The sequence below is a fragment of the Cydia strobilella genome, chromosome 4 (genome assembly GCF_947568885.1).
Source record: "Cydia strobilella chromosome 4, ilCydStro3.1, whole genome shotgun sequence".
Taxonomy (NCBI): Eukaryota; Metazoa; Arthropoda; class Insecta; order Lepidoptera; family Tortricidae; genus Cydia; species Cydia strobilella.
Window position 1 is genome coordinate 9,521,124 of NC_086044.1, and position 144,179 is coordinate 9,665,302.

Consider the following 144,179-nt stretch of genomic DNA (forward strand, 5'->3'; position numbering starts at 1 on the left):
TTTTAGGAACTGCGGGTCAAAAATTTTGTTTCGACCTCTAGTATGCGTGTGCTAAACGGCTAACCTGTACATCGATTTGCGGTATTCCTTTGAAATTGGGGTCGAGCGGCTTCCGCTAAAAAGGTGAAGGTATCAAACAGTCGCCCTCGACTTTAAACAACCCTGATTTATGGTACTTTTCTCGTTCAGGTTAGGAAGAAAAAATAGCAAGTACAAATATTAATTCAATTTGCAACTTTTATTTGCACCGTTTTATATAAAAGCTATCCTATTTTATGTACAAATTTACAATTAAAATATAATTACCAGTCTTTACAAATCAATTACCTAACTTATCTTCATTTTACTCGACAATATATACTTTTAATAATTTATCGAGTCCAAAATAGGTTTTAAAGCTAATTATAATTACACAACAGTAGCATTACTTAAGTTTAATATGGACAATTAACACCAGGATGTAAAAACGTGCAGTTGTCGCCTTGTCTACAGGATCCTTTTCTTTGAAAATATATACAAACAGGCCTTTTGCTTCCACGAGAATGCCCACCCCTGCCCCTTGGGGGCCCGTCCCAGTTGCCTGAGTTTTTGCCACGCCAGTGACCGCTGGAACCACGGCCTCTCATAGAACCACGGAAATTTCCTGGACCAGAAAATCCATCAGCGCCAGGGGGAGGTCCCTGTGGACCAGTCATGTTGAAATCGGGAGGAAACATATTCGGCTGCATATTGAACCCATCTGGGACCATTCCAGGAGGGAACATGCCATTCGGGCCGCCTACAAACATTTCTGGAGTCATCATCATGTTTTCAGGAGTCATCATTATACCTGGCGGCATATTTGCTGGAGGCATCGCTCCTGGCGCGAGCGCTCCCGGTGGTATTCCAGGGGGCATACCATTTGGCATCATTTGAGGCGGCACACCGTTTTGCCAATCGCCAGGCCCCATTCCAGGCGGTCCTTGAAATCCAGGCGCGCCTGGGAAGGGTGCAGGTGGAAAGCCGTTCGGGAACTGTGTCATATTACTCGGGAACATTGCTGGCATATTAATATTGCTACTCGATACTGGAGGAGCATTGCCTTTAGGTTCTGGCCACGGCATGTTTCTGAAGTCACTGGTAGTATCTTGATTACCAGTAACATCTTCTAAAGGAATAGTAGTTGGTTCCGAGTATGTATGCGTTTCGGTGTCAGGTTCTAATGGAGAATCAGGTATCATCGATTTATGGAAGTAAAGGGGTTGTAATGTACCTTTCTGCCGAATAGCTTGAATGTCTTTTTCTTTGCTATTTTTCCCATGGTCAACATGCACTTGTCCTTTCGTATCAATAGGCATTAGTGGTTTCCAGCTTGTTTTCTCCTCCATAAGATCTTCACTACTAAGATTCCTTCCCTTTTGGAAAGCGTCTCTTTCATGTATCCTTTCCAGATATTTCATATCTGTAAACGTCTTAGTAACATTAACCCTTTCCGTTTCATCCAGCTCAAAGTATTGAATCTCTTCTAATTCAGCTTCTGGTTTCCACTTTATGCTCTTCTTGGGACCTTTCCTCTTGTGATAACATAAAACACCCTTTAAACCGTTCATCGTCACAGTGTGCGGTTCCGCGGTGTCCATGGATTCCTCAGCTTCTTTATCCGACGAGTCTTTGTTGTCATTGCTAATATCGGTATCCTTATCGCTTGGTTTATCTTTATCCTCTTCCGTATCCAAAGTATCCTGATAAAACTTAGGCGGCACAGATTTGTTTTCGCTTGTTGGACTGGTAACGGAATTTGGAGTATGCGATGGGGAGCCATCAGTGGGCGCATTTCCATCTTTAGAACCGCTGGTACGTCGTTTTCTCTTCTTTGGCTCCTTTTTGTTAGTTGCTGATGCATTAAGGGCATCCATAAACATGTCGCTCTCCAATAACAGGATAGCTGTAACAACGAAAAATATAGATATTTAATAGTGTTCCGTAAATCCGTACTACGAAAGCCTATCGACTTGGTACAAGTCGACTCTGACAGTTCCGAAATGAAGGTACAGTCAAAGACAAAAATATCGATACAGACAAATGGCTCAAAAATATGTGAACACAACTTTATTGTCTAAGGTGTAAGAGCGTACATATATTTTTGAACCTTTGGGAATGTATATATAATTATTTATGCCCTATTAATTTAAAAAAAATCAAAAACGCAGCAATTAATAAACACCTAAGCAATAGTCTCATGTCCTTTGGCATATAGCTTAAACCTTCTTAAGACAACAATGTATAACATATGGGTCCATAATTATACACAATTCATGCCATTTACTCATTGCAAAACATAATATACCTATTTGTAAGTTATTATTGAGGGAAAGGAATGCGTAGCGGCAAATTAATGTAAGTATATCTGAGTTTAATACCTGCTGCTTACATGATGAAAGTATGTCGTATATCTGAGTTTAATACCTGCTGCTTACATGACGTAAAGTATGTGAGTATAGGTACAGAAAATTTTCAAGCTTTAAATCAGAAACAAGTTTGTTATTTACTCTTTATCAATATTATTTCGAGCGTTATCCATTCATTTGTTTTCACCAAATTATTGTCAGTTTCTGTCGGTGTATAAGCCAAATTATGCCGTAATAATGTCAAAATGGACCGAAGGGAATTTCCAACAAAACAAATTCGACGACGTCATACAATTATTAAATTGAGTAGGTACTTATTATTTTAGTACTACTCGCACCTACATCGTCATGTATCCGTGAATTGATATTTGCCACAGTGTATGAACCTTATACTAATCCGTAAACACGATCTACGTTACGGAGGTTGGCACGTAGACTTATCAGTGACGTATAATAGGCCAGTACAGTTAGCTTATCTTGCAGTGATAAGCGTAACTTTTAGTCTGTCTTTTTCCCGCGAGTCGCGGCAAGACGGGCCAGCGTGTCTAAATCCAACAGATGTACATTAAAATACGAACAGCAAAACTATTAGCTTAGCACCTATGCATACGTATTTGTATGCATAGGTGCTAAGCTAATAGTTTTGCTGACTATACGTATAATAAGGTCAGCATGTGGACAAGTCCTTATAGAATATAAAGTGTCGATTTATTTATGGGTCATGATACTCATGATTGTTAGGTATGTATAGCCAAAGAAGTCAAATAAATTGCAACATATCCTTATGTACACTTAATATGTAGGTACCTAACAAAGAAGTGTCGCAATAAGTTTGGCCACTTTGGCTGTCTCGTTTCTGTTTACATCGCTCGGTGGTCGAGGAATATAATATTAAGTAGGTAGTCGCTGTAGAACTCTTCCGTAGGTGTCCTACGCATACAAAACAACTCTCAAGAACAATATCAGCAGGTCACTTCGTGTATGGAAATTTCTAGTGAACAGTTTTCATTGCTCTTGCGTTTGGTGTTACAAGTAGGTAAACGATCTCCTTTGAACATTTTATATCTAGATATACATGCACTAACAAAGTCGAATAGCCGTATGGCCTCAGTATATTAAAGCCTAGAAACAAAGCTCGTTTTGAATACGAAACTCATAATAAGCTAGGCAAAACAAACTTGTGGTTGTCCTTTCATTTTGTATTACGAACTAATATTTTTTTAATATGACATGTAGTTAACCAATTTGCAAAGTGAATAGCGGTCGAGCCATAGGCAAAGGTTTCAAAAGTAAAGGCGCGTTCATTTAACGCCGAGCGAACATGCGCACCAACGAAATTTGGGCACAAACGCCATTTGCGTACCAATTTTCTGGTCCCACTTCGTAGTGCCCGTAAGGACAGCCTTTACGAAGTAATATAAATATGGCCATAGGCGGACAAGGAAAACTTTGACCTTTAATGACGCAAAAGTAGTTAAGTAATACGAAAAAAACCGGCCAAGTGCTAGTCGGACTCGCGCACGAAGGGTTCCGTACCATTACGCAAAAAACGGCAAAAAATCACGTTTGTTGTATGGGAGCCCCACTTAAATATTTATTTTATTCTGTTTTTAGTATTTGTTTTTATAGCGCGCGGCAACAGAAATATATCATCTGTGAAAATTTCAACTGTCTAGCCATCACGGTTCATGAGATACAGCCTGGTGACAGACGGACAGATAGACAGCGGAGTCTTAGTAATAGGGTCCCGTATTTACCCTAAGGGTACGAAACCCTAAAAACTACAAGATGAGCTCACGGCTGTAGCAATCAAGTACAGATACGGAACAGGGACTCGGCATACTTTAAACGTAGCTTTCTAACTGATATTCAGAAGGCTAACCACTAACACAGGTGGAGTTTGACTCCGATGTTAATAGAAACGTACCGATGGGTCAAGTTATATTAGTCTATTCTGATAAATTCCCAGTGCTGGCAAAAAATATTAGAGAGTAGATAGGTACCTAGGCAGCTCATGATGGTCATAAGCTCGCTCTGCAAAAACCATTATACTTCTAAAGTGAATACAAAAACCGGCCAAGTGCGAGTCGGACTCGCGCACGAAGGGTTTCGTACTATTACGCAGAAAACGGCAACAAAATCACGTTTGTTGTATGGGAGCCCCACTTAAATATTTATTTTACTCTGTTTTTAGTATTTGTTGTTATAGCGGCAACAGAAATGCATCATCACCGTTTTTACCCTTGGGTACGGAACCCTAAAACGTAGCGTGATTATTTTTTGCTGCTCGATCGAATGATCTAGCTAGTCACTAACTAGTCGGTAGGTATATAGTGCTCCTGTGTATAAATATGATGCTTTCTATATATTTATATCCATGTATAAATATAAATATAAAAATATACTACCTATTTGGTACCTTTTCATCGGTAAACTAGGAACTGCACCGATTTTGATGAAATTTGCCAAGTAAGTTTTATTTGGCCCGGTGCTTGGACATGGTATTACTTACAGGTAAATAAAAAGGTTAATAGATTAATAGTAAATAAAAATGTTGTGCAATACCTCCATATTAAAGTATGAATACATAAATAAGAAGGGACGGCGTTAAATAAGCGAATTAGATTTTCTATTTTTTTTTTGCTTATATAATAAAAATATACTTAAGGCATAAAATTTGGTAAAATAATATAAATAAACACAAGTAGGAAACAAACTTTTTGCCCAGGCATTTTTAATTTCGACGGCCGGTTATACTCTTTTACGGCTCGAAATTTTACATCCGATACCGCAAATAATAGTAAAAACAAAAAATTGCTAAATAAGAACTAGGAGTGATAGATTATTCCTAATTATAGATATACAATAATTGTTAAAAGCCATGAAAAATGTGACCGATCTGTAATCGAAAAGGTACAGTGGACGTCAAAGAGATGTTTACTCTTTTCAACCTTACGCCTTTGTAATAAGGCGAAAAGTGTAAACTTATCTTTGAAGTAGACTGTGAAACCTGATTCTTAAAAATCTGGACATTCTTGGGCTCATTCTACTCAGAATCGACAGCATTCTCCATCCTACCATTAACACATTCACTGCCCACAACGCACATGTGCGTTCACCGTCATACAAGTTTGTTCCTAGGCCACGCAGTGAATGCGTTAAAAAAGATGTCCATTCCATTACGTAACATTTAGTCTGATTTTTTTTTTCATTTGTATGTGCGTGACGTAGTGGAATGTACAATTTTCATACAAATTCTTAGGACATTTTTTAGGGTTCCGTACCCAAAGGGTAAAAACGGGACCCTATTACTAAGACTCCGCTGTCTGTCCGTCACCAGGCTGTATCTCATAAACCGATAGCTAGACAGTTGAAATTTTCACAGATGATGTATTTCTGTTGCCGCTGTAACAACAAATACTAAAAACAGAATAAAATAAATATTTAAGTGGGGCTCCCATACAACAAACGTGATTTTTTGGCCGTTTTTTGCTCAATGGCACGGAACCCTTCGTGCGCGAGTCCGACTCGCACTTGGACGGTTTTTATTATAAGGATTTAATATGCTAGTGATACCGAGTTGAAAGAACCCAAAAACACTAGGATCTGTGAGAATTAGGTTTTCAATATTTATTTTAGAAAACGCCCATCCACAATGAAGTATTTAAATATTAAATAATTACATAACCCAAAAAAAAACTAGGTAAGTAGGTAGTACATAGTAAAAAATCTGCCAAGAGCATGTCGGGCCATGGTCAGTGTAGGGTGGGTTCCGTAGTTACCATTCTGTTAGAATAGGCTAAATGGGGGGCTATTAATTAGTAAGTATCATGTATATATTACAAGCATAAGGGAGTACCTTCGCAGCGCTTTGTACGTCTTTTAACTAAGATGAGAAGACTTTTTGCAAAAACTCGAAAACGGGACTGGACCGAACATGTTCGCTATCTATACTCCATTGTTTTCATTGAAAGTATTTGTTAAGCTTTTGTTTTACGATTTTTTTCATATTTCTTGGACCCATACACATGGTTCAAAAGTTAAGAGGGGCGGGGACGGGACTCATTTTTTTTCTTTTGCAGTGATTATTTCCGAAAATGTTTACATTATCAAAAAATGGTTGTTGAAGACCCTTATTCATTTTAAAAGACCAATCTAACGATACCCCACACCATTGGGTTAGGTAAAGCGAAAAAAAATTAAAAAATCAAACATTTTGTATGGCAGGTACCCTAAAAATTTTGCAGATTTTATTGTACCGTTCTGTCGCCATGCATGATTTACATATGTATCCATGCCAAATTGCAGCTTTCTAGCACTAACGATCACGGAGCAAAGCCGCGGACGGACAGACAGACGGACAAGGCGAAACTATAAGAGTTCTTAGATGAATACGGAAGCCTATAAATCACCAACTTTCAGTTTTCACAAAATTTGATCACTAAAACCACGGTGAACTATTTTAAATTGATCAAGCCTTTGGGATTGCACGCTGAAGGGTGTCGGTATGCAACAAAAATAGACTACAGACATAAGATAAAGACTGGCCAATAGCATGTCGGGCCATGCTCAGTGTAGGTTTCCGTATTTACCCGTCCGTCACATCACAATAGACTGTCTTCAACGGGGGTAGTAGTAGTTTGCGATAAGTCAAAAACGGCTTAACTGATCACTTTCACGATTTTTAGGGTTCCGTACCTCAAAAGGAAAAAAACGGAACCCTTATAGGATCACTCGTGCGTCTGTCTGTCTGTCCGTTCTCCGAAACTACTGGACCAATTAAGTTGGAATTTGGTACACATATGTAAGTTTGTGACCCAAAGACGGACATGTAACGTAAACAAATAAATTTTAAACATGGGGGCCAGTTTTGGGGGGTAAATGAGAAAATTTAAAATTAAAGTTTTTCAAACTATATTGTGTTACATATCAAATGAAAGAGCTCATTGTAAGAATCTGAAATATATTTTTTTGTAATTTTAAAATATATAGTTTAGAAAATATTTAAAAAAAAAATGACCATTCCCCCCCTTTATCTCCGAAACTACTGGCCTAAAATTTTGAAAAAAATACACAAAATAGTTCTTTACCTATAGATGACTGGAAAACCTATTAGAAATGTGCAGTCAAGCGTGAGTCGGACTTAATTACTTAGTTTTTGATCCGACCCCTGACGTGTTTTTTATAAGACATTTCACTCACGTTTCACATATAAAATACATTGTTTAAATTGTGTAATGTACGGAACCCTTGAAACGCGAGTCCGACTCGCACTTGGCCGGTTTTTTTAATATTTTATGGACATGTGGTTTAAAAGTGAGGGAGGGGGGAGGGACATTTTTTCTTTCGGAACGATTTTCAAAAATATTCACTTGAAAAAAAAATACCACCCCACTTTTCGTGTAGGTAAATGAGAAAAACCCGTAGTTTACAAGATATTTCTTGAACCATATTAGTCATATTACCAAGTAAAAAATCTCTCTCCAATCAGATGTCAATCATACACCTTTCGCTGTCAGTTGTTATTTATTACCGAAAAGCGACCAGGCGCTGCTTACAAAGTGGCTGATCGAAACTGAATTTAGTTTCAGAAATTAAATATTCGACCTATGCTGATAAGACATTTTTTATGCGTAATATCAGAACACCGTGGATTTGTTCGCGCCCACCCTGTATGTGAGTCGGTCTAAGTAAGCATGTTAATTTAATTGATAATCAAATTAATAAAGTTAAGGCAAAATATCAAAATATATATTGTCCATAGTGACAATTAGAGCAACGCAAAAAATAAATTTATTACTAATTTTTATATTACTTACTTTAGGTGCTATAATGTAGTAATTAAACTTTTTTTTTGCGTTCCTCTAAATTCGTCCATGAGTATAGACAACATTCTACTTTTTTTACTCTGATGCCACGGCTGATAGGCGGGCTGAGAGCTGAGATATTCATAGGTAATATTTCTCCGTATTATAAACGTACAGTCAACGAATCATAATGAATCAATTTGTTATCTTCTACGACAGTTCTTATTTAGTGATATACATGTCAGGTATTAGGTTAGGTACCTAGTAGTTAAAGCGACAAGGTTCTATAGAGGCCTTAGAAATCAAATTGGTTGACTGTACCTATTGTATGTCTACATCTACGTATGAACATATTACATTGTTTATTAAAATTATTTAATAAAATTAAATCTTGCTAGTCACCCACTTCTACCAATTGGGTTCGGTTAGTTAGATTTGGTAAGCAACTCAGCAGATTAAAATCCCATGAGCTATCCATAGTTAGCAAAAACGCTTTTTATATAATAGAATATAAGGCTCTTGTTTCAAGTGCATCTGCTACTTCCTACATTCAGTTACAGCTCACATAGTCATCTTGAGAATACTAATCTCAAACAATAAATGAGAATTAATTGAATTAAATGAATTACGCCTCTGAAATCTTCTTCCTCTTTATAGATTAATTCTAATGCATGTTTATTTGTATTTAACATTACATTTTAACTTTAACATTACATGTAATAAAGATTTTGTTTTGTTTCAAAATTTAACGAAACAAATGCAACTATGTTCCTAGATATCTATGTCTGTAGTGAAAGTAAAACCAGCTCGTCAGGAGGCCGATTCGAATTTTGGTCATAATATTATGATCCCCATTTTAATTATGGTTTAAATTAAAGATTACAATACTTCGGTTGAAACAGTACTACACCATAGGTAGCATGTATCATTAAAAACTTGTGGGTCCCTAAAAAAATATTAATCACACTTGTTTCAAAAGTCAGTCGTGTTTATACGTGAGAAAGTGATATTAAATTAATTGAAATTATAAATATATCTTACAGAAATTCGCAGTTCTTGTTCAAATATTAGAATACACATCTGTGGTGCTATTGTTATAATTATATTAACTTTGTTTAAGTCTGTCTGGAGCGATGATAACGTACACTTAAGTAGGCACTTAATGCACATTCAGTTGTAAGCGCACTTAAATATTATTTTGTCACCATCCTTAATTACCTATCATTGCTAATAGGAATAGTTTGATCAAATATAGGTTTGGCTGTTAAGGCTGTTAGGTGTTGCAACTGACTGTACTTATGTTTTCTATGTGGCTACCACCAGTTTGGCACTGACATAAACGCTATCGAGAACGTAACTTATGGCTTATGGCTTAAAGGACTTATGGCTCTACCAAAAAAAAAAAGCTAAATTTCAAACGGCTGTAATTTTATTTCTAAGCAAGATGACCGCGGTCAAGTCTTATTATTATATTATATATTCCAATAAAAATAATTCTGGTTTTATGCCATGTGACGTTACTCGCCTTACACCGGTGAATAGAAGAGATCACTGAAATTTGGTAAGTATTTTTCCAAATGGAAGAAAAATTTCAATATCCTCCATGCTTGCTTTCGAAACCCTTAAAATTACCTCGAAGTTTTCTGCATTTCATAATAAAATTAATAATAACTAATTAAGTACGTTGTCTCTTGAACAGAGGCCTTGAAGCGGCGGCAAACCTCTAGGAACAAGTGACCCCTAGACAAATCGGAAAGTTTGGTAATAGAATTTGCGCCCGCCCCCGCATCCGCAGGCCCGTCAATATTTATCGCGAAACATTGGGGTACATATGCGGCTAAACAAAATATAAACAAACATAGTATATAGATTCGTACAAAAGTTAGGATAGCTAAAGTAACCGAAAATTTGCGTTATTGATTTCTAGGCAAAGTCAAAATCATACAATTTCTTTCGTACAAAAGTCGCATAAGTCGCATTGTAATAGACGAAGAGCAAAGTAAGACCGTCTTGCAGTGCCGTTCTCTCGACTATTAATGGGCTCAAATCAAGAGTGTTTTAAAAGGGAAGGATAAAACAGCCAAATAACTTAAAGCTCCAGCAGGTGTTGGGATGGTGCGCTAGGAAGAAGCAATAGGCACTCCTACAGAAAATTTAATAATAAAAAAAAAACGGATAAATATTTAAATTAATTTTTAACAAGCAAGTAGTTTTTAGGGTTCCGTACCCTATTACTAAGACTCCGCTGTCCGTCTGTCACCAGGCTGTATCTCATAAACCGTGATAGCTATACAGTTGAAATTTTCACAGATGATGTATTTTTGTTGCCGCTATAACAACCAATACTAAAGAGTACGGAACCCTCGGTGGGCGAGTCTGACTCGCACTTGGCCGGTTTTTTTTAGGGTTCCGTAGTCAGTCTTTCTGTATGTCCGAGGCTTTGCTTCGTGATCGTTACTTAGCTGAAATTTGTCATGGGTAATAAATCAACCAATCCGAAACGGTAGTAAAATAATTTTTTTAGGGTACCTCTCATACAAAATGGATTTTTAGAATTTTTTTTCGCTTTTATAATAATAATGTAATAGTGTGGGATATCGTTGGATAGGTCTTTCAAAATGAATAGACTACAACAACCATTTTTTGATTAAGTGATTATTTTCGGAAATAATCGCTCAGACAGAAATGTCTCCCCCCTCTTTTGAACCATGGGTCCAAAAAATATAAAAAAAAACGTAAAACAAGAGCTTAATATATACATTCAATGAAAACTAAGCAAATATAATCGGTCCAGCCGTTTTTGAGTTATTGCAGAAAATCTTCTCTTCTTAGTAAAAAGACTTAAAGCGCTGCGAAAATATTTATACTCCCTTTTGCTTGTGTGTACATGATACTTACTAATAGTCCCCGTTTAGCCTATTCTGACAGAATAGTAACTACGGAACCCTACACTGAGAATGGCCCGACACGCTCTTGGCCAATTTTTCAATTTGAAGTTGTTTTTTTTTTCGGTACATCCCTTACATTGTATGCCTCGCTCGTACTCGCAGATTAGTGCGAGCGAGAGGAAAGTAAATTACGTAGACGTTAGCGTATATGTCAGTTTTGACATTGTCGATGACTCATGGTACGGGTACTATTCAATTTACAGCTTTGTTTAAGCTTCTAACATCCAAAAATAATTAGATTAACCAGTCACACACCCTGCACACTTCGAAATGATAATTTATAATAACCCAATTCCTGAAATCGGATAGGGAACGAAATCAGATAGGCTTTCGTTACCCAATGGTATCATTACGATGACGAGTTATGGCGATTGATCTTCACATTGGTTACAGATCCGCACGCCGCTCCGGTGTGCGTGCGGGACATCCCTATATACTTAGCGCTGTCTCGCTTACACAACGGAGCGACGTGTGGATTCGCATCAGTGTGATAACCGCGTGTGCCTAAAAATAGTGGATTGCAGCCAATAGGATAGTTTACCTTACCTGCTGCAAATTAACTTGCTGCCCAACAATTTATGCTTTAAAGTAGGGTCCACAGCAGTTTGTAATGTTTCAGTAATAGTAGATACAAAGTTGATGTCACTACCCGTACATTCCTTGTTGTGGCGTGGAATTGCGAGTCGAATAAACCCTACTTTGAAAAATCGCTATTTGTTTGTCACAAACAATTACTGACTGTATATCCAGGGATCGATTATTTATTTAATTTTAATTGCTTATATGTATGTACATACATACGTCAGGTCTTCAAGTAGGTAATAATAGAATTTTCTCAATACATGGGTATCGGGTGCAGGTGTGGTTATTACACTTATTACGTACCTATTTTTTTCGTTAATCCCGGATTTAGCGTAATCTTGCTATATTAAGAAATGTTATGTATGGTTTCACAGTAGGCATTTATTTATATTAACCTAATATACAGAGATACTTAATTGCCTACCAGCGGGAACAGCCAAAATGCGATTGTACGCTTTATATTTAGATTCAATTATTTTGTTCAGATATATATGCAGGTATATCGTCTAATCTTATTTAATGATTTTATTAATAACAAGTTTTATACATATCTACATGTTTATTAACTTTTAACTGATAATTTTTAAAAAATGCTATTCGCTTTTATTTTGCAGCTAGCTTTTATATCTATGGATGTGGGCGAGTAGTTCAGGTTTATTAATTTTATTGATTTATTTAATTATAATTAATTGGGCTTTAATGCAGTTAAGAGTGTAGTCATCAATTGCACCAGTGATATTAGCATATGCATGATTTTTGGTTATGTCTAATGGAGGTCAAATCAGCCAATGTCCCAATTTACTTATAGATGCACTGTACACACTTTTGGTATGGCATATGGTCAGTGATCGTTTATTTTTTTATACGGTTCAACTATAATAATTAGAAATATTATAATGCAGAGTCAGTGGGCCAAGTTTTTATAAGTGGGACAATTTATACAGCGTGTATTTTTAATACAACTGCAAAATGAAACAAGACGTAGGTAACTAATGCAGTGACTAGATATTCAAAGATTTTTTTATAATTTTAGCTTAATTAAAAGAGCATAATTATTTTTCGAGCAGCAATGCATTGCGTACCTAGTCATCACTTGTGTATGACAATTGTGACGTCGCGTCAACAAGTGCGTTTTGAAAAAAAAAAACAACCGAATTGAGAACCTCCTCCTTTTGAAATCTTGAAGTCGGTTAATAAATACAAAGTAATGATGATACAGTAACGTCTAAAATATCGATACGGACAAAGTGACAAAAATATGTAGACACTACCTTATGGGCAATAAGGTCGTGTATACATATTTTGGTCGTGTATATTATTTTATAGAGAAGCATACTGAATTATTTTGTAAGGAAAAATAAATAGTAATTTTTAAATATAACATGATGTACCAGTGGAATATGATGTTTCAGGTGTTTTTTTTGTAATAATTGCGTGCTGAAATATCACCACGCAATCTCTACTTATCTTTATTTTAAACGGCGCACTTACTGACGTGACGTCAAAACTGTCGCCAGTAGTTATACTACGTATAGGGAACGTAGAGGGTCCCCCTTGATTATTGGCGCGTAAATGTCAAGTAAGTTTCCGATTTACCACAAGATGGCAGAACCAACAATGCGCAAGGGAGCGTGCGTGCACTGTAGGGGGCAGCACCTGCTTTGGCGTGAAGTGTCATGTTTAAGTTTCCAATTTAAGTAACAAGATGGCAGACCCTTCAACATGCACGGTCCCTATACTATGTACGCAATACACTGCTGCTTCGAAATAGCGTCAAAGCCTAACAACAAGTCCTACTATTTCATATCACTATTTAATACTGTTCATTGGATTTTCCAATTATGTTCTCAATATATTCATTTATTCTGCTAAAAGTATCAAATATGAAAGGTTTTAAAAAAAAAAACATTTACCTTGTAACGACAAAGCGACGGATATACCTTCTCGTTCATATACACCGTGGGTCCCATGAACGAGATAGATTTAACAACGCATTCCCGAGCTCTTAAATAAAAAAACTAATTTAAAACAGTTTACAAAAAAAAAAAAAACCGGCCCCCATGGTGTATTTTTGATAATTCATGATCTACTCTCATACTATTTAGCCTTTGCAATCCTACTTCAATACAGCTGGATCTATTAAAATCACGTATCCTCTCAGTATAGGTACCGAATGTATCTGACAAGCCAGAGATAAACATGTCACCTCGGAGGATCATTGAAGATATAAAGCAACCTAAATCAAGCGACTGTTTTATAAAGGCCTTGAATGAACAAAACCATCACAATCTAAGACTGAGGACCTTGTACAGCAGAATATTTTAATTCCGGTCAAGCTACCTCAGACGACGCGCATAGATTGTAATTGTAAATGTTGATCCGGACACTTCTTAAGGGGCCCACTGACTATCAGTTCGCCGGACGATATCGGCCTGTCAGTTAGAACAAAATTTTGACAGTTCCGAACAACTGACAGGCCGATATCGTCCGGCGGACTGATAGTCTGTGGGCCCCTTTAAAGAGGATTCTTCAGTCGCGTTGCCATCTCCTTACCTTATTCATAAATACAGCTACTGGCATGATAGACTAACTCGAATTCTACCTTGATATCAGACTAGTAAATTGCAGTTAGAACAAAATAAAAACAACAAAAACGACAAATTTGCGTGCTACCCTACAATAAAATTCAGGGTTTAATAAGCTCATATAGCTGATTAGTGCCTTAAGTCGATGTCAATGTCTCCAGTTTGAGAAATCGCGGTATAGAGCATGACATAAATAAAAATCTTTCGAAACCTGATATACTTATTGGCTTCCTTATAAGAGTTGAAGTCCATGCGTTACTCATTAAATGACAGACTGACGAATAAATAAATGGATTCTTCATACTATCGTTGAAGACCTATTTTGAATTTTCAAAATAGAATTGTTATAATTTTGACATTGCATTCAGTTTAATAATCACTATTTATTTGGTTCTGTTGCTGTCACAAATTCGAAACTCCGGATACTTAAGTGGAATTTTATTTTAAGCACCCTTTATTACGATTTTTGGCATCTAATATTCTTGTATAGATAGTTGTGTATGACGTATGACTCGGTGTGTTCTAGCATGTGTATTGATACTAAATCAAGTCTGTACACGGTCAACAATTCTTGTAAATGAAGCATTTGCACTAGTAAGAATTATGGACCGCGTAATTAAGTCATGTTTAGAAAAAGAAAATAGTATGGAGCCTTTTGACACAAGACAGTTGTTACTTATAATAGTTATAATAATTCAGAGTATTTTTTTTACATACAGCCAATATTTGTTACTCAGCGATATCTTTCAATGCCATGCCAGTCGCATATTATGTAATGTACACTATGTCAAAAACTATCGTAATAGTAGCTTTATTCCTTTTCATATGGACCTTGGTTGTCTGACAGCCGTAGATTCCAGCCGTAGAGACCAGTTGTTCTCAACAGCACTGCAGCGAGTCTTGCACGGAACCAATGAAGGCGCGTGCCGGGCTAGCGTATGCACCTCACGCTTGTCTTTGAACAAATCAGGTCAATATTCAACGAAAGAATAGTATTAAATCACCGTTTATTTGTAATAAATACTTTACAGACAAAAATATCACTTTGGAACCCTTTATGTTATACATTATTGACTTACCACTGTCGAAATATCTAATTAAATATTTAATAACACTCGAAGGCACTTTGCTTTGACACGGAGCGAAACCTGCAAAAATAAAACAAATGAATAATGTACCAATACAGTTAATAGTAGAATGATACTTACGTTTAGGTTTAGGTGGTATCAATTTTATAGCGCCAGGCTTTTCAACAGGTTCGACAGTTTTTGGCTTTTTCTCTGGTGGAGTTTCGTTATGTACTGGAGATGGTCTTTTAGGTATTGATACTGTGGGTGGTAACGCAGGGGGAGGAGGCTTTTTATTCAAAAGTGAAGCTCGACTAGGCGGAGGTTTAACTTCTTCTTCAAGACCATGCTTTCTAAATTTTGAATGAAACGTTTTTACAGTCTTAGGCTTAGGTTCATCTGGTTTTCTAACTTCTATCGATATTGAAGGTTTTTCTTTTTTAACATCACTCAATTTCGGTATTTTGCCTAATTTATGAATAGATGGAGGTCCTGGTTTTTCATCAGACTTTTCATTTGTTTTTTCGGAGCTTTCCTTCTTCTTTTCACTTTTGTCATCTTTAGTTTTCTCCTTACTCTTGCTTTTCTCAGACGATGACTTGCTGCTACGTTCTTCTTTTGATTTGCTACTGGAAGAGCTGGATTTTTCACTAGAGGATCTGTGTCCGCTATCGCTTTTGGACTTAGAACTATGAGAAGAATGTTTACTTTTATCTTTAGACCTATCCTTACTGCTATGGTGACTAGGACTATCTGATTTGCTATTTCTATGTTTGTCACTAGAAGATACAGATTTACTCGAATGTTTAGAGGAACTGGATTTGGAACTACTATCATGCGATTTTCCTTTTTCTTTAGATTTGCTTTTGTGTTTATCTTTAGGTTTCTCCTTATCCGAGGTTTGTTCGGCAACTTTATTATCTGCGTCATCTAATTGTGATAATATTTGCTTTCCATCTTTTAATGTAATTTTCAAAACAGGCAAAGTTTCTTTTTTGTCTGACACTTCTTTATTGTCGTCAAGTCCATTAATTTCTATTTTCTCAGTAGATAATTCTTGCTTGACGTTTTCAGGCTTTATTTCTAATTCATCTTGATCTGTTTTATCAAAGTCGGGAACGTCAGTTTTTATAGCTAAGTCTGTATTGATTTCTTTCTGTGCGTCTAATATTATTTGGGGGATCTCTGCAGATTGCACAGGTATAACAGGTTCACCTTTTACGGTTTTAAGCCATTGCTCCACTAGTTTTGAAGCAAGTGCTCGAATAGCTACAACAAAACATATTACATTAAGTAAAGCATACAATCAAGCCACGTGAAACTGGAAAATCCGCTTTAGGTAAATATACAGTTATAATAGTTTTAGAAATAACTAGGTGCTGCCTAGTTCAAACTTGAAATTTACTAGGAATGGACAAATTACTAAATCGTGATAGCATTGTTAGTGTATTTAGCCCATATTCTACAAACGACAGAAAAAAATATTTTTTCTACAGAAACATTGTACAGTCGAAGGCAAAAACATCGATACAGACAGATGGCTCAAAAATATGTGAACACGACTTTATTGTCTAAGGTGTAAGAGCGTACACATTTTTTGAAACTTTGGGAATGTATATATATTTATGCCCTTGACTGTACATACAGGATGTTAATTTAGTCAGTCACCTGCAGTCCTGCAATAATTTACGGGGTGAATATACATGGTGGCAAAAAATAAGTGCATTCCCATCGCCAGGGAGGTTTTGGGGTTATAATGAGCAACTTTTACTACGGGACCAAACCGCAAATCGCGAAAAAAAATTTGGCTGTGTCATACATTTTGGCTGGTCCATTTTGTATGGGAGGGTAAATTTTTTCGCGATTTCGTGGTTGGTCCTATAGTAAAAGTTGCGTAGTATAATCCCAAAACCTCCCAGGCAACGGGAATGCACTTATTTTTTAGCCAGCCTGTATAGGTCATACTGAGCAACTTTTGCTATCGGACGGACCAACCCGGAAATCGCGAAAAATAATAATAAGACTCGCATACCAAAGAACTCCGTATAAGATGAATAAAGTCTAAGGAAAAAAACGTGCCTCGGAAACCAAGAAAATATGATTCTCGCACAGATGGCGCTACCACGAATACCAACCTTTGGCCTATTCTCGTTTAGATGGCGTTGAGGGTTTCGTTTGTTATTTTACAATTTTAACACATATCAGTGAAAGAACATTGGTCAAAAATCATATAAAAATAATAAAGACAAATAAAAAAATAATTTTTTAATACAGTTGCTCAAAAAGTGCTACTTTTCGTGGCTGTTTAGCGTGCGGAAAGTTGGTTTTCGCGAACTAGTGCTTTTTACTTTCCAATTTTTTTAAATTTATACTTTGTTCCAATTCATGACTACTTATTGATGAGTGTTTATATTAGTTGCCTTTAAACGTCGTAATCAACATAAAAACCTACTGTTAATGTAAGAATACGAAAAATATGCATATTTCATATTTTATTACTTACCTCTTCATCATTATAAGTATTATAACACGTTTATTTTTTAATGTTGAAAAACCGTTCTTAATAAGTTGTCTGAATGGAACGGAACGCCTGTCAAAGAAGAGGCGTATTTTCTTACTGCAAGAATGTTTTAAGTTTCCAAAGGCAACATTCGATATTGTTTTTATAAATATACGATACACAAATAATCGTAAATAACGATATTTAGGTAATAATAGTACAATGTTTTAATATTTACAATTGTTTCTGTCTTATAGAACATGCATTTAAAAAAAACTCATTGAAGTGGGTCCAATAATAATAACAAAATCTATTCTAGTCAAATAAAAGCTAGAAAAACACCTCTTCATAATGTCAATGTCAGTGATGTCACAGAATTATTAATATAAAAAGTTTCGAATTACATTCCTTAATACTTGTTGCTTTTCTTATTTTTTCGCAACTGTATTAAAAAACGTCGTTCGATACACGTGCGGATATGTCGTTCTTCACTCGTCCCGAGTCTTGCCACTCGCCTACGGCTCGTGGCAAGATATCTCGGTACTCCTGAAGTAATGACTTACTCTCCGCACTAGCATCGAAATGTACTATATCCATATATATATATATACATTTTTTGATATTTTTAGTTTTAATCGTGTGTGATAGATGGCAGTCAATTTACTGTGACTACAAAATTTACTATGACAATTCCCTTCTATCCTATATATTCTCTTTGCCCATACAAAATATAAAAAAAATCGTGATTTCGGGGTTGGTTCCATAGTAAAAGCTGCTCAGACTGACTAAATTAACAATAAATATAAAAATATAAACCTTACCAAATTGATTGCCCTCCTTGGACAATTCTTTGACGAGTTTAGGGCAATTATTTGTTTTTAAATGTTCTATGTCGACAGGACATAATAGCAAAAGCTCCAATAGTTCTCGAACTAAGGGCCAATTTTTGGCGACTATACTTTCTGTTAGCCACATGTGAACAAGTCGCCAGCCTCCTGATCCCATAAATAAACCCAATAAATCAGTTTCTGTACATTTCAATATTTGAATATATATGCACTTAGATACCAATTTTTTTGAAAATTTTGTCATAAGGCTGAAAAAAAAAAACACTTATTAAATAACTATATGTATGTATTTTAACTTGTTTGTTTTATGTGTATTTTGTGATAGGTTTCTTTCATTTCATTTGTTACACCTACTAACATTGTTTGTGTTATTAATTTCCGCTACCTTAAGGTTGTCTGGAAGAGATCGCTTTTTAGCGCCTGTTATTTAACTCTACTTGTGTTGCCGTTTTCTTTTATTGAGGTGTGCAATAATATGTATTGTATAAATTATTAAGAAAGTGCCAAAAAATAGATAAATGGAATGAAAACTTACTTGGCAAGCCTCTGAACTTCATCTCTGCTTTTAATACCACCATCAGGAGAGAGGAGTACACTGAGGCAATTTAATAATTGGATCGGGTCTATGCGTGGCTGTAAAAAAACAAATGTTAAGTATATTGCAAAATAGCGTCACAAAGTAATGTCGTTATCAACAACTAGTTCTACGAAGGTAGTAGTAGTTTGCGACTGTTAGGGCCTGTTTCACAATGTCCAAGTAAAGTCCTGAATAAGCTACTTGCCACTTATCTGACGAATAAAATCATCGTTGGCGTTTCACAATCTCCAAATAAGCTTTATCTGCTGGATAAAGTGCTTTTTTTGCAGGAAATTTTATCTGGCAGTTAATTTATTTGTTAATTAGCTATCCAATACTTTACTTGGACATTGTGAAACAGGCCCTTAAGAATGTATTTTACAGTCATTCCATATGACCATAGGCATATGTTGTTTAAGTTCTCACTTCATGCCCTTACCTAAGGTTCAACTGGCTCTTTTAGTATCAAAGAAAGCCTAACTACCCCACTATTATAAATTTACTTTGATAATGTCAATTTGTTTGTTAAAACAGGGCAGTAAAAATAATAAGTCGTTTGGAGCTTTAAATTCATGTTGCGTATTTGAAGGTAATGAGTTATGAGGTAGGAATATTTGTTTTTATGTGGGCATTTAGAACGCATTTTACAGGATTTAAAATTAGGTTGTGAATATAAAATAAACTTCTTCGATTTTATTGGTGTTCAACTTTTTCATTATGAATTATTGAAATGTCATGTCATAATAATATACAAAAGAAAGTACCCAAGACTTAAGGGCCATTTTTTTACGTATACGTATGTCATCGATATCAGTTAATAGTTTATATCAGGTTATCCGTCTGCTAGTTTGCCTCCTATTTCATAAAAAAAAATAAAAAAAAAGTGTGACCACTCAAAAATAAAAAAATATTACAAAAAATTAATTTGTTAGTTTTTAATTCTGCTTTTATTTTCTATTAATATTTGTATACATGAAAAATATCCATGAATTTGACCCGATTTTAAATTGGTTAGGGCAAATATATAAGTGAATGTTGTGCTTCTATAACTTTATTAAAACTGAAAATAGATGGAACATTTGTGGACGTATTTCAAGACAATAATTTAAACGCTTAATTTGGGACTTTGTACAGTGATATGCAATAATATGTTACACAATAAAGCGTGTAAAAATATCTGCTATATTTGTAGAGCCATAAGAGCATATAAAATAAACATTTGCGAACTTTGTTGTTGCAGATATTATTTCCGGTGACTGAACCCGTCCAAAAGCGAAGTGACATCTTTAAAATCTTTATTGTATTTTCATCAAAACCTTTATTTTATAATGAAGTTGATATGTTACAAGTATTTTAGCAAAATATCTAAGCGTGTAGCGCATGTAGAAGAGTCATTTCAAAAACACTATCATACTTGCGCTACTAAAAAAATCTTTGATACTTTTAATATATTTAAAATATGCTAAAAAAAATTAGATGATACACCTCATTCATTTGGTGATTGTTGATGTTGCATACCAAAATAATCCTTTTTTCTTATATTTATTTTGAGGACCCTTTACTTTTTTTAGTTGCAATGAAAACTTTACCCTTTTACAGGTGTTTGACTAAATTCTTCTTGGAAGCTTAATTTGAATCATTTCCCGACATTCGATTGGGCTCTAATTTGATACACTTATGCAGATGGTAGACTAATGATAACGCAATAATTATGACAAAGATAGATATAACTCCGTAATAGATGGATACAGTCTAAGGAAAAAACGTGCCTCGAAAATCAAGAAAATTTGATTCTCGTTCAGAGGGCGCTACTAGTTTTGACCAACTGTCGTATAGATGGCGTTAACGGTTTCGTTTGTTATTTAACAATTTTAACGCATATCAGTGACAGAACGTGGGTCAAAATCATAAAAACAAATAATGCAAATAAAAAAATCATTTATCTATATTTAAATACATTTTATCGTATATTTTTATAAATCTTCATTTTTAGTTTTAAAGTGGTCGACACACGCAGTGAATTTACTGGGGTTACAAAATTTACTATGACAGTACCGCTCTAGTATAAGTTACTCTATGATTATGATAACACTGAGCAGATCTGAAGACCAAAGGTGTCTGTCTATAGAGACTACTTCGTTTTTTTTTATTAGAATAGAAAAAGGGTAAATCTTTGCGTCTTTTTATTGAAAAACGCTATTAAAAAAACACTAACTATTAAACCAAAAGAACATAAATGATCATAATATATGCCATAATATAATTGTTACATATTACCTGCAACTTGTTTTTCAAGTGTTTTTCAATAAAAAACGCAACCCAGTTAAATTTGAGTTTGTTAGAATGATGATTAATAAGTGACAATTAATATATGATATGATATGATTTATTTATCTCACAATATACAATTGCACTTAATTATTAATTATATAGATACTTATTTAATGTAATTATTTTGTATTGATTACCTTAATCCCCTGTTAATTTGTCAATGTCAATTAGGTTGACGAGGGACACCTCGTCCCTTAGAGACAATTAGGTTGACGAGGGACAATAGCTAATTGCCACATTAACATATGGTTCATTGATAGCTCATTTTTATTTTACCCAGTTATCCCTCGTCCAACAGACATTGCAACAAATGGCATGCAAATTTTCGATAATTCCTGGCTAAAACACGGTTCACACACCTTAATTAACTCAATAGCTAACGACAGGGACGCAGCTATATGTTAGATTTTCTGTCGTCATTTACTGAATTAAGTAAGGTGTGTGAAGGGCGAGATCGCCCTATCAAAGGATTTATTCAACCCGCGCCGCATCGCTTCGTTTCGCGTTCGCGTGTTGTTCGCCTACGTAGTACGCTGCGTAAGAGACGGCACACCGCATTGGCCTTTATCTTCAAGGCCAATGCACACCGGCTGCGTGTGCGTAGACGTGCACTAACATTTTTGAGCCGTACACGCACAGGTCATGCAAGCGGTGTGCCGTCTCTCATAAGGATCTGCATATTACAACGCGCACGTGTATGTTAACGCACGCGCACCCGGAGTGCACAAGCCTTAAACGTGCAAAACCAAGCTCGGGTGCGGGGGTGACATCGTCACAGAGTGACGAAACCCCATCCTTAAAAAAAATAGCTCGGGTGGCGCTGCGATCGTTAAAAAAATCGGATCTTGATCATGGAGTTAAGAACTAGTGGTTCGCGGAAATAAAAATCTCTCCTAAAATTGCTTGCTTAAATACTTTATCAATGTTGCAAATTTATCTAATAATAATAATAATTTGTGCCATTCTCAACCAAACGGGTACTTATTGTCGGTTGTCAATAAGGTGCTATTTCCATATGGATTCAATTTGAAATCAACCTTATTGACAACCAACAATGTGATACCTTTTGGTTAAAACGTCACATTTAACCCTATGACCACCAAAGACTACCCTATGACTATGACCGTTAACGGCGTTAATAGACGCGCGCGGCTAAAGCCCAATATCAACTTTCGTACATACAGCCAAGGCTCACGATAAGCGTGTCGTTCAAAGAGTTAACAAAGACGAGCGGAAGCTATTTACAATTTATAAATCCCGTATACGTTGTCTGCACGCCAAGGCCAAATGCAACGTCAAGTATGGCAGATTTGTACTGTTACCAAAACATAATTTCGCTCACAACAACATTTAAATACAATATCAACGCATCTTTAACCAGTATAAAAACAGAATAACGCTGCGTCTTACGTAAGCGAATAAATCGCGAACGCGAAGCGAAGCGGCGCGGCGCGGCGTTCGCGTGTTGTTTGCCTACGTAGTACGTAGTAACGCTGCGTAATGATGACGATTCATTGCCGGTATTTGCATTCAAAGCTAAAGATCAGCGCAACACATGAACACATTTGGCCGTATATGCCAGAATAAGTATTTGTATTGCTACTCTTTTACAAGTTAAATAGCTATAAATGTCAAACCTAAATCAATTTGCAATATATGTTAAAATAAAAACATTAGAATTGTTAAACAGTAACCAAATATGCACCGTAAAACCCGTGTTCTCAATCTAGCTAAAATGCACATTCAATCGAAATTTGATTTGAACCTTAGGTAAATGCAAAAAGCCCCAACATAATGATACCGCTGTCGGTGTCAGTGGGTTATAGCATAACTTTCTAATGACGAGTCAAGTGTCAACGGCTTAATCGGGCCACACTAACGGGAAACGCAGTCGATTATCGCGATAATCCCAGTGTGGCCGTATAAAAATTCCGCCGTCGAATTAACGCGTTTCCGGTTAGTGTGGCCCCAGCATTATGGTATCTTTATGCGAGAAAAAGGCCGAGGACGTCGTTCTCCAAACGGGACAATCCACACTGTGTTCATGCGCTATGGATAGATTTTCAAAATGATTCTTGTGGGGTCCTATCCCGTTCGCACAACTACGTCCGATTTATTCACAAATACGTGTCGTTTTCAAGCAAAAGGTACCACATTGTCGCTTGCCATAAGGACGCTCTGACAGGTTTTTCGTATAAGGATACAAGCAATTTTCGTGCTTATGGTAAGCGACAATGTGGTAACTTTTGATTGAAAACGTCACATATTTTACCTGCAACACATGGCTGTAGTTTTTGCGCAAATGGATTGATACGACACTTGTTTGCAAAACGAAAGAGATGCATCACGAAAGTTATAGCAATGACGGTTTTTTGATTTTGGTCATTCATTAGATTTCCGATTCCAACGCAATTACCTACCACTGTTCACAGCTAAATTACTAAAATGATTTTGATGAAATTTGTATGTCATTTCCTGGAGCTGAGGGGAAATGATACAGATCTAATCCTAAGCGGGAGAAGGCGCGGACACAGCTAGTTGTATATTAAATAATAACCGATACTAGATGTGGAATTCGTTTACGAGGATAGACCGAGGTCAAGTAAAAAAATATACTGCACAAAGCAATCAAATTATTTAATAATATCTATGCTTAATTGAATGTTCGAGATTGCAACATGATTTCTATTTATGCGCAGTATCAACGTTGTATTAAATTGGACAAAGAATCATGTCCGTCATTTCATGTCAATATCGATGAGTCATCTTACTTAAATAGTTTTAGGCCTGTGGATGCCACGGTGGGTTATTAATATACCGTGGTAATTGTTTTAATGAGTGACATAAACTAAACTAAAATCCCAATGTTACAACTTCAACGTATATTACGAACAGTCCAAAGTCCAAATAAAACGAGGTCGTCAAGAACATTCATGCGATCAATATGGCGTAGTTCTCAAGTTTCGCTACAGCTATAATACAAGTTTCTATGAGTTATATTTTTCCTAATAATGTAATACAAATGTAACTTACCATGATGATCTGACAAAATTTTACTTCAGTTTATTTTTATACAGCTTCACGAATGCGCCACGCCCTGTTGTGCCGAGGCAACATGGCGGCTCATCATTTCGTAAGTCAGTGAAATGACTGGTTCTATCTTATGCACAAGAATAAACCACAATTTGAGAGTCCGTACAGTTCCTTATTACTTAATTTATATCACTATTGAGTTAATGTTCCTTTTAAAGACTCCACCGATTAATTTAGGTAGTATGACTATTACCTAATCCTACTACGTAGTTATATATCGAGATACGATTTTTCCTTATAAACTAGATAACTGCATCAAATAACAGTATTATATTATTAATAGATCAAAATATATCAGATACACGCAAAATATACTAGATCAAGTGAGTAAAAATATTATCTGGGTCGGGTTAATGACGCCGTTCAGTCCGTTCGGGTGCACGGCTGGCGAACGAGAGCGAATCGATCGAACGATTCAAGAGTCGTTTCCTTTTCCCCCTCACCCAGAACCCCTTCAACGGCTTCTATCGAATGAATGAGTGAATGGTTCTGTTGGCCAAACTGATTGTTAAGGAATCTATACATGTTACAATTTGCCTTCTATTGTAATCAACCGGGACCGACTAAAGTACTTTCCAGTCACCGTACCCACGGTTTTTGAAAAATACTACAAGCCCCCTCCACACTAGGGAGGGGTGGGGGGGAGGACTTGTAATATTTTTGGGGCTACAGATATGAACCATGAACATTTCGTTTCACGATGTTTCTAACCAATTACATTATTTTCTTCCATAGTTTATAATTAAAATATGATATGTATTAGTAACATTTCTTCTAGAAATAGGGAATATTACGCGAAACTGCGTAGGGGGCGCCACTACCACAATCTGAGGGTCTATCGCGTAACAAGAAAATCGAAATTAGAAATAACCCAACATAAAAATAAAATAATAACATCATTTAAATTAGAAATAACCCAAAAAACTAATGAGCTATCTAAAGAGCAAAAACAGATAAACGAAAAAATAAGTAACTTAAGCCAAAAAATTTACTTACTAGAAAATGATAATCTGAAGTTACAGTCCGAAATACGTGATTTACAAAATAAGACACATCACAACCTGAACGCTGACCCAAACACCCAACTGCAACACCTTGAAACCGAGCTATCCTCATTGAAAAAGCAAACTGATTTATTAGAAGAACATCTGAAACACCCCAAGTCATACGCTGATGCTACTAAAGAATATTTGAACTATACAAACTCAACCACTTATATACAATCTGAAGGAATTAGTAAGATAAACCCGAAAAATACCTCGGACAACTCTAAGAAAATAGTACTCTACGGCCTGGGAGAAATTTGGAGCGAAACAGAGCCAGAGCTTCTCAACAGAGTTCTACATCTATTTTACGACTTTTACGGCATGGATCTCACGGGATATATAGATGACTTATATAGAATAGGACGAGCAGCATCGAAAAGACCATTAGTGATCGAATTACTTAGCAAAAGGACAAAGAAGCAAATCCTAGATAATGTAGGATACTTACAGAGTACAGGACTGCATATATCAGAGTTCCTAGATACCGAAAGCTTGCACTTAAGACAAACATTAAGGCTAAGGCTACAAGAAGCAAGGCAAAACGGAAAGAAAGCAGTGATACGGAACAATAGACTTATTATTAATGGTCGAGACGTTACGGAGCAGACAACTAGGCATCTAGCAACGCAACAAAAGAAACCGAAACCCGTACTTGCGCATGCAGCACCGTTATCGCAAGCCGTACAGAGAGGTGCCCAAAACCTGAGCGTGCAGCCTCCGGACTGTAGATCTTCAACCCCAATTGCATCAAGTTCAAATAATTTTCGTCCCTAAACCAAGTCAATTAGAAGTACTTTTCCAGAATATGTGTAGCATTAGTAATAAGTTACATTTAGTAGAGGCTGTGATAGATGATAAACCTAATTTACATGTATTATGTATATCCGAGACATGGATAACTACGTCTAAGATTAGTTTATTGCATATTGAAGGCTATAATTTATCTAGTTACTTCTGTAGAACAAATTACGAAGCTGGAGGTGTATGTATCCTTGTTCGGGAAGATATAGAATATATAAAATTAGCAGATGTTAACAAATTATCAATTGAATATATATTTGAAACTTGTGCCATAGAAATACCAAACTCTAATATGATAATAATTGTTATTTACTGGCCAAATAGTGTGAGAAGTCCTGACATATTTTTTGAAAAATTAGAGCAACTTTTACATTTAATAGAGACAAAACATAAAAATAAAAACGTCATTATAGGCGGAGATCTAAACATAGACGTTCTCAGTAAGTCGAATTTATCTAAAAACCTCATAAACCTTATGTTAACCTTTAACTACAAACAACACGTAAATGAACCAACTCGAGTCTCGAAAAACACAGCCAAATGCTTAGATATTGTATTTACTAATTTTGATGCCGATAGCTTTAAAGTAAATGTTGATGAACTTGGTCTCTCAGACCACAAAAGTGTGTCTATAATAGTGCCCAATGCAATACAAAAGATTGGACATAACCCTAATGAATATAGGCAATTTAAGCGTTTGTTTACAGAGAAAAACACTCAGTCATTAAAAACAGAATTACAGAAGGTTAATTGGTGCTCTATCCTCTCACCACAGTTTACAGTTGATGAAAATTATAATAAACTCAATAATAAATTAACTATGTTACTAAACAAATGTATCCCAAAAAAGGTAATTAAATTTAAAGTTAACTCTAAAAGACAATGGCTAACACAAGGAATTAAGAAATCTTGCCTACATAAAAGATTATTAAAGAACATTATCGTCCAAACAAATGACCCGATATTAATTAAATTCTCTGAAACGTATGCAAAAACATTAAAGCAAAGTGTCATGATAGCTAAAAAAATTTATAATCAGAAGAGAATAAATATGTCAAATAATAAAATCAGAACTGTGTGGAAAATCATAAAAGAACAGGCAAAAAAACCCCAACTACAATCAAAATGTAAAAAAAATGTTTCGATTAAAATAGACGGCAAACAAATAGACGCACCACTAACCGTAGCAAACACTTTTAATGATTATTTTACTTCCATAGGGCTTAATATGAACAATAACCAACCTTGTGGTCGCCCGGTACTTAATCCCACTTGCAACACCCTTTTTCTATCACCTGTGACTCACATAGAAGTTGAAAAAAGCATTAAAAAAATAAAAAATAAGTACAGCTTTGGTATAGACGAAATTTCACCATCGCTAGTTAAAAAATGTGCTAACGAACTTATCCTACCCTTGACATTTTTAATCAATCAATCCTTCTCAACAGGAAAATTCCCCGACGCCTTGAAAATAGCGATTGTTAAACCAGTTCCAAAATCGGGAGACTTGACTGACCCTGGCCAATACCGGCCCATCGCTCTGTTGCCGACGATTTCAAAAATCTTTGAAATGGTAATGGCTAAACGCCTGTCAGCTTTTTGTGATAAATACGAGATATTCGACGATAGTCAATTTGGTTTCAGGAAGAAAAGGTGTACAATATTAACTATTAATAAAGTTATGCATGAAATTATTGGCGTTATTGACAGTAATAGATATGCATTTGGGCTTTTACTTGATATGAGCAAAGCCTATGACCGAGTACAACATAATATTCTCCTAAATAAATTGTATGGCATAGGAATCCGTGGAACAACTCATGACTGATTCAAATCATACTTGACAAACAGAATACAGTATGTAGAAATAGAATATTTTAACAAAACAACTAACTCTCTTTTAAAAACATTTTCACAGAAAAGACAAATCACAGGTTCTATTCCTCAGGGCAGTGTTTTAGGCTGCATCCTATTCTTAATCTACATTAACGACCTGGCAAAAATAATAAATACCGAATATACAAAATGTTTCCTATATGCCGATGATATATCTATAGTATTCTCTTGTTCAAACAGTAACAATCTAACTCATAAGTTAAATAATATTTTTGATACCGTAATTCAATGGCTCAGCGATCATAATCTACAACTAAACCTAAAAAAGACAAATTTAATTCAATTTCGACCCCATCAACGAACCCCATTAAATTTTGATTTCACTTACATTTCAGATACCCAAATTCAACTAATAAAGCACTGCAATCTCCTCGGCATAGTCATTGACGAGAATATCAATTGGAAAATGCATATAGATAAAATTAGCTTGAAAATATCATGCTTTGCTTATGCCCTCAGAAATATTAAAAAAACTACAGGATTAAAAACGGCTCTTAGTGCTTATCATGCATTTACCCAGACATGGCTCCAATACGGGATCAATTTGTGGGGTAATAGCACAAATAGTGCAGATTTATTCATATTACAAAAAAGGTGTATTAGAATATTAAGTAATATAAAAAACCAAGAAAGCTGCCGACCGTACTTTAAAAAATTTAATATTTTAACTCTACCATCCCTCTATATATTAGAAACATGTAAATTTGTAAGAAAACATCCTGACCTATATTTAAAAGCTAAAGATCGTCATAATAATTGTACCTTAAATTTAAGACACCAAAATAAAATAGCCCTTCCCGCCAGTAACTTACAAATAAGTAATAAGAGCCCCTATAATATGTCAATAAGAATTTTCAATAGTCTCCCAAAGGAAATAGCGGGAGAGCAAAAATATGATAAATTTGTTAACTGCTTGAAAAATTATTTAACGAGTAATTGTTTTTATTCTATACAAGAATATTTTGATTGTAATAAATACCATAAATAGACATATAAGTAATACATAGCTTAGGTAGGTATTACTTTTGTGTAATGTTATCTCTGTGTTTAATTTACATATGTATTAGTTTAGAGTAGATAGATAAAATTGCAATACCCTTACAGGGTGTCATGTTGTGATACATTATCGATTAAGAACATCTGTAATTTTACCAATGTGAAAGCAATAAATATATATTATTATATTATTATTATTATATATATTATATTATATATTATTATTATTATATTATAATTTCGTTATCTAACATTTCTGTCACTTGCATATTTGAGCGATAAAGAGGCAGATAGTGTAATTTCGGATTCGCGTTTCCCGGTAGGTCCTCTGTAAACAAATCGTCTTGATGCATCAATGTCATATTTTATTAATAAATAAATAAATAAATAAATAAATAAATAAATAAATAAATAAATAAATAAATAAATAAATAAATAAATAAATAAATAAATAAATAAATAAATAAATAAATAAATAAATAAATAAATAAATAAATAATTAAATAAATAAATAAATAAATAAATAAATAATAAATAAATAAATATTATAGGACATTCTTACACAGATTGACTAAGTCCCACGGTAAGCCCAAGGAGGCTTGTGTTATGGGCACTCAGACAACGATATATATAATATCTAAATACTTAAAAACATAGAAAACACCCATGACTCAGGAGCAAATATCTGTGCTCATCACACAAATAAATGCCCTTACCGGGATTCGAACCCAGGACCATCGGCTTCACAGGCAGGGTCACTACCCACTAGGCCAGACCGGTCGTCAAATTACACAACATTTAAGCAAGATTATCTCTGAAAACTTGTCAAAAACCTGTTAAAGGTACAATATGTATAAGTTACTCTATGGTTTACTAAAAAGGCTAGTGCTGCACTCTGGTGGTTTTTGGATCATATGGCAAGTAAATTACACCAACATGAGAGCCCAAGGAGAGACTTAAAAATCCAGTTTTTTTTATTATTATTAAGTCCGGCTCCGGTATTAAGCCGCGAGCCGCGCATGTAAACGGTGGGCTCGTGGCTCGTCTCCCTCCTTCCCTCTGCTCCTCGAGCCACGAGCCCACCGTTTACACTCGCATCTCGAGGCGCGGCTCGGCTCTCGGCTCGTCAAATCAGATCAACCTAGCCCCAAACTAAGCAAAGCTTGTACTATGGGCGCTAGGCGACGATATACATACTTATAGACATAGAAAACACCCATAACTCAGGAACAAATATTTGTGTTCAACACACAAATAAATGCCCTTTCCGGGATTAGAACCCAGGACCATCGGTTTCACAGGCAGGGTCACTACCCACTAGGCCAGACCGGTCGTCAAATTACACAACATTTAAGCAAGACCATTTTAAGGGATTTTTTATACGTTTGCAGCGTCACTGAGATAATAAATTTGAATTTTGCACGTTTATCCACAATCAGGCCAAGTTAGACCTTGAAATATCGCAACGACCTATCGATGCCAAATCCTCAAGTGTACAGAGCCCTTAAGAATTAGGAGACAGTTTCCACATGTGCATTTCCTATTCATTCGGTCATCTCATCTCGGTAGTTCCGAAATATTCCGAATGAAACGTATGAGGCCAATTTTTGTAGAAAAAAACTTTGAAATTTCTTACATATTTTTTATGAATAGTTTTATTTTGTAAAATATCTACAAAACAAATATTTTTGTTCTATATTACAGAAGAAATGTTTTACATTGAGTCAAATTGTTATAGACACCTAACATATAGTTGAGTTCGGACCATAATTTTGCGTTGGCCGAAGTGGAGGAACGTCATAATTTGAGTAATTTGACACATGTCACACTTGGTCAGTGGTCACACTAATGTCACTAATAACATTTTTAGTAATTTTAAAAGCCATAAGCTATATGGGCTACATTATCTGAACTTTAAATTAATTCGTATTTTTTCAAGCTTAAGACAGCTTTTGTGTTTTATAGTTCGACGAACGTATCTTAAGTAACCATGTGGAGTGATTCGTTGTTAATTGTTTTCATTTCGATTTGTACGGCCTTTTTAGGAGAAGGTAATTTATCTCAAAAAAACCTTATTCACGAAGAGTTTACTAATATGTGTACAGTAGTAGCAGTGTGTAGTAGAATAATTTTCAATTTATTTATTAGTAATGCAATGGTACTCGTATTTTCAGGCTTGACATGGATTCTGGTCTATAGAACAGAAAAATATCAGAAACTTAAGGTTGAGGTGGAGCGACAAAGTAAAAAATGTAAGTTAGCAGATGCTATATTGTTTTTGGTTCTAATAGTACATTTTACAACTAGTGTGAAAAGAATGTCTTTTTACCACTAGTACCGAGTAGGCTTGTGCCTGCTCGGTCACTACAGAGAGCGCTCCGCTCTCGGTCAATTGGTCAAACGAACTAGTTCGGTCTTTTAGTTCCTTTAGTTCAGTTCGGTTGTTGAGAGCCGGGAATTGGATTTTTTCCAATATTTAGTAACTGAATACAATTTAACTTGTACAATACGATTTTTCGATATCAAACATTAAAACACCTTAACAATACAAAAAAAAAAACAAATATCAGATTTATGAAAAATATTTGATTTTCCTTCGTGTTTTACGGGCTTAGGAGTGTTACGTCGTTCATTCATCTCGTTCACACTCGTGCCAGTTACAGTGCCAACCGTTTCGTTCCATCCATTTACCGTTTCACTCAGTCAAGCGCTCTCCACTCCCACTGAACTAAAGGACCTAAAGACCGATTAAGAGCGTGCAAAAAGATTTAGTTCCTTTCGGTCCTTCACGGGATTTCATTCTTAACAGTTCTTAGTTCATGACCGACTCAAGCCTAGTACCGAGGTATCTTGCCACGAGCTGAAAGCGAGTGGCAAGACTCGGTACGAGTGGTAAAAAGACATTTCACACGTGTTGTAAACGACGTTTTTTAATACAATTGCGAAAAAATAATAAATTAATATATCATTAGTAGAATCATACCACCAAACCAAACCAAAACCAAAAGTACCTATACAGCTAAGATACGCGAGCTGCCGCAGCCCGCGATACCTTCATACTCGTGCGCGCCCCGGCCGCGGCCGCCGCGGGCCCGGCGCGGGTTGGTCAACGACACCTCCTCATAACTCATGAGGCCCTGGTACCTGCTCCGCGCTAAATTCAATTTTAACTGCGTTTCGAAAGTATAGTTTGGAACTAAAAAGTAAAAAGCACTAGTTCGAGAAATTGAGCTTCTCGCACGCTACGCAGCCACAAAAAGTACCACTTTTTGAGCAACTGTATTAAAAATTGTATTTATGGATGCTGTGATGCTCACACAAACACACCACACATACTCACTTTGGTTGACCCATTTGCCGCTCAACCATTGAAACTGGCGTATTATGAAGTGTCAGCGTTTGTGTATACTTATGTCCAGGGCTGTAGATGTCCATTTAGCATAAGGTGCATTGGGGTAACTTCGAATGTATCCCATATTCGAATTTGGATAATTATGTATATCTAGTAAACCATGAGCACTGTCTAATGTAGCAACAGTAAGCAAGTTGCCGGTAAGAGTTGCTGTAGTTTAAGTGTTGCCAAAGTATAAATTGCTTCTGGTTTAGTAGATATTAGCAAACCTGTGGATTTTGGGCTAAATAAATGCGACACATGATCATCCGTCCCTACACAACATCTACAAACCTGTGGATTTTAGACTATAATGGGGGTGGTCCTCCTCACATGGTCTGGCACTTACATTATTAAATTATTATATTTTAGTGGAGAAGCGTAAGGAGGCCCATGGTGACTCATTGGACAAACAACATAAGAAGAAGATTGAACGTGAAGAGGAGAGGCTTAAAAATAACAACCGGGACTTGTCTTTAGTGAAAATGAAGTCAATGTTTGCCATAGGTTTTGCTTTTACAGCTTTGCTTAGCATGTTCAACAGTATGTAAGTATGCCTGATGTTACTCTCTTACAAAACTTAGAAAGTCTCCTATTTGTAACTTTCTTTTTGTTTTCTTTCTTTCTTCATTCAAATCGGTTTGAATACTTTCAATGAAATATATTAATTACTTTGTTCCTTTACAGATTTGATGGAAGAGTAGTAGCCAAGCTGCCTTTTTATCCAATTTCATGGATTCAAGGACTAAGTCACAGGAACTTGCCAGGAGATGACTTCTCTGATTGCTCATTTATTTTCTTGTACATACTGTGCACAATGAGTATAAGGTAATTTAAACAAGTTTTAAGAAAATTTGTCAGTGGAAATTCTATCATTTACACTAGAAAATAAGGTGTATCACCATTTATCCCCACCCCCGTGACCGCAGCCATACTTGATTCGGGGACAAATGGGAATACACGGAAAATGAGGTAGGCACCTGTGTTATGTTAACTCATAAATTATCATGTTTAATTACCAGTTTTATGTTGCCAGTGTTTTGAAATGGCATAGCATGAAACAATCAGGATGAAGATCTTTAGTTTATTTTTAAGAGCCCGGTTACGATTTTAGTCGCAAAAATGTAAAATTGATAGATTTAGTCTGTGAAATTGTACACCTTTTGTTACCTAATCGAAATAACAAGTACTGGTTTCTATTAGCACGTCTTCTTATCTTGACGTTTATCAGATCAATTTTTTGAAAAAAAACTCACTAAATTAGTAATGATTGTTTTTCTGATGGACGTTTAGGTAAACGCGTGTAAAGCACTGATTTTGTCGCTCTTATTTGTAAATTTCGTAAAGTTTGGAATGCTAAAAATGGTAAATTTGTATTACACATATTCTGTACTTGACGTTTATCAGATTACATTTTTGTTATATGACATTTTCTCCAGAAATGACCTCAAAACAAGTGACAATTTCTCCGAAAATCTACTTATTTTCGACGTAGTTTTCATACTCGAATAATCTGCAATGTTTACTTAAACTGTTGTTGTACATAATTTTATATAAATTGCAACTTTTATTTTTTGACGATTTTTTAAAAACTTCCCCTTTTATTGGTATATTACCGGTGACGCGCGGGAGCTGGTAAAGGCAGGACGTTTGTTGATCGGCTCCACGTTGCATCGACGACGGCGAAGTTATTTATCATTGTGTGCGTCGCTCGCCGTGTAAAAAGTTATATTTGTTTGCGTGTTTGGCTGTACTGTGTGCGTGTAAACTGCGACCAGAAATTTTAATCCTTGTGTTGTAAGTACTTGTTTATTTTCTTGTATAGTTTACAGTATTATCATCTATTATTGGAAATATCGTGTTTAGGCTTGATTGATTCGTCTCAAAAAGATATTCGACACGAGGTGGAATTCAGGGTCTGATGATGGAGCCGGCAGGTGCTCAAGAGTACTCGTCAACCAGGTAGTGAAACCACTTCGTATTTGGGTTCGTTCGATTCGTCTCAACAAGATCTTTGACACGAGTTGATACCCAGGGTCTGATCATGAAGCCGAGAGGTGCTCAAGAGTACTCATCAACCAGGCCGTGAAACCACTTCGTGTTTGGGCTCGTTTGATTCGTCTCAACAAGATCTTTGACACGAGATGATAACCAGGGTCTGATCACCAAGCCGAGAGGTGCTCAAGAGTACTCATCAACCAGGTCGTGAAACCACTTCGTGTTTGGGCTCGTTCGATTCGTCTCAACAAGATCTTTGACACGAGGTGGTATTCAAGGTCTAATGATGAAGCCAACAGGTGCTCAAGAGTACTCATCAACCAGGTCGTAAAACCACTTCGTGTTTAGGCTCGTTTGATTCGTCTCAACAAGATCTTTGACACGAGGTGGTATTCAGGGTGGTACCTTTTGGTTGAAAACGTCACAATTATTGTATTTGATTATATTTTCCTGTAATATATGATAATGTTAATGTTGTGTTAAAATTTCCGTATTTTTCATTGATAAACTTTGAATATTAGGGAGGGGGCGATAGTATTTTTTTTACATTTTCCTTCATAAATACATGTTCAAACGAACTTCAAAGTGAAGTTCGATCAGTATTATATGAGTAAGCTTCATTCGAAGATATAAAAACCAGGTAGTCCTACCTACTAGGCAACTCATCGCATGTTTAAAGTAGGTAGCAAAAACTTTAACTCAAACAGATCTATCCCTACTTTTCCACCTAGTCTTGATGGGGCGCACGGCTTGCCGCCATTGCTCATTATTTTTAGAGACTTTACTTTCTAAAGCAAAACTTTCTTTCCGGGTATAGGGGAGGGAGGGTAGTTATATCTTCGAATGAAGCTTACTCTTATAATACTGATCGAACTTCACTTTGAAGTTCGTTTGATCATGTATTATATTTCTCAAGCTTCATTCTTCAGATATAAACACCAGGTAGATGTTAAGAGTTGAAAGTTTTGCTGCATTCTTTCCCATTATCAATATTATCATAGCATATTTATTTCTGAAAACATATTTGTAGGAATAATTATCTACCATGTACATATGTGTATGTTATACACAAGTTTACTGTTCCAATTGAGTTATAAGGCATTGTTAAGAAGCACGGGAAAGTTTAGCAATGCAGGTTCAAAAAGGTATACATATATTAGGTATAGCCAGGTTGTATATATATATATATACTTTTACGTATTAGGATATTTAAACAAAATCTAATTTGTTCTTGATAAAACCTAATTGACTAAGATTCCATACAATTTGTGGTCAACTTTGCATTAAGTTTAATTCGATTTGAAAAAGTTTAATACGAGTAAACTCATAAGACTTATGTCCTTTTGTGAAATGTATTAAAATTCACTAGCAGTTCTTGTCCGCGATACGGAATTTTTGAAGGCTCAGAACAGTACACTATTGATCACAAGATTCAGGCTCGTCTAAGTGTAATTATCTACGAAGATAAGACGTAATTTAGGCTAACGATACAACCCAGCGTTACCTCCATACAGGGTGGGATACGCTGTGGCTGTGATGTCTTTCCCCGCGTCTTGACGCTTATGACGCGTAGGCCGTGTGATGTCTGTCTCACGACGACTCATCCTGTTTACGATGATCTCTGAGCAGACGACGACAATGAGAAAAATCAGTTATTAGGCGCGTGCACGCGCAAATCGGCTTACAGCAGCTCCTGATCAACGAATAGTGACACGACGTGCAATGGACAAAGACTCACGCGGCCTAGCGCGTTTTCGAGAGCTTCAACTTAACAAAAAACATGTATTTGCTCGAAACATGTCTAACGTCGTTTTTAAGTCCTTTGATTTACCTAAGAAGAATTATATTTTGATTTTTATCAAATTAAAAAATCCACCACGTTCCTGAAATCTAAAAAATATATGAACGTGCATAAATTATGCTTTCTGTTCAGTTATTAAGCATAAAGCATGTCATATGTGTGGCATCACCAAAGGTATTCTAAACAAAAATAATTTATAAGACTAGCAGTCTACTCAGCTTTCGAAGTAATCTTTCAAATAAGATTGTAATTTACTCAAACTCAAATGTTTATTATTGCGCTCATATTACATATAATGAATGGGCCAAGGTCCATTAATGGTAACAGAATATTTATTTATCATTTAATTATATATACGTACCTAATGTACATATATTCGAGCTATTAAAATGCATAATAATATCCAGTTAAACCTGAGTAGGTAAAATCAGCGTTTAACAAACATCATTAGGAATTAATTTGGTATACATTTATAAATGGCTGCATGTGACGAGTACCTTTAAATAGAATATATAAATGATATGAACCTTTTTTATTTTATTTAAATTACTATTATTGACCGCAAGGCGCGATTGACCATATTTTCACAAATATTGGTGTAGCGGCTTCTATTCTCGCAGCGCGAACGGGACAGCACAGCAATCAACCACGCAATCAATGAAATGAAATGAATATCAATCAACAGAAATTCAGATATTAAGCATCAAATCTAAAAACTTATGCCCTCCATTCAAGTATTCGCTCTGCAAGGAACGAAAGACTGTGCGACGTAATGTTGTATATTTATAAAATGTAAACATTAAAGCCGGAATAAAAAAAAAATGCCTTTGCTGTATTGCTACTATGGTTGTATTGAGAGTTCAGAAAACAAATATTATATTAAGTGGATTCATCTTAATATTTTAATCCATGACTTATGTCATGAATGTGCTATATTAATGACATAGCGGTATTGCAAGTGGTGGGTCCCCACCAACTACAGTTACTAAACTTATAATATCAAGGTACATATATTTTAAACTTGGCAAAAACGTATTGCATGGTACCATCGTATTGATGATGGCTGAAAGAGTATCGCGACCGACACATGAGAGTTGAACCATAGGTGCATTCGTCATTTATTGATTTTTTACGGTTTCTATTAGCTTCTTAATTATGTATTTATATTTTTATGTGCATAATCTGAGGGTGATCCTTTAAAAGATAATCGTTTTGTAGTTTTGATACAGGTTAATAGGTATTTACCTAGTTACCCATTATTTACGACCATAAAAATAAATATTAAATATCTGTGAGAGATGCGAACAAATATATTCGTGTGTGTATTTAGCCAAATTGTACCGAAACCGCTTTATCATTAACTCAGTTAGATGGTACTCTAATGGTCACTTTGTCAGGCTTCGGCATGAACTTGTATTTATGAAGAAATAAGCGTAAAACGTGTTTGCGTTTGTTTCTTAGCTTCAGTTGTAAGTTTAGTTTTTTGCATGCCAGATGCTGGTGAAATATGTGTTACTTATGTATAATTTTGTCTGACCACCTTTTGTACCATATTTCATGCAAAATAAAGTTATTTTCTTTCTTTCTTTCTTTCATATTCAGTACTCACAAATTGTTTCATTGGGTTTATTAGATAGATAATGATGAATAAACCCATTTTCCTGTAATTCAATTCAGTTAGGTGTCTTTGTTACAATTGGATGATTCAAATTTTTTAATTATTCAATATCACTTAAAAAAGTAAAATCATATTTTTAAACAGACACAAGGTAGTTAGATACTGACATCGCCTATGCCTTTAAGCGATCACGGTATTATAAATATATTTATATTTTTATGTATCCCATAACAATATTGGCGTACGTATCCCGATAATTTGTATGGTTATATGCATATATAAACATTCAAAAATCGTCACCAAAATATATGCATTGTGCAGGGTATTACCACTTAGTTTATTTCATTTCATTTGTGGTAAAAGAGATTTTATCCAGCTTAAGTTTAGGAATTTCGATCAGATTCACATCACGTGACGTGATGTAGGTACACCTATTTAGCAATTCCCACTTTTAGAGACAAGTTATACTTATGTGGGTAATATAAAAACAATATAGGTACTATTGTATTGTTTCAATTATAAATTTACGAGGTAGTCTCGTGTTTATTCGAATTCAAATTCTGGGCGGATAAAAGTACCGTACTATGGGTTAGGTGTGAGTAAAATTTATTCTGTCACATATAATTGGATATTAAAAATCCAAATATATTGTATATGTAAGGATTTATTTTAAAAGGCAATGTAGTCTTGTGCCGAACATTTCGGCAGCTAGACCGACGTGTCTCTGACACGCACAAATCAAAACTAAACCACGGAGCGCTGGTGAAAAAATTTAAAATAAATATTTTTAATTCGAGGGTAGACTTCGAACGTTTTTCAAAATAAAACCCGTAAGGTTTTAGATTACATACCTAGTCGGCTCATAAGTTCTGTCATATACATAGTATCAAATAAAATCAAAAGTTTAAGTTTATTCCGTATAATTTGTACAGCGTTTGAAAGCTTATAAACTAGAGAATCTAGATGTATAACATTTATTCAAAATGACCGCCATAATTATCTACACAGGCTTGAAGTCTTCGTGGCCAGTCGTCAATGGATTCACGCACCACTTTCATGTCGATATTGGCCACTGCCGTAGCAAGAGATTTTTTCACCGAGTCTAGATTTGCATGAGGTTTTGAGCACACCTTTTCCTCTAAATACTGCCATATTTTATAGTCTAAAGGATTAAGATCTGGGCTAGAGGAGGGCCAATCTTCATGCCGTATAAAGTCGATTTTATTGGAGGCGAGCCAGGCTTGTGTAGACTTTGCCTTATGGGCTGGAGCAGAGTCCTGCTGGAAAACCCAATGCTGGTTTAGAAACATCGTATGGGATAGTGGTTTCACAATATTAGTCAACACCGTGTCTTGGTACACTTTGGCACTAGTTTTTACTCCTTTCTCACAAAAATGCATACTAGTGACGCCCGCATAAGAAACTCCCAGCCAAACCATCACAGATGAAGGGTGATGACCTCTTTGAATACGGGGAATGCTATTAAACGCTTCTTTACTATTGCGAGCGTACACTCTATCATTTTGTTTATTACAGTTTTCTTCTATGTCAAAAATTTTCTCGTCCGAAAACAGTATACAACGGTGCTTATTTTTAGCGTACTTCTTCAATAAAGCTTTAGATCTTTTAAGCCTTAAAGCTTTAAGCCGACCATTGAGAAGATGGCCAGTTTTTCGTTTATAAGCACGAAGTCTCAGGTCTTGATTAAGCACTCTTTTCACCGTGTTTTTGCTCAAACCCATCTGGAGGACCATAACTTTTTGTTTCCTAGCGGGATTTCTGGCAATGCGTGCCCTAATTGCTTGTACAACCGCTGGAGTCCTAGCTGTACGCGGACGACCGCTTCTTTTCTTGTCATTTAAACTAGAGACCTCACTGTATCTTTCTATGGTACGATACACAAATCTTAGAGAGAATTTTAAATTTTCAAGTAGCTTAAAAATTTTAGTCGGCGAGTGACCACAACGATATAGTGCAATTATTGCGGTACGGCTATCTTTAAGCGTCCACTCCATGTTGAAGAAAACAGAAAATTGCAAAATTATACTACTCAAATATTTAATAAAGATTCGAAATTCAAATGCAGAACGGTTTTTGTTTTAGGAGTTCCAAATTTAAATTTTAAAGGCCAGTGACAGAACTTATGAGCCGACTAGGTAAATAGGCCTACATGAATAAAGTATATTTGAACTTGAACTTAAAAGATAATTCTTTATTGCACATAGAAAAACTTGAACTTGTTGTTTTAAAATGTACGTGGTTTTGATCGAGAACCGCTATAGATTTATTAAATTGTGTTATGCATTGCTATCGTGTTGACTCACGGCCAACCCCAAGCAAGTTCTATCTTCGTGACGACTCTAGGCCGCCCCCCAGGTTTATAGTTACCAGTCGTGGACTCACGGCCCGCGCGGTACTAAGTAAATGCAAGGTATTTGATCACAAAGTGTAAGTTTTTTTACAAAAATAGTTAAAATAGTTACACTTAAGTAAGTATCTGATTTTTCTTCAGGATCTGAAGAATCTATTATCACTCGGCAATTTTGCTTGAGTTTCTTCTGTTGGGCCATCTAAAACCAAATAAAAAGAAAGCCTCCCTCGTCTCTTTAACACAACACAATATGATTATTTAGGGCCTTTTGTTTCGTTGCGCGCTGTCCGATCTTAATTAAACCTTTGGTTGGTTCACGACCAACCCCCGGGCGCAATCGGTGTTCGAAGTACGAACAAACTTTCCATCGTGTTGGTTCACGACCAACCCCCAAGATAATTTTTTCCTTCGTGTTGATTCACGACCAACCCCCAGGATGATTTATTCCTTCGTGTTGATTCACGACCAACCCCCAGGATGATTTATTCCTTCGTGTTAGTTCTCGACTAACCTCCAGGATGATGAACAATTTTAATAACAAATATATTTTATATTGCACAACGAATACGAGACGAATAATCCCACAGCTTACATCTCGTATTCTCGTATAAATCGTATAATGTCTGCACTAAGTGCACTACGTATAGGCATTTTAAACGACTTTGAAACAATATTATGATTTTACGTGCGTTCGTTGCCTCGCAAGAATAAAGAATGAGCAATGGCGGCAAGCCGCGCGCCCCATCAAGACTAGGTGGAAAAGTAGGGATAGACCTGTTTGAGTTAAAGTTTTTGCTACCTACTTTAAACATGCGATGAGTTGCCTAGTAGGTTAAAGGACCACCTGGTTTTTATATCTGAAGAATGAAGCTCGAGAAATATAATAAAAAAATTTTTTCACTGAAAAAAATAAATCAAACATTGTTTTGAAATGTGCGATTCGAGACTATCTAGAGACAAAGTACTCGTCAAGACGAATCATACGAGCCCAAACTCGATGAGGTTATGGCGTTTTTTTACGGAGTTCTTATGGCCACCGTCCAGCTCCATCATCAGACCCCTCGGATACCATCTAAAGACAAAGTAGTCGTCAGGACGAATCAAACAAGCCCAATCTCGATGGGGTTGCTTCGTTTCATTACAGAGTTCCTATGGCCACCTTCCAATTCCATCATCAGATTATTGCATTGTCACTAATTTTCACTTAAGTACTTAAAAGGTTTTTTACGGTAACATACATACATAAACATATATGTGTATACATACATATACGGCAGCGGTCATTCTGTTGACAGCTGTGCACGGTGGTGCACGTGTTCTAACCTATTGGCTTCTAATCCAATTTTATTTTGTCAATCATACGTTATTTTATATTTTAATCTAAAGTGTGTTTAAATAAAGTTTGTAAACGTGTAGAACGTGCTTTTATTTCCGCGTTTCCCATTTTCTTATACCACGATGGGTGATAAATTGATAATAATGCAAGTGACACCGCCAACTCTCGTGATGTGTTAATAAATGATGGCAAACGTTCCGCCGAGCCTCCTGGTGCCTCGACATATATATGTGTGTTTGTATGTATGTAAGCGCTGGTTTTGTAAGTTTTTCGGAACTTATGTACGAAATATCATTTAATATTTACCAGTCGCTTTTCGGTGAAGGAAAGCATCGTGAGAAAACCGGACTAATCCCAACAAGGCCTAGTTTCCCCTCTGGGTTGGAAGGTCAGATGGCAGTTCGCTTTAGTAAAAACTAGTGCCTACGCCAATTCTCGGGATTAGTTGCCAAGCGGACCCCAGGTTTCCGAGCCGTGGCAAAAAGGCTGGGATAACGCGAGGAAGATGATGATATATACATACATACATACATACATATAATCACGCCTATTTCCCGGAGGGGTAGGCAGAGACCACGGATTTCCACTTGCTACGATCCTGACATACCTCTTTCGCTTCCTTCACTTTCATAACATTCCTCATACACGCTCGCCGGTTTAGGGTGCTCTTGACCTGGCCTTTCTTCAGGATTTCCCCGATCTGATCAGAGAAAGTCCGCCGAGGTCTGCCCCTTCCAACTCCCGTTTCTACCTCTCCCTTATACACTCTCTTTGTTAGCCTTCTTTCACTCATTCTTTCCACGTGTCCAAACCATCTCAACATACCTTTCTCAATTTTTGTCACTACATCTTCGCTCAGTCCACACTTTTCCCTTATCACACTGTTCCTAATTCTATCTTGTAATCTCACACCACACACTTCTCAACGCTCTCATTTCCACTGCATTCACTTGGCTCTGATGCCTCTTCTGCCATACCCAATTTTCGCTACCATACATAAGTGTAGGCACCAGCACCCCTCTATGAACAGCCAACCGTGCCTTTTGCGACACCTTCTGGCTGCTCATAAAAGCGTTAAGTGCCCCATTCACGCGATTTCCAGCACTCACTCTCCTTTCAATATCTTTATCATGCTTACCGTTCCTAGTGAATAATGTTCCCAGATACACAAACTCTTTCACTTGTTCTACTGTTTCTTGACCAATCAAAATTTCACAGTTTGTCATATATTCCTCCTTTTCAAATACCATAACTTTCGTCTTACTTACATTTATTTTCATTCCTTTCCTTTCAAAAGATCCATGCATTCTAGTTACCATCTCCTGCAACTCTTCACCCGATGACGCTAGCAATACCAGGTCATCAGCGTAAAGAAGACATTTGACGGGTAACCCACTCATTCTCAGCCCACATTCATCATTTCTCAAATCATGCAAACTACTGTCCATGAACAGATTAAACAGCCACGGTGACGCTACACACCCCTGCCTAACACCCTTTTCGATGCTAAACCACTCAGTGTACGACCCGTTTACCCTCACACAAGCACTGGAATCCTCATAGAGCGATTTCAGTGCCTGAATGAGACGGCCGCTCAATCCATACACCGACAGTACCGACCAAAGTTCATTCCTTACCACTCTGTCATAAGCCTTTTCCAAATCCACGAAAGCGCAATAGACCTTCTGACCTTTGGCCAAATACTTTTCGGCTATGCATCGCAAGGAAAAGACTTGATCCGTACATCCCATACCCTTTCGGAATCCCGCTTGTGCATCCCATACTTTCTCATCGGTTTCTTTCACTACTCTTTCAATCAATATCTTTGCATACAATTTGCCGACGACGCTGAGTAAGCTAATGCCTCTGTAGTTTTTGCAATCCAGTTGTGATCCCTTTCCTTTGTAAAGAGGTACAATGATGGCCTTGCACCAGTCCCTGGGCACTTGACCGGTTCTGAAGCACATATTGAAAAGGCGGTACAACTGACTTGCTACAATGCCTTGTCCAGCTTTCAGCATCTCGACAGAAACTCTATCATACCCTGCAGCCTTCCCTGATTTCATTCCTTTCAACGCTTTCACAATTTCATCCATGCTAATACTATCTTCGTTCTCCGACACGTTTTCAATGCTTTCATTCAACTCCGAAATTGACGTGCTTGCCTCCTCTTTATCAAACAAACTTTCAAAATACTCTTTCCATCTTTCTAAGATGCATTCTTCCTCATTCACTAATCTTCCATTCTTGTCTTTTATTGACTTTAGCTCAGAATTCTGGGTGTTACCCCTGGCTAAACGAACGGACTTCCAGAAAAACTTTATATTTGTTTGGAAATCTTGAGAGAGCCTTTCTTCCATTTTATCTTTCTGTTCGTCTTTCTTTCTGTCTACTAACTCCTTTACTAACACTTTCATTCTTCTATAATCCTTTTTCGCTTCACTGACTTCGTCAAATGAAGCCGTGTGATTTCTTTGGTTAGCTCTTGTGGCTAACCAATCCAACCACAACTTTTTCTTCTTACACACTGCTTCTTGCACTTCTTTATCCCACCAAACATTCTTCTCCTTTTTTCCTTTGTGCCTCTTCCTTACTCCACATACTTCACTTGCCACACTTACTACTTTATTTTTAAAACTATTCCACAATTGTTCAGTCTCACTAATCTCATCCATACCATTGAATTCGGTTTTTAATCTACTCCTATACTCATCATTTACTCCTTCTTCTTGCAAATTTTCCACTTTTATTCTTTTTAACTCGACAGTAACTGTACGGGGTCGTTGTCTCCATCCTTTAAACAAGCCACTTAATCGGCACATTACCAGGAAGTGGTCAGAATGGATACCCGACCCTCGATACACCCTGGAGTCGATAACATTCTTCCTAATTCTTTCATCCACTATCACAAAGTCAATCATACTTTTCCTAACATTCTCCGCCTCTCGAGTGTATAAGTGTATCCTTTTGTGGTCAAACATCGTGTTTGTTACACAAAGGTTCCACTCTTGGAAAATTTCTAACACGCTTCTCCCATTATCATTCACTCTCTCGTCACCGTACATTCCAAGAACCTTTTCAAATCCGTCCCTTTTTATTCCTACCCAGCCATTGAAGTCACCTAACAAAACTAATCTTTCATTACTCTTACATACTTTCAAAACCTCTCTTAGTTCATCCCAAAATATCTGCCTTTCATCCCGAACGCGCTGTGAGATACTCGCACCCCGGTCTACTGGAGCGTAAACTCCTACCAAAAATATACGCATCATTCCCACTTTCAGTCTAATCCACATCAGTCTGGAATTCACACATTCAAATTCTCTCACACACTCAGCCATTCTTGCGGAAATGATGATGATATATATATATATATATATATATATATATATATATATTAACCTTAGTGCAATCATTATTATCATAGTATATAATTTATATGTATTATATGAATACATAGGTAAGTATCAATACTGTTTGGGCGGTCGCGTTGTTTCACGCAGGTGGCAAGCGGTCGGTTACTGTGTAAAAGTCGTATCTTCGCGCGTTTTCAAATCAACAACGGGCTCTTAAAACATCTTTTTTCTTAATTTTGTTTTTATTTTCAGGCAAAATATCCAGAAATTGCTGGGATTTGCACCATCCCGTGTGGCATCAAAGCAGGGTGGAGCTCTGTTTGCAGCACCACCAGCACAGTTCAAGTAAATAGGGACATAAGTTAGTTTCAGTTTCAGTTTATTTGCCATAAAGTAACATAAGCATTACATGGTGTCAATAACAATATAATTTTAAACTAATTAGTATTTAATATACAATAAATAATAGCGTATTACACATTGCTATATCTCAAATGTCTTATTACAACGGGCATTCAAGAAAGGCCAGTTGTAGTTTGTATCTGTCTTATTAAATAAATACTAACTAAAGTTTTGAATATCAAGTTTACTGTTCAGAAATTCCGATACTGAGTAAAAAGCATGATTCCTGAAAAAAGTTTGTATCTTCTCCTTAAAAACGTCCAATGGGAGGCTTATTAATTGTAAAGGCAGTTTATTAAACATTTTAATTTTTAGGAAAAATCCCTGTTTTTGTGTTTTCCTGAGCCGTGATTTTGGTAGCAGCAGCCTGTGTTTATATCGTAGGTTGTGGTTGTTTATGTCCGATAGTTTAAGATGTGATTCGGCCTGTTTATGTACTTCTAATAATGAATTATATATAAATAATGATATCACAGTCATTATACCAAGTTTTTCAGTGAGGTTTGGCCGACTCGCGCCAATTGACTCCACACATAATTCTTATAGAGCGTTTCTGAAGTACTAGTATTTTATTGTCTGTATAGTATTATTTGTATTTTTAGTATTTATGTCTGATGCATTGCCCCACACTGTTACAGCGTAATTCATATATTTTGTTTTAATTTTCTGTTAATAATAGTAGTGCTGATAATTTATTGTACCTATGATAGAAATTCAGACTCATTATTCAAATTAACAGGTATAGAAGTGGTGGAAACTTCTACATTATTTATTACATTTAGATACATACTTTCTGTTGCTAAATTACAGTATCAATATGTGTTGATTTGATTGATAGGTTTACTAAAGATAAGAGCATTGTACAATTGTTATTAAGGTTTGTAAAGTAAGTTGGTTCATTCACTTTGTGTCAATAAAAACTGTGTTCCCATATCCAGTCCTTGTACATAATAGGACATTTGTCTTTATAAAACAATCTGTTTCTTTACAAAGTCTAAATAAAATGAAGTAGGTCTAATGAAACTCATTTGGTTTTACTTAAATTAGCTATATTTTTATTTTGTTGAATTAATAAATGTTAAATTCTATTAACGGGCTGTCTGTGAGGAATCTGTCAAAGCCTAGCCTTGTAAAGTCTGTAGAAACATACTGGCCATCCACTATCAGCTCAGCAATAGCTCTGCCAATACCTGGTGCATGCTGGCAACCTGGAGGCAAACAATATTTTATATAATTCTTAAAATTTTATATAAGTATTAAATTTTAAATAATGACTGAACCTGCATTCAATATACAAATGCCACAAAGGTGTATTCCCATTTGTCCCCACCAGGCACAGATGGGAATAGACACTTCATATAAATCATTCCCATTTGTGGTCACTCGGGGCAGGGACAAATAGGAATATACATTGTTAAAGAGGTAAAGCCACATAAAGTTATAATGCTCCTCTGTATTATCCTCTGTGTCTGTGTATGTCATTCTGTGGCAAGATGCCGGGAAACAGTTGATTAAGTCAATTGATTAGAAATTTAATTAATTGAAAGAAACTTATTATTCCAACAACTCAAAAATGATCTATGGAGGAGAAATTTAATGAAATATTTTTAGGATAACAATTAAAACTATTTCATTAAATTTATAGCAAAAACTTTAATACAAATTTGTCATTACCTTGCTTCCCAAAACCTGCAGCTATGTACAGGTTATTATGATATGAATGTGGTCCCAAAATACCCGTGTCATCATAATGACAATAGTCATATGCTTCAGTTGCAACACTGGTGACCTAAGAGAAATGACACAGCCACAAATGAAAACATGATCTTTTTAAGGGTCCCCGGCAAGCTCGGCCGAATTTCACCTTCCTATACAAACGGAGTTTCGTTCTCATTTTAAAACTACGTTTTGGATTGAAATGAAACTTTGCACAGACAATGACATGAGGTAAATCTATATAAAACAAACGAAATAGAGCAAAAACAAGTTTTGTATGAAAAATTTAAATTCACTGTTTTTTTACTAAGGTACCTGAAGCTAGATAAACTAATTACAGACCTAGATCAATCTAGCTACGTTTTAAAATGAGAGTGTAACTACGTTTGTATGGAGAACCGAGCTTAAATGTTTTAAGTTTATTTTACCTGTGAAAAGTTACATTGTGGTATCCTGTTAAATAATGAAGGTTTTATTATTTTATCTGTGTAATCATCACCAAACAAGCCAGTAGCACTCTGTGAAAGAAAAGGAACGGCACCACACAGCAGGTTGCTCCCTAAGCCGTCTTTCCTTATCCAAACTCCACTTGTATCCATTACAAGAGGTGTATTCAGGCCTGTGGTTTTAGTCATATTTTCTATGGAATACACATCAGACTCTCTGTAAAAGAAACATAATGTAAAATATTAATACATAGTTTTTAGAGTTCCATACTAAGACTCTGCTGTCTGTCCGTCTGTCTGTCACCAGGCTGTATCTCATGAACCGTGACAGCTAGACAGTTGAAATTTTCACAGATGATGTATTTCTGTTGCTGCTATAACAACAAATACTAAAAACAGAATAAAATCAATATTTAAGTGCGGGCTCCCATACAACAAACGTGATTTTTTTGCCGTTTTTTGCGTAATGGTACGGAACCCTTCGTGTGCGAGTCCGAATCGCACTTGGCCGGATTTTTTAAAGATTATCTGTTTAACTAACATAGTGGCAACAGTGACCGACAGGAACCAGTAACCAACACTTCGGGGTCAGCCGCATTCGAGGGAAGCCAGTGCTGTCAAACTGGTTTAACTTGGCAGATATTCTGAATCATATTAACTAATAAATCACTTTATTAAACGTACACAATGTCAAAATGGAAAGTAATGCCTTCAACTTCAATACTTTTTATTCAAGAAAATAAGGGTAGGCAACTGATCTCCCAGATTCAGAAAACAGCACAGGGTATTTTCTTAGGTAAAAAGTTAAAAACCTAAACTGTTGGTTTCTGGTTCCTGTCGGTCACTGGTGCCACTACATTACCATTGTCATATAATTTTATAACTTTCAATAATAAACATTGTCGGTACTGACTGTAGTCAAGCAGCTGTGGTAATACAAAAGATTAATAAGATGTGGATGTATCTATCACCCCAGCTCAACAAAACATACAAAAAATTGGTTTTGAATGTTTACCTTTTCTCAATTGGTAATGGTATGGCTAATAATCCATCACCATTACCTATTTTAGCTAATTGGGCAACTTGACTAGACTCATGTCCTGCAGCTAAAATACAAGCAGCAAATTTAATGGAGTGTTCTTCATTTTCTGATGTTCTGAATACAACCTTGTTTATCCTTTCAAATGAACCTGGTGTGATACCCTCCATTAACACATCTCTTTGTTTCTCTAATTCAAATCCTGTTACTTCAGCATCAATGTAAGTTGTTCCCATTTCTAAAGATTTTTTTACAAGACCTCCAAGGAGGGCCAGAGAATCAAAGGTTCCTTCAGACTCATACCCCAAACATCCTAGAAAAAAAAAGAGTTAGGTACTCATATAAAATGTATAAAAATTCATAACAACCAATTTTATAAAAAAAACAGACCAAGTTTGACATCATCAGTGTTTATCCAAGGGAATTTGTTTTTTATTTCCTTTGCACTCAGCAGTTCATTTCTAATGCCATATTCCCTTTGAACATTGACATTTTGCTCAAGTTTTTCGGCATGTTCTTCACAAGCTAGCAGTAAGTGCCCTTTAGGTACATACTTTAGGTCAACATTTGGACCCAAATTATCCTTTACATTCCTTAAAAATTCAGCACTGTGTTGGGAAAGATATATATTTTCTGGTAATGAGAAATGTTGAGTTAGTGATCCGCATGAGATATTTTTTCTTGCTGCAGCATACTGGAAACAAATTCATTATGAGATGTAAAAAAGAGGCCCCAAACTTTAGTTTTGACCCATTTCTGGAATAGTATTTCAGATGTTACACTTATTATACTCAAATGAAGATACACTCACTGTTGGATCTTTTTCTAGCACAACAACAGAAAGTCCGTGGCCGGCTTTTGTTTTCAGCCAATATGCAACAGATGAGCCAATATAACCACCTCCAATAATTACGATATCGGCATGTTCTGGGTAATTTGAGGCTTTGTTATTCAAGCCGAACATAGCCGGCAACTCTTTGGCAATTGTATCCCATGTTCTCTTGAAAGGGTTTTTTGATTCGGAGCATAAAAAACCATATTTGCTAAAACTTCGTTGAAATACTTTGGAAGTTATCATAGTGTGAATTTCTGTCACCCAGTATGCAATAAGATTAAGCAACTCAAATTAAAATGATGACAGGAGTACGTAACTTTCGCAGTGACAGCTGACACATTCAGTCCAAAAGAAATGAGAGACATAGTTCATGCAAAGTTCTTTGTTTGTAAAAAGAGGCGTGACAGCATGATGCAACATGTACAATACGGAACGTTTTCATTTCACATTTTTAAATGTCCTTCCACACTCATGCGCGAATCGCGGCGAAAAGGTCCTTCACACTCGTAAGCGAATCGCGGCGCGAAGCCGCGAACGCGAGTGTGGAGTCCACGGATGTAGAAGGGTATAACTTCATGGTGGTGTAGGAAGTCGCTAATCAGCGAAATCGACTCCACACTCGCGTTCGTGGCTTCGCCCAGTGATTCGCGCATGAGTGTGGAGGTCCCTTAAAGACGTAAACGCTAGTGAGGAGCGGGCGTCGCAGATCTGCGATATCGACTCCAGGTCTATGGACTCCATACTCTTTGGTTATGTGTTGTGTTGTGTGTAACTATTTATTAATCTGTGGTTGTGTGACAAGAATTCTCTTTGGTTGTTCTTTCATTATAATTTGTAATCGTACTTTGCGGCGCCACCTCCTGTGTGCTTTTTTGTTGGATCCAGAGCACGATCACGGCAAAATAAATAAAGTTCGCAGTAGTGTAATTAAATATTTCCAGGTTCTGTATGGCCGAATGGCCTTGCACGTTTTTTCAGTAATTTAATTAAATATAATAATACTGCAATGTACGTAAACATTGATATCTGTGTTGAAAAAGAACGAAGAAGTTGGTGAGGTTATTTAAATATCTACTATTAACATTGTCTCGCATTCATTGGCCTCCAATCTGGCGATTTGTAATGTATTGTGCAACGAATTATGTAGGTACTATGGTAATGTAATTAATCTATTTCAGATTTCTATAATGGACTCCAAATATACCTCAATGGGCAAGCAGAATGGAGGCAAAGTTGATAACTTTAAGAGAAAAGCCTTTATGGAAAACTTAAATGTTAAAAAGAAAAAATCCTGCAATACAGAAAATAAACCTTTAATTTCTAATGGTTGTAAGCCTCAAAATGGAATTGAGAAATCTCCAGTAAAACAAGCTGTTGTAGAAAACCTATTGGAAGCAAGAAAGCGCTTGCCTGTGTATACAGTTAGAGGCAGGTGTGTATTTATGTAAAATTGATCTTAGTAGAAGTTTGGATTTGCTGTTTTTGTAGAATATCATATTTAATCTTCTGCTTTATTTGTCTTAGACTATTGGACGAAATTAAGAAAAATGATACAATGATACTAATTGGTGAAACCGGCAGTGGGAAAACAACTCAAATACCTCAGCTGATTCATGAACAGCGTTTAGAAGGAGCCGGATGCATTGCTGTGACACAACCGCGAAGAGTTGCAGCCATCACTATTGCAATCAGGGTTGCTGCCGAAATGAGCACAAATATTGGGAATATTGTAGGGTAAAATATTTTTTTTTATAATTCAGCTATGTTGATTTATGATAATGATGATTTGTTGTACTTATGTCAATTAGGGCTCATTTAGACTGTGTGAGAACTCACATGCGAGTTTCATTACATTGCCAGGGGTGTGAAACTCCTCGCTTCGGGCAAACTCGGGTCCGTTCGGTTCAGCATTGCTCTGAGCAATTGTTAGGGTTGTCACAAGTTGACGTCCCTTGCGTGCACGACCACACATAAGATAACGACTTGAATTTTGACAACCCCTAATAGCCGAAAGGGATAGTGCCATATATAAAGGGACAACATGATTCGACCCTGGACCGCTGTCAAACTTCGGTTTTGTAGGAAGTTTCCTTTTTGTATGGTAGTACTATTATTTATTCTGTGATGTTGCGGTATTAGATTGAATGGCTAAATTTGCTGTAACCTCAATAGTCCGCAATGTAACTAAAATCGCATACAAGTCCACGCGCCATCTAAATAAGCCCTTAAGCTGTGTAATGCAAGATTTTGAGTACAATTGAGTAGTAGATCAAGGGTAAAAATTTCTACTGAAGAGCGTATTCCCATCTTAAAGGCCTGAAATGCACTTACAACCCCTCTGGTGTTGCAGGTGTCCATGGGCGGAGGTTATCACTTACCATCAGGCGATTTGTCTGCTCATTTGCCTCCTATATCATAAAAAAACCAAAAACCGGCCAAGTGCGAGTCGGACACACACGAAGGGTTCCGTACCATTAACTATAAAAACGGTCACCCATCCAAGTACTGACCCCGCCCGACGTTGCTTAACTTCGGTCAAAAATCACGTTTGGTGTATGGGAGCCCCACTTAAATCTCTATTTTATTCTGTTTTTAGTATTTGTTGTTATAGTGGCAACCGAAATACATCATCTGTGAAAATTTCAGCTGTCTAGCTATCACAGATCACGAGATACAGCCTGGTGACAGACAGACAGACGGACAGCGGAGTCTTAGTAATAGGGTCCCGTTTTTACCCTTTGGGTACGGAACCCTAAAAACGAACCCACATACACGGAACTAATTTGTATCAACTTTCAATCTCATTGGGATTTTCTGCAATTCATTATTGTAATCCTAGACTGGAACTTTTATTGACTTTGAAACTACCCACTCGTAGTGCTGCAAGCAGTTTTCAATTGAAATTGCAGTTAGAATGCAGTCTACTAATATCAGTAATATCTAGTAATATCACTAATATTGGCATATCCAATCCATACTCTTAACTAAAACTGAAATCAATAAAATTCTATAGTAATTTTGAATATATAAACTGGAATAAGACTAAGATCAAAGATAGATATAACTCTGTAATAGATGGATACAGTCTAAGGAAAAAACGTGCCTCAAAAATCCCTAAAATTTGATTCTCGATCAGATGGCGCCACTAGTTATGGCCTACTCTCGTATAGAGGGCGTTGACGGTTTCGTTTGTTATCTAACAATTTTAACGCATATCAGTGAAAGAACATGGTCCAAAATCATAAAGATAATTAATGCAAATAAATTTTTTTTTTATCCATATTTAAATACATTTTATCGTATTTTTATAAATCTTCATTTTTAGTTTTAAAGTGTGTCGATAGATGGCAGTGAATTTACTGTGGTTACAAAATTTTCTATGACAGTACCGCTCTATCTTATTCTCTATGCTAAGATGAATGGCCTACTTAAAATTTCAAACATGCTTGTATGATGCTTAATGCTAATATAGTCTAGAAGGAACATTATGTTTTGCAGGTATTCGGTTAGATTTGAGGACATGACTAGCCCTAGAACCAAACTAAAATACTTGACAGATGGTATGTTACTCAGGGAAGCCATAGTTGATCCTCTGCTGAAGAAGTATTCCATTGTGGTGCTAGATGAGGCCCATGAACGCACAGTTAGTACTGATGTGCTCTTTGGCATTGTTAAACTGGCGCAAAAGGAAAGACTAGAAAAGAAACTTAATCCTCTTAAGGTAATATTGCTTTTTGTAAAAAAAAAATAGTTATAAGTAGTACTGTACTATACTATACTAATAATTATTTTGTGCTTAGGGAAAACTGGAAAAGAGAATTTTATAAATTAATCACAAGCTAGTTTGACATTAGCCCCTGACCCATTAGTCCCAAGTCCCAACATGGGCCAGTTTCAATCAATAATTACAAAAATTCTCATTTCCCTGAGAATGATTTGTATCAGATAAACTAACCAATACCTATCTTTGTAGGTTATTGTGATGTCCGCAACAATGGATGTGGACACCTTCAGAACATACTTCAACAACTGCCCAGTGATATATTTAGAAGGCCGGATGCACCCTGTTACTATCTACCACTCAAAGATGAAACAGGAGGATTATCAATATGCTGCAGTGTGCACACTGTTCGAACTTCATAGAACTATGCCAGCAAAGTAAGGGTTAAAAACCTTGTTTTCTATACATTACCTACAACATTACCTTGCCAGTTTATAGCTACACATAATTTGATATGATCATGTGCCCGAAGCCATAAGATGTGAAAATAAGAAGTCTAAATTTAAATCTATGTTAAAAATACACTACCTCAATATTTTGTAGTTATTGCACTACTATAAAATTAAGTTAAGTACATATGTTACTAGAGACTGATGACCCCACAGTCAAACTCATTATTGAGTTTTGCGGGGCTATGATTATTGTATGAATACTCTGTATTTTATTAAATAAATAAGTAAATAAAATAAAATATCTTGCGTTATTAACGTTTAGATTGGGCATGCTACAAAAAGGCCTGAAATGTATAACTTGCCTTAACAAAGTAATTAACTTTACTCTCGACTCAGAACTATTTTTAGGTTTTTAATGATTTGGTATATAGATTTATAACTCTAAAAATTGTACTATGATGATGATATTTAGTGCTTACTATGAAAATTGTATTCTTGCATTTAATCTTCGATTGTGTCTTAAATTTACAGTTTATTTTGAATTTATTTTTAGCAATGATTTTCTGGTGTTTCTGACGGGACAAGAAGAAATTGAAACAGTCATGTACAACATAAAGCAAATAGCTAAAGTAAGTAGAGTTGACTTGACAATAATTATTGACATTAATACTTTTTGAGTAGGGTGTTGCTTATTTTGTTAGAAATTAACATTTTCTGTCTCACAAAAAAAGAACTTGTATCCAATTTTTCAAAGTGCGGTAGCGACCTCTAAAAATAACTATTCAAAAAAATCCACATTGGTTTTTTAATGACAGATACTATATTAAGCAGTTGAGACATAAAAAAAACTTAACTTTGACGACATGAGCAACACCCTAACATTGAGTGTATCTATACACATGCAAATGCTAAAATAGCGTTTTATTGGATTGTATTAATCATTTGTGGTGCCTGTGTCTGTGCCTCATTTGCGGGGAATGATTACTTTGACTTTGCTTGTCGATTAGCTCAGTTTTAGAGTACATATCAAGATCAAAAATAGACTAACCTTTTCAGTCGCATACGTCATTTTTGGGTTGAAGGAATTTCGATTTTAAATCCAAACTTAAATGACGCTAATTGTCCGCGAGGCGGTCCCTACCACTTCAAGGGTTATCAGTTTCTTGATGTCAGATTGTATGTTTCAGGAAGCCCCCGGCCCTCCTTTGTTAGTATGTCCCCTATATGCCGGACTCCCTGCTGCCAAGCAATTGCAAGTGTGGAAGCAGACACCGGCAGGGATGAGGAAAGTTGTTCTAGCTACTAATATCGCAGAGGCTTCTGTCACTATCCCACAAATAAAATGTGTTATTGATACAGGAGTTGTAAAGGAAAGGTAAGATATTAATTTGGCTGTGAACTTTTACAACGATTTTAACGGTCAGACAACTGTTCATCTTTTGAATAAACTCCCGCAATACCGAATCTAGTTTAGCAAATAATTATTAGTAATAGAAGAGAAGTACAGTCTAAGAAAACCGGCCAAGTGCGAGTCGGACTCGCGCACGAAGGGTTCCGTACCATTACGGAAAAAAACAGCAAAAAAATCACGTTTGTTGTATGGGAGCCCCATTTAAATATTTATATTATTCTGTTTTTAGTATTTGTTGTTATAGCGGCAACAGAAATACATCCTCTGTAAAAAATTCAACTGTCTAGGTTCAGCCTGGTGACAGACAGACAGACAGACGGACAGACGGACAGCGAGGCCTTAGTAATAGGGTCCCGTTTTTACCCTTTGGGTACGGAACCCTAAAAAATTATGTCCTTAGTTTGATAGGTGAAATCGACGGCGTTGAACGGAGTCATAAAACTTTGTGGTCACTGTGTTGTCAAACTCGAATATGTCTTGACTACACATCTTATACAATCATTAAATCTTTGATTTTTAGCTTAAAGCCTTTTTTGGACTACTATTATTAGTGTACTTAGTTTTGAAACTTGGTTTATGGATTGACACCTAAGTAACAATGCTACCAATTACCTTCGTACTCTTTGTAGTTTGTACGATATCGGAATTTGCCCAAACATTCACGTTGCATTCCTTTCCATTATGTGATAAAAGAACAAACCCCGTAATTAATTTCTATGAGAGGGCTCATTTGGGCTTTAACCTGTTCGCATACATATTTTATTCTTAGAAACCGTTGACTAGTTTTTATTAAAATTTGATATGAGAATTGAAGCATTTTCGAAATTAATCTTCTGAAAAAAAAAATACCAAACTTCGGAATATGCACAGGATATGGTGCACAGCGACCGGGGCGGAGCGCCTGCGAGTCCGCGCGTGCGCGCAAGCGGCGGCGTGGCAGCGCGCCGGCCGTGCGGGCCGCACCGCCGCCGGCGCAGCCTACCGCCTATTCACCGCCAAGGACTTCGCGGCCCGACCAGCGCACAGTACCCCCGAGATTGTCAGGTATGGTACCGCCTATGTAGAATGGAGGATTTGTCACTATAATATCGCACGGGCTGCACCGTCGCAGAGTCCTTATCGCTAAGGACTTGGCGGTCCAATCAGCGCACAGTACCCCCGAGATTATCAGGTACTCCGCGAGTCTAGTTAAACTTAGGCGAGTCCTTGTTCATTCATCATCATAACTCTTAAGAGCCTGGCTCTTGTCGGTGGAGTAACCACCACTCCGTTCTTCTTTCCGCCACTGTTTTGAGCTCCTGATACGTCACTACGTTGATTTTCTCTTTGGCTTGGTCCAAAAACGTACGTCTCGGTCTTCCTCTGCCTCTCCTTTTTTCTATTCTTCCTTCTTTTCTTCATGATGCTTTCCTTCACTAAAAAGCAACTGGTAAATATCACTGGTAGCGAAAGGTTTTCAATTCGTCGGTTTTTTAAAATAATGTATGTCCCACGGTTTGTCGAAGATGGCTGGACTGATTTGGAAAATTCTTATGGCCGCCCCTGGAGGGCCCTGGACAGTGGACACATGTTAATCTCAGTGTTAAATTAGGCTGTTACAACCGAAATTATTGCCATAAGTTATTTCTGTGAAAAAACCGTTCCAATAGACTTTTTTTTTACATATTTCACATAAAACACTTACCTACGTATTTTTGAATCTTAACTTGTAATGACTGAAATCACGGCATGGGCGCGATTTAATGAACGTATGTCTGATTGATATATGTATAATTATTTTTCCAGATGTCCACTGGCGCCTACGATATTGTTGTTGATCGCAGCAGGCATTGAACCAAGCACGTTTCCACTTATAGATACACCGCCGATGGACTCTATCAATGCCTCATTGACATTATTAAAAGAACTAGGTGAGTTTTAACTTCATACCAGTGTGATAAATTTATCAAATTTCGATGTAAATTTTTGTAAATGTCCTTTACTCCCATCGATCAACTGTTGTGTAATTTTGTAGATTTTCAGCTCTAAATACTACTAAATACTAATCAGCATGCGCAACTATATATTCTACGCGATTATTGACGTGTTATTGCATACTTGAAATTTTTGTAATTCCTCGGGTTGCAAAGTACCTACATGCGCATCGTCGCAGATATTGCATCTGTTAGGTTCAGTTACATATTATTAAAAAAACATAGTAATGCTATTTTCAGGTGCTATTGATAATGAGGCTAGTCCAAAGTTGACTGTTCTTGGAAAAAAAATGGCATCTTTCCCAATTGATCCCAAATATGCTAAAGTACTTCTGAGTGCACCAGAATTCGACTGTCTCGACGAGGTTTGTATCTTGCCATTCACATTATAGAAGTCTGTCATAACTATTACTGGTCGGCGGTCATCCATGTAATCGATTTTATCGAATAGATATATTCAAAATTTGTTTAAATATCTTATCAACTTTTAGCCTGTATTAAATGTTACGGTTTTTTTTCGCCAGGCGTTAAGTTTAGTCGCCATGTTGTCGAGCGAAAACATCTTTCATACACCAATGCACAAACGGGAAGAAGCTTTAAAAGTCAAGCAAAAATTCATCTCGCCTTTGGGTGATCACATGACCCTTTTAAACGTTTACAAAGCGTTTTGCAAAGCGCCATTGAAGAAGGTGAGTGTTTAATATAAGTAAGTGTATAAATAGATGTTCATGGGATGAATGTTTAGCCCGGGTAAAAACGACGGCAGACGGTTTTACGAGATAAAAAACCGGCCAAGTGCGAGTCGGACTCGCGCACAAAGGGTTCCGTACGATTACGCAAAAAACGGCAAAAAAATCACGTTTGTTGTATGGGAGCCCCACTTAAACATTTATTTTATTCTGTTTTTAGTATTAATAATAAGCTTGTGGCGAGCTGTTGGGGAGTGACGACCCCACGGACCCGAGTGCTCCAGAGAGTTGGTCAGGGTCTCCGTCTCCGGCGTGTCTTCGTCGGTCGGAGTGGACCCCAAGGGGACCCGCAGGACCCTCAGCTCTGGCTTGCCTTCATTGGCCGTCTAGAGGGGAGTCGTAAGAGCTATATGCTCCAGGGGTGGAAGTGTTAAAGGACATAACGCCGCGAGTAACTTCGGAGAAAGCGTCGCATACCTCTCGACACCCCTGAGCCGCTCACGCCGGTGTTGCTCCTGGTCGTCTTCACGACGGCAGTTTCAGGGGCCCATCTAGTCAGCGGCAAGTTACCACCTGCCTCGATAACGTGTTTTAACATTGTTATGGCAGGTGTCCGGAGTTCTTTACAATAGCCCAGTCTCATTGTCCACCCAAACTTCAATCCATAGACCGGTATACTGTTCACTTTTTCTGCATCGACCCCGATGCCTGCTGCGACCGGTTCATGGGTGTCTATTGTTGCGCCTGTGAACGGGTTCCAGCAGGCGTTCTACATGACATTAAAGCTCTCCAAGGGGCCTCTTCGTGTTGGATCTATATCCCCACGCAAGCCTATCAAAAGACCGGCATTTATAGGCCCGTGATATCCAAGGAGATACAAATAACAATAATAATAAACCATTTATTTCAGGCAAAGCCCATAAAAGTGTTAGTAATTAGGTACATGTACAAAACTTACAAGACTATTGTTAATAAATATTAAGTAATACGGAACCACGGAGTAGGATGGAGATGGCAAGTGGGCGTTCCCGTCTATCCGACAGTTAGTAGCGACCGACTCACTTTATGCACAGACTATGCTCAGTTGTTGTGTAAACTTCATGCTCGAATGACATTCACGTCGTACGTACGCTCGTCTAACAAAAATTGATAATTAAATTTAAAATGCCGTATTGTGCAGTATTAAGCTGCAGAAATCACAGCGGTTTAAAAAATCTTTCACGTGGAGGTATTTCCTATCACCGGTGGTTATTTATTTAAATATAATCCGATAAATACGAAAAATCTGTTTCTTTTGCATTATTTACGAATGTTCGTTAAGTAAATCTATATTTTATCAGTTAGAACTTAGAGTTCACAATCCTTTGTCACTATTCTTTACGTTTATCTGGAATATTCGCTATCCTAAATGTCAAATAACTTCGCTACTCAGATGCTGCGCAATGTCGATATTTATATCGATAAAGTTAAAGTTACGATATTTCAAGTTTGATGTTTGGTAGTTCGGTAATAAATTATTATTTTAGACACGTTTCTAATTATTATTTGGGATAATCAATGTCTTAGTAAATATGGCAGCTCTGGTCATCAAGCACTAAGTTAAGTCGGGGTCATTTCATGGCAACCTTTCAAACCTTCGTATTCCTTTACATACGTTTTTGTTTTTTACACCCATCATATTTTCATCGTTAATATAATTAGACTAGGTACTTAATGCACTTATGAGTACAATGCATGCAATGTGCCATGAATAAACGTTTTATATTTTCTATTTCTTTATTATTAATTATTGTAGGTTACCACAAGATGCCGATATTAAAAATAAATGGGTCAATGCTACTGGGCAAGAAAATTAGTTTCCGCAAAAATATAGCACCATTTGCTAGGAGCATTTCTTAGAGAAAGATTTCTGGGGATAAAATTGCCATACATCTCATCTAGCGTCCACACGCCTAAAACTTAGTTACTAATTTAGTAATTATTAGTGACATTCGGGCTCACTTAATTAATAAAAAGTGTTCCGTACCACGCAAACTAGCGTGAAATATTGGAATTTTGCCGCCCCCCTTCCTGATTTGATAGGTCACAATCTTACAATCAAATCAAGTGGGATCGATGAGCCAGTTTCATGTATGCTTTCACACCATACAATTAATTTGACAATTTAATCAGGTTGTCCCGTCTAGATTGGCCTTAAATGCTGCTACAAGTAAATATATTGTTAAAGACGAATACTTACCTATGTAAGTAATTGCAGATTTGTGATCACAAAATAACAGCAATACCGAGTTAATAGACCTTTAAAGAACTATGATTTTATCTGTTTGACTTTAAGATATATTTAATGTTCACATTAACAACCTAGTTGGTCAATTAATAAGAAACAAATTTCTAGTTAGATATTTGTTTTACTGTACTACATATTATTTTTCATACAATCACGATTATCACTACCTATGTTATAATCATAAATAAAGTATCATCTAAATGTGTTAAAACATACGGTAATGAAATATCAATACCTAACTGAACACACAAATATCGATAAAACACTCCGATTACACTGTCCCCTCCCTATATCGTCGAATGGAAAGAAGTTCCAACGGTTAGCTACTCGCAGGCGTGTAGAGGTCTCGAAAACACCAGTGTAACGTGACCGTGAGATCCGTAACAAACCATGCGTAATTAGACCTTACTTATACTGGTTTTTTAGCCCTTTTCTCGCCTGTAATAAGCAAGTGATTTTAAAATTATATAAAATAACGCCATCTGGTGTTGAGTAGTTGTATTAGGTGAACGTTGAGCGAGCTTTTGTGAGATGAATGAGATAATGAAAGAGTCGTATGTAATATAGCTTTGACATTATAATTTAAACCGTCACTCATGTAGCCTACAGTTGATATTCGTTCGAGAAATGTCCACCGGTAATAACTTTTTGGTATGGAAAGTTGCTACGAATCAGAGCAATTTTGTAAGTGTGTGACGTATTTTAACGTGGCTATGAATGTGTGAGTTTAGCGACACTGGTTTTCATACTAAATAGGAGTCATTTCACATCCACTAGTTTATTAATTCGTGTACGGAACAGAACTAAGTTACAAACACAGACACAAGCAACCGGATGAGCACAAAGATACTTAAATGTAAGGTTTTCTTTGGTTTGTTTTGATTTGATTAACACTGTCAATAAAATAATAAAATTCAAAATTAAAATTATCATTGCAAAATTAGGTACGTCAGACATAGGTAAAAATATTAGGTATTTATTGTTATAGCGGGAACAGAAATATATCATCTGTGAAAATTTCAATTGTCTAGCTATCACGGTTCATGAGGTTGTTCTGGTGACAGACAGTCAGACGGACAGTGGAGTCTTACGGAACCCTAAAAAACTGTGAACTATTCACAAAGTTGCTGAAAGGAGTTCAAATTAGCCTATTTTCTGCATACCTACTAATCTACAAATTTAGAAAATAAATATACCCTAAAATTTAAAATATCACAGAACATACCTTATTTTTTTATTACAGCAATGGTGTAAAGAAAACTATTTAAATCACAAGAACTTGGTGTACGCCAGTGAGGTACGACAACAACTGCTAGCAATTTGTCAGCGATTGAACCTGGCCGTCGCAAGTTGTGGCAACGCCACTGATCAGGTACGCGAATTACAAAATACAACATACAATAGTACATTTCGATGCTAGTGCGGAAAGTATGTCATTACCTCACGAGTACCGAGATAAGAATGACATTTCCGCACGTGTATCGAACGACGTTTTTTAATACAGTTGCGAAAAAATAAGAAAAACAACAAGTAAAGAACTCGAAACTTTTATATTATTAATTCTGTGACATCATTGACATCATGAAGAGGTGTTTTTTTAAATCTTTTTTTCGACTAGAATGGATTTTGTTAGCATTATTGAACCTTGAACCCACTTCAATGAAAGTTTTTTTTTCAAATGCATGTTCTATAAGACAGAAACAATTGTTAATATAAAACATTGTACTATTATTACCTAAGTATAGTTATTTACGATTATCGTATATTTATAAAAACAATATCGAATGTTGCCTTAGGAAACTTAAAACATGCTTGCAGTCTGAAAAATGCCTCATTTGACAGGCGTTCCGTAAAAAATATTTTTAATACAGTTGCTCAAAAAGTGCTACTTTTCGTGGCTGTTTAGCGTGCGGAAAGTTGATTTTCGCGAACTAGTGCTTTTTACTTTTCCAATTTTTTTAAATTTATACTTGTTCCAATTCATGACTACTTATTGATGAGTGTTAATATTAGTTTCCTTTAAACGTCGCAATCAACATAAAAACCTACTGTTAATGTAAGAATTCTAAAAATATGCATATTTCATATTTTATTACTTACCTCTTCATCATTATAAGAATTAACACGTTTATTTTTTAATGTTGAAAAACCGTTCTTAAGGTGGTTCGATTTTCATACAAAATTCAATCTGCTTTAATTAAGGCACTACACACTATTACTACAGAAATATTTGCTCATTTATCTACTTTCGAATATTCATTTGCGCTAAATTAATTGAAAAACTTTGTTTCATACAGAAATCATACATAAATCAACGTAATTTTTTCATCAATTTTACGTATGTGTGTGTCACAAATTTAAGGTGGTTCGATTTTCATACAAAATTCAATCTGCTTTAATTAAGGCACTATACACTATTACTACACAAATATTTGCTCATTTATCTACTTTCGAATATTCGTTTGCGCTAAATTAATAGAAAAACTTTGTTTCATACAGAAATCATACATAAATCAACGTAATTTTTTCATCAATTTTACGTATGTGTGTGTCACAAATGTCGTGTACAAATACGTTGCGTGCGGCGTTGCCACTCTATGACGTTGGCGACGTTGCCTGGCCGACCTGGCAGGATTTGCAGTGCCGTCATGTTTAGTGCATTTTTATTTGACAGTGTTGACACTGACACATAGGGTCATGTTTATTGTGACATCAATTTGTTTGTATAAATTGAAAATGATAGCAACGCAAAGAGTATAATAATATATGTAGCAACGTCTAAATCAAGTTACAAAAATCATCGGTGTTCTGGTCCGCGAAAATCCAGAAAAATTCAGACTCAATTGAAGCGGAATTCATGATGGTGAAGTTTCGTAAGGTAGGTACAGTTTCATTCCTTCATTGTACATTGTAATTTTCTCGTGCCGATCTTTATAATACCTATATAATGTAATTATTACTGTTTTGGTTGCCGAATAGTCAATGTGTCACTAACTCTAGGTTTTTTTAGGTATTGTGCAAAATGAAGAGGCATTCTTGGAAATAAAATGTTTTCCTTCATTAGCCAGAAAAAATCAGGACATCCTCACTGCAATAAAGTAAAATAAAACATTTCCTGGGGATGAAAATTATGGAATTTTGTCTATGAATGAAAAACACAATTATTACTAGGTAAGTAAATGATAACTTTATTAGAATCCATATTGTTGCTTCATCTTTCTTCCTATAACATTAGAGATTTTGTGCTATCATGATATTATTTTTCTTTCAGGTACAGGGACAACTACGGATAACAAATATGAAAAAATGTTATTTCATTTGTTGTGTGAATCCATCTACACCAACAAGACATCCACTGCTGGACATAGGCCTCCCCAGGGATCTCCACAACGACTGGTCTTGCAAGACCGGCCAAAATATCGAGAAATAAATAATATAAATAAACATGATAAATATCCCGTTTTCTATAATAGTTATAATTAGAAGGCCATGCAATGTTGTTACTCACTGTACCTACTTGAATCCAAAAAAAATATATAAAAAAAGTTTTAATTTTATTTTACAATTACTACTTTATTATTTGTACATTACGATACAAGTGCGAAAAGTAGGAAATTGGCAACGAGTGGCGATAAATTGAAACACGACCGAAGGAAGTGTTTTAATCGACACGAGTTGCGAATTACCTTTTCGCACGTGTATTGTACAACGTTTTACAGTACATAATTATGGCCCTTTACATTTTCGACATATGCACGTATTGTACTAATTACCGCACTAGGGCGGTAACGTATATGTAGCACCATATGTACTAAAAAGTATTTTACAGTACATATGGTGCAACTTTCTCGCCCTAGTGCGTAAAGAGCACTTTTCATGCATATGTCGAAAGTTTAAAGGGCCATATGTACTGTAAAACGTTGTACGATACACGTGCGAATAGGTAATTCGCAACTCGTGTCGATTTAAAACACTCTCTGCGGTCGTGTTTTAATCTGTCGCCACTCGTTTCGAATTTTCACTTTTCCGCACTTGTATCGTAAATAACTATTTCAAACTGCAAGGGTACGATGATAGATCTCAATTCAATTCAATTTTGCAACATTTGGCATTATTAGGTTATAAATTGTATGGAGATGAAATCTATCATCGTACCCTTCCAGTTTGAAAAATACTATAGAGGCTGGGCAGTAAGGGATTGCTTTACTTGTAGAACTATATTTAGCGCTTTAAAAAAAAACTGATACCTGACACTTACAAACCTGGACTTCCTTGGGCTAGTGCTACTAAGAATCGTCAGTATTCTCCATCCTTTCTGAGTTGGAAGAACCCAAAGAGGTGAGATTTGTGAAAGTCAGGTTTTCAATATATGTGGCGTTTTCAACCAAACGGGTACCTACTTATTGTTGTCATATTTCCATAAAGCTTCAAAATGAAATCAACCTAATCGACAACCGACAATGTGGTACCTTTTAGTTCAAAAGTCACATATTTTTATAAAATGTTATAAACTAATTTATTAATAATAATGAATATCTGGGAGAAAAAGAAAACATAAGTAAAAACTCAAAAATACTCGTTTTCCCAGAGATAAGACCTAGCTAGATCGAACCCCTTACAGCAAATCTCATCGAAATCGTTAGAGCCGTTTCCGATATCACTGAAATATATTTCGGTTATATCGGAATCGGACAAGAATTCGAAGAATAAAAGGTATAAGAAACATAAGATAACACAAAAAGGACAAAAAAAAGTACCCCTGATGTGTACCAGTCTCGAACCCGAATCCTCTTGCAAGTATTTCCACGAACATACCGCAACGCCATTGCAGCATACTTACACTGCATGAAATTGTCTACTACAAGTAATCACGGAAACACTGTTTGCATGTGTGAGTAATAGTAGGAAATAGCATGACAGAAACACTCTGTCGACTTTAAAAGTGTTTTTTACACTAATGAAGTATTCAATGTTTATTATAATAGTTCAATATTTATGTAAAGAGTGCGCTAAACATACTTTTAAGTATACAGATACCAACACTATTCCACAAAAAAATAAAACCTGAAAATTTGCGAAAGTGACGCCATCTAGCGGGGTTTAAGCTTTGGGTAACCTAGTCGAACCACCTTAATGTCGTGTACAAATACGTTGCGTGCGGCGTTGCCACTTTATGACGTTGGCGACGTTGCCTGGCCGACCTGGCAGGATTTGCAGTGCCGTCATGTTTAGTGCATTTTTATTTGACGGTGTTGACACTGACACATAGGGTCATGTTTATTGTGACATCAATTTGTTTGTATAAATTGAAAATGATAGCAACGTCTAAATCAAGTTACAAAAATCATCGGTGTTCTGGTCCGCGAAAATCCAGAAAAATTCACTCAATTGAAGCGGAATTCATGATGGTGAAGTTTCGTAAGGTAGGTACAGTTTCATTCCTTCATTGTACATTGTAATTTTCTCGTGCCGATCTTTTTAGAAAATAATTCTCACTTCTTCCGTAATGATAGATATAAGCAGTGAACAATACCTATATAATGTAATTATTACTGTTTTGGTTGCCGAATAGTCAATGTGTCACTAACTCTAGGTTTTTTTAGGTATTGTGCAAAATGAAGAGGCATTCTTGGAAATAAAATGTTTTCCTTCATTAGCCAGAAAAAATCAGGACAGCCTCACTGCAATAAAGTAAAATAAAACATTTCCTGGGGATGAAAATTATGGAATTTTGTCTATGAATGAAACACAATTATTACTAGGTAAGTAAATGATAACTTTATTAGAATCCATATTGTTGCATCATCTTTCTTCCTATAACATTAGAGAATTTGTGCTATCATGATATTATTTTTCTTTCAGGTACAGGGACAACTACGGATAACAAATATGAAAAAATGTTATGTCATTTGTTGTGTGAATCCATCTACACCAACAAGACATCCACTGCTGGACATAGGCCTCCCCAGGGATCTCCACAACGACTGGTCTTGCAAGACCGGCCAAAATATCGAGAAATAAATAATATAAATAAACATGATAAATATCCCGTTTTCTATAATAGTTATAATTAGAAGGCCATGCAATGTTGTTACTCACTGTACCTACTTGAATCCAAAAAAAAATATATAAAAAGTTTTAATTTTATTTTACAATTACTACTTTATTATTAGTACATTACGATACAAGTGCGAAAAGTAGGGAATTGGCCACGAGTGGCGATAAATTGAAACACGACCGAAGGAAGTGTTTTAATCGACACGAGTTGCGAATTACCTTTTCACACGTGTATTGTACAACGTTTTACAGTACATAATTATGGCCCTTTACATTTTCGACATATGCACGTATTGTACTAATTACCGCACTAGGGCGGTAACGTATATGTAGTACCATATGTACTAAAAAGTATTTTACAGTACATATGGTGCAACTTTCTCGCCCTAGTGCGTAAAGAGCACTTTTCATGCATATGTCGAAAGTTTAAAGGGCCATATGTACTGTAAAACGTTGTACGATACACGTGCGAATAGGTAATTCGCAACTCGTGTCGATTTAAAACACTCTCTGCGGTCGTGTTTTAATCTGTCGCCACTCTTTTCGAATTTTCTCTTTTCCGCACTTGTATCGTAAATAACTATTTCAAACTGCAAGGGTACGATGATAGATCTCAATTCAATATAATTTTGCAACATTTGGCATTATTAGGTTATAAATTGTATGGAGATGAAATCTATCATCGTACCCTTCCAGTTTGAAAAATACTATAGAGGCTGGGCAGTAAGGGATTGCTTTACTTGTAGAACTATATTTAGCGCTTTAAAAAAAAACTGATACCTGACACTTACAAACCTGGACTTCCTTGGGCTAGTGCTACTAAGAATCGTCAGTATTCTCCATCCTTTCTGAGTTGGAAGAACCCAAAAAGGTGAGATTTGTGAAAGTCAGGTTTTCAATATATGTGGCGTTTTCAACCAAACGGGTACCTACTTATTGTTGTCATATTTCCATAAAGCTTCAAAATGAAATCAACCTAATCGACAACCGACAATGTGGTACTTTTTAGTTCAAAACGTCACATATTTTTATAAAACGTTATAAACTAATTTATTAATAATACTGAATATCTGGGAGAAAAAGAAAACATAAGTAAAAACTCAAAAATGCTCGTTTTCCCAGAGATAAGACCTAGCTAGATCGAACCCCTTACAGCAAATTTCATCGAAATCGTTAGAGCCGTTTCCGATATCACTGAAATATATTTCGGTTATATCGGAATCGGACAAGAATTCGAAGACTAAAAGGTATAAGAAACATAACACAAAAAGGACAAAAAAAAGTACCCCTGACGTACCAGTCTCGAACCCGAATCCTCTTGCACGTATTTCCACGAACATACCGCAACGCCATTGCAGCATACTTACACTGCATGGAATTGTCTACTACAAGTATCACGGAAACACTGTTTGCATGTGTGAGTAATAGTAGGAAATAGCATGACAGAAACACTCTGTCGACTTTAAAAGTGTTTTTTTGCACTAATGAAGTATTCAATGTTTATTATAATAGTTCAATATTTATGTAAAGAGTGCGCTAAACATACTTTTAAGTATACAGATACAAACACTATTCCACAAAAAAATAAAACCTGAAAATTTGCGAAAGTGACGTCATCTAGCGGGGTTTAAGCTTTGGGTAACCTAGTCGAACCACCTTAATAAGTTGTCTGAATGGAACGGAACACCTGTCAAATAAGAGGCGTTTTTTCTTACTGCAAAAATGTTGTAAGTTTCCCAAGACAACATTCGATATTGTTTTTATAAATATACGATACACAAATAATCGTAAATAACGACATTTAGGTAATAATAGTACAATGTTTTATATTTACAATTGTTTCTGTCTTATAGAACATGCATCTAAAAAAAACTTTCATTGAAGTGGGTTCAATAATAATAACAAAATCCATTCTAGTCGAATAAAAGCTAAAAAAACACCTCTTCATAATGTCAATGTCAATGATGTCACAGAATTAATAATATAAAAGTTTCGAATTCCTTACTTGTTGTTTTTCTTATTTTTTCGCAACTGTATTAAAAAACGTCGTTAGATACACGTGCGGAAATGTCATTCTTCATGTAATGACATACTTTCCGCACTAGCATCGAAATGTACTATTATTGCCAGAAAACATTGCTTGCAAATTTTTCACAGTGACTGACACTAAGCTGAGCCGAGTCCCTTACAAAGATTTACAGAAAACAATATGCATGCAATTGAAAAATAATTAATAGTGTTATCGAGTATCAGATGAAGAGGATTAATATTATATTGGAATAATCGAAATAAATTCAGAATTAGAATAAATTACACTATGTCAAGATATTGTGAACCAAATAAATTACTTTTAATTTAATTTATCCAAAAAGGAATGTAAACGTAATGAATTGGAAACTACTTTGTGCAGGTAAAAGAGATTATAAGAATAAAGATATAACGGCATATTCAACCTGCAAAGGACTCCGACAGTTTAAAATTATGTGGCTGTACTCTGCGTCACATATACAGCAAATACACATCTATATAAAAATACTTTGTTGTCTTCATCTGTCAAGTACTCTTTACTTGACAGATGAAGACAAGAATAGTACATTATTGTCGAGGCTCGGAAGTAGCTACTTGCTGGCTGAGGATTCGTTTTAAACGGACGACCTTGGGAGTCCGTTTAATTGAATCCGAAGCCAGCAAGTAGCCTTTCAGCCGAGTCATATATAGTGCTTTTCTCAAAAATGGCGCAATAAATACCAATATAATAGAAACATTTTACTGAAGCAACGTTTTTATGTATATATTTTCACAGAAAAAAGTAAAAGATTTGCTTTGCCGCCGTTTTTTTTTAAATTAAAAATAGAAGTGTATTTTTCTGCTGAAAATACGCCAACCTATTTGAGACACCTAAATAGTCGCGGTACCAACATTATAATAATAAGTACTGATCATCTGTTTGGCTGTTTAATGGACCTATGCCTTCATTTGATATGGCCACTTCAACTTTTAAAAAGTTTGGAACTCGACAAATAATGGAATTTGTATGCAACATTGCAGTCCCGAAATCGAGACTGCAATGTTTTTAACTTTTTAATTTTTTGACTGACCATAAACAACGCACTTCGCGACCAACTTTTTAACCGGCAACGTCGACTTTGCCGTCCATTTTTGAGAAAAGTATTATTTTAGTCTTGATTTTAATCGATGGTCGAGTCTATACCCTAGCGTTGCGTAGCGTGTGAACTTTTCGATCATCGTAGTGTCGTGTCGAAAGGTAATGAATAAGGCAAAAGTAGATATCGTCAGTCAGCAAGAAAAGTGCACCCAGCTGCATAAGTGCATACCCACTTTATGAATGTGGGTATGCACTTTAGCAGCTCGCTGTACATATCCGACCGAAGTGCTCAAAATTACTTATGCCAAGAAAATAACGCGTGCGAGTTGTGCAGATAAGCTTGTCATGTTTATTAGTGGAGTTTCATATGTTACGCGCAGATCCAGAATTATACCTGTTCTTGAAGGGCTAAACATATGATCGGATCTTTGATTGCCTCCATCGTTCTCCCTTTCTCCTGAATCTGCGCTCGTATGTTGTTGATTATTCTTAATTTGCTGTATTGTTCGCTTGCAGCTCCTAAAATGTCTGGTGAGCGGTCTATTCACAAACTGCGCGTGGATCCGCGGCACGGCGGGTGCGCAGTACGTGACGGCGGGGGGCGCGACGGCCGCGCTGCACCCGGCGGGCGCGCTGCACGCCGCGCGGCCGCCGCCGCCCGCCGTGCTGTACACGGAGCTGCTGCACACCCGCCGCTCCTACCTCGTGACCGTGTCCGCTATACAGGCGCAGTGGCTGCACCAGCTCGCCCCCGACTACGCCCGCCGCTGCCGCCGGGGCCGGTGACGCACGGCGCACGGCTAGCGACCGGGGATAATGCGAGTGAGTGGATGTCACGATTAATCGCTCGAACTTGGACCTGGGACCTTAGCTCTATTTTTACTACTAGTTTTAAAACCACTCCTGCAATTAAGAAACTGAGGTTGATTTTCTAACAGAGACGTGTCAATCTAGCTAAAAAGGGTGGTATTCCACCTGTCCAATTTTTTTCCTATGTCATCACTCACTCTCATTAAGCAAAATGTGAGACGCGATACACATTGTACAAATAAATTGCATTGATGGAATACTATCCTAAAGCTCTGGTTTTCTAAGAAAACGGTGCCGTCATATAGCAGCCGTAATACAGCGGTGAGTGACGTCACTAGAATGACTAAACAAAATGGCGCGGTTTCCTAGAGGACGGTGATTGACACCGTAACGTCAAAAAGCGGTTCCGCCATTTGCATGACGGCCATCTCGACGGTGTCGATAGTTTCGTGATAGATAGTTTCGTGGACGCTTGATAGCGGTGAAGCCATTTCTACTAAAATCTCAAATTCACCTTCTGTACCACGAGATTTGAATAGATGATCTTCCGCACTACGATTATTTTCCTCTTCTGATGATAGTTCATCCTCCAAGTAAATTATTAAAGCTGAATCCAGGTCGTCCATCTTCTCTCGTGGATATGTTTCGTTTGATGTTGGTGGCTGACGGTGTGTCAACATGTGAAAAGTTCCACGGCGTCATAACGCCGTGGAACTTTTCACATGTCGTCACCGTATAGACGGCCGTCTTTTTTCGTCCGCTATATAACGACCGCTATATGACGGCACCGCTTTCCTAGGAAACCAAAGCTTAACGCAGAGACGTAGCTATACTAGCTCTAGGTGTGTAATTGTGTCATTTTAGTTTTTAGTCTATGATCAAGAATATTGTGTGATCTTCGTTTAATTACCTGAACACGTTCTGTAAACTACGAAAAGCTGTGATCACGTTCACCGTTTAGCAAATTTTTATTCCTTAAATTTGTATAAAATTTGGCTGGTTTGGCTCCTCATTCTGGAATCTGGACGGAACAAATACAAAATACCAATTTGGGACAAAAAATGTATGTAATTTCCGTTGAGTACATACTTACGTTTTCGTAACTTAGAGGAAGATTTATTAAGACATACTTTGAAATTGCGCTTATATTGTACAGAATAGAACTTTATCTATCCTCCAAATTATATCTAAAACTGACAAAAAAAATACAACAAAATAAAAATCGGCTCTTGCCGGCCTTATCGTTTCTTCGGCATCTTCAAATTATCTGACAGTTGACATCTGTCAAATAATATCGTCTCTTGAACATTTTTTCCCACGCCATACGCATAATGACGAGGGAGGGACACTGAATAATGATGATTAGATTGATTAGGTACTTAATTCTAACATTGATTGAACCGTGAATGTTATTCTGTGGATTATTGTTATATAGGTTCTACGGTACCATTATTGTAAATTACTGTAAATAAAATGTTTAATTACTGTATAATATGTTTTTTTTTTAAATGTTAATATATTTTTCCTTTTTTATTGTGGGACGTACCACATTATTACAATCTATAAATAGTATATACAGATGTCAATAACAATGAAAAAATCAACGATGATCAAACTCTGGTCAACGAACCCATCGAACCCCCATCCTTGGATTGCCGGTCCAATGCGTTACCAATTGCGCCAGCTGACCATCCGTCAATCAACGCTCAAGAGTTTGATCATCGTTGATTTTTTCATTGTGATTGACATCTGTATATACAATTTATGTTTTTTTTTTTTTTTACATTTCCTGTCTATCTTCCCTAGGCTTGTTTGATTAACATGCGCTGTTTATGAATTTTTGCGTCACGTTAAAAAAATTAAACATGTAAAAGCACATATTTTCGAGGCACTTAAGAGTCCCCGGCAAGCTCGGCCGAATTTCACCTTCCCATACAAACGGACTTTCGTTCTCATTTTAAAACTACGTGTTGGATTGTAATGAAACTGCACATACAATGACATGAGGTATATCTAGGTCTGTAATTAGTTTATATAGCTAAAAACAAGTTTTTTATGAAAAACTTAAATTCGCTGTATTTTTTTAACTACGGTATCTGAAGCTACATAAACTAATTACAGACATATAATATATTTTATATTATCCTTTATTTCAGACATAGATATACCTTATCCTATTGTAAGTACAAAGTTTCAGAGCGAACTAGCTACTCGTTTTAAAATGAGAGCGTAACTACGTTTGTATGAAGAACCGAGCTTTCCGGGGACCCTCAAGTCCTTTTACTAGAAAGGCAAGTTTTTCGCCAAAAGTAACTGCTCAAAATAACCGAAAAACTTTATAAAACCTCATTCACTTTATTCCTTCGCGTCGCTATTAGTGTCGGTTATTGTCGCATTGGTGGCGTGAGACAATAATATGTGACGTTCCACCGGTAAAGGTATCTTATGGCAGCTGGAGCTTACACGTAGCGCCCCATTAGTAGCGTTGTTCATAATACCTTAAGCGCCAACCGCCAAAAGGCCTTTAGTCACAGTGTAAAAAGTATACAAATACAGTTGACCGACGACTTTGACGTGTACCGAGCTAACAATGGCGAATGTATGCAACTCGGATACACCCCTCGCCCCTCCCACCCCGCACGATTGCCTTATCTAGATGGCTTCGTCGAATAACTATTGTTTTATAGACTGTGCTTTACTTACCAGTGGAACGTCACGTATGTCAATTGTACTAACATGGTTGAATATTGAATATCTATAGAAGTCATAGACAATGCCGCCTCCACCTGTAACGTTGCCACAGAGCTGCCTGGGCTATAACCAAAGATTAATAAATAGTTACTACGTCTATAACCGCGAAAGTCGAAATTCGCAAATTGCGGGTCTGTCTCTCTAAATCTGTCTCTGTCACTCTAATTACGCCTTCAGTAATAGAGAAAAATCCCCGTAATTTGCGAATTTCGGTTTTCGCAGTAGCCCCTCTGTTCCGTGAGCGGTGATCATTGTGTGACGATTAATGTTTAATGATATACAATACCTACAACATTTACTTACCGGAATTCTAGACCTAAATAATTTTTTAACCGACTTCAAGATTTCAAAGGAGGAGGTTCTCAATTCGGTTGTATGTTTTTTTTTTTGTATTTTTTTTTTTTTTTTTAATGTTTGTTACTCCATAACCGTCATTTCTGGACCGATTTTGAAAATTCTTTTTTTGATTGTAAGTATATACATACAGATTGGTCCCGTTTTTGTCAAAAAGCAGTTCTGATGATGGGATCCATGAGGAATCGAGGGAACTCCTCAAATATGAAAGGCATACATATAGTGATTTTTGTATTTTTATAAACAAATCCAGCACTTCCATTTTAAAAAGTGACATTTGATGAAGTGGAACTGCTGATGATGATCAGAACGGAACTCTTCAATGACGCATAGTTCACGTTTGGCGATTTATCCTCTTCGTTATGTTTGTTAAGCAAGTTAGGTTTTCAAGAAACATTTTTGTCAAGCTCGACTTCTGATGATGGGATCCATGAGGAATCGAGGGAACTCCTCAAATGTGAAAGGCATACATATAGCGATTTTTGTATTTTTATCAACAAATCCAGCATTTCCATTTTAAAAAGTGACATTTGATGAAGTGGAACTGCTGATGATGATCAGAATGGAACTCTTTAATGACGCATAGTTTACGTTTGGCGAATTGTCCACTTCTTTCTGTTTGTTAAGCAACTTAAGTTTTTAAGACATATTTTTGTCAAGCTCGAGTTCTGATGATGAGACCCACGAGGAACCGAGGGAACTCCTCAAATGTGAAAGGCATACATATAGTGATTTTTGTATTTTCATCAACAAATCCAGCATTTACATTTAAAAAAGTGACATTTGATGAAGTGGAACTGCTGATGATGATCAGAATGGAACTCTTTAATGACGCATAGTTTACGTTTGGCGATTTGTCCACTTCTTTCTGTTTGTTAAGCAACTTAACCCTTAAATGCATAATGATGTATATATGCATCGTATATTTGATGGTCCGTGGCTCAATATGCAGCTATCCAAAATCACATTTATTACTTTTATACAGCATGACACATCTATTTCAATTTATTAAAAAGTTATACAAAAAATCATGCATTTAAGGGTTAAGTTTTTAAGACATATTTTTGTCAAGCTCGAGTTCTGATGATGAGACCCACGAGGAACCGAGGGAACTCTTCAAATGTGAAAGGCATACATATAGTGATTTTTGTATTTTCATCAACAAATCCATGCTGGATTTGTTGATGCATTTACATTTAAAAAAGTGACATTTGATGAAGTGGAACTGCTGATGATGATCAGAATGGAACTATTCAATGACACATAGTTCACGTTTGGCGATTTGTTCTCTTCCTTATGGACCCAAACCCAATCTTGGACCCGGACTCGGACCCGGACCCGGGTCTGAACATGGACCCCAACTCGGACCCGGACCCGGACCCGGACCGAACTCTGACCCAAACCTGGACCCGGACAGCCGGACACGGACCCGGACTCGGATCCGGACCCAGACCCGGACCCGGAAATGCTACTAGAAAAGTGGGTTAGGTGGGTGGGTGGGTTTTGAACTGCGATTCTCACAGAACAGAACTGCTATCAGAAAAGTAGGTTAGGTTAGGTTAGAGCTGTGACCCTTACAGAAACGAAATGCTATTAGAAAAGTAGGTTAGGTTAGGTTAGAACTGCGACCCTTACAAAAACGAAATGCTACTAGAAAAGTGGATCGGTTTACCTCCTTTTCTACATAATTAGGCAAAAGATGCTGTCTTTTTCATTTCATTGTCTGGAATCTAAGAATGCTTTCAGCGGCATCCCCCATTGAAGTCGGCTTTTTTTTCTTAAAAATTATTTAAGTTACATTATCAAAGGACCATCATTCGATAGGTCTTTAAAAAAGACGTTTCTTAAAAAGTTTTTTGATTAATTAAATACTTTTGAAAATAATCGGTTTGAAAGTCGTCCCCCTCAAAATAACTGAATACACCATTGTGTGGTTCGACACATACATAATACAATAAACGTCAGCTGCCATCGTAGACATCGTTAGTACTAGAAAGACTAGTAGATACTAGAAAAGAGGGCAATGTGTTTATTAGTCTATTTAAATTGAAATGTGTTTATTAGTGTATGTAATTATGTATATGTAGGTAGGTATGTATGTAAGGGATTTTAAAATCACCATTTTGGAATAGGGTTGTTGACACATGTTGAATTTTATAACTAAATCTTGTTAAATAGATAGAAAATGAGCATTTTATCACATTAGAAATTTAAAAAATATATGGGAATAATAAAAAAAATACCTGTTTAAATTTTTTTTTACTTCGAAATAGGAAAAATATAATGGTACTATTCGATTGCTAACATGTTATTAAAAAAAAAAATGTATTGCAACAATATACATAAACGCAATATTACACCGACAAAATCGCAATTTCCTTGTTTTCCATACTAGCACAATCGGATTAAGTTTTACCTCGAAATCCTTTCAAAGATATGAAATTTGGTATGTATAGGTATGTTAATTAAAGGTCTTTTTTTCATGTCCACACTATTTGACATTTGGGGACCTCGAGGAATCGCCGCCATCTTGGAAAATGTGTACCATCCTGGAGAAATTTGCGTTTTACTCTAAATATACGTTCTCTATGAAAATATGGTGTAAGGCAACATTAAAGCTTAATAAATTCTACACGAAAACATATACATACATCTTGTTATAGAAAATAATAGCTGAATCCAGATTTAGCGCTTATACCCTTTCAGGGGATATTCTCTTAATATGAAATTTGGAGGAATATTAATTTCACTTTTGTCTATACATTTGTACACGTTCTACCCCAATATCAACATTTTACTCGACTGTGACTTAAACAGAAAGTTTAGTTTGCGGAGGCCAAAACATTTATAAAAACTTTGGGGCGACGTTTGAGGGATAGGGGCTGCGACCCCCGTTCCGGCTCTTACCTGGTCCAGCAAATATCGCTGGCCGTGCAACGCGGCAATGCCGCTAGCATTTTTGGCACGTTTGGACCAGGTGACAGTCGGAACGGGACATAGGCCTTTTATATACCTACCTATACATTGCCTGTTAGTTTGCTAAAATTATAAATAATTTTATTTTTAGGTTTAGTACTTCTGTATATTCATATTAAATTTTTAAACAGAAAGTAGGGTTATGGGTTTAAATACTGAAAATCAGTACACCCTGTAGCTCAGGATACTGGACGGATTTTTTAAAATGACATATCGGTAGATTCCTCTTGCCCTTCACAACCTGTTTACACCTGTTTTATTAAAGAAAAATTAATACAGCCGCCTTGAGAGGACGCCGAATAGTAAATCATATTTTTACTTCTAGCGCCTTAACTATTGAGTGGATTTCAATAAAATAGACATCAGCAGATCCATAATTGGTACACGAGTGCTATGCAATACAAATTTACTAAAATAAATGGAGGAAAAATGTGTAAAACTTAAAAATGTGACTACAAAAACAGATTTTAGGTCTTAAATGGGGTTTAAACAATAGTGACAGTAATGAGATTTGACACCTACAATTTCAGGGATCCCTGTTTGCGTGTTATAAAATTGGAGCTTCGGGGACCACGGGGATCAAACGTCATCTTGAAAAGTATGAGTATTTTTTGGTTTTTCTGTTTTTCTCGGAATATCTGGGTTTAATGTGAATTCTGTGTATAGCGAAACAAAAGCTTATTAGGTTCTACACAAAAAAGGTAAAAAACACCATGTCCCTAAAACGGATCTTTATTCTAGAAATATGGCTCAGAAGTCAACAGGTTATACTTAATCATCTCCTGCTAAAATTTTATTTTAAGACCGGTCAGAAAAAAAATAGTATAATTTTTTACCAATTTTTGGAACACAAAAACATTATCTACCGAACCACGAAAAAAAAAAATGTGTGGAAACTTGTAAGCTTCCCTCGTAACTTGTAAGCCATATTTCTAGAAAAAGCTTCGTTTTTGAGACATGGTGTTGTATAACTTTTTAGTGTGGAATTTAATAAGGTTTCGTTTTGCCATACACAGTATTCACATTAAACCCAGATATTCCGAGAAAAAAGAAAAACCAAAAAAGACTTATACTTTTCAAGATGGCGTTTGATCCCCGTGGTCCCCGAAGCTCCAATTTTATAACACGCAAACAGGCATCCCTGAAATTGTAGGTGTCAAATTTCATTACTGTCACTATTGTTTAAACCCCATTTAAGACCTAAAATCGGTTTTTGTAGTCACATTTTTAAGTTTTACACATTTTTCCTCCATTTATTTTAGTAAATTTGTATTGCATAGCACTCGTGTACCAATTATGGATCTACTGATGTCTATTTTATTGAAATCCACTAAATAGTTTAGGCGCTAGAAGTAAAAATATGATTTACTATTCGGCGTCCTCTCAAGGCGGCTGTATTAATTTTTCTTTAATAAAACAGGTGTAAACAGGTTGTGAAGGGCAAGAGGAATCTACCGATATGTCATTTTAAATAACCCGTACAGTATCGTGAGCTACAGGGTGTACTGATTTTCAGTATTTAAACGCATAACCCTACTTTCTGTTTAAGTCGCAGTCGAGTAAAATGTTGATATTGGAGTAGAACGTGTACAAATGTATAAACAAAAGTGGAATTCATATTCCTCCAAGTTTCATATTAAGAGAATATCCCCTGAAAGGGTATAAGCGCTAAATCTGGATTCAGCTATTATGTTCTATAACAAGATGTATTTTGCCCGCAAAGCTATCTAGGACTTTTTTGTGTAGAATTTAATAAGCTTTAATGTTGTTGCCTTACACCATGTTTTCATAGAGAATGTATATTTAGAGTAAAACGCAAATTTCTCCAGGATGGTACACATTCTCCAAGATGGCTGCGATTCCTCGAGGTCCCCAAATGTCAAATAGAGTGGACATGAAAAAGAGACCTTTAATTAACATATATACCAAATTTCATATCTTTGGAAGGATTTCGAGGTGAGACTTAATCCGATTGTGCTATACATCGAAACGCTTCTAAGCAATAGCGACGTTACACGGTGACGTCACGAATAAGTCACGATGTATTGCCATTTCGTTAGAAGTTGGTTAGAAGCGTTTCGTCAGTAGTGCGGGTGCCAGACTCTGACCATCATTTGTGACTTTTGTATTGCTTTAAGTTAAGGCAATGGGTCCCATACAGTCATTTGATCCTCAAAACAAACCTGACCGACTACCTGACATTAATGAAACATTGACAAGTACCCTATTAGGTGCAACGATTTAAACTTGGTTGACAACCATTCTAAATTTTTCTAGATTTTAAAAGCTAAAGGTGGTGAAGGTGACTCATGGTATTTTTCAGCATAAATTGATCACCCGTATAAGTACCTAACCGTAAACCATGATTTACCAAAACAAGGAATTGAACTCGTTGTAATAAGCGGATATTCTGTCAGTTAAGTAATGCTAAATTATTCACGTGAATAAGTAACGGAAACTCGCAAAGATAATCTTCAAAGCAGGTTTTAGGATAATCTTTTCCTCAAATTAACTCCTTAAATAAACGTATCCAGGGGAGATTTATACTGTAGGTATGTAGATCTCTACTTCCTGTCCTATATCAACATTTTGTTAGTCTTGATCTAATACTTATTTCTTACTTGATGATAATATGTAATGGTCGTGCTTCCACGGTAGTTTTGTGTAACTGTCTTTGTGGAAGCGATCTTAGCCATGAAACAATACGTTTCTAATACAATACCTTCGTCAAATTGCCATTTGAGATGAAGCCGTCGCGGGGCTTTCAGTCAGAAGCCGGAACAATGTTAATTCGATAATTATGCTAATAACGCTAATCGTTCATTATGATTTATGCGATGTACATATTTAAGCAGGTTTGATATTATTATCATGGCGTCCTGATAGATGAGGAGACTAATAAACTTTAATCAATATTACAGTTGATAATTTAATAATTGCAGTTTAGACGGATAAGGGGCCCATTTCGTGAAAACTTGTGACTTGTAGTGACTACAAGCGGGGGGGCCCATTTCTCGAACGGTATTAGTCTAATATTATTAGTGTGTTGCCATGGTAACCCATATGACTTGACAGTTCGTGGACTAATAATATTAGTATAGTACCGTTCTAGAAATGGGGCCCGGAAATCTCATTATCTTAAAACTTCCGGTTGTGTTTACTAGTTAGAGCTTTTATAAAAACGTAAAGCGTTACGGTTTCATATGATTTTTTAGTATACAATACTCTTGTATTGTATGATAAAAAATGCACAAAAGCACGAATGTTGTTGAAAAAAAAAAACTTTATATATAACAAAAAAGTACCTACCTCTCTTTGTTCTTTAGAATAGTCGAGTTTAGTTAATCATCGCCAATATTATACGCAAAACAACAACGACAATGGTGGACGAAAAAACACCGGAAATAATGAGGGTTTGTTTCTAAAAGTACGAGATTATCTAAAAGCCGTCACTTTACTATGTGTTATACTTATTTGTGTGGATAGTTCTTGGGGAGATTGTGGGACAGAAAAAGGGCCGTTTGCGCTTCTCCAACGACAGCCACACCGCCGTACCGAGCCTCGCCGTTCTAACCTAATTAACTTTTTTATAGAAGCACCCATTACAGTAATGCCACTTTGAGCAATCTTTTAATTAACTGTAGGAAATTTATTTTACAACTTTATTATGCAAGATATCGCGCTCGATCATTATTCTATGTCGAAAAAAAAAACTAAGACCTTATTAAAAAGCTAGTCACCCAAAAAACATCATAAGAATTCAACATTATACCTATAAATATACCTATTCCCCAACTACGCTTTTGTTCTACCTAACAAGGCAGGCAGATTGGGTATTCAATTTACGAGCTGATTTAATGATATATTTTTTTTATAAGCATACATCGGGGTTTTTGGTGCAGGAATGATTTGAGTAAGAGTAGAGATAAACAGATAGGTGAGTCTGAGAAAACATCATATTACGCCTAATGAATAACGACCTCTCTGTGAATTTTATACACACTACGATACAATTTTATTTTCAATGAAATGAAATGAAATATTTATTTGCTTAAACATGCTAATTACATACAGATGTTATAAATTAATTGATTTAGTTTCACCACACAAGATCCTCTTTATCTTTTAAAAATGGAAGAGAAAATTGCATTTTATCCACAAGAGTGGCAAAGTCATTTGATGCAAATTTTGAGTTAATTTTTGATGTCGGCGAGTAGAATTGACTCTTAAATGATTATTTTTATGATAAGAATTAAAAAACGTTAATTTGGATTTGATTTGTAATGTTATAGTTAGTATTTTTATAGCGTTGGTGTGGTGGAAAAAACTGTGTTTCACATGGTAGCAAAGTTTGTTTAAGTATAAAAAATATTATTTTTAATTTAATCTTTTGAATAATTAATTATTCATTAGGTAGAACCCTGCTAGATTACATTCTGTTTTTCTTAATTTAATTTAAGTTTGCATCCACCCCAGGCAGTTAATATTTAGACCAATGTTTTAATGGTAGATAATGCCTTGGATAGATGAAAATTAAGTATCTTTACCATTTGTTTGTGTATTAAAGTTAAGTTATTCATTTCTGTTGACTTTGCACGACTCACGTAACAATAATCTTTAGAGTTAGTGATCTGAATTAATATTTATCTATGTATTTTCAACTGTTAGAGTCATGAATCTCAGCATACGCCAACATTATCTCGTTCCGATCACTCGTTACACGACACTCGATCCGGTGACAAAGCTGCCGTCGAATTTTGACCAAATCTTAAACATATCCATACGTTTGAACTCATATACACAGCTGTTATCTAAAATAATAATAAAAAACTTCTTAGCCAATATACGTACGTACGTATTAGTACGAAAACAAAAATTAACATCTTAACTATGTCACTTGTACCCGTAGCACCGTGCTACGAAAAAACGCATTGGCGTAGCACCAAAATTACTGCCAAAATAGGAAAAAACTGGGATATGTTTATAATCAGGGCACTTAATATAAGTTTGTCTCTAATTATTACAACAAAAATATCCATGGTACAACAAGGCGCTATAAGTTAAAAGTCAAAGTGAACGTCACTTAAGTAAAATATTTCGGTTAAACAGGCTAGCGGCGTAGCTGTTCATTTCTAACAATATACAAAAGTATTTAATATATATTAATATGTCAAACCATTTAACATACCTTTATCTAAAATATCCATTGCAATTTTAGATGACATAAATCCAGGAGCACGCGGAAAATTGCGTATACAACTAAACTCTAGAGCGAACTCATAACCAACAAGGTTTCGATATCGTTTTGAAATAGGTATCAAATCCAATTTGAGAATGTATTAATAATGTGATAATTAGGTTAAGGCAATATATAAATATGTACGAGTAATATTATTCACAAGTGCTTGTATCTAGGCCTACATGAATAAAGTATATTTGAATTGACTTGAATAATCGGTACTAATAATTAGTCTATCAACACAACATTATGTAGGAAATAAAGCCGATCGATAATTAGCTGATGGTCAAGTTGTGAGTAATATCCCGGCGCCGTAGGCCCCTAGCTCGCTGTGGTTAATGGGACTTTGAAATGGATGGCATCATCGATAACGCTCGCCGAGTCTGTTTTTTGTGTTTTTCCCGCTAATTGCCCAACTTTCTTCAACACATTACTTGCTGTTGATGCTTTATCAATCTCCTCAATATAACAAATTAATATTCTCTTTACATGAATATGCGTATCATTGGAAAAAGCATGATGTCATTGTTTTCCAAGTTATAGTTACATTATCAGCTCTATAGTTATGTAAGTATAGAGTTATAGAGGCTTCTAATGAACCACAGATCTTTGTTGCCCGCCGCTTGGTGTCGGGTTTCAATACAAGTTATATATAAGAATGTCATGTTTATGACAAAAAACCGGTCAAGTGCGAGTCGGACTCGCCCACAGAGGGTTTCGTACTTTTTAGTATTTGTTGTTATAGCGGCAACAGAAATACATCATTTGTGAAAATTTCAACTGTCTAGCTATCACGGTTCATGAGATACAGCCTGGTGACAGACAGACGGATAGACGGACAGACGGACAGCGGAGTCTTAGTAATAGGGTCCCGTTTTTACCCTTTGGGTACGGAACCCTAAAAATGTTTAGAAATTACGGATGTCTAAATTGAGAGACAGGCAATAATAACAGCGAGATAAAAAGTCATTACAGAACTCCGTCATAAAACTATACTTACTTAGTATTTTTTACATCAGCAGCTCGAACAAGCCTACTTTCGTCACTCCCTGGAGTGAAACAAAGTAGCTTTTTAATTTAGTGAAGGCCTTGAACTGCCACTTCATACTTTTATTAATTTTTTTTGTATTATTCTGTGTAATTCGAAATACATTTTAACCTTTAATATATTCTCATTACTGAGGTGAAAAATTATGTGTGCAACACGAGAGAAAAGTTAGATAAGATAAGATAATAAGATAAGATAATAATTTATTTCATTTCAATCTTAGTTGGTAAATACATAGTGGTCGAGTCCTCCTATTAGGTATGAAGTACCTGTATCAGGAGACCGCGCTCTTCCAGAATTACATTTTTTTTTAAATCTATACTAAGAGAAGTAAATAAAGTTAACATTAACATTATAAATTTATAATGAATTAACTAGTTTGCCAAATTAACGACTACATTTACATTTATTAATTTTACATATTTACATAGCTAAAATTATTCTTACATATCTATTTTAATCATCGTGTGAGTGCATGCGCGCGCGCGCGTGTGTGTGTGTGTGTGTGTGTGTGTGTGTGTGTGTGTGTGTGTGTGTGTGTGTGTGTGTGTGTGTGTGTGTGTGTGTCGTTTTATTTTAAGCTTTTATTTACGAATTATATCTTCAGTAGCTTTATAGTCAAGAGCACTTAACCATTTAATTATTGCTTTTTTACATTCATAGTTATTTAGCGAGTGTATATTAAGTTCCTTATTTATCATGTTATATATGACTGCAGATTGAACCTCGTATTGCCTCCTTGCAAAGGCTGATTTACATCTGGTCTCAGGTACAACTCTGTGATTCCTTCTTTGGGTTAGTAAATTGAGATTAAGCGGTGTAGAGCTGTGGAGTTTTAAGGTCGCAGAGGTTATGTACAATTTACGCATACTAAGTGCCTTACAGTGTGCGTACAGTTCTGTAGTGGGGTATCTTCGAGGCTTGAAGTACATAGTTTTTAGTAAGTACCTCTGCCCTCTCTCTACTTCCAGGTATTTAGTTTTGTCTGCGGCTCCCCAAACTGGTATGCAGTACGACATTATAGATTGCGCTAGCGTTGTATATATTTGTTGTAAAAGAGTTGTATCGGCTACATGTCTTAAGATTTTAAATAACCATACTAGTTTTCTTATGCGGGCAGTTATGTATTCTATATGTTCGTGCCAAGATAGTCGTTGATCGATGATGATCCCTAGGTATTTCGTAGATGCTACTTTATTTAGAGGTGTGCAGTGGCAAGTAGTGTTATTTGAATAGTTACATCCGTGAATTTTTAGGTTAAGATTTTTTTGAGGTTGTGTTCTAGAATTTTTTGAGAAGCATATGTAGTTACATTTTTCTTTGTTTAGCGTAAGTAGATTATCTTTCAGCCACAAACTGATCCTGTAAAGGCCCCTCTCAGCAGCGTCAAAGGCCGTTTCCCAGTTCTGACCAACGAACAAAACTACAGTATCGTCCGCATACAAAATTATATGTCCGTCTTGGACTAGCTTGTCTGCCAAGTCGTTTATGTAGACAAGAAACAGGGTCGGGCCCAGGACACTGCCCTGAGGGACACCAAACGTCACTTCTGCGTCCGTGCTAGTGTAGTTTCCTATTCTGACACTTTGGGTACGGTCCCGGAGGTAGTCACCCAGAACATCCAGCGGCTTGCCCCTGATGCCATAGCGTTCAAGCTTGTTTACAAGAGTGGGAAGAGACACCGTATCAAATGCCTTTTTTAAATCTAAGAAAACAGCAAGACATTTGTTTCCATTTTCTGTTGCTTTACAGACTGTAGATGTTAGGTTTAAAATGGCATCTTCAGTTGATTTTCCTTGACGGAAACCGAATTGAAATTTTGAAAGTAGGTTATATTTATTAAAGTAGTCAATGAGTCTTTTATTTAATATTTTTTCTACAATTTTTGACAATGCCGTAAGCACCGATATTGGCCTGTAGTTATTTGGCTCTGTTTTCTCCCCACTCTTGTAAACCGGTGTAACAAGTGATTTTTTTAATAGTTTGGGGAAGACACCTTGGGCGAAGCATAAATTTACTAGATGACTAACCACAGGGGATATTAAGGATTTGCATGTCTTTAGGAATTTTGTGGGTATCCCATCAATGCCAGGTGCGCTATCAGATTTTAAGGTCATTAACGTATTTTCAACTTCCAAGGGATCCGTTTCCATTAAAACAAACGAATTGGAGCTGTTGTTACATCTAGCACTAGCGTCAGTGAGTATACGTGCAACATTATCATTGGTGAGGATTTCTGAAGCTAACTTTTTCCCAATATTAGTAAAGAAGTAGTTAACTTGGTTAACGGCGTCAAAGGGATCCGATTTGTGTTTAAGTAACTCAGTATTGTCTGTTTTTATAGCTTTATAATTGGTAATAGTTTTAATCGATGCCCATAGATCTTTTGAGTTCTTCTTTGTGTTTTCCAGCAGATTGCGGTCATAACTACGTTTAAGTTTTTTTATTAAATTACACGTAAAATTCCGGTACCTTTTAAATGTGACCCTCAGGACCTCATTTTCCGGGTCAGATCGGAGTTTCATTTGCATTTTGTTCCTATTATTGATACAGCGCAGAATACCCGGAGTCATCCATGGCTTAATGATCCTACGATTTCTGGGAATTTTTTTCACTGTTTTGCTTTCGTTTAGCGACTCATTAAGTTTAGTTGTAAGTTCTTGTATAATGAAGTTTGGATCATTGCTAGAAAGTAGTTCGTTAATGTTTTTTTCTAGTAATATTTTAGTTGCTTTTTCGTAATCAGTTTTTTCTATAGATTTAGCGGTTGTGCACTTATTAAAGTCAAGAGATAGGTCTAACATAACGGTTTTATGATCAGTTATTGTTGTGTTGAGGGCAGCCGTGTGTGCAGTCGTCGTTGCTCTGTCTATTTTTAACATAATATGATCCAGACAGCTAGCTAATCTTGTCGGCTTAAGAAGGCCAGGAAGAATACCATGTAAACTTAGCATATTCAGGTAGGTATGCCTATTGTTATACTCATACACTTGCTCTTGTGCTCGCGGTATCAAGTTTATATTTATATCCCCCGTGACAACTATTGTTTTTGCAGATAGGTGCTCTAGATGAGTATTTAATGAATTTATGAAGTTGGTCGCGTCATTGTTAGAGGGAGATCTATAGATTCCAAGGATAATCATGTTCTGTAGAGTGATTCGTAGGCACGAAGCGTGGTCTAGGTTTAGTTCCTCTATTGTAGCTTTTAAGTGCGTTTTAACAAATGCTACTACACCATCATTTTGGTTCATATTATTAGAAGTCCCCATAGAGGTATAGTTACCGAGCTGCGGAAGTGATTTTAAAAGATTAAGTCGACATTCAGTGAAGATTAAGATATCCGGTTCAAAATCAAGTTGGGAAAGAAAAATTTCGAAATCGTAGAAGTTCGTGTATATACTACGGATATTCTGCGATATAACAGTTAGGTTTTTCTTGGATGCGGGTATATATTTACGGAGGTCTTTGGGGTCGCATTCGCATGATTGGGCTATTTCTAGACTATCAATGTCATTTATAACACTATATTGACTATTAATCATTTTCCGGTAAAAAAGATGAGTCCGTTTGTAATAGGAATGTTATTATAGGTGGTAGTAGTACTAGGGCCGCATAGGTTAGAGGTGATGTGCTTTGGTTTTAGTTTGTTAAAATGGGAAGTATTTGGAAGAAGTTTTTGCGACGTGTTGTTACTAGGGTTACATAGGTAAAGCGATGTGTTAGAGGATATGTGGAGATGGATGTGTGTGTTTTTTGTGGTTATGGGTAATATGCCGACAGTGTGTGTGGTAGTGTGATAATATGTTTGTTTTTGGTTGGATTTAAACAATGTGTATATGGGAGCCATTGAGGTTCGAAATAGGTGAAGCAAACCACCAGGAGCGCATAGGTCGTGGTAGTTTGCTTCCACTCGTACCAGTAACAATAAGCTAAGGTTCTTACAGCTAAGTACTAGACCGCGCGGGTACGGATTTTCACCGTGGGTGAAAGAGATAGTCTTGGTAGGTGAAAGAGTGCTAAAATTTATACGTTTGTTGTTGTCAAGCTGTTGTTTAAACACATGTTGTAAGTAAGTTGTCCGTCCGCTAGGTCTAGAGCGTTTCTTAGTACTAGGGGTGCATAACATTATAATAGGTGGAACTTTTGATAGTCATTTGCTATCTGTATTCTCGATGTATGGTTCACTGGGAGCTACGACGGGAGTGTTCGCGTGTCCTTCATTTTGTAGGCGATGTAGTTGGGCTTCGCTTGTCACCGTGATTATTTTTGAGTTTTCCGTCCGCCTGAGGTATACTCTGCCGTAGCTGGTCCAGCAGTATTTAAAGCGGTTTGTTTTTTTTAGTTCGCGAGCTAAGTAATATAGCCGCGAAGCTTGGGGGGTTAGTTGCTCAGCAACGAATATGGGGGTATTAGGACTTACCGGCAGGCCAAGGTGTTTTGCGCAGAGGCTTTCAGCCCTTTTAATATTATACTCCTTGCATTTTTTGAGCACTTCATTTTTTACAAGGGCGGAAGTTGTTTCTAATATAATAGTAGAGGTTTTAGAGTTTTCTTTTTTATTATTTATACGATACACGTCCTTAATTTCTGATTTCTGAATGGGGTAGGCAATGGTGTTTCCAAGCTGAGAGACCATGCCGATCAGGTTCTCTTTAGTTTCTTTAGTCTGTATAGGTACATTTTTAATCTCTAGGTTGGTCTTGCGGCTGTCCCGCAGCAGGTCCGATATCTTATTTTCCAATGTTGCTATGTGTTTTTTATCCTCCTTCGCCTCCAATTCTAACTGTGCGATTTTAGTTTTTGATTCTTCGTATTTCTTCGACAGAAAGTCCACGCTTTCCTCGATTTTGCGGTTTGTCTGCTTTATTTCGTTCAGTAACTCCGTGTTTTTTTTTATTTCTGCCAGCTGCGGGGCGAATATACTTTTCATAGTAGCTGTTAGTTCATCCTTGAGCTGCGTAAGTTCACATTCACGTTGTCGCTTCTGGCCCTTTAGGCGCTGTGCGGCATACTGGTTTTCAGGAGTCTTTTGGGTGTCCATATTAGGCAGTGCTAGTTCCGAATCTGCTTCCTCCATTTTGTTGGTTTCCGTATCCATAACACTAGGGCACTATAAGTTCCAAAAGTAGTTAATGAAGTTGCTCGTACGCAAGTGGTTTAGCGCTAATTAGGGGGCGGGTCGTAGATAAGCGCAAACCGCCAATCGCTTTGTGGGGCGTGGTCACCGGCCAGTGGCCTGCGCTCGCGCAGTTGACCGATAACGACCGGTTTTCGGCGTATTGGTACCAGGCGCGCAGTCGCAGGTCCCCAACCACTTATGCACTCCTATTTTTCTGCACTGAATTTTACTTTTAAATGTTATTTAATTTTAAATAAAAAAGTATTATAGATTTTGAGCACGTTTACGCCCGAGGGCGGTCCAAGGGGAAGGGTTATTTTACATCTCGTGTTTTTGAGTCCCTCGCTACGCTCAAGATTCTAACTTAGAATCACTCGCTTCGCTCATGATTCAATTATAGAATCTTTCGCTTTCTCGGGACTCAAAATAAACACTCGCAAGACAAACCAACTTTCCTCTCTTGTTGCACAAATAACTATTTCACATGCAGCTTGGGTACGGAGACAGCTGTGTGTTTTAACTTAAAACACTTATCGTGACAGTTGCCTTGACAGCGGTCACCGTACAGAAGCTATGTGAAAAACACTAAAGTCGGGCCAAGCCAATGCACGGGCCAGGCTAACTCTGCATGCCATTTGTAATGACAAAGTATGGCTATGTCATGATTCATGTCAAATTTCTTTCAAAATATGATAAAGTTAGACCAAGATAAGTCAGTAACGATTTTGATAGCACACGCAGTGCAAGCGTTATTTTAAACGTCAAACTTGTATGAAATTATGACGTATAAATAACGCACTGCGTGTGATATTAAAATCGTTGCAGACTTCTCTTGGTTTAACTCTATTTATAATGCCACACCCTCGCTTTGTTCTATTCATGTAGGTGCAAAGTAATCTTTGACGGGTTCTATAATGAGCAGTAGGTACGTAAAGAGTAGGTAATGGTTGCCGAACATGTTTCTTTTGAGATTAAACACTACACATATACTATTATACTCTTTGGAATAAACTGCTTATTCATTAAGTATATGTAAATAAAATAAAACCTTACACAAGACTTGTATGAAAAAAGAATTGGCTGATGTCAACTGTCATGTCGGTGTTTCTTTGTAGTCTTTTTCGATGAGATTATTATTGATCAAGAAACATTAAACTTTCTTATTGTGTTGTGTATTTGTGTTTAATATAGTGAGTGATTGTGAACTTTTTGTACTCCATATCTGACACGTAAGTCAGTTTGGCCTGTACGTGAACAGTTCCTTTTGTATTACACAAAAAGAGCAATGACCATTTTGGGCTGCCCTAGATATTATTCGACTCTAATAACAGTTATTGTATTTACGGAGATTGAGAGAGGCGCCCTTTTTTTTTTAAGATATCGATACTCTTGCGTACAAGTATGTATGCGAGTAGAAAAGTATAAAAGCTTTTAGAGAGCAAATGGGGTATGGATATTCGGCGAGGAAGGGTCTCTTAGTCCCGCGGGAAGGAGCCTACTCCGAGTTATATAAGGACCTCATTGCGATCACATCACATTACCATTAGATGGCTGCTTACACGGTCTTAAATAATGAAGTAACCTTTAATATGAATTATCTACTAAAAAGGAACTATTTTGAAAAAAAAAAATCCTTTTTCTTTTTACAATGTAATCCAGAGTTTTCTAGACTCTCTAGAAAATTTAAGTGTATTTTTTGCTGCATATGTTTAGAAACTAAAACGCACCCACGTAGCAGGCTGGATTCAGTCTAGTTTCAGAAATACTGACGCATTTCGCTTTTATAAACACGTTTCATAATTTTTAAGGGTTTACTAAATAAAAACTAAAAAAACGCCCTAGTGCGAGTCAGACTCGCGCTTCGAGGGTTCCGTGCCGACATACTATTTTGACAATCCAGTTTTTATAAATTATTCTTATGCAGTTTTATTTTTATTTGGCCTAATCATACTCGTCATACTAATAATAACTGGATTTAACGCCTTATATGTAAAGTTATTGAAAGCGAAGAGCGACGGTCGGAATTATTTCAGAATTAGGATGCTAATCTCCCTTTCCCTCTTTTCAGTCACTTCCGGTATTGCAAACATCCATAGGCTACTTAATCAGGTAGGCCGCTTGTTTACCACCCTTATTTACTCGGGGAAAAATGCCAGAAAGAATTTAATGAAGGTAGCTCGGTAGGCGTATTGCTTTTACTTACTTATTCGTTTGTTCGAGAGCGGCAAAGTTTGTCCACCCACTGTTTCCGATAACAACGGTTTTAAATTGGTTTTAATTAAAATTCGGCCGCAATTTATCACCTTCTTCCGGCCGAGCCGGCGAGCCGCGGCTTGCAATGTGTGGATACTTATATGCTTTATGTGCATGTCGTATAGTAGGTGCCTTTATATGTACGTGCCTTTGCGATTTATTGCCTCATTCAACGATCAAACCGGGGACATAGTTATGGCATAGTTTTAAACTTTGGATAGGGTGAGGATAAGTGTATTGACACAAAGATCCGTTATCTTCTGGCGAGTTACATTTATTTACTAGGTAGGATTTGTTAGAAGCATCGGTGAGCTGTCATTTACATTATCTGATTCTTTGTTTACCTACATAATTTTTATTTCCGACGAAACGGAGACGGTAAGCTTGTATGTGAGTTTGTGCATATGACATAGGTAATCTTCCTTTCTGGAACGGGTCCACCGATTTAGTTGCGGTTTTATGTAAACGATTTGTGCACCATTGATGGGGCGTCCGCATAGTCGCGCGGGTGCACGGAGCAGGCCTACGGGTGTCCGGATGTCCAGTGTCGACCCTTAGATAAACTTTTTCTCATTTAATGGCACTGTTACATATAAGTAACAATTTTTAGGGGTTTTTTAAAGTTTTTAAATTTGTTTAGATCTATTTGACCCCAATGTGTTAAGTAATAAGGAATATTACTGCAATGTTCTACCACCAGACTGCAGAACTAGCCTTTTAGTAAACCATAGAGTAAATAGACCTTACTTGTATAAATAGTTCCCTCAACAAAAAAATCCTTAAATTAATTTACAGATCTCAAGTGTTTCCGCAAGTCATATGCTAAGCTATTAGTGCATTGTATTATGACTACTTGGCCATTAAATTATGCAAAAAATATACCTGCCTGCTTGAATTATTAGTATTCATTAAAAATTCAAAGTACCTATTTTACATTAATATTGTGCCGTGACGACCCACCCAAAATTGCTTACAGTTAACAAATCAATTTACCTTTATAAGTCCGCGATCTCGTACGTTTTAAGAAACCTTAATCTTAAAAATAAAATAGAATTTGCCGAAATGTTAAGTTATCTGAAAGACGAGCCAAGCGAAGCGAAACGGCCAAGCCACATATTTTGACTAAGGTATAAAGTTTGTGAAGCTTGTAGAATTAGGGCGTTTAGAGTTAAACGCTAGGCTCTACATGAGATCTGATAACTTTCTGACAGTGCGAGCGATTTGGTCGTCTTGGCAACATTTTACATGAAATTGTTTTTAGTGGGATAATATAATTATGTGAAATAGTGCAATTGTGTCATGTTATACTTAGGTGCATATTTTTATTTATTCTATCCATTTTATGTCCCGGCTATAAACATTAACGGGCCTATATTTTTCAATATCATTTCTCCCGGCATCTATCTTAGTTACTAGGTAGCTTTTCAGGTGGGCTACATAAATTGCCTATTCTTTTGTGTGTATTTTTTCATTATCCGCTCGCCCCATTATCCAAGCATGATGATACGTGACCTCCCCACTGCCGTTCACGCCTGGTCGCTTGTACTTCTTGCGAACGTGTAGGATAATATATAAGCTTTTACAGCTTAAGAAGTAAGTACCCACAGGTGTTTCAAATTAAGAGATAAAACGGTGAACAAAATATATGACATTGTTTTCAATTAGATACCGAGATAGTTACTCTTGAAAAAAACTATTTTAACGGATTATATCGCGTGTAATGAATATTTTAAATTCATTATACGCGATATAATGCTTTAAATTAGTTTTATTTAAAAATGTTGTATCACAAAATAAGGGATTCGTTTTCCTGTTGAAAATCTTCGACTAGTAGAAGTTATCAAGCGCTCAGTGGTCAAAATGTCATAATCATGCATGATTTTAACATACCCTTAGAACTATTAAGCCTCTACTGGCCGTCCGTTTGTCCGTCAATGGAATCTATCTTAAGAACCGTAATAGGTAGACTCTTGAACTGAATTTTTCCACAGTTTGTTTACCTCTTGAACAAGAAATAATAAATTAAAATAATAAGTATATTGATCGGCCCCATAAAAGTATTTTTTTTTAATTCTTATTGGATCTCGTATAAGTGTTAACATATAAACCTCAAACTTGGTATAATAAATAAAAATATACTTATCGCATAACAACAAATATTAACAACTGGTTCGGCATAAGTCGGAATAATGGTGCATATTGTGCGTGGTACGGAACCCACGGGGCGCGAGTCCGACTCGCAGTTGGCCGGTTTTTTTTTTATATTACCGACAATTTTCGATTGTTTTTTAGGGTTCCGTACCTCAAAGGGAAAAAACGGAACCCTTATAGGATCACTCGTGCGTCTGTCTGTCCGTCTGTCACAGCTTATTTTCTCCGAAACTACTGGACCAATTAAGTTCAAATTTGGTATAGATATGTAAGTTTATGACCAGGCATCGTAAACTGCGAGCGAAATCCATTGAAGTACTAGGGTTGTAACTGGTTGTCATACGTCATTTCAATAGATTTCGCTCGCAGTTTACGATGCCTGTTTATGACCCAAAGACGGACATGTAACGTAAACAAATGAATTTTAAACATGGGGGCCACTTTTTGGGGGTAAATGAGAAAATTAGAAAATAAAGTTACATATCAAATGAAAGAGCAGAGCTCATTGTGAGAATCTCAAATATATTTTCTTTATAATTTTAGGATAAACAGTTTAGAAATTATTCAAGAAAATAGGCCAAAAATGACCATTCCCCCGTTATCTCCGAAACTACTGGGTTTAAAATTTTGAAAAAAATACACAAAATAGATCTTTACCTATAGATCACAGGAAAACCTATTAGAAATGTGCAGTCAAGCGTGAGTCGGACTTAATTACTTAGTTTTTGATCCGACCCCTACGGGTTTTGTAAAGACATTTCACTCACGTTTCACATAAAAAATACATTGTTTAAATTGTGTAATGTACGGAACCCTTGGAACGCGAGTCCGACTCGCACTTGGCCGGTTTTTTATTACAAGTCTTCACTTCGGCTAAAGTTATACACAATACGTAATATTAATTGATACTTACTGTCCTGATGTCACAAAATATCATAATTATAAATGAATGGATTTTTGTATTATATCGTACAAAAGGGATGCTTAAGCCGCGTACAAAATAATGCCCAGTAATCAGGGGCGACGAGGCTCATAATGGATCTCATATTAGTAGTAAATAAGCTACGCCCGGAGCTTATTTACACAGCGACGGCGTTGTAGGTATTAGAACTGCGGGTTAAAGTGCCGTTCAAACATTAGGTTCTTGTTTAATTAGATATTCCGATCTACTCGTATGTATGTATACTTCCGAGTGTAGCACGCTCACTTTAATGACTCTTTTGGCAACGTGCTTAATGTTACTGGATTTACAATTTACCTTTTAGTACGGTACTGAGTGTTGTAAGTACCTACCCCAGTTAATATTTATAAACTAAGTACAGTCAAAGCCTAACAACTAATGCAATACAATTAAGGTCGTGTTAACATCTCAATCTTAAAATGACCCGTTTCTCCAGGTTTTATTTGCAAAGGGAAAATGGTTTTTCTTTAGTATGATCAAACTCAATTTTTTGCCCTTGTTGTCATCTCATAAGCGTGGTTTTTGAGAACGTGTAAATAAATAATAAAGGATTATGCTGTGGTCCTTACTCGTACTTTAAAAAAACATGATTATGGTGATTAAACGTGGGGAAAGTCTTTACAAGTACAATTCGCGTGCTTGGCGGTAATAGATTAAATATACGAAGTAGATAAGCGTGTATTAAGAGAGAATACTCCAGCGTGTTGTCGCAGTAAATCAGGCGAGTTTCCTCGTGCGGGCGTGTGCCGCCTCCTTGATTGGGTGCTTCCTTCCGAGGCTGGAGCAACACACGTTTCTGCCAACTTCTAACATCTACCAGCTGTCGATGGTCTACTAGTATGCACGTTTCCTTACAGTAAAATGTACACCAGAAGCATTCAACCAGAATGACAACTTGTGTTACGTTACGCGTATATCGTACGTACTTAATTAAAATGCATACAGTTTAACAATGATTGACATACAAAACTCGTGCCGGGGCCACACTAACGGGAAACGGCGGGAAACGCCGTTGATTATCGCGATAATCCCAGTGTGGCCGTATGAAAAACGTCCATTTAACGCGATAATTAACGCGTTTCCCGGCGTTTCCCGTTATTGTGGCCCTAGCATTAGTGTTTATCGTTGGCACTTATAAGTACACAAAGTTCAGTCGCGCCATATCTTTTGTTCCTTTCTAATTTCCTGGCTTTGCGCCCCCTTTTAAGTGACAAGTGTAATAGGCTATTTGACTAATTTTTGAAAATGGTTTTAATTGATTGTTTATGACTTAATAATTACACTACATTGATATTTCCGTGAAATTTACTGTATTAAATATAAAAAACCAATGTTAAAGTTTATTTATTTTGAACGCGCCTTAAACGCTGTTTTTGCAAAGGGGCTAATCACGTGACACGTGTGACGTCACACGCGAGTAGACTCAGTCAATGACCTTAGTAAATCTTATGGTTTATGTGCATTGAATTGATTATTTCACTGTAAAATGGTATATAAATGGTGTATAGTGCCGCAATGTTCAAGTACGACTATAAAAAATCCAGACAAATTGTTTGTTTCCGTTCCAACGAATCCCAAAAAAAGAAAAATGTGGTTAAAACTATCGCGAAGAGACCCAAAAAGCATTTTAGCGCATACAAATGTTTTTATGTGTGAAGACCACTTCGATGTAAGTAATATTTAACTGTAAATAAATATGGTAGTTAAAGCAGCGGATTTTGTTGTATTTAACGAAACACGATCTAGGTATTTAATGTATTACTACATAACCTCATAACATAGCTCTTTCAGCATTAGTAGGTAGTTAGTAGTATACTTTTTCTTTCAAACTAAAGTGCAGTATGGAGATACTATTCTCGTCATCGTATTCTATATATATATATATCGTCGTCGTATTCGTATCATCGAAATCGAAATGTTCGTAAATAAACAATTTCTACGTATACTCACACAGCTGTTTTTACATTTCTAAGTTCCGCAGCATAGTAATCCGGATTATCTTTAAAGAAAAGTGCAACCATTAATGCGTCTAAGTCTGGTAGGTTGCCGCTATCAGCTTTCACATATTTCGGCTCCATTTTGAGATTCTTATGAATATTGTGCTACTAGATATACGGATAAATCGGAATATATCAGAAAACTGTGGAACAATAACTAAAATTAACCAAATACAAACACTCAAGGCAATCAAGAATGTTTACCCGCGTGTGACGTCATCCGAGCGTTGACCAATCACAGAGCGTTCACGTCCCTGATGAAATTTCAAAAAATATTTAATTTTCTTTCGTTTATTTTCCAAAAACTAAACATAATTTACATTCAAATATAGTGAAATATACTTTATTAGTTTATTATCTTTCAGGATGACAGCAATTCGTTATATATTTTTAATGTTGTCAAATACCCTATACGTAATAACTGTAATAAGCCTAATAAACTAGCAGAAATATTCGAACGTTTTAAACCTAAATACATAATTATATTCACCTCAACCTGACAACCTTTCTGTTTTTTTATTCCGTAGACTAAAATGACATTTCATGTGGTACTAAGAAATGTCATGTCTTATACATGAAACGTCATTTTAGTCTACGGAATAAAAAAACAGACTCTTAGCAAAGCCCAAGAAATTATTAAAATTGAAAATATAAACTGTAGCACGTATCACTTTTATGTAGATGAGTACTAATGCAGTCATTTAGTAGCACGCTTCGAAGTAGGTAAAATATGAGTCCCAAACCGCTAGCGCATTAGCAATAATAAATTATATGCGATCTGTTTAATGGATCTACTGGCCTAACACAAAATTATGAAATGAAATGCAAGATACATTTTTAAGTGATGAGTGCTTTTAATAATAGCAATATCTAAGTAAGATTGTGGGTGGATGATTTGTTAAAAAACAGACAGTAATCAAAAAGTTTTAGGTTTAAACATACTTGTACCATTTTATATAATTTGATTTGTTCCCTAGTTGTGTTGACACAAAAAAAATTTTTCTGTAATAGTAACAGGTTCGTTGTGTTGGCAAAACAAACACCTTTCTACGCAAGCCGAAAAGTTTTCCACAAATGTGATCTTTATTATATAGGTAGGTACGTAAGCGAGTCGTATCCCTGGCGCAGCGTGTTCGTGGCAGTACCGCCGCCCATGGACACCCACAACACCACAGGGTTTGTAATTGCGTTGCCGGCCTTTAAGATGGGAATACGCTCTTTTCTTGAAGGTTTGAAGGTCATATCGGTCCGGATATACCGCAGGCGACAGTTCGTTCCACAGTTTAGCTGTGCGAGGCAGGAAGTTTCTAGAGAAACGCACAGTTGAGGACTGCCAACCATCTAAGTGGTGAGGATGTGGCAGAAAGAAGCTGCAGGGATTAATCCGAACAATTCCTCGGAGCACTCCCCGTTATTCACGCGATAGAAAATGCAGAGCGGGGCCACATCTCTACGCAGCGCCAAGGAGTTTTGTTTTGTTTTGTGTCCTATGTAATAACTAATCATAATTTAATTACCTATGTTACATGTAAATATTAATTGTACCTATACTAACACACTATGGACCACGGTCTTCAATAAATATTTCAATTTAAATTTCAATATATATATACCCACTGAAAACCTAAAAACAGTTTGTTCAGAATCGATAGGAGAATCGATCGCGCTATGTTTTAATGGGGATAATTTTATTATTATTTTTATATGCCAATTCTACAGGTTTGTAATGCAACAATATCAATAACTAGCATTTGACACGTTATTTGTCAATGAGCAACACCCTTAAAAACTGGCCATTGGTAAACCTTATCTCGTCGCAGTAAGGTATGCATATGGTCTGTTGTAGTGTTTACGATGGTAACTAGTAATTGTTTGATGTCACTAAAACGACGAAGCATCTTGTGTAGAATTACCAGTCGAATAGAATTGTTAAGAAAACTAAACAACTAATATTTTTTTTAATATTTATCGGAACTCAAGATGAGTTCAAAATAAATAAAAAAAACTCTTGGGGTGTCTCAGGTTTTCAGTGGCTCAAGTAACACCGTGTATATTTACATATTTAAGCTACCTACCTACCTACCTACCTACCTACCTAAAGGTTGTCTGGAAGAGATCGCTTTCTAGCGATAAGATCCCCTGTTGTTTAACCTCTTCTTTTTTGTATTATTTGTATTGTTTTCTGTAATGAGGTGTGCAATAAAGATTGTATTATATTGTATGTATATTATTATGTTATGTATTGTGTATTATATTGGTATATATATAGCAAAGATTTTTTTATCAGAAAAGCTTTTAGTGAATTTCATTTTGGTGGAAGTCACAGGTCTCGACGGCCTAATATACTATACTACAAAAAGGCGTGCCGAGGCGAGCTTACTGGAAAACGAAAAACGTGATGTCTGGTTGTGAAACATTTAATGATTTATGAGTAAAGCTCAGTAAAAGTGATTTGAAAGTTAAGTCCAAGAGTAAACGTTTCTGTCAAAATTATTATTTTGAAACAAATGCTTGTACACTGTACAATCACCTGCAATATTATGTTACATAACGAAGGCCGCAAAAATATCTGACAAGATAAGATCTTATTTGTAGAGCCATAAGAGCGTGTCACATATTTTTGCAGCCTTCGAAGAGTAACATATTATTGCAGGTGCTGTACCTACTTTGGCAGCTTCTGCAATTCCGAAGTAATTCAAACACAATCTTATTGTCAATGTGCTGCGCTCTCTGCAAGCGAATTGCATGCGATTCAGTATATTTTCGATCAAATACGTCATTATCGCATGCGAGGTTAGACCCTAAGCTATATCTATGCACATAGAGTAAATTTATCGCGTATTTCTATTAAACCATAAATGGTACTGTGAATTACAGTTTATATTAAATATTAAAACTGTAAATTTACAGTGTGTATATATTCGCGAAGTCTCCTGTTAGAGCATGAATGTCGGAACCGATTTTTATGATATTGCAATACCGGAATTGAAGAGAACCAATATCAAAATTCCGGTATTCGATTGATTTAGTTTCGTTTTATAAACAAATTATGAATTATTAAGGTCAGGACGATGCTTGTGCGGATTACTTTTGTGTTTTGACGAAGCATGCGGCGGATTACCTTTTTGTATGATTTAATTATATTTGAATGAAATAAAATAATTTATTAAAAACGTCGTTGTCTAAGTACACACGCTACTGCGCAGTAGGTAACGGTAACTAGTAGGAATAACCCGAGTTCATATATGCCTACTTAAAAAAATAAACCATCTTTATCTTTAAAAGCCTAAAGGTGACTGTCCATTTGTAACTGCCGCTGCACTGCAGTTGCGACGTTACGCGGTGCCGCACTACTGTAGCAGCACGACTGCGGCTGTTGCGGCGTGCAGTCGCGACAGCGTTCGTTGATGGCTTGTCAATGTCAAGTCATATAATGTCAGACGTACAAATAAAATACTAATTTACTTTTGTATTTTTTACGTGAAGAAGCGAGTGACGATAATGCTACATGCTACATGAAAAAGAAGACCGGTTTGCCTTTCTACAATAGTCAGAGTCCGACGAAGGCAGCTACGCAATATTAATAAAAGATCTGATATTTAATGGTGATCCTTTATTCAGATAATATTGCCGATTAAATGAAAAGCAATTCAACATTGAATGAGACTTAATAATTGACGAAATACAATCAAATTACTCAAATAAAATTAATGCAGAGGAAAAATTATTCTTAACATTAAGGTAAGTTCACAATGTGAAATTTTCTTCCCCATCCTCTTGCCTAAATGCGTGACCACCAGGTGACCACCGCACACAACAATCCGATGCGATAAATAAAATTATTTGTAAGAGCTATAAGTAATTGCGCAATTTACACTTCATATTGTCAAGTTTCCTATTTGAAACTGAAACACAAATTAAAATCCCTCTTGTGTTGCAGGTGTCCATGGGCGGCACGGCACTCTTTATGATATGACCGTGCATCCATATAAAACTTGACGGGCGAGACAAGAAATCCTTTATGAAGAAAGCTATTGCCCTCACCTTGGCCGATAGAAAGAACTTCAAATAAATTAATTTGAATAATAAATGGTTTCCTCGTGTTGGTGTGATGAAAAATTGCGTGTTGAACTGTAACAAAGTTTGTTTAACCCTCATGCCTTAAGACCCCCGCAACTGTCAATATTCTAAATTTTAAACCATTCGCTTCTCTCGTGGTTCAATTTTGTATCCTTTCGTATGTTTGGATATCAATATATTACCAGGAGGTATTAAACAACATCTTTGCTCCTTGTAATAAAAATTTATGATTGCTTCGTTTATTTAGCTCAGGAATGGCTTTGTAAATTTTGCAATGACAAAATTAGAAAGTGTCGCCATAAACGACATTATATAATATGATATTACGACTAGAGTTGCCAGGAATATTCGGCAACTATTCGGCCTATTCGGCCACTTTGCCGATTATTCGGTATTCTATTTGCCTCTCTATCGCTCGTGCCCTGTCGAGCTTATAGCTATCCTCGCAAAACTACGAAAAATTAAAAGAACAGTTTATTTAATGAATTTATCATGAAATGATAAAAAAAACACGTAGGAAAATATAGCTTGGCCAGGATTACGGAATATTAAGTAATATAACTTAGTTTTATTGGATGTATATACTATAGTAACTACATCCAACTCCAACCGTAACTTGGCTGAAATCAGGGTAGCAAAAATACAAATGCAAGTTACATCATATATTTTGTAAGTGATTCGATTCGTAAGGAGATTTGATTCTTAAAATTGTAACAAGCGTCCACTGTTAAGGACGCTTAGCACCTTGTGGATTATTTCTACCTATTTGTTACCATTGGTTAGATATTGTATTACATGCCAATTTTGCTTAATTTATTTGATAAACATAAATCTTAATATAATATAGAAAGAGCATAATACAATACAATAGGTATTAATAATAAATAACATAATAATTAAAACTAATAATAAACTAAACATCTAATATGCGCCTCCATCCTGCATCGTACCCGGCTCAAAAGTTCCCATGATGCCTGCAGCATTCCCTCGCTGCACTGCATTTGAGATCTGTTGAATCAGGTACATTTTGCTAATTATAGGTATTCTGCTATTTCAGGTCATCACGTGTGGTCAGGTCATTTCCTTTTTAGTTACGGCTGTGGGATATGTACAAATTTCTAGAGAAGGCGGAGAATGTAAAGTTATAGCAAGAATAGTGCCTGGGCATAGATTTAATAACAAACTATGCAATTATTTTCTGGTTCAACAAGAGTAGAACCTACATCAACTTCAACTGAATGCTAATAAACAAAGCCCTCATTGTCAACCTCACGTGCAGAACATGTTGAACATATAATGTATACACTTTTTTGGGAAACAGGTTTTTCCTAAATTAATAAAAAAGTAAAAAATAAGACTGTTTTATTTTTCACAACTCTTTATTAACTTTAGTTTTGTCCGCCATGATCATGATATCAGCAGCTTGAACCTTGAACTGCAACTTGTACCTGGAAATTAGAAATTATCTTTTCAGTTTCATCAAATAAGTTACATACTCGTATATGTATGTCTGTTTATTGAATTTAACTTCAAAGCAGTAAAACGGAGCTGGTAGGGCACAAGCTGTGTTAAACGGTTTGTCTTTAGATATTCTGGCCACATCATCACAGAAAATAAATAGGTAATAGTGATCCGACCACAAAAATGGACTTTTAAATATTCGTAGTAAAATAATATTAATTTTATACTTACATCGACGTAATCCTCACAGCAATAATGTGGTAACAACTTGAAGTATTCCATTCCACATTTACTTCACGACAACACCGTCTTTCACGTAGGTCTTCGCGGACTATTATTTTTGTAAATCATTCCCACGAATGGGAACAACCTTTTTTATATATTAAGCAATCAGAATCTACTGTTTAGGGTGGTTTAGGTATCAAAATTATAAATCAAATCGTAAAAAACTAGCGGTTTAACTGAAAATTTTCATTATGACAATTGATGACAATGACAACTTTGACGTGAGTGACGGATTTATTTACTATGGTTCGATAACTTTTATTATACGATGACTTTATTATATTCAGCCTCGCGAGAAGGTCAAACTAAGGTCATCAGTATATTTGTTGAAATATCTTCAATCTTCGATCATTATATCGCAGCAAATGTCGGAAACTGTTTAAAAACCTCATATCTCGAAATGGTTTTCGAAATAGAACATTAAAAAAAATGAACAATCCTAATTGTGCATGCATACAACTAGCGCGGTGCGTGTTGTACACAATTATTGTGTACAACACACACGTTTCCTAACTGGCTCTGTGATATGGCTCAATATAGATTAGCAAAAAAGTTTACAGTAGGGACAGTCGCCATCAGATATATCGGAGCGACCGAGGTGCTAAAAATATCTGAACACTAGCGCCTTGACAATAAAGGCGTGTTCAGATATTTGTGAGCTCCTGGGCCGACCCGATATATCTGCGATATATGGCGACTGTACCATCGGGGTTGTATATCCTTGGGTGTAATAAGCTCCTTATTAGAACGTAGTGGTTATATCCTCTTTGCTTAGAACTACTCATATCTGTGACCCAAAGACATTTCAGTGCAGGTGACAGATTTGACGTGCGGTCTGCAGCCGCAGTTGCAATAATACACTAAATACGCAAAAATGACCATGCTACGTGCAGTCGGCCTTGTCATTAATTTTACTATGGAAATTGACAATAACACCGACGTGTCGGAGCAGTAGTGCAGCTGCGGTTGGGAAAACGTTAAAATCACCATATTACGTGCAGTCGATATCGTCATTCATTTTACTATGGAAATTGACAATAACACCGACGCGTTCAGGCCGCTGCAGTAGTGTCGGAGCAGTAACGCAGCTGCGGTTGAAAATGGACAGTCACCTTAAAGGAGCCCACAGACTCAGTCCGCCGGACGATATCGGCCTGTCAGTTGTTCGGAACTGTCAAATTTTTGTTCTAACTGACAGGCCGATATCGTCCGGCGGACTGATAGTCAGTGGGCCCCTTTATTGAGATTACTATGATATTGGATGCCCTAGTAGGTACCCATAGTATAGGTATACATATTATTTCCATAGGATTGCCTTGTTTTAGAACAAAGTTTCTTAAAATTATATAAAATGCTTATAAGTGCGAGTATAGTCAGTAGCCAATTTAAAGTTTTTCCCAGCTAGTCTGATTCTCACTGTACTGGAATACGAGTCAAATTCTGAGAGGAAACTCTTCTATAAATCTTTTCTACTGTAAGCAAGATGAAAACTAGTTAACGATATAGCTTCCCGCGGTGTAGCATTTTTAACACGTCTAAAGTAAGAGCAAAAAGTTGCAGGAACGGTGCTTGCTGGGTTCATATTTTATTATTCGTTGGCACGAAGGTGCAATTCACACTTCCTGTCAGTGAGTCGAGCGGAGAGCAAGTGATCCCAGGACTCCCAGGAGTGGAGCTAGTGTTGGCAAAAACTCAAGTCCTATGTAGATAATCTTTAGGTACATTTTGTAAGTATTATTTTAATCCATGTTGTTATACACATCAACTCAAATGAGACAGTTAAGAGGAATATGAAACTATGAATGGTATGGTATAACATTGGATAGAAGTTACGACACTAATGTTTGAAGCGCATCTAAAAAATATCGAAATATCGAAGTAAATTTTCTTTTTTGTAGCGAAAATATAAAGGGTTGGTTGTAAGGAATAATTGTTATCAAATAATATTTTTTCTCCACACCAGCTGGTAAAGGCTCTCTTGATTTTTCAAAAACTGATAAGAAAGTTGCATTTAATTCACATGTGACGCAAAGTAATCACACACAAATTTTGAGTTGTTTTTCTTGTTTGCTGGTAGAATTGACTTTTAAATGATGATTTTGAATTATAAATATTTAATAACATTCAATATGAATCGATTTGCTTTGATTTTGTTTGATATTTTGTTAGTATTTTCTTTGTGTTGGTGTGGTGAAAAATTATGTGTTTCACTCGGTGGCAATATTTGTTTAAGAGCCCGGTATCGATTTTAGTCTCAAAAATGTAAAATTGGTATTATATTTAGTCGGTGAAATTGTACACCTTTTGTCACGTAATAGAAATAACAAACGTACTTGTTTCTGTTAGCTTGCCGTTTAATAGATTCATTTTTTGAAAACAGACTCATTAAATTAGAAATGTTTTTCTCCTGATGGATGTATGTATGGATGTAGGTAAATGCGCGTAAAAAACTGATTTTGTCGATCTTATTTGTAAATTTCGTAAAGTTTGGACTGCTAAAAATGGTAATTTTGTAGGTATTACACATATCCTGTACTCCACCTTTAATAGACTACATATTTGTTATTATGACTTTGAAGTAGTGTAAATAAAAGTTAGACGAAATCAATTTTCTCCAGAAATTACTTGAAACAAGTGACAATTTCTCTGAAAATCGACTTAATTTCAACGTAATTTTGATACTTAAACAATCTACAACATTTGCTGAAACTGTTCTTATACATCATTTTGTATAATTTACCACCATCATTTTTTGATGAATTTTTAAAAACTGCCCCTTCTCGTCATATATTATCGGCTCATTGTTGCCTTTTTTTCCTAACGCACGATATATAGTCGAATTTGCTGCGAATCGTCGTTTTTCTCAATTTGTTGTTAAACCTAATGAAATGTACCTATTTAAGTGGCCAGTATTTACTTAGTATGCAACATGCACGTTTCTCTAAAGGGGTTTCAATCATTCCGTTTTATAGTATAGCGCTTCTAGGAAATTTATGAAAAGTATTTTATGTAAGGATATCTCCTGTTCTTCTTCAGCTATAATTTTGCAAAAAAATTATATTATAGGTCGTTGGTGGGTGTATTACTGGTGAAAAAATGGAGCAGTCTCTGACCTGAAAGTATTTAAAAAAAAGTTGAATTTTATTTTCGTATTTATTTTTATTTTTTGTATAGCAATGTATCCAATAATTGATGTCATATAATTGTCATTACTATACGCACAACATACGTGAAGCACGTCAAAATCGGCTGGCTAGAAAAAAAATCTCGAAGAAAGATCATATTTCGTTTTTTTTTTACAAAAAACTAAAGTTTTGGGGTCTGAAATTTTAATAATAATAATAGAATTATAATAATAGAAAGCCACATCATCAAAAAAGTTACAAGCCAAAACTCGCTGGGGGCAGATTTACTTAGCTTATTCTAGCACGGCCTTTAAACTTATTGTAATACTCGAGAACTAACCAACGCAACGGCGCGATTCGGGAAATGAATTAGAGATTCACTAGATATGAAATAGTAAAGATATGTGACGTCCCACGGGTAAAGGTACCTTACGACGGTTGGCGCTTACGCTATTATTAACGCCGCTCCAATTAATATTGAATAACGCTTACGTCGCATCGCTATGCGACGTAAGCGCCAACCGCCATAACGTACCTTTTGCCGTGGAACGTCACATATATTTACAATTTCATATCTAGTGAATCTCTAATTCATTTCTCAAATCGCGCCGTAAGGCGGTGCCATATTTATTACCTTTCGACTATCCACAATCCGCTCAATTTGTTCTCTTTTATAACATTTATTAGTGTATTGCGCGTGGGCGACGAGAGTGTATTTCTTATTTCATGGTTATGTTATTGAATGAGCGAAACATGAGTACAACAAATGCGGCTTTATGCTACACTACACCAACAATGCAGTGCCCCCGTGCCGCGTATTCTCCTCTTTTTTAGGGTTCCGTACCTAAAGGGTAAAAGAACCCTATTACTAAGATTCTACTATCCGTCCGTCTGTCTGTCTGTCTGTTACCAGGCTGTATCTCATGAACCTTGATAGCTAGACATTTTCATACATGATGTATTTATGTTGCCGCTATAATAACAAATATTAAAAAGTGCGGAACCCTGGTGGGCGAGTCCGACTCGCACTTGTCCGGTTTTTTGAATGATCAATGATGATTTTAATTGATTGAGTAGTTGTTAGAACAACAGAATTCATCATGATTGGTAAATAATCGTGTCTTACGCAGCGTACTACGTACGTAGGCGAACAACACGTGAACGCGAAGCGAACGCCGTGGGCCCGCCGCGCCGCGCCGCGCCGCGCCGCGCCGCTTCGCTTCGCGTTCGCGAGTTGTTCGCTCGCGTAAGACGCTGCGTTATATATTTATTATCGTGAGTGTTTTTCATGTTTAGTTTAGGTATAAATGCTTATGAAATGTTTAGCGCTATGTCTTAATAAAGAAAGTTCTACGTAGGTTTAGCTTAAATCGTAGTTTTATCGTCTGAATCTGAAATCCTGTCTTGAAAGTTTATTTGGGGCTCTCAATTTTATCTTGACTTCTACATCAGTGAAGTAACTAGGCCATGTTTGGTATCGTTTTCGTATAAATCGGGAGTGCCAAATTTAAAATTTAATCACCTTTCATTTTGTAAAAGATGCCATGTCGCTAAGACGCATAGTTTCCGAGGGTTACATAGCAGAATGTGCAGATCGCAAAATGTGCAGGCTACGTAAAATGAGCAAATCGCAAAATGTGTAGATCGCAAAATGTGCAGATCTCACAATGAGCAGATCGCAAAATGTGCAGATCTCACAACGAGCAAATTGCTAAATGTGCAGATCTCACAACGAGCAGATCGCTAAATGTGCAGATCTCACAATGAGCAGATCTCATAATGGGCAGATCGCAAAATGTGCAGATCTCACAACGAGCAGATCGCTAAAAAAAATTACTTCACTTAACTAGACGGAGCCCCGCTTCGCGGGGCTCCTATTTCTGGGCGGTTTGCCCTTCGGGCATTTGAAGCTACCTAACGACTTTTCACTCTCAATTTCTCATTCTCGTAGCTCTTAAAAACCCATTGGCGTGCCAGTACATGTCGACGGCGGATCAACCCGCGTGTACGAGTGACATATTGCGACCTGCATAATTTGCGATTTGCACATTTTGCGACCTGCACAATTTGCGATTTGCACATTTTGCGACCTGCGCAATTTGCGATTTGCACATTTTGAGACCTGCACAATTTACGATTTGCACATTTTGCGACCTACACATTTTAAGATTTGCACATTTGGCGACCTGCACAATTTGCGATTTGCACAATTTACGATTTGCACCTTCTGCGAAATGCACTAGTGCACATTTTGCGACCTGCACATTCTGCTATGTAACCTTTCCGAGATATAATCGTAAAACAGAAAAATCGAACCTTCAAACCCCCCTCTCTCCCCTCGGCTCATAAAAAATTGTGTTCCAAGCATTTCCCTCTATAACTTTTTTTGAGCATTCATTTCCTGGCCTATGGGTAGCAAATATCAAAATAAATGATATTTCGTACATAACATTGATGACATTCAAGAAACTGTTAATTAGAAAATGTTAGTATATTGCTGTGCCCTCGCAGGGTGTCACATGTAAACCCACCTACTTAATACCAAAAATTTAAACTATAGGCTGTACTCCTGAAGCTAACTAACATTTGCTCAGCAACTTTTAAAAATAACTTGGATTTTTTTGAGTTTTAGAAGAACTTTTAAGTTTATTCTAAAACGCAATGTATTGCGAATATTGTTTTGTTTAAAGCGTGACAAGCAATGTCAATTACACTGATGACAGCGTACATTGAAGGTAATATTTAATTCGTATAAAAAATAGGAAATCAAAAGACTTCATAATTTTTAAGTCACAACAAATATTGGTTAGTTTAAGGAGCCTACGGTTTAATGTTTTGCTTGTGTGTATAAGCTCCACCTAATAATGTGTAATGTGATATGCAATAAACATTTTGAATTTGAATTTAAAACTATGATCCAGGGTTTCGAACATACGACCTACGGTTTGGTTGTTCGTCTTTCGCACACGTCTTTCGCTGGTCTAAGGGCACTTTCTGTCCGACCTTTGTCTCGGAGTGGCATTCGAACATTAAAAAAATATTTCAATTTAATATTAGGGTAAATTCGCATTATTTGGTGACACGCCTAATTTGGTGATACAAGTATTGAAGCATGACACCCAGAAAAAGCTGGTGAATTAGGGCCTTTTAAATGGGACCTCACGGCTTCACGGTTTCGGCGGCTTTGTCGTGAGGCCCATTTAAAAGGCCCTAATTCAGTAGCTTTCCTCGGTGTCATGCTTCAAAACTTGTATCACCGAATTAGGCGTGTCACCAAATAATGCGAGTTTACCCTAGTCAAAATCGGCCTCTTGACTTCTGACTCAGGAGATAATTAGGTACGTTCGGTAAAAATATAAAAGTATATTTTAATAGCTACAGACGCCTGTTAAGGTGCTTGTTAATGCTTCAACACAGGTGTTTGACATAACGATAACAATGAGAGCGGGTTTTATTCGCGTCGGATATATTTATAAAGGCGTTTAGCTATTCATACAAATCTATTCCGGTATGAGATTTTGACTTACCTGCGTATATCGGAAATGTATTGATCGTCGCTTACCCTCGCACGAATGCGAACTAAACATGTAAGAGAGCAGAGCACTGTTGACCAGATTGAATTTTTATTTATACTGGAAAAAACTGCTCGCTGAATGTAGGCCGAAAGCAGGGCGGGCAGTAGGGCGCGGGCGTCGCGCGGCGAGGAGACAATCTCAACGATGGCTCATTCACTGCTGCAACGAGCCGAGCAGAGAATTGAATTGAAAGCAAATGTGCCGTACGAATACGGCCGGCGAATATAAACTGAACCTTTCTCAAGCAAGCGGTCCCAAAGCTCGCTGATCAAATTACAAGGGAAATCAGGAAAGCCGCAGACGAAATCGATTTAATTTATACTGACTTTAAATAACTGTACAAATTCTTAAACAGTTCAAATGTAACCTTTGAATGATTAAGGTTGCGATTATACGCATCCAAGGTAAAGGCGTGAATTAGAGGAAAGACTTCATTCGCTTGAAATTAGCTCTTGCAAATGTTACTTTGCAGAAGGCCAATAGGGATGTTGACTGTATTTAATAGTTATTTGTTTTACAAGGAGGCAAAGTTGTTGTTTAACCTCTCGTGCTAATATTGATACCCGAGTAAGCGAAAGATTTCAAAATTAAACCACTGGTGTAGCGAGTGGTTCGATAAATGGAATCTTGACCGTTGCGAGGGTTTCAAGGCACGAGGGTTAAACAAATTTTGCCACCGAGTGAAACACAAAAGATTTCACCACACAAACACAAGGAAAATGCTAACTGTAAAATATCAAATAAAATCAAAGAACATCGATTCAAAATGAATGTTATCATCATTTAAAAGTCAATTCTCCCAGTACACATAAGAAAACAACTCAAATTTTGCATTTGATTACTTTGCCTCACATGTGAATAAAATGCAAGTTTCTTATCAGTTTTTGAACAATCAAGAGAGGGGGTTTGCCAGCTGGTGTGGTGAAAAATAAATACACCATGCATGAAATAAAGCATGAGAACATTGAGTACATTAATGCGTGTTAGCCGCGACCACGACCAGTGAAACCTGTGTCGAACGAAACGTCGGTAAATAAAGGTAACAAAATAAATTCGCGATAGACCCGATTATAAATATGTCAAAGCGCGAAGGTTTTAAATGTTTTTATATAAGTACTAATATTAGTGTGTAAGTTTTTTTAGTGTACTAACAAAAATATGGATCACCTGGTCTGAATTAAACGAATCTAATTTAATTTTAATTATAATACAATAGAAATAATAACTAATAATAATAACTTAGGCTAACTATCAAGATGGCGCTCGAAACCGGAAAACCATTTGCTTGTAGTTCATATACTCGCACTTTGCATAGTCGTTTTGACAGTTCGAAAAAAGAAACTGATTTGACTAGTAGTCAAATAAAGTACCCACACGTCGCCATTTTGATATCTAAATAAATGATGTCATTCTGTTATCATTCGCCCGTAGGTACGTCTCGCTCGCGCCAGTACATGTAGGTACATCCCGTGCACTCTTGCACCTGGGTGTACGAACAAGTACGAGTGAAATGCACGCGTAAAATGATAACAATATGAATCATTTAGATATCAAAATGTACGTTCGAATTGGCCTCCAGGTCTTAAAGCAGGAAGTGTTCTAGCGGGAAATAGTGAAACAACATTTGTTTCAAGCGTGAAGAATATATTTGAGCGTGTGCTAGAGGGAATTCGAAATATTCATACTGGCGTTTGGTTTTAAGTTGTTCAGCTCGACAATCTTCATGACCCTGAATGTAATGAATGAATGAATGTCTATCTGAATAAAAGTACTACATAATATTATATTATTACACATTTGAAGGAAAAACGTGCACGCGGGCACGCATCTTGTGGCATGTTGCGGCAGCGAGGCGTGGCCAGGACAGGTATGTAATGAGAAGAGGGTGACGTGGTGACTCTGTCACTCCGTGCTCTTCGCGCTGACTCGACAACTACCTACATGCCTCGCAGTTACACTAACTACCTATGGCAGAAGAAATATTTTTTCACGTCCTTGCCTCGTAAATTTCGTGTTTATTTTTGGTGAAATTATCTCAAATAGCTTTTTAACCTGGAGGCCAATTCTAACGTACATTTTGACGTGTAACTAAATAACATATTAAATCACATTTACAAACGGGTCTATCGCGAATTTATTTTGTTACCTTTATTTACCGACGTTTCGACACAGGTTTCACTGGTCGTGGTCGCGGCTAACTGATGTCCCAGCAAAATGTCAAAACAGAGATTTGTGCGACTACCCCACGAAAAGTGCACCCCGACCCGTAACCCGAGTACCCGAGTAGACCCGTTTGTAAATGTGATTTAATATGTGTTCAAACCGCGAAAGTTTAAAATGTGTAACTAATAAATTATAGGTACTGTTTTAGATTATTTTTAACCGACTTCAAGATTTCAAAAGGAGGAGGTTATCAATTCGGTTGTATGTTTGTTACTCCATAACTCAGTCATTTCTGGACCGATTTAGAAAATTCTTTTTTTTTATATTGTAAGTATATACATACAGATTGGTCCCGTTTTTGTTAAAACGCAGTTCTGATGATGGGATCCATGGGGAATCGAGGGAACTCCTCAAACGTTAAAGGCTTACATATAGTGATTTTAGTATTTTCATCAACAAATCAAGCACTTACATTTAAAAAAGCGACATTTGATGAAGTGGAACTGCTGATGATGATCAGAACGGAATTCTTCAATGACGCATAGTTCACGTTTGGCGATTTGTCCTCTTCGTTATGTTTGTTAAGCAAGTTAGGTTTTCAAGAAACATTTTTGTCAAGCTCGAGTTCTGATGATGGGATCCATGAGGAATCGAGGGAACTCCTCAAATGTGAAAGGCATACATATAGTAATTTTTGTATTTTCATCAACAAATCCAGCATTTACATTTAAAAAAGTGACATTTGATTAAGTGGAACTGCTGATGATAATCAGAATGGAACTCTTCAATGACACATAGTTCACGTTTGGCGATTTGTTCTCTTCCTTATGGACCCAGACCCAAACTTGGACCCGGACTCGGACCCGGACCCGGGTCTGGACATGGATCCTAACTTGGATCCGGACCCGGACCGAACTCTGACCCAAACTTGGAACCGGACAGCCGGACACGGACCCGGACTCGGATCCGGACCCAGACCCGGACCCGGAAATGCTACTAGAAAAGTGGGTTAGGTAAGGTTAGAACTGTGACCCTTACAGAACCGAAATGCTATCAGAAAAGTAGGTTAGGTTAGGTTAGGTTAGAACTGCGACCCTTACAAAAACGAAATGCTACTAGAAAAGTGGGTGGTTTTACCTCCTTTTCTACATTATTAGGCAATATTATAATAATTAGGCAATTAGGCAAAATTAGTCAAAAGATGGATTAGGATAATTACGCAAAATATGCTGTCTATTTCATTTCATTATCTGGAATCTAAGAGTGCACCATCAACAATAAGTTAACTTTCAGCGGCATCCCCCATTGAAGTCGGTTTTTTTTCTTAAAAATTATGTTATTATTTTATGCATGCATTTCGCTCTTATTTGTTCCTACATGTATTGGCGCGAGATAGATACATGGGCGAATGATAACAAAATGACATCATTAAGATATCAAGATGTACGCTTGAATTGGCCTCCTGTTATGCTATGCTTTGTGTTTACTAGCTGTAAGACTAAGAATTAGTACCTACTAGTTTGTCTTTTGTAAACTGCACCAAGCATTATTCCTAGAAAGAAGTTGCAGAATACGCACTGAAATTTACTGAATGCATGCGTAAACAGGAAATGTACATGCATAAAATTATATAATAAAATACCTTGAGAAGTTTATATTCTAGCACAATCGGATAAGAACTAACCTCGAAATCTCTAGAACAGTCCTGAAATTTGGTATGTATGTTAATTACATTACATTTGGAGACATGAAAAGAGACCTTTCATTAACATAAATACCCAGGACTATTCTAGTGATCTCGAGGTTAGTTCTAATCCTACAATATTGCACAGGGCGAATTTTATACAAGTGTAACAAAAATTGTGGGGATCCGTTTAAGGGCATATTTGGTATATTGTTCTGATTAGGAAGTAGAACAATTTTTTTGACGCGAAACATTTTTTTATCTTCTATGGGGCAGGTCGTCGTCGGCCAACCCTCAATACAAAGCTCAAAAATTTTTCGAAATTAAACTATCGTGAGACATATTTCAAAATATTTAGATCAGTACGGTTTCAGTCACTATTATTTTTAGTCGCAAAAGCGACTAAAAATAATAGTGAGTGAAACCGTACTGATCTAAATATTTCCAAAAAATGATCTTGTCAAATTTTTTTTTCTTCTACTTTATCCTAATCGGAACATTCGGAACACGATACCGAATATGCCCTTAAATGGATTCCTACTATTATTGTTAAATTCTGTATAATAGGTATTATGTACATGAATATCTCGTTCAATCCAGAACTTGTGGATCAACACCATCAGCGACTAATTGGATCTATCCACACCGTAAACACTCCTAGGGTTTGGAGCAGAACTTTGTCTACGCTACGTTCTGCTGATCGCCTTTACTAAGAGGCACTGAAGTGGAACACAAACATGAAAGCAAACACGGCGAGGCTAGTTGTGGTCCTAGTCACCCGACACATCTAGGGCGGTTTAACTGCACGTGCACGTATTTGCTTAATAAGGTAGGTATCGAAATTTTTCGATTTCGCTTATGTTTTGACTATTTTACAATAATTAATCGGAGTTTGAGTTTTTATGCATAATATCATGGAAGGTAATTTCAGTTTGGAGTCATAGGTAGGTATCATTCAGTAATACAATAAAAAGCTTTTTTCCATCTCAAAACGAAATTTTGGGAAAATGTTAAAAAAGAGCCGAAGTAGTTGATGTTTTTGGCTATATAGAATATTATTTCATGAACCTTTAAACATTGAAATAAACATTAAGCTCTAATTACGTGATATAAAAATTGGTTCACTTTTGGTTATTGCTTATTTACGCAAAGAGCAAGAGAACGCACGAGTGTGACCAAACTAACAGTTCGATGGCGAACCGATAGCATCTACAGACATCTAGCATCTAGAGACGGAATACAGACATTAGTGTGACACGTCGAGGCGGCCGCAGCTGGGCTGTTATTCCTATTTTATTTAGCTTAGAGAAGCATGAGCGTACGTATGCGATCGATATCCGCCACAAGTATTCGTAAATAATAGGAGTTCAGAGTGATGCTGGTTCGTCAGAGGCAGGTGCCGATGCCGGCCTGCGTTGGTTAAGAACATGGGTTATGCGGCTTATGCCCCACAGCCGGCATTGAGAGCTAGCTGCGTGTAAGCGAGGAAGCGTTTGCGCCCGCTTCATTTCCGTGCGTGCGTTCGCGGCCGCGCTCCTATTTCCTCTCCGTTGATAGCCCGTTTACGACTATGGCATGACCAATACCTTATAAGTAGCGTGAAAGTTCTTTTCATGCTTAATTTCTATTACACTAACGTTACTGAGAGTAGGTAGGTATATGTAAGGGGATCCCTTTGTTTCTTATAAACTTATTTTTTCGAATTTCGATACTCGGAAATTGATATCCATAGTATTTATGGGTATAAACATCAATAGTCATAATTTTTGTTAAGTATAACGCTTAAAAGTTCTTATAATAATGGGATCTCTATTGTTTTCCATAAAGGTTTAAGTCATAATGTATTGTTTGTCCACATTTTCGTTAGTCATAACTTGGTTTTTCTCAGAAACGCGTTACTTTTCAGGATTGCCATAAAACAAACCTAACCTAACCTATCTATAGGATAACCTTACAAAAATCCTGAAAGATAACGGTTTCAGAATTATGACTAATGATAATCTGACAATCATTACATTATGACTCAATAATTATGTGAAACAAAGGGACCCCCTATTGGCAATATGACTAATAAAAAATATGATGGAAAACGTTATGGACTGAAAAAATCGGAAATTAAAATTTATGGGAACCAAGAGACCCATATGTAAGATATTATCCCCGACTAAGCATCTATGAATTAATACCAGTTTCACAAGTATAAACAAATTATTTGGGAACAAGGTTAAACGTTCATTGTTGATATAAGTAGGATATTTTTTTTTCTTTATTTCCATTAACAATACAAGATTGTGTTTGAAATTACATAACAAATAATACACATTACATAACAATTTTTAACCTATAAACTACAACACTTAAATTATATATACATATGTCAACGACTCGGGCAAGTTGAAATATCCAATAAAATTTATATAATTAACATGTTTCACGTAAAATATAAACTAAAAAAAAAAAAGATTAAATTTAAAATACAATATTCAGATTTAACGTGCACATAATTACACTAGATTTACATCATTAGATTCTGATAACATATTGACTAAACATATCTTTAGACTGCGGGAGAAACTGTTAAATATATGGCTAACTATGATTCTGCCCGCAGATTAGACCCACTGGTTTAATAAGAGTAATTATATATTTGACAATGAGGAAATAAGTGCCAAGCAGTTTTACTAGAATCCATAGCTATTATGGAAGTAGTAATACAATAACAAAAGTGTAATTATTAAAAGTATTTGATGAGTTAAGACTACATATATTTGACGGTATGGTCTTATTTAAGTAGTGGGCTTAGTAGAACACTTACTTTAGGACTAGCGTTTTTAATTCACGTGCTGTATTTTTCTAGTGAACACAAATGTCAAAGTGACAAAGACAAGCTAGAAGAATACACTTTAAGCCTTATTGACCATTTATGAACAATAACAAAAGTGTGGGTATTTCAACCGGTGAAGTTAGTGCATATAATTTTCAAATTTGCGTAATCAAGTTTCCTTTCTGACATAATATTTCAAAATCGTGAAAATTTAAATACACCCAGATATCCTTTCACAACCGGACGGCGTACAAAGGCAACGAACTGGGAGAAGTTCATAACAGCAATTGGAGAAATCGCTCCGCTAGACCGCTGCGGGCTCCAGATAACGGAATTGATTCTAGGGTAAGGCAAAACGGTAAAAATAACTGATATATTTTCTCAACGTATTTGTATCACTAGCACGTATAAGATTATATTAAAAGTAGCTGCGAGGTACGTTAGATATGTAATTAAGAGGGGATCGGCCTGCGCCAACTTCACTTCACACACGGTAAAAAATTTAGGTACCTAATATTTAAAGAAAATATAATACATGATAATTCGTGAGCAAAGCACGCTTAGGTAGTTGTTATTAGTTGTAATCTCTATTGATAACTATAACCTGTAGCAACGCGATCTTATTAGGTTCAATAACTTAACCCTTTACCAGGCAAAGGGTTAAGTTATTGAACCCACCCACATAGTAAATCGTTTTCCATAGTCAGGTTTTAGCTCCAAATCTCCTATAAAACATTATATAGACCCCAGAAAATATTAGGTATTTTATGATCTTCATGCAAAACACGCTTTTAAATCTAATAATGTTTCTTTGGCAGTCGTTTGAATTCACTTGACCAGTAATTTCGGTGGTCAATGACGAAAACCGAACACTACTTAATTTCAGAGAAATAAAAGTAGATAAGTCGGACAATTTTTTTGATGTTTTGTAGATTTTGAGCGTCATAAGGTTTTTAATCTCATACTTTGCTAAACATTCATGAATTTTTGCGATATGACCAGAATTAGGATGTGGGATGATGTGGGATGAGAGTTAGACTATGTGGGAACGATTCTGTCCATAGTCTGGTTAATTGTCTTGTCGTATCATGTAACAAAATTATTATTGTGTTCAACCTACGAGTATAACTAGGGAATTTGCGTACTTTAAAAAGCTCACTGTAAAGACTTGCCCTCTTAGGAGATTTGGAGTTAAAACTGACTATGGTAAACGATATACTACGTGGGAGGCATATCACCCTTTGCCTGATCAATAATATAATTACACTAAATTGAATATGTCAGTTAATTACTTAGACAGGCAACGGGATAACCGTATCGCACGTTGTAGATGTCTCTAAATGTCAGAGATAAAATATATATAATAAAAACCGGCCAAGTGCGAGTCAGACTCGCGTTCCAAGTGTTACGTACATTACACAATTTTTAGCAATGTATTTTTTTTTCATGTGAAATGTGAGTAAAATGTCTTTAAAAACCCGTAGGGGTCGGATCAAAAACTAAGTAATTAAGTCCGACTCACACTTGACTGCGCATTTCTAATAGGATTTTCTGTCATCTATAGATAAAGAAATGTTTTGTGTATTTTTTCACAAGACCCAATTGTTTCGGAGATAAAGGGGGAATGGTTATTTTTTGTCTATTTTCTTAAATAACAAACTATTTATTTTAATTTTCTCATTTAACCCCCAAAAGTGGCCCTCATGTTTAAAATTCACTTCTTTACGTTACATGTGCGTCTTTGAGTCACAGATTTACATATGTGTACCAAATTTCAACTTAATTGGTCCAGTAGTTTTGGAGAAAATGGGCTGTGACAGACGGACAGACAGACAGACAGGCGCAAGAGTGATCCTATAAGACAAACAGACAAGAACCGAATGAAGTGTCTTACGTTAATGCCACCAAAAGTAAAGTTACTGTCCGCGCGCCAATTCCGTGCATTCGGAGGTCGAGGAAGTGGGAGGGTGTGCGCCGCGCCCGTACATACAAAATGACACCCAACATTCCTAACATTCCTCAGCCGTGCACGGAATTCGCGCGCGGACAGTACATAGGCACTTATAACATAACATGTAGCCCGTGTAAGCTTAAACAGACTGGTCTCCACTAAAAGCATCCGTTCACGATTATGACGCGTATCTGACGTATCTCAGTACTTATTAATACATATAAAATACTTATTAAGACACGCTTGTTCTTCGCGGCCTGGTAAAGGGTTAAGTAAAATAGGATTGAATTGTAACCAACATATTCAGCAGCACGTCTCACATGTCGCGAGTAACTTCATATGTCAAGTTACGATTGAAGTCACATGAGTAAGTATATGTGCAGGGTTAACATCATCCACGATAACGTTTGGAGATGAGATGACATTTCCAATCGTCTGGTAACAAGTCAGAACCTAATGAAAGACTGACAGTAAATGCTTTAGTTTTCTACTGGCGATCAATTCGGACTTCGGTCGTACGCCGCTATATAATAGTTACGTCGCTACAAGAATTGTGTGTACATATTTGACTAGAAATTTAAGAGAGGGCTAACTCAAAATTGTACTTTTTATATTGAACATGCTTTAATCAAATGCAAAAGTCACGGAAAAGTTCACACGGACTATCCTATTTGCAAGGGCAGACTCCGACCAAAACCTTAAAAGATTTAACAAATAATCACGAAAACATGTCTAATTTACATTTATTTTTAATTGTAAGTATAAGTTGTTGCATACAACAGCAGTATAATTTTAGTATAAAATAGCTAGTGATATTATATAGTCGAGGGATCTGACATGCAAAATTTTAACCAGAGATATATTTTCAGTTATTGAGATAAAAGGTAATAATCAAAACGCAAACGTACCACGTGCCGTTTGTTGTATGGCCCCACTCAAATATTTATTTTCTGTTTTTAGTATTTGTTGTTATAGCGGCAACAGAAATACATCATCTGTGAAAATTTCAACTGTCTAGCTATCCCGATTCATGAGATACAGCCTGGTGACAGACAGACGGCCAGAGGAGTCTCAGTAATAGGCTCCCGTTTTGACCCTTTGGGTACGGAACCCGGGTTTTGAACCCGCGCGACAGCGATATCCTTCACCGCAAGTTTCGCGTGGTGCATATATCTTTTGTTCCTTTCTAATTTCCTGGCTTTACGCATCATCTTAAATAAAAATGCTCCTATAACCTTAAATAACAGGAGACTGCTGTCTATTTTAGTGTGACAATCTCAAGTAGATCTTTGAAATGGTCATGATAACAGCCGCCGTAAAGCTGCGATGAGAGTCTAGCGTCTTCTAATCTTACAGCACCGGCGGTGGACGATGGCCGATAGAGATAGGGGCCATGTATCTTCACCCTCCACTCAACCGACCGAGCAAGGGACGCAATATTGCGGGAATACCGTGTAATGATCTGGGGTTTTATTACATAACTTCATCAGGTCTATGTAGTTGTCTACATTTATTCATTGGGGTTGCAAAATAATCGTATGTTATTGCCTACTCGCAATAATATTCAGGTTAATATTAAAAATAAAAATAAAACAGTACTTACACCTATCTTTAACACGGAATTAACCACTGTCCTCTTAATTTATATGAATAGGGTAACGAAAACGAGACTTATTCTAGAGAAGTTTTGTTGAAAGAGACCGCGTTTCATTGCTTTCGGGTAGCATTTAAACACTCGAATGTTTAATTTTAGTGCATAAATAAATATAGCGTATTTGCCTTAAGAGGTTTCATGCTTTTTAAATATATTCGAGTATAGTAATTAAAAAAAGAAAAAGATTTTGTAAGTAGCAGTAGAATAAAAAAATATTTTTTTTGAAGTGAAAATCTCTTTAGGCGCGTTGGGTATTTTTTGATATGGGAAAAATCCATTAAACTCGCGACACTGTAACGGTAACCGACACCGAATTCACGAAGGCTGATATTTGCTTGTAATTTCATACAAAATTTTAAGGACAGCAGACCTTATTAACCTTAAATACGGGAAGGCTACTGTCAAATTCAAATAAATTCTGTCAAAACACTATTTTTTTGCAATAACTCAAAAACGACTGGATTGATCATATACGCTATATTTTTTGGACCCATATGGTTCAAAAGTTAGAGGGCGGAGCGATTATTTCCGAAAATATTACCTATATCAAAAAACCGGCCAAGTGCGAGTCGGACTCGCGCACCGAGGGTTCTGTACTTTTTAGTATTTGTTGTTATAGCGGCAACAGAAATACATCTGTGAAAATTTCAACTGTCTAGCTATCACAGTTCATGAGATACAGCCTGGTGACAGACGGACAGACGGACAGACAGACGGACAGCGGAGTCTTAGTAATAGGGTCCCGTTTTTACCCTTTGGGTACGGAACCCTAAAAATGGTTTTCGAAGACCCTTATACGTTTTAAAAGACCTATCCAACTACCCCACACTATTGGGACAAAGCAAAAAAATTAAAACATTTTGTATGGTACCCTAAAAATTTTTTTTAATAGTTTTTATTTTACCGTTCTGTCGCAATGCATGATTTATGTATCCATGCCAAATTGCAGCTTTCTAGCACTAACGATCACGAAGCATAGCCTCGGAAAGACAGACAGACAGACAGACATGGCGAAACTATAAGGAGACAGAAGCGCATCTTTGACTGGGAGTCACAGTAAGATAACGTATCTTAAATAATCACTGTTGTTGTATAGATATATACATAGTTGTATAGATATATACATATAGTTATGTTGAGTTACAATTACTAAAGACATGCGTAAGTCACTCTACGATAAAACGTATGTTTTTGTCTGTAGGTTAATTGTACATAAGTCAAGTTAGCACGGTCTGGAAGCATAATAATTATAATTAATTTAATGATACTTACCCACTTCGAATATATTTAACACGGCAATCAAAAGTTGTACGACAGCTGAAGTAGGTATCTGACAAAAAGCAATATTGAACTGTGCCAAATACTTAAGCAAGATGCCACACAGTTAATTTTCATGTGTTCATTAAGTGTACCTACTACCGAGAAGGAAACGGTCTGAAACGCGCCAAAACGGGGGTTTATTCTTGAAATTTTATTTATCGCTTTATAATGATATCGTAAACGTTTTGATTGCATGCGTCATTCGCTTTAAGGCACACCTACATGTGTGAGAGCGTGATGGACTGATATTTATATTGAGACGTACGCTATTATATTGGTACTGAATGTTAGTTTCTGAATACGGCCTTGGAATAAGTACGCGAATATCTACACGTGCAAGCAGCTTTTATCACGCACTCGTCTATCGTCTGAGAACACGTCTTAAATCACCCCGTAATATGCCGCGGGATATTTAAATTCATGTTGGAAGAATATTCTTGAGTCAATTCTTTACTGGTACGTCTGAACAAGCTTATAATATTTATTATTCATGAACCTCGTGATTGAGTTTAAAATTATGTGTCAAATAATCCCAATAAGTAAACCATGTTAAAAAATTAGATTATTGTTATTGATAATATCTTAAAAAAGAAACAAGAGATGTAACTAACATATTTCAGGATTTTATTTATAAGCATAGATATAGTGTGTTCCAGACACGTGTTCTAGCCAAAACATAAAGATTATTCAGACAGTGAGCATTTCGCTGCGTATGGGAATCCTTTCATTACTAGTCCGCCGTTCGCCGGCCCCTACGACGTTCGTTCAGGGAATACCATTAGAGTTCGATTGAACGGAAAGTATTTGCGTTAACGAATCCGCTTGCCCCTCATTTGCTTCAAAATTTTCAAGTCGCAAATAGAGTATTTGAAGTGAAGCACTCTCTGTTGTAAGCACAAAACGGGTCATTCAGCGTCGTAACGTAACGGCTTCGACACTCAAAGGTAGGTAGGGTCCAAGTAGCGGGCATGTTTATAAGTGAACACTTAGCCTTGTTTCATTCGATACATAAACGCCATTTATTTAAATGTAGGGACCGTCCTACTGTTCTACACACTACTCACACACTACTCACTACACACTTTAGTAAATATTATACGTATTACTCCTAAATTCCTAATATTATCGATTCTAGATACTGCAAGGTGTAAAAGGGACTACCAGTAAGGTTTTCTGCATGAAAAATAATCACTCAATGTCAGGAGGTTCAGACAACTATCTTAGTGGGAAAACCGCAGGTCTGGTTTGTGCAAATGTGCTGTGGGTTACTTGCGATTCTGTGACTTATATAAAACTAACACCCAAAGTTACTTAACTACTTTCAAATTTTTCCTATAATTTGCTTTAGTAGCAGTTTCGTGTAAGAAAGTAAACGTATTCGGCTCAAGCTGTTAGGAAGAACCTAAATAATTGATTTCTCTGTGTTTTAGAGAACAATAAAATTGATAATGGACTAAAATCTTCGTTTTGTACCTCACTGAAATATGGAAGCGGTGTGAAGTCTAAGCGTACACTAGCACCCGTCAAGATATCGTACAGATCTAGTGCATAATTATTTTCCATTGTATTTTCATAAAAACGTACGAACGTGGCTTGCTATTTCAGTCAGTCTCGGTACAAAAAGGACTGCGGTTGACTGAAGTAGCATGACAAATACGATGATACGAAAATACGATGGAAAACAACTATGCACTACATTTGTATATCGTTTGATGGCATATAAACAGAAATCGGATTCAATGGGGCAGAATTTATTGACAGGGAGTTCCTATATCGATAAATTCAATTATCGATGCTCCTCTCATGCACTAGTTATCGCTCCAAGTTTTGTTTGTAAAATACAATTTTATTCAAAGTATTAACATGAAACAAAATAATAACTCAATTTCCTTCTTTTTAATTTTAAAGGGATTTTTAGCGATCATATAAAATAGTCTTTGTGTAAACTTTATCATCGACCCCGAACCGAAATAATACTTACAAATAATATACAGTTACAAACGAAACGGGGGGCAATCACTAGTATTAGGGAAAGTATAAATAATTTAACATCGATATAGGATATAGGAACTCCCTACCTCCCTACCTGTCAAGAAATTCTGCCCCATAGAAACCGATGTCTGCATATAATATTAGTTTACGCAACTGATACATAATGAGAGGCCTTAAAACACAAGTGTGGTGGTGGTGGCAATTCGATCCTCCGTCAAGACGAATGTTTTTTTTAAAGTTATAGACAAACGAATGAAGTCCCTATTCTCATGCCACTCGAGATCAAATGTCGAGCGGTTTATATTTAAAAAAAAAACATACTGAATTGACGTTTTGTATCGATAACTGTTTTAATATCTATGGACACTAGAATAGAGATCCACTTGAGTTTCAACAGGTGTTCCAAATTTGAACTCATAACCTTACAAAAATTTTACCTTCTGCCACAGATAAGAAAGTTCTCATAGTAAAATTGATTGTAATAATGCTGGTCATTTCCTACGGTTTCTGAACGCATTTTAGAGCCCTAACGGTATGTGCGTAGATAAAGTTAATTTACATCATTTTTTATTTTATTAAGGAGATCCAACAGCTATTAGTTAACAGTAGAAACTTAAATATAGGAGGTACAGAGCCAATTACAGGAACTCACAATAGAATATTACAACATTACACTTTATATTAATAATAGGCTAGATGACGAGTTTCTATTAATGGTTTGCTTTTAGGATCAAATGTGAAGCAATACAAAAGTCAGAAATGACAAACTCTGTCAATGCGCACTCTACGCACGAAACGTCATTTACGAAACATTACGCACGCTCGAGTTGAAGCCGTCTTGAAGTACTCGCGCATTGGCAACATGTACGAACAGGTACGAGCGAAATGCACTCGCGAATGATAACCAAATGACATAATTTTGATATCGGAATATTATTGGCCTCATGGTCACGAAAATGTAGAAAATTTAGGACTGTTTTAGAAACAAGGATTTAATGCGAATAACACCTACAAATCAATTTAATAAGTAAAAGTTCACACTACAGACCTAAGCTTGCAAATACAAATTTTCAAAATATTTATAGTCATAAATAATACCGTCAATGATGGTTTCTTACATTTTGAGGGTGGTTTTTCACTTCAAACAGTTAAAAAAACGTTAAGCGTTAAGCTAAGCGTTTCGAGTTAAGTCGCGTAGCGGTGCTACGGCGTAGCCGTAGCTTGTCTACGAGCGCTACAGCATCCGTTGGCGGATAACTTCCTTGTGATTTATCGTCGTTCAAATGGGTTAGTGGTTAGCTTTTACTGTTCAAATTATGTTAGTAAATTTAATTCGGTTGCCTTCGAATAAAATTTGTATCATTTACTTGCAGTTTTTTTAATTCATCAATGTTAATATACTCGCGTGGTAGCTTGGGCCAGTATATAGTTCTGTCATTTTATAGGAGTAATAAAGTGCTAGTCCGTAATATAAAGTGACATTAATTGTACCTAAGGGTTAACTCAGGAAATAGGCTTTTGCTTATACATATAGTAATACGTAATGCTATATGACCTCGTGACCGTTGTCTCCTGGCAGTTCCGGCTTCACGTACTGTATAGCGTAGGAATTCCCCTCTAGTACGTTCTTTGCTCCTTTTGAATGCGCTCCTTGCATCAGCCTCTCAGTGTGATTTGTTTGCAGGCAGACAGGTAGTTACTTTAACGCTTTACGTTATAAACAAAAACGTCACTGACACGCCAAGGTCCCGGACGCAAGCGAGCTAATGTGAACCTCACTTGAAAGTGTGAAGGTTAGTTTGGCAGCGTCCGCCATACTCGTAATACCTATAGGTGTCCATAGCGCTGTGGGCACGACTAGTTACGACACTACTAGTTAGAACAGCTAAAGCTCTTCTTGGCGTTTAAAAGGTTAATCGTACACCCTGAACGTGTAACTGGCAGCCAATCGTATTATTTCGCACATCATTCTCGTATTGGACGTACGAGTCATTTGTAAAAGTGCCGCACTCTTAGTGAGCATTGGGCATCTTTAACATGCTGGTCCACACATATCACGAGTCCTTGCTATGTTCTTCAACTTGTGTGTGAGTCATTCAATTATTAATAAATACTGAGAAATAATTTTTTGAAGTTGAAAAAATGCTGAAGTGTTCATTCACTGGAGGTTTTACCCTATTTTAATCTTACATACTATAATTTAACTTGCTATTATTATTATTTTCCGGAACATTTATCTATTGATCAAAATATACGTCAAACCTTAAAATCGAAAACACAAACGTATGCACATAAAAGAAAAAACATAAAAAGACACTGAAACTAACTAACAAAAATAAGCACATTACTGATACACTAAATATCCTACTTATACTTTCAACCCCATTCCGGCCCCCACCCAGCCAAAAGTGCCAAATATACTAGCGGCATTACCGCGCTGGATGTCAAGCGATATCTGTTGGACCAAGTAGGAGCCTGCTATTAAATTAAATATTTAAACATAATAAAATTTCATTGTCAAGTATGTAATTTGGTATTTTTATTGACATCGGTCGACTTGCCTCCTGGCATAGGCCTCCCCTAAGACCTTTCATTCCTCTCTGTTGGTTGCTCTTCTTGTCCATGTTGGTCCAGCGATAGCTCTAGCTCTTATGTCATCTTCCCATCTGCGGTAAGGTCTGCTTCTTTTCCTTTTCCCATCTTTGGGGTAACAAGTTGTAACAATTCTTGACCATTTCTGTCCTGGTTCTCTCAGCATTGTGTCCAGTCCATTTTCATTTAAGGTAATTTGTTATATAGGATACATCCATTAGTTTTGTTGTTTTTCTTATGGTGCTTAGTCTTATTTTGTATTTCTTTTTGATGTTGAGAATACTTCTCTCCATGTTGGCACACTTCTAGGGATTTCCTATTCTTTTGTGTTAAGGCCCAGGTTTGGCAACCATAAGTCATGCTAGGGAGAATGCAAGTTAAACAGTTTACTTTTGCACTTTCTGTACTTACTTACTTGTAATACTCGTTCAAAATCGTAACGATCAAACGTAATTACATATATACATTTAAAGAAAATATTTCAAGGAATCAAATATTCTCTTATAGGTATATTATCTCTTTTTTTATACAGCTATTATTTTACAGCTGTGTCCTAAATGCTCAATAATTGGACACGGTGTAACAATGACGTCACCAACCGGCAGAGTGGCCATGCTCGCGTCGCATGGAGTGATTTTGACACATCGATCTTTGTATTTATAGCAGAACAGCCGGTTCGAGTGCTATGCATACTTCATGATACAATCGGTATCGGTAGCGGTATTATTAGGATTCGATAGGTACTTACGAGCTTATTGTTATATAAGATTGAACAGACACATTTAGCGTTCTAGACAAACGTTGATTCAGACTTTGATTGTTTACTTCATTTAAGTCGATTAAAGCAAATCTGTCGTTTGGTTTCATTATTAAGAATTACATGCTGGCATTCGTGGGCTTGTTAGCTAATTGTGGATTATGTTTGCTTGGCTGGGCTTATTTATGTGTCTGTTTATGGTTGGAGAGCCGGCAGTAAAGTTTCGAACCAACGTGATACCGCGATGAGATGCACAATGGTTTCCCATAAAACTGATGCTAAGTCCGAATTTGATAGTCTGCCACGGCGGAACTAGCCGAAAGTACAAAAAAAATAGCCACTTCCGGTGCGAAAAAGGGGGGGTCATTTAACCCATCTGATACTACAATAAAAGCTATGGCATCAGTTAGAAATTTACTGGTAGATACAGAAAAGCGAAATCTGCCAGTATGATTCCTGCCGGAAGTGCTTGGCATACGCTCTCAAAGGTGACCATCAGGACCCCTAAATTAACCCATCTGATACCAGCATGAAACCAATTCCAGTCGGTAGATATGAACCTTCTCTTCAGGAATATATAAGTCTGCCAGGGCGCTTTCAGCCGAAACACCTTGACATACGAGATTATGTGGCGCAACATCCGTGGTACCCGTATAACCCGTATTTTGGAATTGTACATATTACGGACATTTCAAATACTGCAGGCTTATTAATTTATTACTCTATGCTTATATTTGTATATTATTACGTTATTAATAACACATATTTATAATAAATTAAGTTAAAATAAATTAAATAATGTGATTAATATGATTAATAGTCATTGAATCAGTCTATATGAATCGTTTGTCTTTGTCTGTCATTTTGACTTATGTATTTGTAAGAAAAGGATAAAACATAATTTAACTAATTCAGGCTCGTAAAGTTTAACGAATAAGGGGGTATTAGTATTCATAGCTAAATCAGGCTTGTAATGCGACATAAAATGATTTTTGGTGGTTTCTTTTACGCTTGAGGCGTTTTTTCACCTATTTGGTGTATCTAATCACTATCTTATGTAGGGGAGAGAGGGGCAAGACGAGTAAGACGGGGTAGCGGCTTTATATGGCGAAACGACTGACCAACCATCAGAATCCCGTTAACGCATGACGATGCGTCGCCATCATAGCAATCAGTTCGCACAGTGACCGGCTAGACAAATGGTGTCGTTAATTATTTATTTGCAAAAAAACTGTTTTTGTCATATTCCTTGTTATTTTTAGGGTTCCGTACCCAAAGGGTAAAAACGGGACCCTATAACTAAGACTCCGCTTTCTGTCTGTCTGTCTGTCTGTCTGTCCGTCTGTCACCAGGCTGTATCTCATCAACCGTGATAGCTAGACAGATGAAATTTTCACAGATGATGTATTTCTGTTGCCGTTATAACAAACTATAACTAATTGTTTATAACACCTGTATTCATTACCTGTAATGCACAATTGATGAATAAATGATTCTAAAAACATAATAAAATAAATATTTAAGTGGGGTTCCCATACAACAAACGTGACTTTTTTGCCATTTTTTGCGTAATGGTATTATGGTACGGAACCTTACGTGCGCGAGTCCGACTCGCACTTGGCCGGTTTTTGTGTTTTATTTGGTTTGCGTTTGTTTCCTTATTATCACCAGCACATATATACTGTTAATTTATTCCTATGGCCCAGCAATCACGCCAACAGCTAAGGACTTGTTTGGTTTCAAGTACGGTTTATTTTACAAAAAACTTTCGAATTTCATTAGGCACATGGGGCAAGATGGGGTACATCTTGACGGCCGTAGTTTTAAAGTGATAAACTGATGAAGAATTGCGGATTTGAATTTATTTATTCTTCAACATCAACATCAACATCAAACATTTATTCAGCAAATAGGCCACAGGGGCACTTTTACATGTCAATTTTTACAAACAATAAAATTAACCCAACAAACAATAAAATTAACAAGGGAAGATGGGGTACATGTTAGCTGTAAACACATTTTCTGTCTCTCAGACGACTTAAGAAATAAAAGTAAAACAGTTCGTGAGAAGTTATCAGACGATGGACCCAAAAGCCAAAAATTTAAGTTTTGTTTAGGCCCTAAATATAATATTTATATGAATCATTCTTATCTTGTCCCGTAGGGGTTCCCCATCTTACCATACTTGGGGGGCAAGATGGAGAGAAGGCACTTTTGGCCATTTTAATTTATTTTTAATTTTATTATCTAACTAGAGAGTTCCTAGTAAGTGTTGATTATGAAAGACTGATTACCAAAGATAAAAATAAAAATAACAAAAACTTAAAAAAAATAGCATTCGCAGTTTTATTGGACTTGAAACATTAAGTATCCCGTCATGCCCACCTCTCCCCTACATTTCTTGACGTTGACGCAAAACTGACTTAGTTTAACATTCAGGGTGTTGTTTTATAACACTACAAATTGAGATAACTAAGGTCTGTTTTTTTATTCCGTAGACTAAAATGACGTTTCATATGTAAGACATGACATTTCTTAGTACCACATGAAATGTCATTTTAGTCTACGGATTACGGAATAAAAAACAGAATATAATCTATTGGAGTCTTAGTAATAGGGTCCCGTTTTTACCCTTTGGGTACGGAACCCTAAAAATGATTTAAAATGTTCATATTTGGATTATTGGTAAAAATCGTCCTTGACGTTGAAAATCCTGTCTTTTTACACCCGTTTACAATAAGTATGTAATAATAATAATTTTGTTCATTTTGGTAAATAAAGGATATTGTAATTTGAAATTATTGTATTATTTATATATAAGGTGCTAACAAATTAGCTACAGAAATTTTACGAGATGGTTGGTACTTTACACTAGAACAATTAACTTTTAATAGAAATTAAGAAAGTTTCTCATAATTTTTATTTTATTTACCGAACAAAATAAATAAACTATAATTCTATCTAAAAAATAATCATCATGTATTTAACTGCTTGTTTGTCTTAAATGTCATTGTCAACGTGTCATTTGATTTATCAGCGTGAAGTGGCCAGTTAAGTTTTATATTTAAAAGAGGTTTTAGAATCTGTTCAATGAGGTCTCATTTAATTATCTCATTAACAGAGTTTTTTTACAAAGCAAATTTGTTTTCCTATTTTCTCAAAATAATATCATAAAACCTATAATGTTTCATACTTACATATACTTCAGGAGCCGAGTACTATCAACTGTAAAGATATCGGTAGCTAATTTGTTAGCTCCTTTATAAGGCAAACAAAGAAGTACAAAGCCGTAAGCAGGTATTAAATTAATGCCCAAATTATATTGTGTATATTAATAAATTTGAAATATATGTTATTAATGGCATAAAAATATACAAATATAAGCATTAGGTAATAAATCATAAGCCTGCAATAATTAAAATGTCTGTAATCTGTACAATTCCAAAATACGGGTTCCACGGATGTTGCTCACATAATCTCGTATGTCAAGGTGTTTCGGCTGAAAGCGCCCTGGCAGACTTATATATTCCTGAAGAGAAGGTTCATATCTACCGACTGGAATTGGTTTCATGCTGGTATCAGATGGGTTAATTTAGGGGTCCCGATGGTCACCTTTGAGAGCGTATGCCAAGCACTTCCGGCAGGAATCATACTGGCAGATTTCGCTTTTCTGTATCTACCAGTAAATTTCTAACTGATGCCATAGCTTTTATTGCAGTATCAGATGGGTTAAATGACCCCCCCTTTTTCGCACCGGAAGTGGCTATTTTTTTTGTACTTTCGGCTAGTTCCGCCGTGGCAGACTATCAAATTCGGACTTAGCATCAGTTTTATGGGAAACCATTGTGCATCTCATCGCGGTATCACGTTGGTTCGAAACTTTACTGCCGGCTCTTCTACCATTATTACTAGCGTCTTCCAGCCTACTTCGGAGTAATTGCTTTTGCAGAGCCATTTTATAGGGGATCGTAATTGTTTCTTCCTTAATGTAGGAGGTAAGGTGTCGACAAACAGTGCATAAATTATAATAAAAATAACGCAGTTAATTGACGACGATATAATAAATTTATTTCAAAAATACAACCGACTGCACCTAAAGCCAAAGCTCAAAGCGAATCAAAGCTATCGAAGCTCAGCTCGACCGTTCCATGTTTTATCCTGATTATATATACTTACACATATACGATGTGAATATATTATGTATGTACTATATGTATGTATGTGTATTTATATGAATCTAATATTGATGTTAGTATTTGGATGTATTGGGATATATTTATTTATGTACTTATACTGTCTGCGGTATGAGTAACTTTTCTTTTGCCTCAATTTTTTTCCTGCTCCACCTGTTTCTAAAATTGTATGTTATTTTTACGAGAATCTTGCTACCCTAAGGTTGTTTGAAAGACATCGATTACACCGATAAGTCCGCCTGTTGCTACCTTTATTTACATTATATATTTGTTTTTATTTATTTGATTGTGCAATAAAGAATATCTACTTACTTAGGTACTTGCTTGCTTCGTAACGATTAGGTTAAAATCGACTTAATTACATTGTCAGTCCAGTTGTTTAATTACAAGACTGAGAGTTTTTTGAAAGGTCAAGGATTAATAATGTTTGGCAGACAAGAGAAACGCTGTAACACAGTTTTTCAGATATTATCGGTATAAATTTTAGTATTATGAATTATATTATTTTAGTTTCTCATATTTATGTATTACTTGTACTTAAGAAAATGTATGTGGCTGATAGATTCTTTACTTTACTTTAGCAGGTTCATATTTTTATTTATCTGGAGTGGTTTAGAAATTTGCAATAGACAATGAAAAAAGATGACGCGGACCCTCGGTCGGGACACAGCTGGCATCGGCATCAGCGCTTAACACAAAATAACGAGCATTTAGGTGAAACACACAACTCACACGATTCACTCGGAGTTCGATTTCGCTTTTATTGTTTGTTTAAATTAGAAAACAGAATCATTTAGCTTAAGTGAATTTGGGGGTTTTCAGAAAAAATGGTATCATTTACTTTTTTTCGAAAAATCACCAACAGACTCAAATTCACGAGTACTATTGAATGAGATAAAGAAATAAAGTATCCCCAGTTTTTCATACAAATTTTGGGTGTTAGTTTTCTAACGGTCCATACAAAATGTATGTGAAAATGCGTTACAAACCTGAATTTTTTTTTGGGGGACATTTTTTTTCTTTTTAAAACGGTAGTCCTCGCGATTCTGAGTAGAAATAACCCAAAAGTTGATGGATTTTCGAATAAAATAAAATGCTACACTTTTAAGTGAAAATGCATGTTTACAGTATTTACTAACCTAATGAAGTATCTGTTTGTAATGAAATCTTGTTAACTAAGTTTGATGGCTAACAGATTTCTTCAATCTTGCAGCGATCCCAATAAAATACCATTTTAACATGTTCTCAAGTCTATCCGGCACCCAAGTTGCGACATGTCCACAATAAACTTACTATATACAAGTCTGTTTTTAACCGCCTTAAAAAAAGGTTATCAGTTTGACCCGTATGTTTGTATGTATGGATGTGTGTATGTAGTGGGAGTCGGAGTCGGAGTCTAAGTGGAAGTGAAAGCAAGGACTCTCATTTACATGCCTATACGCTTATCTTGTCGAGGCTTTTGAGAGTTAACTTTTTCTTTACACGGAAAAAAATATTTTTTACAATACTACCAGAATGTATAGTAAATGGGAATTTGTTCTTGTAACAAATTTTGCGTTCTAACATTTTTTTCTGTTTAGCCAACCATTTGATTTGAAGCGATTACAATTCGTTTGTAACGGGCAATGTTCAATTTGTTAATATAATAGTTAATAGTTGAGTTTATTATCTGTAGAGTTGTCACATATACTACGATAAAAATTGTAGGGTCTACCGAATTCTCTTTACAACAACCAGTTTTTTTTTCGGTGTATAAATCTTAATCTACCCCGACTTGGCACGGTTAGTTCAACTAATTTACACAAAACCTTTACAAATTATACACACAAATTATTAACCTTCCTCAAGAATCACTGTTGAAAGGTGAAAACCGCGTAAAAATCCTTTTAGTAGTTTTTGAACTTATCGCGAACATACAGACAAATAGCCACAGACGCGGTGGGGGACGTTGTTTTATAATATGTATTGATTTTAACCCTAAGCAAACTAAATCTTAGTTACAATAATGCGATACGACGATACTATTACTTATACCTAACTATTTGCAAATCGTTTAAATAGCAACAAAACGAAAGTTCCGTCGCGATTGTCATCGAGGCGGTTGGCCATCGTCGACACTAGTACTAGCCCAAAACTAAATGGAGAGCCCATCTATAAGTAAAGAAACTAATATTTTAGCTCAAAACCTAAAATAGAAAAAAATTAAGTACTGTCACTAAAAAGTAAAAAAAAATGAATAAAAAGCAAAACCAAAATAACTTAATTTCATTTCTTTAAAAAAAATAGGGAACCGAAAATAGGAAAATGGTTTGGCACCGCTTTCAAAAACTAAGTGATTACCCGGATGGTTATTAATTTGCTTATTATTAGGTATTAACGACCGGTCTGGCCTAGTGGGTGGTGACCCTACCTGTGAAGCCAATGGTCCTGGGTTCGAATCCCGGTAAGGGCATTTATTTATGTGATGAGCACAGATATTTGTTCCTGAGTCTTGGGTGTTTTCTATGTATTTATGTATTTGTATATTATATATATCGTTGTCTAAGTACCCACAACACAAGCCTTCTTGAGCTTACTGTGGGACTTAGTCAATCTGTGTAAGAATGTCCTATAATATTTAATATTTATTTATATTTATTTATTAATTACTTTTTGGCACAAATTTGCTTAACGACGGGTTAGTGATTGGACAAGGGTAGGGGTGGGGTATATAAAAATTTAAAGGTTTTTCGAAGGCGGTTCCCTTTTTTTAAAAGAAGTGGTTAGTCCTGTTATTTTATACTGCGAAAATGTGTCTCTTGGCATATTTCTTACTCCGGACTATGGACTCGTAAGATACGTTGGTAAAAACGGCGCGGTAGTTATTACATTGTAAAAACTATGAGAGTGGCAACACCGTATAATGGCCTTTAGCCAACTGGCGGCTAGGTCCGGATTCCGGATTACACTCTTGCTCCTCGATACAGGCCGGGCTATAAACTATCCCCTTTCCACTCAAGCATTCTGGCATCATAAATATCGAGTAACCTTATTTGTGTTTCACGCTGAACCCCGCATACCTACTAAGTCAATTTAAACTATGGATTTATCTTGCTGATTTGCGTTGGTTTGCTTTGTGATGCAAAACTATAAGAACTTAGGTAAGTACTGCTGTTATAATAATTGACTTACTGGAATATTAGTTACCAGTTCGGGATTGACTATGAGTATGTAGGGACGTGTAAATAGGTATATTTGTTTAGTTCTAAAAGGGTGAAACTTAATATGCGGTGTTGAGATTTAGACATACGGGTAACACAAAACACAACATTATAACATTTTAGACATCGACACGATATCAATAAATATAAATAAAATATTATTTTAAAAATACTTCATTATACTTTGCATACATGTGATGATAATGTGATGATATGACATGTGACATTAAAACTATCAATTATAAAAAACTAAAAACAATCGTAAATACAATCATTATTATCACTAGCAATAGAACACACACAGCACAATTAAATGCAGTAATTTCGTAGATAAACTATATAAAATTGCATTACTTTTAAACCTACGAGGAAGTATGACAACTTTATACAAATCAATACATAATGCAGCCTTACTTATGACATAATTCTAAACCAACAGTGAGCCACTTTGCTACGAAAATATAATTTTATTAATTTTTTTATTAATGAATGTGAACCTAATCAGAAATGTTACGAAGCGTCACATTAATCAGTAAAAATGAAAATGACTTGAAAATGTTATTATACATTATACATAGTTGGGTAACAAATAAATAACAATTACAGATATCGTTGGAATTTCCTAGTAGATGAATAATAATATCTGTATCAGGAAATCCCGCTCTTCCGTTTGAGGTTTACAATAGCTGTTTCTGAAAGAAACTATTTGCATATTTTATTAAGTAGTATTTAAATTTAATCAAATGCTACAATACTACTCGTACCTACGTATTTAAATTATATGAACAAGAATTCTTAAGTATATTGAATAGTTGATGCGTAACAATGTTTCTCAATTTCGCTTTAAAATTGAACATATAAATATTTTAACAGTCTTCAAAAGACAAGCAAGTACCGACTAGGTAGAACCGTTGCTGTAGCTGATTTAGTAGATCAAATTTCGTGATGTTGCGGTCGAGTAGGTATAGGGTGTGATGCCTCACGAGTTTTTATGCGAGTGAGCTTATATTTTCTCGTATTGTTCTAGGAACAATTTCCTGATATGAAACCCTTTGTTATAGTGTGATGCAAGCAGCTGGCTCGCCGCCAGTTCCTCTACATGTTTCATATTTCACTAGATCAGCGAGAGTTACAACAGCTACATATCATGATCATCTTTTTCTTACTAACGTACATACATAAAATATGCTGAAATTGGTTATGTAGTGTCCGATATTAGATGTTTTTCTATAAACGCTGATATATTGGGTTTTGGTACTTAAGTACGTATTTGAATTTAAGAAACTCGTTAGATCTTCTTGTTCTCCTAAAAGTAAGAAGAGGAAGAAAGAAAGGTACTTAGAAAAATAAACAACGCAATAATCATGTAGTTAAATACGTCTCGGGTTATGTAAAAAGGTACTCGGAAATCGAACAAAAATAAGGAAACGATTGTACCTTTACTTTTCATCATTTTGATTTAGGCAAATATGACAGTACGAGTACCACGGGGCCTGTTCATGCCTCGCAGAATTATCTGTTAGTCGTTTCTTCTTTACAAAGCGAAAAAAGTTGTACCTTTTCCAACGTATGCTTTATTCTACCATTGTCAATAAAACGCGAGGCAAACAGCGGTACCTACATATTTATATGAATGAACCTCGAGCTTTTTACTGAACTAGATGTTCGTCCCGAACTGAGAACTCGCGGTTCGCCAAAAAGTTAGATCAATTAAATGCATCGGAAAAGGAATAGTCGGAAAAGAATCGAAAACCGCGTTCGATTTATTGAAAGGTCTGTGGAGCCCTTAACTGATAGATTTAAGTCACCATAGAGATTAAAATATGAGTATTTTTGTGACATCGATCCATTCATGCACTCTCTTGCTGGTTTAAAAGAACAAACGAGATCCAAACTGTTGGTGATAAAATAATTTGTACTTAATGTTTTACTTATTTCCTCTTCGCAAAAACGCTTTTGTGTCTTTTGATGTTTATGTTTACATTATGAACCTCCAGGTCTGTTTTTAAATATTTTTGTAACTGATATCTATATTCGTTATGTATGACTGTATGCGTTCTGAACAATAAATTAAATTAAATTAAAAATCTTTCTTGTCAAATACCTACCTATATTATGTTTAAATTGTTTAGTTTTTATCCTGCCAATTATTTTAATATCGTAAATTAAAAAACAATATTATTAAATGTGTGTTTTCTATGTAACTATGTATTTAAGTATTTATATATATATATATCGGTGTCTGAGTACCCATAACACAAGCCTCCTTGGGCTTACCGTGGGACTTAGTGTCCTATAATATTTATTTATTTATATTAAAGAGAAAGTGACGAAGCCCTCGAGTGGTGGTAAAGTTGTGTATATGAAATCAAATTCAGAATTGGGCGGCGCGGCGTCTAGGGTGTAAAACCACATCATGTGTGTACTGTAGTTGCCAAGAATAAAACGAAAAAAAGTTTCAGGTCGTAATTTAATTATTAAGGACCTTGTGCTATTTCTGATCAGCCAACACTTTAAAAAAATCGTAGCTCTTTTTAGAGTTCCGTACCTCAAAAGGAATAAACAGAACCCTTATAGGATCACTTTGTTGTCGGTTCGTCTGTCTGTCGAGACCCTCTATCTCGGGAACGCGTGGAGCGTCCTTTGAAGCTGTAAAAAAATCAAACTTCTAAGTTAACGAAAAAAAAAAAGATACCTACGGCCGTTTATGACGCAAAAAACGTATATTTTGACAAAATTCATAGGGTACTTCCCGTTGACCTAATAGAAGCCCTAGAGCTATGAAATTTAATTGGCAAGTAATATCGTCTTACACTACAAACAGTACAGGGAAAAATTTCAAAACTATAAGTGTCTTAATATTGTTTTTAAAGGATTCCTGGTAATTACAACTTGATAAAATATTGTTACCGTATAATTGTTACCGATATCTAAAATATTTTACTTAACTGGTAATGAATAAATTCAAAATTAGTTTTTTTTAACTAAGATATCACATCTCTGGCGAGCAAATTACCTAACCCCAACTCTTGCAAATCTCATTAAAACCTAAACACTAAAATAAAGGCTGTTATGAAGTTTCAACTAAAAACTAAGCAGTTTTTTTCAAACAACAATGTTTTTGAATATATTTATTCTACAAAATGGTACAAAATATTAAACAAAATGTTGATAAGCGTACCTAATTCCAACTCATGTACTTGAAGATACAATTTTTTTTTTATTGTTGAATGTTCTTACTTTTCCATATTTTTGAGCTAAAAAAACTGGGTCGTGTCGCAAACACATTAGATTGCTGATAATTTTTCTTTCTCTGAATTTATTGTTTACGGCATCTTTACGACAAACTGGCTATGAAACATTATATTTTTACGTTGTTAATAATTTAAATTGAGGCTGAACATTGAACTCTCGTGCCTTTCAAGGGTATATGAAACCGGTGTAGGTATATATACCAATAAAATTAAGCGTAAGATATACTCTACGGCCTATATGTGGCATTTTCGATTCGATATACGAGTACCTACTTAGGTACCTTAAAATCGTTTGATAGAATATCCCATCCCAAAAGACCTAAAATTATTGCATCTGAATTGTCTTCTGAGATCATATTCGAGTAATGTTTTTGTTTATTTAATTTTCACATACGTAATGTCAGTAAATAATTCGCAATGTCAGTATCTTGTGTGATTTCCTATGTGGATTCGTTCCTAGAAAATTTAAGGCAAATAATTAATTATAGCGTATTATAATGAAAGTAAAATAAGTATACAGGATATATAATCGCAGGAGTCGGCCGTCGTTTAGTTAGAAACGCGATCTGTTTGCTAGAGATTAAACTAATTAAACTAACCCGAAATAGAATGCGCTTATGCGTCGCACGCGTGTCGGTGGCCGGACAGCTCTATCTCCATTGTCACAAATATAGGCCAGGAAATAAATGCCCAAAAAAAGGTATAGAGGGAAATGCAAGGAACACAATTTTTAACTTCGTAGCTTTATTTGGACTAGTTAGGAGATGAACATATCAAAAGTCCCCGGCCATAACCCTGGTGCTGGGGGGGAGAGGGGGGTTTGAAGGTTCCATTTTTCGGTTTTTCGATTATATCTCGGAAACTATGCGTCTGAGCGACGGCCACTTATACAAAATGAAAAGAGATTTAATTTGTTACAAGTTTTATTCAGTCAAGTTTTTCGGTATCTTGTATAGTTTTGAGATATCCGCTCTTCAAGGTTTATTTAGGGCTCTCATTTTTATCTTGATTATCTACATCGGTGAAGCTGCTAGACCGGGTTTGGGATCGTTTTCGTATAAATCGGGGGTGCTGAATTCATTTATGGTATCAACATTGACACCATTCCTAAGTAAAAACAAAATTTAAAAAAATGATTTTTATAAAACTCCTCTTTATGCTTAAACCGCCGAACCGATTTCGTTGAAATTTGGTACAGAGATGGTTTGAGTCCCGGGACAGTACATACAATAGTTTTTATAACCAAAATCATCTTTTAAGGGTGAGAAAAGTGGGGTGGAAATTTGTATGGGGAATCAATAACCGCTGAACCTATTTAAATAATATTTGGGATGGTCTACATGTTTGATTTAGTTGATAATGATACCAAACATGACTTCAAACCTAAATTTAAACAGTATTAACCTCAAGAATTCAACTTCGGCGAAGATGCTGAATTCCCCTGACACCAAATTTCACACCTTCAAAGTATGATTTTTGAGATAAAAACTATATTATGTCCTGTCTCGGGACTTAAAACACCTATTTACCAAATTTCAACTAAATCGGTTCAGCGGTTTAAGCGTGAAGAGGAGTTAAAAAAAAGTTATTTGTTTAAAGTTTATATGTTTTTACTTCGGAAAGGTGTATTGTTGATACCATAAATGAATTCAGCATCCCCGATTTATACGAAAACGTTACCAAACCCGGCCTAGTAGCTTCACTGATGTAGATAATCAAGATAAAAATGAGAGCCCTAAATAAACCTTCAAGAGCGGATATCTCAAAAACTATACATGATATCGAAAAACTTGACTGAATAAAACTTGTAACAAATTAAATCTCTTTTCATTTTGTATAAGTGGCCAAATCGCTCAGACGCATAGTTTCCGAGATATAATCGAAAAACCGAAAAATGGAACCTTCAAACCCCCCTCCCCCCAGCACCATGGTTAGGGTCGGGAAATTTTGATATGTTCATCTAACTAGTCCAAACAAAGCTACTAAGTTAAAAATTGTGTTCCTTGCATTTCCCTCTATACCTTCTTATTGCTTGGCCTAATATACCAATGTGCCGACGGGGACTGTGTCCGATGTAGCTTATTCACGACTATGACAAACACTATTTAGGAGGGTTCCACGTTGATTGTTAAAATTGCTCGTTGTAATACATATAATTAGGTATGTATGAAATAAGGAGGAGGTGGTGTAATACGATTGTAAAGTAAGTAATATATAACATAACTGCGGACATCAATATCTCTATAAATTGGATATTAAGTATACTTGTATGTACCGAACATTATAAAGACAAGAATGGAACTTCGACGATGTAACGTTTGGCGATTTGATTTCTTAGTTACTCCTCATACCTTGATGGATTCAGATCCAGACCCTGAAACTGTTTGAAACGCACTGGAAGCGAAAAACTGTTTAGTGACATGATTGTTAGGCTTGGCCAGACAGGTACGAGTCTTGCAGAATGCTGCGTCAATAAAACTAAAAATGGGAAATAGACCATTATTTTGGCTTAGCACTGACTTCAAACATATTACTTGCTAGCGTATAATCTAAAAGGGATAATATTTTGTTTTATTCATCAAATCAGTTTAGAAATGACGCAGTTCTCAGGTAACATAGGTACATACAAAAAAATAAGGTCGATAACCTCCTCCTTTTTAAGTAGATATATTCTGTGAACCGCATTAAGATTTTCACACAGAAATTGAAAAAAAAAAAAAAAAACCGGCCAAGTGCGAGTCGGACTCGCGCACGAAGGGTTCCGTACCATTACGGAAAAAAACACCAAAAAAATCACGTTTGTTGTATGGGAGCCCCATTTAAATATTTATATTATTCTGTTTTTAGTATTTGTTGTTATAGCGGCAACAGAAATACATCATCTGTGAAAATTTCAACTGTCTAGCTATCACGGTTCATGAGATACAGCCTGGTGACAGACGGACAGACGGACAGCGGAGTCTTAGTAATAGGGTCCCGTTTTTACCCTTTGGGTACGGAACCCTAGAAACAATAAATTTTGGGGGTTCCCCATACTTAGAACTGGAACTCAAATTTTTTTTTTCATCAAACCCATACGTGTGGGGTATCTATGGATAGGTCTTCAAAAATGATATTGAGGTTTCTAATAATCATTTTTTTCTAAACTGAATAGTTTACACGAGAGACACTTCCAAAATGGTAAAATGTGTGTGTCCCCCTGTAACTTCTAAAATAAGAGAATGATAAAACTAACAAAAAATACATGATGTACATTACCATGCATACTTCCACCGAGAATTGGTTTGAACGAGATCTAGTAAGTAGTTTTTTTTAATACGTCATAAATCGTAAACCGCAATTTACCCTTCACTCACGTTACGGAACCCTCGGTGCGCGAGTCCGACTCGCACTTGGCCGGTTTTTTTGAAATCAGTTAAATGTGAATGTTACACAATTTTATATTGTGTCTATTTTGATGATATTTTTTTTGTAATGAGTCTAAATAACACGCATGAAGGACAACATTTACATTTAAAATAGAAATAGTTTATTATAAATACGCAGTGCATGTAAAATATTTCTGTCATACTCAACGTATATTCGGATCCCGTTATCAGCTTGAGATATGCAAGTGTGCCGATCGAACCCTTAAATATCAAATTAGGAACATACTGATCTCGTTGAGAAGGTTTCAATCCCTTTTTTCGGTAGAAAGGATGACGGAGGGACGGATCTTTTATATTATTGTTGTATTTACCAATCTCGGCAGACACTGGATCTGTTGGGATACCACATGTAGCGTTACCGAAATATGCTACAAAAATATTGAATTTCCGCCCTGTACCTTAAGCGCTGACGAATTATTATAATGGTAAAGGATTTCCCGAATTTAAACTGTTGTGAGACATACTAACATTAAATAATTTCACGGTGAACAAGTGAGTCTAAACCGTGAAATTATTTAATGGTAAAGGATTTATATAAGTTGTGTATGTCATACTTGTACTACCAAATTAAATATATTTGTAGGCATTTTTTTCTTATTATTTAATATTGGCGTATTGGTCAGCCAAAACTGTTTGTCTATTACTTTTAGGTAGGTGACCTTAACATTTTATTATGAAGTCATGAAGTTATCGCAGATTTGCTGACTATGCATACTCGTTTTAATTTTATAGACCAGGAAAATATTGAGCATATTCAATACTTATACTGTATATACTGTATAAATGTATTAACAATTTATTCAAACTCCCGCCTTAAATATGTTTTGTGATAAATTTGTGGTTCCAAATGTAGCAGAATAAAAGAGAGAACACGCGTAGCATAGTGTAATCTGCAGTTATCTGCGCGAAAGGTGCCGAGTCGTACCTACGCGTCAGTCGTTCTCGACATTATTTTATCCCTCCCGTGGCACAATGTCACAATGGAGCGACTCCATGCCTGCGTTCCTACTTTTACGGTTCACATAAAACTTTATTGACACTTACCCTCACTTTATTATGTGTTAAATATATTTATACACTCCATTCACTATCTGGTCCATTTGTCTAATAAATCAGATGTCTCAAAAGAAACCAAAATCGTATTCGAAATAATCTCAAACTTTTGAGCGCCTTCCTATTGATCGTCTCTGGGGCCTTGGTAAATTGTTTCATTCAAAATGTTTCTTTTTTCGTTAAGATTGTTCAGAATTTTTAGAAGTCGCCAAGGCTGTTAGCCGTTGTTGTAATTAAACGAGTTAACATAAATCTAAGCAAACGAGACGAGCGGAAGAGTCCCCGACCAGCCGTAACTTCGTTAGAGGGCGCACATGCCGCGCCGCCCGGAGCCGGCCTCTCGCCTTAAAATAAAATCTTATTACAATATAATGTTCTCACTCAGATAATGAAATATTTAAATCCAATCAAGACTTTCACCTACAACAGCAGATTTTAAAATTTTATATTTTAATAAAACAACCAGTAAAATAAAAACGAAATATATGAAGAATGAGTGTAGAGTTTTAGTTGTAAAAATACGTAGAAATTTAGTTTAAATGGCTACTATAACTGTCAACACTTTCCATAACTTAGTTTTAGGCAAAAGGTAAGTATTCAAATACTGCGGTCTCTACACTCTTACGCGTACGTTATTTATTTGTTATAAATACACAAAACTTAACTGTTGCGTCATATAAAACATACCACACAGAGCTGTGGAAACTCGTCTTCTCTAAGTAACTTTGGGTCATAAAGTGTAGTGATTTTATTCTGTGACGACACCGGCGGTGCTGCTTTTCACAATGCTTATCGAGCACATTGCCTTTGAGGAACCCGAAGAAGTGTGATCTACATTAACGTATAGCTCTCACAGACATAGAGCCTAAGTTACACTAGGAACGAGGTCATAGTCGAGACGATTTGGTATGTGAATTAGATAGCAGTGGTATTAGGAGCGCGTCACAGAGCCTTTGGGCGCCTACGCGTGTACCGAGATTACCCTAGGGCACGGTTGCAACTGCCATTTTGTTTGATCGACTGTGATAAAATCGGGACACATCATATAAAAATACGTCTTAATTAGTCTTCTAAATTATGTATAAAAATAATGATACGTGTTAGAGTCTAAACACTTTTTTTTGGATGGTCTATACCTGCTTAATCTACATTTAATAATGTTTCGGTAGTTTTGGACTATTAAATGTCTGTTTGGTTTATGTAAAGTGAAATGTTAAGGGACCCCCACACAGTTAGATAGTTATCACCCGATTAGAATTCCCCTGAATTTTAGGAAGAAAATTTGACAATTGTAATTAAACTACTTATACCGTACCTATTGTTTCGCGCATGCAGTGTTCCAGGGTAGCATGAGACATTTTTGCTGGCTCTGTAGATTGTAGGAACATTGTTTGATATAATAATTACCTTTAAAGTTCTAATAGTCAATTATAAATATAGATTTAGAGACAAAAATACTAAAACTGGCATTTTGGGGTAGGTTGGCACTGAAACGGAAAAGTCGCTTGTATTATTTGTTAAATTACACTAATTTCTCATCCAACATTGGTTTTTTAGAGTTTCTTAGCGAGCCTACGCAGGCACTGGTTATTGCTAAAGTGACTTTCATGTGACTTTCCAACCCACAGGGGAAACTAGGCCTTTATTTAAATTATTAAATCACATTTACAATCGGGTCTATCGCGAATTTATTTTGTTACCTTTATTTACCGACGTTTCGACACAGGTTTCACTGGTCGTGGTCGCGGTTAACTGATGTCCCAGCAAAATGACAAAACAGAGATGTGACTACCCGACGGAAAGTGTATTTAAATTTTGGGTTTAATGTGTTCAAAACGCAAAAGTTTTAAATCTTAATTTAAATTAGTCCGGTTTCATCACGATGTTTTCCTTCACCGGAAAGCAACTGGTAAATTTCAAATGCTATTTCGTGCATAAGTTCCGAAAACTTTCCTTCGTAGGCTCCGGATTGAAAGTCACGCGCTCTTACTGCTAGGTTCTTACGTTGTTTTTATTGACTAAAATAAGAGTTAATTTGCGAAGAAATCATTAGTAGGCACGAGTCAATACTATCCAATGATGACATTTTAAAAGTCACACATTTGACCACTCGACTCGACTAAAACTTAACACACTAGCTTGCGGTCCTAGATGTTTTCTCTTATTAACTTATACGTAGAGTCTAATAATTCCCAATTTGCCAGTTAATAACATTTGTTTTAGGACCTTCATTATAGGCTATATAACTTAATTAATTAAGCGATCATGGTATAGGTACTATGGAAGTTTCCTTGGTCGATTTTATGTTAAATAACGTTGATCCTGTTCTAATTTAACTAACGTCACGAATTAAAGATTTTATTCATTCGATTTTGTCACTCCGACACTAACATGACGGAGGTTGTTGCCTGAAAAGTGTGTAATGACAAATGTATCCGCGGCTGTCCGACCTGTGTCACTCAAGATTTTCCTTTGGTCCCTTTTTTCTAAGATTACTTGCAGAAAAAACGCGACTCATCGAGCCAAATGCAATTTAGTTGACAGACAAAATATGGAGAACTATGCACTCGTAAATTTTACTTGTTTATTTCAGAAAGTTAAGTTAGCAAATTCAGATGAGCTAGATTTATATAAAGGAGCCCTAAATATTCTTAATCGATTCAAATAAAGTTATAGGTAAATACAGGTTGGGCAGATTAAGTGTCCTAGTTTAAAATAGGCATAAAATTAAAACAAAACTTCAAATTTCAATATTAAACTTGTTTTTATTTTAAGCATACTCTATATTTACATAATTAATTCATTAGCTCAAATCGCTCTCCTTTAACTTGTATAACATTACGCATTCTATCATAGAATGAGTTGCACGCGGCAAGTACTACCTCATCTGGTATATCGTCTCATATCTTGGCCAACCGATGCTTGAATGAATTTAAATTCTTTCCCTGTGTTCTCCCAATTCCGCTGAGCATATATCTTCATATATAAAAGTCCAACGGATTCAAGTCTGGTGAAGAATTCTTGCTACGGTATAAAATCTGTCAAATTTGTTCGACACCAGTCTTGTGTACGTTTAGCTTTGTGAGACGGGGCACTGTCTTTTTGAAATCAATAATAGTCATCCCCATACAACTTTAGGATATTTTCTAGCATATGACCCTGCATCACGTTCTGAGTGGTAGTTTGCCCCTAGGTCTGGTGACTACGCCCCGTACCACGCTCACGAACGCTTTTGATTATATTTTGGTTTTCGACCAGGTTTGGGCGTGATTCTTGAAGATTCTGTTTTTTTTAAATCGCTTAATGGTCCGAGATATGAACCTTACATTAATATCTATCTAAATGTTTTAGCTTCTTAAATATCTCGCACGGTCGGAGTTTTTGATTGAAAAATTTACAACGAGCTGGCGTTTCGCATCTACGTTGAAAACAATGTAAAAACAATAGATATCTAGCTGACGTCGAGAAATCATAAGGATGCATAAATTCTCGATTAATAAAAAATAATATATTTAAAAAAGTTCCGCTATGTTTAGGTAAAATGACAGTACAAAACTAGGACACTTAATCTGTCCAACCCTGTAGTTTAGTATTTCGTCTTGATTCGCAAGAAATGACTGCAGTGCTAAATGTTTACATGTTTATTTTCAGGGTTAATTTTAATGTGCGATGTTTTTTCCAAATATGGGATCTCAGCGGCATCATGCTTCCTTCACTAGCCTTTCTTCTGGTTCTAGGGCTGGTTCGTACCTGGTCCAACGTATATCGTTGTCTGTTCAACGTGGGAACGCCGCTGGTATTAAGAGTCGGGGGTTTAGAGTCCCTTTTTATAGTTTTTTATAGTGGCCCATAGCAAGAAATGTTCTATTACATAAGTAATTTACATAAAATTTTCTTCAAAAAAGATTTTGTACACTTTTTTGCTAGGATTAATATTTCAAAGTATATTAAAGTGGGAAAGTTACTTATAATTTGTCCTAAGGTCGTTTTTTTTTAAGTTTTTCGTAAATAACTCGTAAACGGTAGCCAATAGCAAAAAATAGTCTTTTACGTAAATAATATGTATAAAATTTCCTACAAAATAAATATACAGAATGTCCCAAAAATATCACATCAAACTGATACTGGAGGTAGGACACCCTACTAGTAAAAATTAAATGAAACAACAGCCTGCATGCCTCGTGAATCTTAACTCTCAAATTTACTTTGAGAGCTTTCCAATTGAATACTGGCACCGTCACTCAACGGTCAGTGATAAAAAAGTGCAAAATTAATAAAAACCTAAATCGGTTATAATACTTCGAAAACCGTGCAACTTCTACTGAGGTCATGTTAAGCTGTTGTGGATGATCACTTTAGGTTGTCCCTCTTCCAGTGTCAGTTTGGCGAGCTATTTTTGGGACAACCTGTATATCTACTTTGTAATAAATTTTATACAGATTATTTACGTATAAGACAGT

At 36.2% G+C, this 144,179-nt stretch overlaps 4 protein-coding genes across 6 annotated transcripts; 2 read left to right on the forward strand and 2 right to left on the reverse strand.

Annotated features, from left to right (window-relative positions):
* Positions 1-211: 211 nt before the first annotated feature.
* Positions 212-25,133, reverse strand: LOC134740958 (serine/threonine-protein phosphatase 1 regulatory subunit 10). Its single transcript, XM_063673633.1, has 5 exons — positions 24,666-25,133; positions 19,260-19,357; positions 18,698-18,972; positions 15,518-16,645; positions 212-1,924 (listed from the first exon to the last, which is right to left on the reverse strand). The coding sequence occupies exons 1-5, from the start codon at positions 24,666-24,668 to the stop codon at positions 435-437; spliced, it is 2,994 nt and encodes a 997-aa protein (XP_063529703.1). The 5' UTR covers positions 24,669-25,133; the 3' UTR covers positions 212-434.
* Positions 25,134-31,357: 6,224 nt separating this feature from the next.
* Positions 31,358-46,733, forward strand: LOC134740569 (calcium load-activated calcium channel). 2 transcript variants are annotated; one of them, XM_063673089.1, is made up of 6 exons: positions 31,358-31,515; positions 31,639-31,716; positions 33,228-33,402; positions 33,543-33,683; positions 45,588-45,700; positions 46,376-46,733. In XM_063673089.1, the coding sequence occupies exons 1-5, from the start codon at positions 31,455-31,457 to the stop codon at positions 45,682-45,684; spliced, it is 552 nt and encodes a 183-aa protein (XP_063529159.1). In that variant the 5' UTR covers positions 31,358-31,454; the 3' UTR covers positions 45,685-45,700; positions 46,376-46,733. The 2 variants fall into 2 exon arrangements, with proteins under 2 accessions (XP_063529159.1, XP_063529158.1); XM_063673088.1 differs by lacking the exon at positions 46,376-46,733 and having other exon boundaries at positions 45,588-46,369.
* Positions 46,734-46,755: 22 nt separating this feature from the next.
* Positions 46,756-50,071, reverse strand: LOC134740568 (FAD-dependent oxidoreductase domain-containing protein 1). The gene is made up of 6 exons (XM_063673087.1): positions 49,750-50,071; positions 49,329-49,632; positions 48,915-49,251; positions 47,882-48,116; positions 47,412-47,526; positions 46,756-46,945 (listed from the first exon to the last, which is right to left on the reverse strand). Exons 1-6 carry the CDS (start codon positions 50,014-50,016, stop codon positions 46,806-46,808), a joined length of 1,398 nt encoding a protein of 465 aa, XP_063529157.1. The 5' UTR covers positions 50,017-50,071; the 3' UTR covers positions 46,756-46,805.
* A 524-nt stretch (positions 50,072-50,595) lies between these two features.
* LOC134740972 (ATP-dependent RNA helicase DHX33-like) lies at positions 50,596-70,447 on the forward strand. 2 transcript variants are annotated; one of them, XM_063673657.1, is made up of 13 exons: positions 50,596-50,831; positions 50,952-51,205; positions 51,298-51,507; positions 53,272-53,494; positions 53,747-53,931; positions 54,500-54,575; positions 55,134-55,321; positions 56,228-56,401; positions 57,143-57,267; positions 57,571-57,695; positions 57,855-58,019; positions 61,550-61,678; positions 69,986-70,447. In XM_063673657.1, exons 2-13 carry the CDS (start codon positions 50,961-50,963, stop codon positions 70,253-70,255), a joined length of 2,115 nt encoding a protein of 704 aa, XP_063529727.1. In that variant the 5' UTR covers positions 50,596-50,831; positions 50,952-50,960; the 3' UTR covers positions 70,256-70,447. The 2 variants fall into 2 exon arrangements, with proteins under 2 accessions (XP_063529727.1, XP_063529726.1); XM_063673656.1 differs by having other exon boundaries at positions 50,597-50,826.
* The last annotated feature ends 73,732 nt before the right edge of the window (positions 70,448-144,179 follow it).

Coding starts and splice junctions, on each gene's coding strand:
- LOC134740958 (XM_063673633.1), bottom strand. Junction 18,973..19,259: donor GAAGTTCAGAGGCTTGCCAA/GTAAGTTTTCAT, acceptor TTTTTTTTTCAG/CCTTATGACAAAATTTTCAA. Junction 16,646..18,697: donor CAAGGAGGGCAATCAATTTG/GTAAGGTTTATA, acceptor GTTTTGTTGTAG/CTATTCGAGCACTTGCTTCA.
- LOC134740569 (XM_063673089.1), top strand. CDS start 31,455: ATGTGGAGTGATTCGTTGTTAATTGTTTTCATTTCGATTTGTACGGCC. Junction 31,717..33,227: donor GGAGCGACAAAGTAAAAAAT/GTAAGTTAGCAG, acceptor ATTATATTTTAG/TGGAGAAGCGTAAGGAGGCC. Junction 33,403..33,542: donor CTTAGCATGTTCAACAGTAT/GTAAGTATGCCT, acceptor GTTCCTTTACAG/ATTTGATGGAAGAGTAGTAG.
- LOC134740568 (XM_063673087.1), bottom strand. CDS start 50,016: ATGATAACTTCCAAAGTATTTCAACGAAGTTTTAGCAAATATGGTTTT. Junction 49,633..49,749: donor TGCTAGAAAAAGATCCAACA/GTGAGTGTATCT, acceptor ATTTGTTTCCAG/TATGCTGCAGCAAGAAAAAA. Junction 49,252..49,328: donor CACTGATGATGTCAAACTTG/GTCTGTTTTTTT, acceptor TTTTTTTTCTAG/GATGTTTGGGGTATGAGTCT.
- LOC134740972 (XM_063673657.1), top strand. CDS start 50,961: ATGGACTCCAAATATACCTCAATGGGCAAGCAGAATGGAGGCAAAGTT. Junction 53,932..54,499: donor CATAGAACTATGCCAGCAAA/GTAAGGGTTAAA, acceptor ATTTATTTTTAG/CAATGATTTTCTGGTGTTTC. Junction 57,696..57,854: donor AATTCGACTGTCTCGACGAG/GTTTGTATCTTG, acceptor TTTTTTCGCCAG/GCGTTAAGTTTAGTCGCCAT.